The sequence below is a fragment of the Molothrus ater genome, chromosome 10 (assembly GCF_012460135.2).
Source record: "Molothrus ater isolate BHLD 08-10-18 breed brown headed cowbird chromosome 10, BPBGC_Mater_1.1, whole genome shotgun sequence".
In the NCBI taxonomy this organism is placed as follows: Eukaryota; Metazoa; Chordata; class Aves; order Passeriformes; family Icteridae; genus Molothrus; species Molothrus ater.
Genome location: NC_050487.2, coordinates 22,450,501 through 22,593,487, shown reverse-complemented (window position 1 = coordinate 22,593,487; position 142,987 = coordinate 22,450,501). Strand labels below are relative to the sequence as shown.

At 43.8% G+C, this 142,987-nt stretch overlaps 4 protein-coding genes and 1 long non-coding RNA gene across 8 annotated transcripts in view; 2 read left to right on the top strand and 3 right to left on the bottom strand.

Annotated features, from left to right (window-relative positions):
* ZBBX (zinc finger B-box domain containing) overlaps positions 1-4,120 on the bottom strand; it is a 14,493-nt gene extending 10,373 nt beyond the window's left edge. For both annotated transcript variants that reach the window (XM_036389278.2, XM_054515912.1), the window contains exons 1-5: positions 3,937-4,120; positions 3,335-3,448; positions 2,075-2,168; positions 946-991; positions 703-812 (exon numbers count right to left, since the gene is read on the bottom strand). In XM_036389278.2, the coding sequence (XP_036245171.1) occupies positions 703-812; positions 946-991; positions 2,075-2,168; positions 3,335-3,448; positions 3,937-4,004 (432 nt within the window). In that variant the 5' untranslated portion in view covers positions 4,005-4,120. The remainder of the gene's footprint in view (positions 1-702; positions 813-945; positions 992-2,074; positions 2,169-3,334; positions 3,449-3,936) is intronic.
* A 2,915-nt stretch (positions 4,121-7,035) lies between these two features.
* On the bottom strand, positions 7,036-7,884 carry LOC129046784 (uncharacterized). Its single transcript, XR_008508556.1, has 3 exons — positions 7,770-7,884; positions 7,438-7,487; positions 7,036-7,337 (listed from the first exon to the last, which is right to left on the bottom strand). It is a non-coding gene; the product is annotated as an uncharacterized LOC129046784 (long non-coding RNA).
* Positions 7,885-65,607: 57,723 nt separating this feature from the next.
* PDCD10 (programmed cell death 10) lies at positions 65,608-77,859 on the bottom strand. Of its 2 annotated transcripts, none has more exons than XM_036389191.2 (8): positions 77,745-77,859; positions 71,266-71,480; positions 70,616-70,669; positions 69,169-69,286; positions 68,379-68,505; positions 67,998-68,076; positions 67,602-67,684; positions 65,608-66,092 (listed from the first exon to the last, which is right to left on the bottom strand). In XM_036389191.2, exons 2-8 carry the CDS (start codon positions 71,359-71,361, stop codon positions 66,011-66,013), a joined length of 639 nt encoding a protein of 212 aa, XP_036245084.1. In that variant the 5' UTR covers positions 71,362-71,480; positions 77,745-77,859; the 3' UTR covers positions 65,608-66,010. The 2 variants fall into 2 exon arrangements, with proteins under 2 accessions (XP_036245084.1, XP_036245085.1); XM_036389192.2 differs by having other exon boundaries at positions 71,266-71,472; positions 77,745-77,830.
* Positions 77,860-78,022: 163 nt separating this feature from the next.
* SERPINI1 (serpin family I member 1) lies at positions 78,023-123,294 on the top strand. Its single transcript, XM_036389190.2, has 9 exons — positions 78,023-78,135; positions 102,315-102,582; positions 103,369-103,599; positions 106,052-106,246; positions 107,017-107,221; positions 114,620-114,717; positions 119,928-120,014; positions 121,180-121,269; positions 122,515-123,294. Exons 2-9 carry the CDS (start codon positions 102,333-102,335, stop codon positions 122,589-122,591), a joined length of 1,233 nt encoding a protein of 410 aa, XP_036245083.1. The 5' UTR covers positions 78,023-78,135; positions 102,315-102,332; the 3' UTR covers positions 122,592-123,294.
* Positions 123,295-137,778: 14,484 nt separating this feature from the next.
* Positions 137,779-142,987, top strand: part of LOC118690345 (uncharacterized) — a 13,794-nt gene continuing 8,585 nt past the window's right edge. Inside the window, exons 1-2 of one of the 2 annotated variants that reach the window (XR_004980766.2) lie at positions 137,779-137,915; positions 139,606-140,639. Coding sequence is in view for 1 of the 2 variants with exons in the window: in XM_036389177.2 (XP_036245070.1) it covers positions 140,614-140,639 (26 nt within the window). In the remaining variant the exon portion in view is untranslated. The remainder of the gene's footprint in view (positions 137,916-139,605; positions 140,640-142,987) is intronic. The other variant, XM_036389177.2, reaches the window with a different exon arrangement.

The following is a 142,987-nucleotide window of genomic DNA, read 5'->3' as shown; positions in this document are numbered from 1 at the left end:
AAAAATCACATCGTGTATTACAGAGAGATCTCCCTCCACACCCTAAGAGAAATTATTCTTTTTTAGAATAAAAATGTTCTTTTCTTATTCAACAGTGGAGCTTCACATAAATTACTTTAAAATCGAGTTGTATGAGGCTACACCACACTTTGGAGGCTGGCTTTCCTATTTCTTATTTGTTTCCTATTTCCTACTTGCTAATAGGCAAGAATACCCTTAATTAAATAGAAATCACCTCGTACTTGATAATAGAAATTTCCACTATAACACAGCTAACGATGGTGCCAGCTTGGAAATCAGTCAGAATTCAACACATGCTTTATGTAAGGATTTAAAATTACAAAATATTCACGGACCACTTAATTTTGGCCCCTTTGCCTGCAACCACACATCCTTCTTTAATCACAAAGAAGTGTTCTTTAGTTAAGGATGAGATCAGCCTCCTTCAGCCATGGTCACATGCTGGGAAAGTTAATAAAAACAGAGTTTAAATAAATTCTTTAACAGTTACCAGTTAAAGAAGTGGTCACAGTTCTGACAACAGAACCATTTCATCTGTTTCTTGCATTCAGGGAGAGCAGTCTGTAAAATCTCTCTTACTTTACAGGCACTAAGTAATTATCAGAGAGAGAAAGTGACACAAAAACATTCTACACACATTAAATTGTGTTGCCTGTGAGTTGTTTTTAACCATTTACTTACCAGCAGGCCACCCTTAATTTCAGGTGGTCCATAGCCCACCCCCTTCACTCCCAACTTCTCATGAGCTACCACATTTCCTCTTTTAGGCTTGACTGGTTTTTTCACTGGCTCTGAAACACAACAAACAACAAAAATCTCAACTAATCCAATGTTCCACTCTCTGATTTCTTCAGTGTTTAATTGCAGCAACCTCTACAAAGCAATAATCTATCAGAATTATTTGGTTAAGGAAGATGTCTTTACCTTGAATCTGTTTGAGTACTTGTAACTTCACTCTTTGTGGAGAAACCTAGAGGAAAGAATATTTCCATATATCTGTACAAGGTTTTAATGCTAATGAACAAACAGCAAGTTTTACAGAATGAAAATTATTTTAGGGAGATAGGGCATGCATTTAAAGAGAAAACTCCATGTACTGCTCATGACAGCCATGAAGCCCAGGACCAGTTTCCCTCCCCAAACACAAAACATTGTCCACATAGCCCTTCCATGATTTAACATCCCAGTAATTCATATTTTCAGCATTTTTGCTCCTCAGTTTTCCCCTGCAAACTGAGTTCATCCTGCAGCCACACTACCCCTCACTCACCCCTTATTTTAATTTTGCTGTTTTTAAAGTTCTGCCCATTCATCTCCTCAGCCACCCCAGCTGAAACCTCAAGTCCTTGAAGCAGCAACAGCTACGAGTTCCTTGTCTCAGAGAATGGGGAAGGGAAAGAGGTGTGTGAAGAAAACCTTTTCATTCTGATCCTCTCCTCTCACAGACAAGGAGGCAATTTTATTGAGTTCTCATTTTCTGCCAGTTTAAAAAATTTGCCACAGATTTTTCCGAAAGAAGATAAGTACCCCATTTGTACTTACTGAAGAAAAAACCAGATTTTTCAAAGATTTAGCAGGAAAGTTCTACATCCCTTCTTTTTAGGTCTGAGCAAGGATGTCATAAAACAAGAGTCAATATAACTGAGTTAAAGACTTGAACTGTGGTGTATTTTATCTGGGAAGGCAGAGAATTTGCACTCCAAGTTTCACCCAAAGCCTTTCAGTATTTCAGATCCATCCTGGGCACCAGCCAGCCAAAGCCAGGCTCCTGATGAGTTCCACCACTACCAGTGCCACTCTGACAGGATTAAATCTGTAGGAGCAGGGATAATTTGCTGTTCATTGCAACTGATCACCCAACAAAATTTGATGTTCCTCCAGCTCAAAGGGAATCAGAAGCTTGGCAGGGAAATATAAGCAGTCAGGAATTTTACTCTGATGGGGCTCAACCTTTCGGTGTTGCAGTATTTGAAATTTTCCTGTTCTGCAGCATAAATCCAGTTCTAATTCTTGTTTTACTTAGATAGCTTCACTTGAAAATACGGTTTCCTACCTTTTTCCTGTTTTCATTATTTTGTGCCACAGTTCGGGTTTGGGGGGTCCTTGGTCCTGCCTGCCCAGATTTCCAATGATAAGCACCCAACTTCCTACAAACCAAGGCAAGAAAATACTTCAGAATTCAGCCTTCTGCAAGCAAGAGAAGCACAAAAAGTTTCCTTCAGCTTGTTAAATATGAACAAAACATCACAAAAATAAAATTCTTCTCTACAGGACAATCAAGTTCCCAAAAGCATAAATACTCTCTTCCACTGAAACCTGCTTCAAGTCTCCTTTAAAAGCAGCAAATACAACAAATGTGTGAGAAAGTGCTTATCTTTAAACCATTAAATTGGTCCAAGTTCTTAAACTTAGAAAAAAAAAAACCCCAAACTTATCAATTCTCAAAGGTTGGTTTCAGAAGAATAAAAACAAAAGTACAATTTGTGTGAGCCTTCATTGTCCCAGTTTACTGCAGGACTTGATCCAGCACTGCTAACAATGCAGGAACTCTCAGATCCTTTCCAGCCCAAACCACTCCATGATTGCAGTGCTGCAAATGCCAAAGCCTCCTGTCCTTGGAGCTCAGCACTGCCACCCTATCAGGGGCTGCAGGGACAAGGCCTTGAGAACAAACCAACAACACCATGGAGACAAAAGTGCCACACATCCCCTGGAAAACACTGCCCCAGCAGCTCAGGGCAGTGTTCACAGAGCTGCCAACAGCTCAGCAGCACCAAGGCATCCAAAGCCAAGGCATTTGCATTCCAGCAGGCAGAAACTCAAGGAAAAGGAAGCAGGTGTTGCAGGAATCTGCCAACACTCAGAGTGACTCAGATTGAAACCTCACCCCAGCATTTGCCTCGTTACACTGTGCCTGGTTCCAAGCCCTGTTTGCCACCATGCAAGAGAGGCCTCCCTGGGAAGCCACGCAAATGTAAAAGGGGATCAAAAATATCAACAGCATCCTCTGCAGAAACATCAGAAATAAACAAGGAGAAACTACTCTGTCTCCTGTTTGAAAACTAAGGGGACAAATCCAGCCAGCCAGGAGGAAAAGGGAGAGGGAATAAATGAGGAAAACAGATCAAAGATCATATGGAGTTTCAAATTAACAAAGTCATAAGGAAGCAAGTTTAACATTGGGAAGAAATAGTCTCCTCTCTGCAATCTAATTGCAAATTCCAAACTTTACAAAAGATCCCACATGGGGAGTTGGAGGTGTGGAGGGAGCATCTCATTGGATTCCTTTTTTCCAGAGAGAAACTGAACCTACCTCCTCTCTTCCTTTTCTCTGCTCATGTTTGACTGCAGCTGCAATAATCTCCTCTCCATCTCTTTGTTTTCTGCTTCTAACTGAGCTTTCTCCAGCTGCAATTCCTTGACAGTTCTGGAGGAAATAGGGAAATATTCATTAGAAGTCACCTGGAAGTCAGTAAGGTATCTGAAGAACTTTAAAGAAGCTGGAAAATTTGTCATTATAGCCATGTCCCTCCTGTATCTCCCAGCAGGACTGAAAACAGCTCTGGAAAATTTAGGACAGGTCAAGTGCAAATTCCAACAAACAAACTGATACAACTGTGCCTGTACTCAAAGGTTTGGTGTATAATTATATTAAAATAAACAATCCACTGATTTCTTTAGTATGCTTGTATTATCCAGTGGATACACAGGGTTGGTTATAAAACCTACAATTTAATCAGGAAGTAGATTAAAGCCTGAGAAAAGAAAGGCTTGTGGATAAAAGCATACAGAAATGCTAGAAAAGAAACACATCATGATTCTTCTTGCTCTTCCATTCTTTCAGTTAATGTTGCATTAAACTTATTAAAAACTATGAAAGCACATCTCAATCCCAATCAGATTGAAGGCACTTACTTTGTTTTTAATCTCACTGAGGTTCCAGCTTTTGAGCCTGGGAGAATTACAAAATCATTGACATTCATGATGCCCAGTACAACTTCTCCTGAAAAAAGAGAATTTCGAGGATTTAGAGTTAGGAACCTGTTGGAATGGGAATTTGATTGAAATTAAAACAGTAAAAAACTCATTACACATCCAAAACCACTCATACATAGAGGGAAATGGAGCACAAAACTTGTTTATATGAAGTGCCAATAAAATCCTAGAGCAACTGAAAATTAAATTTAACTGAGAAAAAAAAACCCTTTTTTATTACATTTATGATACCAGGGAAAAGATTTCCTTGGCTGTTTCATTTGGGCAATTCCCTAAAGTTCATGTGCAAGCAGATTAATATTAACTAAAACACAGCTTTCTTGAACCAAAACTATAGAAAGCACCAAGGAGAGGAAAATTGTACCAATGGCTAGGAAGTGAAACCATCTCACCTGATTTGGGAAGATAAATTCCTTCTGTCACAGACAAATTGATACAGAGGAACACAATAACTCACAGAGCAGAGCTAATCCCTCCTCTCAAGACTTCAGCGATATTTTGAATACTTGATTTTTAAATTTTATTTTTTTTTTTTACCCAGGTTGTAAAAAGAAAATACTCTTCCAGAAAAAGCAAATTCATACAGCAGGGGGTTTAAATTGAGGGTGAACATCCAGAGCCTTGCTGGGCTGGAATGTTTGTGGGATAAATGCAGCTCAGTGCAAAACTGGGCATTTCCTGCTGCTGCTGGAAATAATGGAAAAAGAATGGAATAATGGCTAATGGAAAAAGAAACAAAAGTTGACAGTGCAGAGACTTAGAGCTGCCAGGGTGCTTGGAAACTCTTCTGCAGCTCGTGGATCTCAGCTTCCTGGGGAGAGCAGGACCTAGGGAAACGATAAGGATTGGAAATTTCCCAAATGGAAAACTGCCTGAAATTCAGCATTAATACAGATAAAATGTGCTCAAAAAATCTCCACCCGTGGGCCCAAACACCTCAATGGCACGTGGAAGTTAAAACACCTGGTGCCACAGAACCTAAAATGAAGCATTTCAGTGCTGACAAAGCATCAGATTTGTGCACAAAACATTTTTCTTATTGTGTCACAAAACCCAAGCACTCAATTTTAACATCATTTCAAACAATTATTCCTTTATCACTTTCCAAGATAAAAGAAGATTCTATTAATTCTGAATAGAAGAAAGTTTTTTCTCTTGGCTAATGTGAGCTGGCAGGACCAGCACAGCTGGACAGGAGGAGGTCACACACTGGATTTGAGGGGCCCAAAGGCTATTTAATAGTAAAATACAGGTCAGCTGAGCAAGCTCAAGGAGGGAAAGTAGTTAATAAAAAAAAAATACCATTTATACAAGTTAACTTTAACACATTCCACTGAAAGCAAATATTTAAAGGGATAACTTAAAAATGTTGTGATATCAGAGATAAATATCAGAGATGCTGTGTGAGAATATTAGAGAGAAAAAGCCCTCCAGATTTTCAAGAACACTGGGTAGAGAGAAAACAGCATCAAATTGTAGATAACAAGGGATAGACAGTGATCAACCTCCTGAAGTATTCTGAGAAAATACAGGAATTATTGAACAGATAAAGCATAAAAACAACTGTTAAACACTGAGACTGGAAGAATCAAAGTTAAACCCCATGGGGAAATGCACACCCTAAAATATCCCTGAGCTGGGCCCTCAGGGCTGCCAGGGAAGTGCAGCAAAGGCAATCCCAAACTCCTCAGAAATACACTTGGAATTTAAACACACAGAGGAGTTCCCTCTTTCTGTCTGGTTTTTCTTTAATGAATCCCTCTTCTCTCTACTAGGCAACACAATTTGCCAGTGAGGCAAACACTAAAGCACCTCATCAACATAAATAAATCAAGCACTAATTAGCCACATCCTTTCTGCCTGCTCCCCTGCCACACTGGTACTCAAATTTCATCATTCCAGCAGGTTCCTCTGTGCTGATAATGGATGTACAGCTAAAAGTAACAATCCAAAACCTGCTGTTTGAGCTAAACAAAGTTTGAGTCAACTTTAAAGACTACATAGCTAAATAAATCCAAACTCCACACAGTCTGTGTACCCCAGCTTAACTCAAATCTCTTCCTAATCAATTTAAAGACAGGTTTGTAACTTACAGACAGCTGAAGATGGGTGTGGTTTATTTCACACTACAAGAGTTTAACCAGGGCAAATTCCAACAGTTTCTTCACCTCAATAAACCCATCAAATCCCAAGGGATGCTGCTGTCTGTGCAATAGCTCACATCCCATTATCAACACCATGAATGTGGATTTCATGCTACACTAACTTCCATCCACTTACCAATACTCAAACCAAATTACTTCCTTTGAAGAATTATTGCAAGTGCATTAAAGAGCTTGTCTATCATCACTCCTCACCCATTTGCTGTTAATTACAACAACAGAGACTTCTGGTGCTTCCAAACATTTAATATTATGCTAGCTACTTTAAAGAAAGAGGAAAAAGAATGACATTAAAAATATAAGAAAAAAAAAATTACACATAAACTTTAATTCAGGTATGCTGAAATAATTCCCGCCTTTCAGAATAAATTCATATTCTCCATGCCCCAGCATCTGTGACACCAACCATTTCAAACTCCACTTTCTATTTTTAAACCAATCATCCATTTCTACGTGCAACACTCTACAACACACATGAAGTCAGATCAGGAAAACAACGCGCAACTTACTAAATGCCACTTTCCCTAAGTCATTTTACCATATGTTGCAATTTTACCACACTTTGGAAGGATGCATTATCTTGGTAACTCTGCAAACTCAACACCTCTTTCTATGGTTTCTGTATCTTCACTGTTGTGGTGGTTTGAAACAGTTTGGTTTTTAGTTAAGGGAAAAAAAAAAAACATAGTCAACCCACTGCAACTGTTTAACCAAGAATTGTAATTTCAGCTGTGTTGTAAATAACTTCAAACACAAAGGCCACGAGCAGGAGGGTACAAGCCTTTCCACACAGTCTACTAAAAAAGAAACAAAAAGTAACCAAAAAGAAAAACCACAACAAAAAAACCCCACAAAACCCAAAAACCCACCCCACATTACAAAGCACATTTCTCAAGAGAAAAATCTTACCCACAGTATGGAGCTACAGCAGTTCTGCCCCGAGCAGAGCAGGGGAAAAAAAGCAGGTGGGGTGATAAATAACAGATGGGGTGCTAAATAACAGACAAGGTGATAAATAACAGATAAGGTGATAAACAACAGGTGGGGTGATAAACAACAGGTGGATGATGGCAGTAGAGTCAGAACTTGCCTTTAAAGCTCCACTCCAGGCCCGCTGTGGGATGGGTTTGTGGGCTGTACTCGGTTCCGATGGTGGCTCTGGGGAAACAGCAGAGCACAAGGGCAGACAGAAAATAAAAGTGTAAAAAGCGTCGTAGTAAAGCTTGGGGCTGTTTGGGTTTTTTTTTTCTTTCATTACCGACGTCCTTTCAAGGCTGATGAAAACTCGGCGGGGCAGGGAAGAACGAGCTGAAACGTAAAACCAGAAAGGCGTGAGAGGAGCGATGAAGAGAACAGGGCCAGCTTTGCGGGTGTGTGCCCAGGGCACTGCCGGGCACATTTGGGGCATTTACACAACTCACACCTGCCCCGGTACTCTCAGGGCACACTCTGGGGGCATTTACACAACTCACACCGGCCCCGGTACTCTCAGCCTCCCTCGGGCATGGACTGCGCGCAGGGAGCTTCGGCTCCTGAGGGGAACCCGCAGGGCTCACCCCGGCAGGGGCTGGGGGGCAGCTGAGGGCTCACCCCGGCGGGGTCTGTCGCTGTCCCGGGGGGCTGTCGCTGTCCCTGTCGCTGTCTCGAGGTCTGACGCTATCCAGGGGCTGTCGCTGTCCCAGTCCCTGGGGCGGTCCCGGCCCCGCCGCCCCTCGATCCCTGAGCGTGGCGCCGTTGCCATGGCAGCGCGGGAGAGTCCATTGAGCGCTGCCGTGGGGGGGACAAGGGGAGAGATGATTCCGTGTGGGGAGCGCGGAGCTCGGCTGAGGGCAGAGCTTCATTTATCACAGAACTGCGGAATAAGCTGGGTTAAAAGGAACATTAAAGATCACCCAGTGCCACTGCTGCCGTGGCGGGGGCACTTTGCACTTGTTGCTGGCAGCCCCGCCAAGCCTTGGACGCTTCCAGGGGCGCTGTGGGCGCGCTGTGCCAGGGCCTCGCCGCCCTCAGAGGGAACAGCAATTCCCTCCTTATCTAAACCTGCCTTCCCTCAATTTAAAACTATCACCCCCTTGTCCTGTCATCTAAACCCGCCTTTCATCAATTTAAAACTGTCATCCCCCCTTGTCCTGTCACTCCAGGCCCTTCTAAAAAGTCCCTCTCCCTCTTTTCAATGAGCCCCCTCCCGTCTCATTCCAACCTTTATTCCCGAGCTTCTCAAAACATCCCCCTGTTTGTCTTTGAATGCAGGCTTTTCTGTGGTTTCGTTTTAACCTGTTATTTATTCGCCACTCTGGAGGAAGCAATCTGCTCTTCCTGCTCATTTAGTGCCGTGCTTTAAATAGGTAAAATTTAAATCAACCTCGCTGCGCGCAAGGAGGCTTCAAATGGCTTTTTTTACAAGTTATCCCATTATCCACACTAACCTTTAGTTAGTGCTCAGGACCCACAGAGCTAAACATCCTTGGGATGTTTAATTTTTCACAAAAGCCCTATTTATGCCCAGCCTGTAGATTTGTGCAGTTGTAGATCCATGCATCACATCCAGCCCCAGGTATTTATTTACGTCTCTGCCAATAAATGATAATTTGCATGCCTCCCCCTCAAAGGATACCTGGAGTGCATGGCAATATTCGAGTTTTTATCAGTTATATTGCTGCAGTTTATTTGCTTCGAGTCGTGTCCTTCCAGTTTGGGTGGCTTGACCATTATTTATAATTGATGCTCCTTCAGGGGATAAACAGCCTCCACAGAAAAGCTGGAGTTTCAGGGAAAAAAGCACTCCATGATCCAAGCCAGGATTTAATAAGGACAAAGTATTATCTGTTTGAAATTTATGCACTCTAAGCTGTATTTCATTTGGCAAATTTGCATTTGTCCCATATATATTCAGGCTAGGAGGCACACAATAACTTACCCCGTTTTTCTTCACTATATAATCTGTCTGGCAGAAATTTTCCTTCATCATCCTGGTTACAGCACAGTTTTCAAGATTTTTTTACTCTGACAGGCAATTTGAGTGGAGAGCCTGTGGAAACACATATGGATTTATGGATTTTTTGATCTTGAGAAGGAACTCAAGTAGTTTGCATAGTGTGTAATCAACCTGAAAATATTCTGTATTCTGGACCTTGCCTGGAGTGTTCTTTTGTAGCATTATAACATGTTCTTCCCTGCAGGAAAATCATGTTCTTAGTAGCCAGATGAATAGAGTTTTTAATATTTTATAATAATGCCTTACTGAAAGGCATCCCATTGTACATGGGATACTTATCTGTTCTTTTCAAAGAAAGTAGAAGCAATACACCATTTTACATAAATTATGTTACAATACTCAAGACTGCTTTTAATTGTGAAGTTTCCTCTAGGAAAAATGCAATTTTAGATGTAAGGTAATTTCCTGCAGAAAAATTGGCACTCAGCATCCAAAAATTGAATGATTCATTTAAGTTTTGTGAGCTTTGTGAGCTCTGGATCGAGGACCTCAGCTGGAAGAGCATCAAGAGCCTGTTTTGTTGAGGTTTGTCCCCTTAGATTTACATGCATGAGATTTGATGCTACATAATCTTATTTATATATAATCTACATAATCTTATTTATATATAATCTACATAATCTTATTTATAGATTATTTAACTTATTTTAGATTATTTATCTTATTTTAGATTATTTAACTTCCAGCCATTTTATGTGTCTCCTCCAATGCTCAGTTGTATTTTTTGTTTTATTTACCAAGCTCTGATTCTCATAAACAGAATTCCCTATTTTTGCAATCAGCTTTCACAAATGCAGATCACACAAAGAAGTCGGGGCTTGCCTGATTTCTCCCACAGTCACTTTTATTGGAAGTAAACATAAAGTTTATAAAGAAAATAAAAACTGAAATTCAACTCAGATCCATCTGGTGGAGTTGTACTATAAGTTATAAACCTTCTGTTGCCATTCTCTTCCTTTGTTCTCATACTGCTCCTGACAAAAATGAGCCAGATTTATTAACTCTGGGGAGGCTTTTCATCCATATTAAAAGATTTTCAACTGGTTTTGTATTTACAGCCACTGTTAGAAAGAACTCCTGAGCACAGAGGTGACTGAGGGACTGACCACGAGTGGCTTTTAGGGGTTGTACCAACCCACATTCCTACTTGGATTTGCAATCCCTCACATTTGTTTGAGGCTTTAGGTGAGGTTCCAGATCAAAATTTCTGAGCTTGCAGGGCTATGAGTTGTATCAACACTGGAAATGAAGAATGATCAGGAAATAGAATTTAATTTTTTCCAAACTGCCTTTGATCACTTTCCACAAACTTTCATGCAGTTCAAATCTCACTTTCATGACCATTTACCAAAGGCCAGTTTTAGAACCTTGTAAACCAGGACCTGCAATAAATGAACTTTCAATTTGCTCTGGAACTCAGGCAAGAAATAGAAGCAACATAATTTTACTTACCTGATGGCTTTCAATAAGTGCATTTTCAATAAAAACAGGGTATTCTTAATCCTCAGGAGGAGATTGTGTTACCTGTTAGTTGTGAATTATTTGCTCCATTTTGGCCATACAGCAAGAACCTTGTTTTCCCTCTTCCTCCCCTGTTTTTGGCTGCAGAGGCACATTGGAATGACAGCTACCAATCAGATGAAGATCTTTTACCTTTAGGCACATCAGATCCCATTTAAGATGGTCTGGAGTATTAAAGCTATTTAAATCTAGGGAAACCCTGGACAGCTCCATCCCTTTTGGTTGATAGTAGAGGGCTAAATAAGTCCATTGGGGAGCAAAACCCAAGCAGGGTTTGATTTACTGCCAAAATTTTCCATCACACTTCCCAGAGCAACACATTAAATTGCCGTGTTCAGTCATTTTTTAGCATTCTTCATAAAAAAAAAAAGATTTCCTTGCTCAGCCAGAGCTCCTGGTTTGATCACAAACCTTGGGCTCAGCCAAGCACAGGCAGAAATGAACTCAACACCTCCAAGCATCAGAATTTCCCTGATGAAAAGAGAAGTGTTCACCTTGAGGTGTGCAGTGCAGACCAGGACATTAATTTGTGCCTTGAACTAAAAACACACAGTGCCTTCATTGGCCCTGCTTGACCCAAAACTCAACAAAAAGCAGCCAAAATTGGAGCCAAGTTGGGGGTTTTCTGTGAGGCCAGGAGATTTTCAGGTTTCATGACCACGTTTCAGGCTCTGTGACCTGCAGCCTGCACATCTGAAGGCAAAGCAGGCTGATACCTCCAAGGAAAAGCACTTTGCTCTAATAAATGGGAGGATTATTTCCAGTGAATACAGCTGCTGGGAAGTGTTTTATTTGCTCACTTTATGAGCGCAAAAAAAAATGAACTCGTTTTAAGCCATTCAGGTTTAAGACAGGCTTTATCTCCCTGGTTGGAGGGAAAGATTAGCACTTATTAGAGCCTAATCTTAATGATATCCATTTATAAATAGGGCTTCAAATTGTCTAAAATATTTAAACACGATGAAATGTAAAGGCTTAAGACAGCCGAAGTCTTTAGAGAGAAAAGAAAAATTTCAAAACCTGAAGATTTATCTACAAAGATTAAAGCAGCTTGAATGGCAAAGCCCTTAAAATAAAAGAAAATACCAGGAGAAAGAAAACAGAATCTTTTGCTGTGTCTGTACAAGGCAAATTAAGTTATAGATGTGGTAAAATGGCTTAATAAATTATAAAAATTTAAGCATTTAGCTGCTGTTTCATAGCCAAAGACATCACAACTGTTTAACTTTGTCTAATCCTGTTTTTCTGAATTTTAGACAGTCTTTGCTTTTTGTACAGAAGACTGTTAATGCATTGAGGCATTTTCTGGTTTTAAAAATAGAAATGGTTTCGTTTTTTTTTCCCCAAACTGTAGGAAAGAGAGAACACAACTCTTGTTTGTGTGCAGGTATTGAAGTGAAGCAGCAGGGGAGTTCATGGCTGATCACAGGGTGAGGCAGGTTACAAGCACAGCCTTGCAGACATTTCACACTGAAATTTCCACCTCTACCCAGGATCATCCTTCCCTTTGACTCAAAAGCTTCCCCATCGTGAGGGAAATGGTGTTTTATGCCCAAACCTCGGAGGAGCCTGGCTATGAAAAGCCTTTTCCTGAAGGTTTTCAGTGGAGGATGGGTGTGAAGAGCAGTGTCTCAGTTTGAAAAGCCAGGTGTCTGCTAAGGAAGGCAGGAGCCTCCCTTAAAATGGAAAATGTAAACCCCCTCCTTCTGAATTATTATAGATTTGAAATTATGGGGTTCTCGGGCAAAGATATGGGAGTAGGAATAACAGTTCTTTACTAGGAAAACTGAAAATACAAATGCAATAGTTCAAAAAAAGAAAACAAACCACTGCCAGAGTGAGAGCAGTCCCTGTCCCCTGTGTGTCAGGGGGTGGCACAGCCCCATCCCATGGGGGCTCAGCCCTCCTGCAGTGCCAGCTGTGGCTCTGCTGGAGCAGGGATCCTGCACAAGGGGGGAGTTTTCCTCTGCAGCTCCAGGGCTGCTGGAGATGGGCCTGGGCTCCCTCTGGCAATGCAGGGCAGCAGGAAGCTGCTCCTCTGGGAATGCAGGGCAGCAGAAGCTGCTCCTCTGGCAATGCAGGGCAGCAGAAGCTGCTCCTCTGGCAATGCAGGGCAGCAGGAAGCTGCTCCTCTGGGAATGCAGGGCAGCAGAAGCTGCTCCTCTGGCAATGCAGGGCAGCAGGAAGCTGCTCCTCTGGGAATGCAGGGCAGCAGGAAGCTGCTCCTCTGGCAATGCAGTGGGCAAAGGCTGCTGTGCTGTCCCAAAGCTCAGATTGTACCCAGGTAGGAATGCTTGGCTCCTCCCCTGGGCGGAGCATCTCCCCATGGGATGATGGGATTGGATCAGCCATGCAGGGACACTCACTGGCCATGGACAGAAGATAATTAATAATTAATGGCCCATGGACAGGAGATAATTAATAATGAATGGCCCATGAACAGCAGAGATCTCCTGGAGGGAGGATTGGCTGTGGGAGAGATAAAGAAAACTGCCCAAAGAACAGCAGAGAACTGCCCCAGCTCTGACAGGTGGGCATAGAGCACACACCCAGCTAAACCTGAGACGAGCAGGAAGCCAGATAAGTGCAGGGATCTCCAGATCTGAGAGGGCTTTTCCAGCAGGGTCAGGGCCTTTTTCCAGCACTGCCTTTTTCCAGGTGTGCCCGTCAGGAGATGTCCCCATCAGGCTGAAATCCCCATGGCAGCACACAGAGGATCCCAAACAGAGGGATTTTTCCTGTGCAGGCAGGGAATGGGCAGCTGGGTTTTTCGTGGAAGGCTGGGATGAATTTGCTTTGCTTCTCCTCGCCTGATGCATGATGACACATTTGAAATGCCCAGGGTTATACAGATGTGAGCCTGAACTCACCTTGCACCCTTCCTTCTGCTGCTGGGGCTCACAGCCCTGCTGCTCTTTCCCAAATTCCAAATTCCTCAGTGCTGCTTTTCACAGCCACTGCAAGACTTTTGCTGTCTTTCCAAGATTTGCTGCTAATACAGGTCTCAAAGAAGCTCCTAGGTCATTTAGGGCAGCGTTCACCTAAAATCAGCAGAGAATTCTATTGTTTGAAGTGGTTAGTAACCTTTTCCTTCCATTTTCACAACTCCAGCACCTCCGTTTCTTTGCATTCCACAATGAGAAAAACCAGGAATCGGGAAATTGCTTACAATAAAATGCACAAACTGCTTAGAAAGACTCAAACTGAGAAATCCTCAACTGAACTTTATCTATTGACATTCACTTGGCAATGTTAGTGAGTGCACCTCACTTCTGCAATTCATCTCTGTAACAGATTTGCAGAGCTTCTTCAGAGCCTTGCCAAGTTATTTCGGGTGTCATCATCAATATTTTCTTCAAAAATTGGATATGAGAAACAGTAAATGGGCAGTTTATATGTGAATAATGATTAGTTTGAGCAGCAATACCAAATCATTTTCCATAGCCCTGGTAGAAATAGTTCAACAACTCAACATCTATAAAAGAGGGGAAGACACAAAAAGGAATGCAGATCACAGCCCAGTTTTACAGCCAGAATGCCAACAGGTCATCTTTTAAAGAACTTTCACTGGAATTGCTTACAAATATGAGGAAATGTTGCTTATTTAGCACATCTATAGCAGAGAGAGAGATGCTTCCCTAGAGAAGAGCTTTTTAATATAGTCATTAAAATAATTCTGTCTTGCAAAAGTTTGCAATTTTAGTAGACTGTGTATGAAACATGGATGTTTTGGTCTGCTTATATTACATTCCTTTTTGTAGCTAAACCACTGCAGTGGCTTATTGAAACATGAAAAATCAAAAGCTCAGATCCTGCTTTTCTGGGCTGGCAGGGATATCAGCCCCCAGAGGTCATGGATATTACATGGATATTACATTGCTGTTATTTGTGATTTGCTGAATGATTGTGATCAACAGGCAAATCCTACTGGGGGCATTGGGATACAGGAGGGACAGAAAAGGTGGGGGGAGCAAAGTTGGTTTGTGCATCCTCCAAAATCTTAATGGTGTTAAAAAAAGGACTCGCCTCATTCCTGGTTTAAAACTTTCCATTATAAAACATCTCTGCAAGCTCTGTGATAAAGAGAGGAGGGTGAGAGGAGATGCTGGGAAAAATTCTTCTCTGTGAGGGTGGGCAGGCCCTGGCACAGGTGCCCAGAGCAGCTGGGGCTGCCCCTGGATCCCTGCAGTGCCCAGGGCCAGGCTGGACAGGGCTGGGAGCACCTGGGACAGTGGGAAGTGTCCCTGCCATGGCAGGGGTGGAATGAGATGGTTTTTAATGTCCCTTCCAAAACACTCTGGGATTCCATGAAATTCTTGAGTTTCTTGCTGCAGGCCATCAGAATTCCAAATGTCTGGAGAAATGTCTTTTGTCAGTTCTGTACAAGTTTGCAAGATGTAAAGTTTGAAAAGCTTTTTCTCCTATATGAATTTAGTAGCAGAAATGTTTGTTTCATGTAGGCACAGGGCTCCTTGAGTGGAACCTGGAGCTCTGGATACACCATTTAAGGGCAGTGGAAGGGAGAGGAGAACATCTCAGGAAGCTCATCTGAAGCATTGACTGCAAATTCTTTCATTCCATAAAAGAATTCCTTTCTTGATTTAATTTTAAGAACTACAACTGTCAATATATCCACCCCTCGCACAGTCTGCTCCATACCCCTCAAAAAAAGGGGTAAGCTTTATCTCTGGATCATCTCAATGGAAGGGATCTCCAACATTTTTGACCTCCCAGCAGAGGTGGGATTCTGTGATTTCGGCTTTAAGGTATAAAGGTACATAAGGTACAAAGCCAGGATTCAGTTCTGCCTGAATCCTGCTGGCAATGCCAGAGCTCTTTCCCAGAGGGAATTCCTGCTGTGCTTTTCACAGAGCACTCCTGACAGGATGCCATAATTAAATGTAATCGTTGTAAACACTGGTACCCCACAGGTGAGCCTACTTTCCATGTAAAATCCCACAAAAAATGTACTCCCTGTCTCACAGCTACATAAGGAGTGTTTAAATTACACCCTTGCTCATGGCTCCACCAGAATTTTAGGGGAGAAATTAGCACATGGTCAAAGTTTGAACAAAAACGCGTTCGTGGTGCAAATGTTGTTGTCTGGTTATTGGGTCATTACCAGGCACAGGCAGAAATATCCATCAGGAAGTTGCTGACAATTCTGCAAATAAAGGAGGAAAGGATTCACCTTGTGACCACAAAAAAAAAAATCAACAAAAAACCAAACAAATACAAAGCATCTGCTGGATTAAGAACAAAAAATGGAAAGGAGAAAGAATGCTTCTAATTTAGAAGAGCTTCAGTGGAGTCCTTTTTTTGTCCCAAAAAGCAATAGAAATTAATCATCTCTGCTGGCATGCCAGAGTTAGAGACTAAAACATTGGTCCTGCAAGTAAATACAAGTGAAGGTCTTGCTGTTAAAAATTCATGTAAAAATCATTCCAGCAGAGGAATAAGATCAGGTATTTTCTTCCAGTTCCAGCAAGCTGACAAAGGAAAGAATTAGATACCAAGTCACAGCGTGCATGAATTAATCAATATGGATTTCTAATGCATCTCCCTGAGAGCTGCAATAAGAGGAGCAGGCAGTTATTGCATGGCCAAAACCAAGCTGCTACAGACACAGAATTCTTATTCTGACATTTAAGTTCCTCATCTTTTTTACAACTTAATGATAAAAACTGTAGTTAACTATTAATAATGAGATTTTAATTTCAGAAATTAGACCTTATAAGCTTTATATTTCTTAAAGCCAGTGATCTTTTTCAGCACTCCCAAAAAACCATGGGGCCTACATATTCAAAGGAAAGGGGAAATTATTTAATGCTAATCATTACTGTGAACTTTGGGTTTTCATCAGTTGCTAAATGGCCTTGGCATTAGAAAATATCACAGTGATAGTTAATGTCACAGAACATTAACAATTCCATTTTTCTTATCAATTAAGCTGACCTTACCTACACTTGTTATTTATTTGAACAAGAGAAATCTAAACACATCATGGATATTACAGTCCAGCTACCACAGAGTTCTCTAAATGCTTTTCCTTACCCCAGGCTTTCCATAATTCATTTCTGAAGACCCTAATAAAAACAGCAATTATATAATCAGTAAAAGCAGGAATTCTCCCTTTCCTTTCCTTTCCTTTCCTTTCCTTTCCTTTCCTTTCCTTTCCTTTCCTTTCCTTTCCTTTCCTTTCCTTTCCTTTCCTTTCCTTTCCTTTCCTTTCCTTTCCTTTCCTTTCCTTTCCTTTCCTTTCCTTTCCTTTCCTTTCCTTTCCTTTCCTTTCCTTTCCTTTCCTTTCCCTTTCCCTTTCCCTTTCCTTTCCTCATATCCTACAAATGATCTGCCATTTATCCAAGCCCTTAATTTAAGAACTAGCTCAGTTTTCACATCAGAAAATATCATTTTTTTTTCATTAAAGTCACTTTGTCAGTAATGGTAGTGTGGAAGGGTGTGGGGAATTTTCTGTCTCCTCTTAGCAACCCTTTGGCAAATGGAAAACATAAAATGGCATAAAATAATGGACATCTAAATGACAGTGGAGATGCTCAAGGAAAGGGGTTCACAACTGAAAATGTGTTGGTTAGAAATGAAAATTTGATACTGGCAAACTCCATCATAAAAATGAAGTTAAATTACCTCCAATTCCCTCCCAGCATCCTTGCTGGATGCAATAAATCATTGTTCAGCTTTAAAACAAGTTGAAAAGCAGATTAAGTCCAGAAAACTGAAACAGAAATTAACTTAAAGGCAAAATTTACATTTCCAAGGTGTAACAGAAAAATGGAGGCAGCAGTCATGGGTGTCCTGGAGTTGGAGGTTCTTCCTTAATTAAAAACAAATTGTTTGTTTTTAATTAAATTATGAGAAACAACCAGGGACATCCTTGCAATTTCTTTGTCAAACCTTGTATTTTTACACTCATAAACCACAAAAGATAATAGAATGAATTAAAATTGAAATATATATATATTACGTAAGACTTTTTTCTCTCCTTCCTCCTGAACTCCATTAAGCCAGGCTCAGCTGGACTGTAATTCCTTTGTCCCACCACTCCCACAGCTGAGCCCCTCCTCTTTTTGGGACTGCTGCAAAATTTGATCATTCCCATGAATGTGAGTAAAATGGCTCAAATAGAGGCAAAAAAGGTTTGCCCAGTAATTGATGATGACGAAGGCAGTAACTAATATTTGATAAATATGGAGAACATGCATTTAAATTCATTTAAATTAAAATACCAGTTCTTGTTCTCTGGGAAAAATGCAGCATCTCAGGAAAAAACATTTCAAGTCCATCCTTAGAGACTTTTCCAAGACAGAAACTTTTTGCTTGGTGAATTCCCAATGTCCCAATTCCCAAAGCTTTATCAAACATCATTCTGCCTGACAATATCAAGAAATGTTTCTAAGGGTTGGGAATCTAAAGAAAATCCCAGATGTTTTCTGAGCAGTTTGGAGTCCCTGTCCCTCCCAGATCAGCTGTTGGTGCTGCTGACTTCCAATTGCACTGGGCAGTGTCTTGGATCCATCACAGACCAGAAATTCATTGCAAAGCAAACATTTAGGACATGGGGGAGAGTGGAGAATGACTGGCAAAAAAAATTATTCTGAAAAAAAAAAGAAAAAAAAAAAACTGTAGAGGATTTACCATCTGTTTTGTTTTCCATCCAGGTACTTCTGGGCTCTGAACAAGCTTTTGTGCCTTGGAAATTCACCAGTTCTCTGAAAAAAATCCCTTGTTGCCATGGAAATACCATCCCTTCCCGATGAATCCTTCTTGAAGGTGGAGGACATTGGCAAGAGTAAATGTAAACTTTTTGGGGTTTTTTAAATGATGTGTCAGACAAAAGTGGCTGGAGTAGGGAGAATTCCTCATCCCCCAAAAAACACTCGTGGTATCATCACCTGCATGGGAGGAACATGAAGGAGCTGTGGTGGGGTCATTATTCATCCCCAAAACACAACCAGGGTGCCCAAAACACTCTCCATCCTCACATTATCCATCCCCAAACCACATCCAAAGTGCCCAAATATCCATCCTCACATTATCCATCCCCAAACCACATCCAGAGTGCCCAAAACACCATCCATCCCTGCATTATCCATCCCCAAAACATATCCAGAGTGCCCAAATATCCATCCCCTTATGATCCATCCCCAAACCACATCCAGAGTGCCCAAATATCCATCCCCACATTATCCACCCCAAACCACATCCAGAGTGCCCAAATATCCATCCCCACATTATCCATCCCAAACCACATCCACAGTGCCCAAAACACCATCCATCCCCACACTATCCATCCCCACATTATCCACCCCCAAAACCACATCCAGAGTGCCCAAATATCCATCCCCATATGATCCATCCCCAAAACACATCCAAAGTGCCCAACTATCCATCCCAAAAAAAATCCAGAGTGCCCAACTATCCATCCCAAAACTATCCATCCAGAGTGCCCAAACCCCTCTCCATCCCCACATTATCCACCCGAAACCACATCCAGAGTGCCCAAAACACCATCCATCCCATTATCCATCCCAAAACACATCCAGAGTGCCCAAACCCCTCTCCATCCCCACATTATCCATCCCCAAACCCCTCTCCATCCCCACATCATCCACCCCAAACCCCTCTCCATCCCCACATCATCCACCCCAAACCACATCCCGAGTGCCCTGGAGCTCCTGGCACGGCTGCTGTGCAGAACTGAGGGCTGGCTCCATGCCCAGAGCTCTGTTTTAATGAAACACAAAGTTGAGAGGGATCAATAACGCTCTCCTCTCCCTAAACAGCCCCTCAGAGCAAGCTTTGGGAAGGTGATGGGGAAGGAAATTAGATGTCTGTGAGAACTGGCAACATTCCTGGCAGGTTCACACCACGGAGGCTGCCTTGTCATCCCGCGGCAAACCTCAGCAGGGGGATAGAGAACAGAGTGAAAGACAAGAGTGTGAAAAGAACATGAGAGAAAACCTCTCTTTTTCTTGCCCTTTCCCCTCTCTCCCACTTGATTTTTCTCTCTGCCTGCATCCCAGCAACCCCCAAGTGAAATTGCCCCAGGTGTGACCCTCAAGATGAGCAGCCAGCCAGAATGACAGACCTGGTGATGTTCAAATGCTTCCCCCACTCAGAGCCCTCCCATAAACACAACCTGATGGCTGCTGAGGATGCTATCGACCCTGCAGGGGTAGAGTGGGAAATCAAACGAAGCCACCCCTTCAGAATTAAGGCCCTAATCCATCCTCCTGCAGCTCAGACTTGTGCAGTGATTTATGACCGAGTTCCTCCCTCCCCTATGATGCACTCACCATCACAAACAGGCTCAGGGACCACTCAAAAAAATTAAAAGGCAGCTCAGCATAAGCATGGCAAATCTGCCTGTTAACCTCATGAGTTTCTTCAAAGGGTAATACCCAATGAAAGTCATTTCAAAAGCAACACACAGGAAAAAAAGCAATTTAAAGATGGTGCCAGTGAGATCTTGTGGTTCTCTAATAAACTGATGTCAGGAGCTGAAATGTTCACAGAATCCCAGAATGGTTTGGGTTGGGACATTTAGGATAATACAGCTCTACCCCTGCTGTGGGCAGGGACACCTTCCACTGTCCACAGGGTGCTCCAAGCCCTGTCCAGCCTGGCCTTGGACACTTCCAGGGATCCAGGGGCAGCCACAGCTGCTCTGGGCACCCTGTGCCAGGGCCTGCCCCACCCTCACAGAGAAGAGTTTTTCCCTAATATCCAATCTAAACCTTCCCTCTGTCAGTGGAAAGCCATTCCCCCTGCTCCTCTCACTCCAGGCCCTTGTAAATTGTCCTTTTCCATCTCTTCTCTCAGCTCCTTTCAGGTACCGAAAGGCTGTGATAAACTCACCTCAAAGACTTCTCCTCTCCAGGCTGAACAATCCCAATTCTCCCAGCCTTAGAGCAGAGCTGCTCCTCCCTCTGATCATCCTGGTGCCTCTTCCCTGTGCTGGGACCCAGAGCTGGAGGCAGCTCTGCAGGTGGGGCCTCACCTGAGCAGAGGGGCAGGAGCAGGGGGACACAGGTGGGGTTTTGAATCACTTTGGCTGTTTTTATTGAGAACACTCCTGTTTTGAAATCTTCAGCTGTTTGACTGCAGTTTTTTACGTGTGGAGCCTGAGCCAGCTGCAGTTCCAGAGCACTCCCACTGATGTCACCAGCATTACAGCTAAGCTGCTTTATGCCACTCCATCCGTTCACCTCATTACAGCTTATTTTCCCCTCTCTTCAGCGCCCTGCTCATCTTACTCCATTCTCCTGAGAGTCCTTTTTACAACCCTTTCAGCATGGATCCATGCAGCGTTTTTGCCCCTTGCAGGGAGAGCTCTGCCCAGACCATCTTGTGCCACCAGGCAGCCTGAGGAGAGCCCTGTGTGCCAGGGACACCTGGCAGCACTCACAGCCCTGCTGCTTCCTGCAACCTGCCTGCTCCAATATCTCTACAACAAATCCTATCGGCTGCAAATCACCTGCCAGAGTGGCCAGACTTGCATCACAAACCTTTGCACAATCAGTACTTGAGGAAAGCCAAGTGGTCCCTTGGTAAGTTAATTTTTTTTCTGAGAGTTTAGAAAGGTCTGTGGAAGGAAACAGCTCAAAGCAGCATTCAATGTGCTGAATACTTTTTATTCCAAGTGCAAATCTGTGACTGTACCTGTTGAGATTGTATTAGAATGATAAAACCAATTAAAACAGATTTATTGCCTTTCTAAGATCCCCTGTTGGGATGGAAGTAGTCCTGCTTTTAAAACATGAATTCATCTGTTCCATACAGGTTGCAGACACTGAAAAAGTACTATCAAAAACTGTGGGATTGCCTTTTGAAGTAATTTTTTAATCTTTCACTGCCAGCCTCACTTGGCTGGAACAAGGCAGTAGAGAACACCTTTTAGGGAAGGCTGAGGAGAAAATGGAGCTACAGCAAATTTCTGACATGGGACCAGCATCTGACACCAGAAATCTCTTGTGGTAGGAACAAATCCTGCCAGGAATGTGAGCGAGGAGCTCATGGGCACAGTTTGTACACACACAGCCCTGGGCTCAGATCCTCCCCTGCCTGCTCCAGCCTGGCACAGAACAGGTCCTTGGTGGTCCCAGGTTGGTTGGGATGCTCAGGGGAGCTCCACATTCCCTGTGCAAGCTGGAACTGAACTCCAATGCTTGGCCACCCTTCCCATGAAGAAATTCCTCCTGCTGTCCATCCTGACCCTGCCCTGCTGCTCGAGGTCCTTTCCTCTCGTCCCATCACTGGTGAGAAGAGCCACCCCCCTTTTTTTAGAGTTATTTACTACACAGATCTGCAGCTGTTACCATGTAAAAACCACTTTTAAATAATAATCTGCTGCAATTTATGGCAGCAGCAGGAAATCCCTGCCAGAGAGCAGCCAGCAGCAGGACAGGAGACACTCACCATCATCTCAAAGCTGCTTTTAAGAGCTTGTCCTTTGTCCCCACTGGCCCATGTCAGGCACTGAGCAGCACCAAGGGGGTGAAGAGCCCCATGGAGAGCCAGCCCCAGCTCTGGCAGCTCAGGGACAGGGGCAGGGTCCCAGCAGGGACATCCAAGCAAAAGCAGAGCTCTGCTGTCACACACTTGCCATTATCTCACTGTTTATTGCACTTTTTCCCTGCCAGATGATTGAAACCAATTAAATTATTGGAACCAGGGAAGTGATTTATCTTCAGAGTACTGCTCTTGCCTGAGAAAATTAGATAAAACTGCTGAATTTTCTGAAGTTTCATTGCTCCCTGTCTTTACTCATGGAAGGAAGTTGCCTGCATCTTTTGGGAGAGTTATCTCTGACCTGGAGCAGGACTGGGTGTAAATCAGCCTTCTAATGAAAACTCCTGTATCTGAGTGGGTGCCAGATCTAATCCCACAAAAATCCATCTCAAGGAGAGTTAAAATTCCTATTTAGGGCTTTCTTATCAGTATTATTTGGATAAGGAACACATTCCTTTAAGTGCCCCACTCACAGACACAATAGGAGAGTTCCTTTCCTCCTGTGGAACAAGTTCAGTGATTGTCTCATTTCCCTGATCTGAGCAGCAAATGTTTTATCCACAAATGTTGTATCAGTCTTACACACAAAACCAAGCCCACATATTATTTCAGTTCTTGAGAAATACTGTTTAGAAACACTCTGTAGCAAGTAGAGGGTGGCTCTCATGGCAAATACAAACCTGAACTTTAAATTTTGTAGTGCTTGCCTTCAGAATTCTTAAGTCAAGAAGACTAAAGTCCTGGCAAAAATTTAAAGAATAAGAAATGGGGTTTTTTTTGCTGATCCTTGGGAAGCCAAGTAAAACTTTCCTTTAGAAAGGCATTCAGATATTGACTTAGAATTCCACTTCAAAAGGATCACCAACACCCACACCCCCTTTTCTTCCATTCAAAGAACTGCCACAACATATTTATTTTCTTTCATGGGGATCTTATTTATTGCTGGACAAGCAGGATACAAAGAAATAGGATCTCTGTAATGCCTTAACCCAGAGTATAAACGTCAATCACATCAGGGAGCTGAAAAGGGGATTTTAAAAGCATCTCAGCAGCTCTTGGGAGAATCCTGCCCCAAATCCATCCTGCTGTTTATCACCTGCACTGTCCTGAAGGCATCAGCTGAAAAGGAATAAAACCAGAGGGACTCTTCCCGTTTGCTTTAATGGACTTTGGATCAGTGCCCAAGCACATTAAGTTTTAGAGATAAAAATATTTTTCATTCAATCAAGTTTTCTGAAGTTTCTGTTGAGATCAATCAGGAACTCTGTGGTCTTGTGGGAATGAGCAGAAGCCCACACACAGCTCTGCCTTCTCCTAAAGCTTAAGCAAAATTAACCCAGATTTAGGCCCTGGGAATACCAAACACCACTTAAAATATTTAACTTTCCTCTGTTAATGGCTGCTTCTGGCTGCTGTTGCAACTCTGTCCCCTGTGAATCCCATCACTGCCACATTACCTGTTCCCAAAAGCCTTGGGAAGGATTGACATGCACAACTACCTGGAAAACACTGTCACACCTCTCCACTGGTCGGTGTTAAAGCAGGCTTGCCTTGAAAAATAACGCCTAAAACAAGGACACAGATAAGCCTAACATGAAAAACAATTTGATTAATGCACCAAGGGCCACCACAGGCGAGCAGTGAATGCTGGGCTGTCAGGGCTGCCTTTGGAAGAAATTAATGGAGGGAACAAGGTTTCAGTTTAATGGGATTAGGAGACCTTAAGAAATGCTCATTTCTGTCTCAATTTACCTGACGTTTTCGTTTACTTTGCAACCTCTTCTGTAACAGAGTTCAGAGCTCTGCATTTGTAACTAATACATTCCAGAGGGCTCGTGATAATCTTGTCCTGCATGGCTCCCACAGGGAATTGCTCTGTCCTGTGCCCTTTTCCTTCCTTCCTTCCTTCCCATGGAGAAAGGAGTCAGAAGCAGCCTGAGAAATCCCCCTTAGTCAGCACGGGGCTGTGGCTCAGCCCAGCCTTTACCCTGCAAACGCAAACCCATCCCTCACTCCATCACCAGCTGAACGTGAACACAACAGCTTTAGGCTAAAAGCAATCTAATCTGAACCAGAGAAATACTGTGACATTAAGAGCACTGGAAATAGATGATAGAACATCTCGAAAGCTTTTAATCTGGATGGGTTGGAGATAAGGCTGTTGTCACTTGCAGGAGGCACGAGCAGCTGGGTGTGACTCAGTGATGGATGACCCAGCCTGCCAGTGCCGGGTCTGTACACAAACATTATTTGTGGCCTCCTTACAAACATTCATTGTCACTCTGCCTGTTTTAAATCTGAGCCTGCTCAAGCTTTAAGGGAAGAGAATGCCATAAATAATGGCTTAGAAACTTCTGAAATCGAGCAAAAAGGCTTTTCTGTGCATAAAGGTGGCACTGGTTTAAAGTCCAGTATATTGCCATCTCCTCGGACTAGAAGTTGTGGGAGAGTGGGAGGGTGGGAATTTGAATTCTTCAAGAGTATAAAGGTTTCATTTTGAGCCCTGAGGACAGAAATAATGAGGCCCAAGTCCCAGGGCCAAGCAAAGCTGTGTCCCATTTTCACCTCAGCCCTGCACAGCAGGTCTGGGGCAGGTGTGCAACGCTGGCTTTCCATTCCCACCAGGCATGAAAGGCCTACAGCAGATCCATTTTTAAAAACTGGCCTCTGCCTGAAACTCCTCAGGTTTGGAATTGACTTTAACTGATATGAAGAAGAGAAGGTTCAGTGCAAGCATCAGGCAGCCAGAAGGGAAAAGGTCCCTGTGCTCCTGCAGCAGTGGCAGACACAGATTTCTGTCACCCCCAGAGCAGCCTCCCCACGCCCTGTGACCCCAGAGAGCCCGGCCAAACCCCCTGTGCTGCCACCCTGCCACCCCAGGCACACACCTGGGGGGAGGAGCTGCTTCTCTCATTTCCCTGTGCCCTCGGATTATTTTAATGATCTGGCTCAGAGTTCGAGTTTCTCAGAGCAAGGATAATTTTTCACCACTTAGAAAGCATCAAGCATCTACTCTGCGTGTAATTGAGGTCCTAAAGTCGTTAAGGCAATAACACAGGAGAGCTGTAAAAAATTATCAGAGAAAATACAGATGGGAGAGATAAGATGCAGCTCTGGGAAAAAGAACAAAAGTACTTTAAAGTTCTATTCTTCGAGTCTTTGGCTTAATTAATTAACTCTCCTCAGCTTGCTTTGCTTCACAGAAACTCCCCATGCCTGGGAGTGTCCAAGGCCAGGTTGGACAGGGCTTGGAGCAGCCTGGGACAGTGGAAGGTGTCCCTGGAATGAGATGGACTTGAGGAACCCTTCCAATCCAAACCATTCCGTGGCTCTCACATCCACAGCCCTGATGCTAAAATGGCTCTGAATTAATGAACACACATTTGACATCACCCATTATCACGTTACTCTGCAAATGTGTCCTTGCAGGAGGAGATTTTATTTGCTTTGAAGTTTCCGTGATACTGGGGAAAAAAAAACAGGCTTTGACCTTGTAAACAGCTCTGCACTTAGGATTTGTTTTTTCAAAAGCATATGTAAACCTGAATAGTCCTCCTGAATTCAGCGTGACTCAAATCTCTGCAGGATTTGGTCTGGCAAATTACACATGCAAATTATTCTACAAGAGGATATTTTGCAGATTGACTTAAACTTGAGGATGAGCCAATATAGTAACTATTGCAGTAAGATATGTAAATTGCTTTGAATAAAGCCCATTTTCTAGTAACAAAATATTTTCCAGGAGAAATGAGATGACAAGCACTCAACCAGATACTGCAGAGAGCAGCATCTCCTGAGCAAAAGCTGCCTCTGAGGTAAGAAAGCAGCTCATTGTTTTCTTCCTACAGTCTGACCTTGCTCCTTAATGAACAGCAAAGTTCCCGGCAGAGAAAGAATTAAAGCTGGAGTTTTTAGAGAAAGTACCTCTTAAAACATTGCTGTCAGTTTAGGCAAGCACTGAATCCTCAATTACTTTCCCCAAACTTACCCTGAACAGGTATGAAGCTGGAAAATGGAGGAAATGAGGTTGTCTACAGAGATTTCTTGCCCTTCATATTCAAAGAGGAAATGAGAGTAAAACAGTGCCAGAATAGAGAGATTTTTTTTTCATATTCAAAGACACACAAAATATTTTTTCCTTTTTTTTTTTTTTAGTTGAAAAGATCCACAATTGCCATGATTAATGCTTTGCCACCACCTAATCCAATCAAGCATTCAGCTCAGCTGCTAATTCCATTTTCATGTGGCTTCCCTGGTACACAGGGATGGGTTGGTACAAGGGGGAGATCAGGCTGGGGGTCAGCACTTCCTTTCTCTGAATTAATGATATCAAACCTTGGGGACAATCCAGGGAAGAAAATCCCTGCAAACACCAGGTTCTGCTCTGGGCTCACACTGGCATTTGTTTTGTAGGGTTAGAACAGGGAAATCAGGGGAAACCTTAAATTTGGAAGTGAATAACTGAGAAGTAACTTCACTCCAACTATTTGGTTTAAATCAGATGAGGATTTGATCCCTCATGGTTTCAAAACATTCCAAGAGCGTCCAAATGCCTGGAAACATCAGCTGGATTTCAATCAGGGAAATTATTCAAACCACAAGAAATAAAGCATAAAAGTGACCTCCCTGATTTTGGTTTCTTTGATGAAAAACCCAGGACGAGCTGGAAGGAGGGGATCCTAAGGGCTGGGTAAGGATGAGATCCCAAGTAATGGCTGGAAATATTGCTCCTAAGAAAAAAGGCAAAAAAAACCACTAATGGCACAGAGCAAAGACAATTTCCCTGGATCTGCATTCTGTGTACACACCTTCCTTTGGAAGAGGAGGTTTATTTTTCTGCCAGCTTTGCTTGTTGCTTATTTCTTGTTATTTTTTCCTCCGCACTCACTGACAGAGTTGTTTCGCTTGTTTTGCTCAGGATCATGAATTTCTTTTGGGAACAGGCTCTTCTCATCAAATATTGCTTTCAAGGCTACAAAACAGGAGTGAATTCCACATCAAAACCAGGGGAACATTTGGTGAGGTGAAAATCAGGCCGCAGGAAGAATTTTGAAAAATGAGAGAGGCAGAGCTCAAGCACTGCCCTGCTCCAAGGGAAACACTGGATTTTCTGCTTCCACTTTTGCTGACAGGTTTAGATTTTTGGGGATTTTTCTCCCAGTTAGGGAACTGAGACTTGTTCAGCCCTGAGGAACGCAGTGTATCCCTCTCTGCCTCGCACACTTTGAGTTCATTGGGCAGATCTGGCACATATGACGGGATGGAATTATGGAATTTTTATGGTTGGAAAACATCTTAAAGGTCAGGGTGGTCAATACAGAGCCACCCCCCTGTTCACCATTAGACAAGGAAGGGTGAAGATCTCAGGGAATTCCCACAGAGCAGGAATGCAGGGTCTGGATGGATGAGGAGCAGCCCTTGTTCCTGGGCAATCTTCACCCAGAGCCAGCTCCTTTTTGGGCACCAAAATCAAACCAGTCCATCTCGAGGGAGAAATCCCTGGCAATGTGCCTTCAGCAGTGCTTTTGTAACTGCTCATTCCATTTTATTCCTTCCCTTTTGGACTGAAAATCAGCTGCAGATCCTGAAACATCCAAAGGGAGAGGCCTCCCACCTTCATGTGCCGCCCCTTCCAAAACCTTCCCTGCATCAAGCAGAACTTTGCTTTTGACTTTTTCACAGGGGCAGATTAATCCCCTACTTAACTCAGGGAGTCTGGACTGGATTTTTTTTTTTTCCTTTCCTCCTCCAAGTCTCCATTCCTTAAATTTATTAAAACTCCCATCCTGCCATTAAGGACTGAAAAAAAACCAATCAAATTATCCTCTACTGAAACAAGAGCTCTAATACTGTTCCCTGAAGGCCTGCATGACTGAGCAGGTTTAGCCTGCAGCCATTTATTTACATGGATCCAGAGGGATGATCTCCAAGGGTTCCTCCAGTCCCGGACAAGATTCCTTCTCCTCACGTGCACCAATCCCTCCTGCTGAAGCCAGGCTAATGCATGAACAGGAATTCAATGATGTTCACTGAGCTGTTCCTATGACACCTGACAGCATCTCAGGAGCAGTGTGGGAGGCAGGGCTGTGCTGCTTTCCTGGGGAAAGGAGCCTGAGGAGTTGCCTGGCCGGGAATTTTGGATATTGTTAACGAGACGATGAGCACGGAACGGGCGCGGATCTCGGATCGCTGCAGCCACTTCAGCTGAGAGTGCACTTGCATTCAACAAGGCAGGAGAGCAGCAGGCAGAGGCTGGACTTGATGCCTGAGTGATTGTTATCACTGTAGAGAGCATTAAATCCAATCAAAGCAAAAGTACACAACGCTCCTGGAGCCCTGCTCCTTACTGGCCAGGCAGGAGTGCTGAGGGGAGAAACAGCAAAGCATCCCAGGCCACTTTCTGTCCACGCTCTGGGATCTCACCTTCCAGCTGTAATTACAGGCATTTAGCTCCTGGGAAAGCTACAGGACTTTATCTATTGATTTCTGTAAGTTTAGGACAAAACTTGCAACGATTTAAAGGACTAGGATTTTAAATGTGTAAACGGTGGTTTTGGCTTCAGTTAATTAAAAGGTACATTAAACTCCCCAAGAAAAAAAAAAAAGGCTAATTAATACATTACCAGGGCTTAATTTCAGATACAAGATAGCCATTTAAACACACCCTCAAATGAGAAAGCTTTTAACTGGGACTTGTTAAAGTTAGCAGCAGAAAAGAATGTGATCCAGATTTACTGCTAGCCTGATGCTAAAGGCAGCAGAGTGGCTTTAATGAGTGATGGTTCAGAGCCTCAAACAGCAAATCAGCTCCCAGTGCCCACATCTGCAGCACAGCCAGAGCAGGAAAAACCTCAATATTCACTCACATAAAGACTGGCCCGACGTGGCAGGGATTTGTGTGAACAATCCAGCTGCTCCCTCTCTGTAGAGGTCACTGAGAAGCCAAGGCCATTTAGAGCTGAAATTCAGATTTGCCAACAGCTGGGCTTATTTGCTTTGGTAATGGGGATATTCACACACAACCAGCACGCTCCACTCGAGTTTGGCTGTTAAAATTGCACTGCCCACATCATTTTAATGGCTTTATCCCTCATTTATCTCTCATTTTGAGCAACTCATGGTAACGTGGAAGTGCCAGACCTATTTTTCTTTTGCTTGATGAGGGCAAGGTCTGGACAATTAAAACTAAATTAGTGAGGAAGCTCTGAAATGCTGGAATTGTCTGAATAAAAATGACACAATGCTTACACCTGGCCTTCCACAGAAAAGCAGAGAGAGCATTGCTGCTATCATCCTTACACAGAAATAGCATCCCCTGGTCAGATAGAAACAGGCATCTGATTAAAAAATTCTCAGCTCATGTGACAATTAAATCAGCTTCAAAGTATTTAATTTAGAGGTTGCACACTTGGCCTTGCTGAGTCAGCTGCAGGGTGTCCAACACAATCAGGTTCTTTCACCTCATTTCTTTCTGGGGGCTGAGCTATCGACCTCTGAAATCCATCTCAGCCACAGTGAATGTGTCTCACAGCAAAAACCCAAATTTTCACCTCCACATTCCCGATCCTGGGATCTACAGCCCTGTGCTCAGCTCCAGCCTGCAGGGTTGGATGTGCCCATATCCTTCATCCTTCCCACCATGGGCAGGCTGGGAGCTGTCAGCTTTGGAGAGGAGCTTTTCTAAGGAATAGGACATGCCTAGCAAAATTCCAGAGCCATCAGAAACCCTCCTGGAGGCTGCAAGGACACTGATGAATGCACCAGTCAGATGCTTTAATGCATTCAATTAAGCAGCTGCACAGACCCTGTCAAGTGGTTTCCAAATGGACCAAGGGAAGTCTCTCATCTTATTAAACAGAAATCACCTGGTGTAATCCCCAGATGTAATTTTCCTCTCATACTCCCATGTATTTCACAAATTAAAATCCTTTTTCTTCGATCAAACCCAATCAGGAGCCAGTATTCCAGACTGGTGTTTTCAATTAACCTGTGAAGTCTGATCCAGTTCCTGATGAAGGAAGTTCTGATGTTTCCATCAAATTCAGGGGGTTCTGGAACATCCCTTTACAAAATAAGGAACTGTTGAGATAGGATTAAGAGTCTCACCACTTACTTGGAGCCTCAAATCAGCTGCTAAGCAATAAATCTTGGAGTTCTCTATTACCTTCATCTCATTTTAGCACAGATGGCAAAAGCTAGTGACCTTTACATTTTTTTTGTCTTTCTGTGCTGAGAGCTGGAGTAATGAGAACATAATGAAGGTCTCTTTATTTTCCAGCAGCCTGGGAGGACACAGATTTTCCCAGCCCTGCTCTGCTCTCTTTTCCCCAAAGTATTTCTCAGGGAGAGGAAGAAAGTCAGAGTGGTTCATGCCATCAGTCTCCTTGAGGGCTCCAACACTCAGTGACCCAAACACACCCTTCAAATCCAGGTTTGCTGGAGCACCAAATGGAATTGTGCTTCTCTGAGTTAACTTTTCTCATCTCATCTTTGCAGCGCTGCTTACCAGGCACATAATGTAGTTACAGGCAAAAAGTGTTCGGAAAGTCTAAATAGAGTAAAAACATGTTTTGTTTGGGTGTTTTCCTTTTAGGGGAAATAAAATGTTCCAGGTTTTTCCTAAAACCAGCTTCCCCTTCAGTTAAAAATGCCTGCTCTGGGGGGATTCTTCCCAGCTAAGATGAACACAGGTAAGTGCAGAAAGTGCTGGGAAACTGGGCCAGCCTCTAAAAGATAATTAATTGTGCTAATTACTGCTTTGTTTTGTGCAAACAATTCCATCCTGAGAAAAACTCAGGTGCAACACATAATTTGTTGCTGAGATATTTCGATGTCACTTGAAAGAAAGACACCGAGGCTCAGCTGGGATTCAGTACCAGAAGCAGAAATGCTGTGAAATCAGCTGGAGAATGGAAATAAATCTGTGCTTCCTGTTGGTCCCAGCCCTCGTGGAGTCTCCAAAGGCAGGAGAAGGAAGGCAGTGATGTCTCCCTGAAGGTCAGGCTGAGGAGGATCCCTGGGGATGGATCCAGGAGCAGTGACCTCCTGAGCCTGCCCTTGTTTAGGTCCAGCTTTGCTGTCACCTTCAGCGCTTTCCTGAGCTTTAAACTGTGAGATCCATCTGTATTTGCAGAGCATTTGGGGGGGAGATTTTTCATATATGCACAGTTTATATATTTATTCAAAATATTGATATAGTTATATACAGAAATATGGCTTGGAGCAGACCTTGAGGAAAGGTTGCAGGATAAAAGGTTTCTGTCTGCAGCCAAGGAGGAGTTTGGGTTGAAAAGGACTTAAAAACTCATCTTATTCCCTTCCACTGTCCCAGGTTGTCCAAGCCCTGTCCAGCCTGGCCTTGGACACTTGCAGGGATGGAGCATCCACAGTTTCCCTGGGCAAGAAGCTGCTCCCCCCTCAGAGACAGCCTCTGCTTCCACAGGGGGATGAAGGGATGGGACATACAGCTGTGCAGCTTCTTCCATCTGACCTGGTTTGAACAGCCAGGTGTCTGCTAAGGAAGGCAGGAGCCTCCCCTGAAATGGAAAATGTAAACCCCCTCCCTCTGAATTATTATAATTGTGAAGTTATGGGGATGTCAGGCAAAGATATGGGAATAGGAATGACAGGCCTTTATCAGGAAAGAAAATAAAAATAAAAATAAAATGGAATAATACAGAACAACACTGCCAGAGTCAGAGCAGTCCCTGCCCCCTGTGTGTCAGGGGGGTGGCACAGCCCCATCCCATGGGGGCTCAGCCCTCCTGCAGTGCCAGCTGTGGCTCTGCTGGAGCAGGGATCCTGCACAAGGGGGGAGTTTTCCTCTGCAGCTCCAGGGCTGCTGGAGATGGGCCTGGGCTCCCTCTGGCAATGCAGGGCAGCAGAAGCTGCTCCTCTGGCAATGCAGGGCAGCAGAAGCTGCTCCTCTGGGAATGCAGGGCAGCAGGAAGCTGCTCCTCTGGGAATGCAGGGCAGCAGAAGCTGCTCCTCTGGCAATGCAGGGCAGCAGAAGCTGCTCCTCTGGCCATGCAGTGGGCAAAGGCTGCTGTGCTGTCCCAAAGCTCAGATTGTACCCAGGTAGGAATGCTTGGCTCCTCCCCTGGGCGGAGCATCTCCCCATGGGATGATGGAATTGGCTCAGCCATGCAGGGACACTCACTGGCCATGGACAGGGGATAATTAATAATGAATGGCCCATGAACAGCAGAGATCTCCTGGAGGGAGGATTGGCTGTGGGAGAGATAAAGAAAACTGCCCAAAGAGCAGCAGAGAACTGCCCCAGCTCTGACAGATGACAAATAAAACACACACATATTTTTTAACCCAGGACACCCTCAAACACAAGCAACAAATCCACTTGTTGCAATTTAAGGTCACACCAAGAACCTTTTGAATCCAAGAGAAAGTTTCTTCACCATTTTGGAGAGTTTCAGGCCAGGTAAGGAGCAATCTGCAAATCACAGCCTACGCATACAAATACGAAATGTTTAGCAAGTCAGCCAGAAACCCAACTTACATAATAAGGCTTCTAATCATCTTTTTAAAATTAAATTTTAATTATGGAAAAATTAGTAACCGGTCTAGAGGTTTCTGCATTACCATAAATGTCTCCAAAAAAAGCACATTCTGTAAGAAATACCTCACATTGCTGCAGAGCTGGAAAGTAGGACATGTTGATGGGATCCCAAAGCAATTTTTACTAAAAGCACTATTTCTGAGGAATATGGCTCCAACAAAAGAAAGAATCCCTCGTGAAGCCACTTTCTAGTGAAATATTTACAAGAACACCCAGAAGCCAGTTTCTTCTTCATGTGCTTTTGGTAAAAATGTACCAAAAAGTGGAACAAATTCATCTGTTTCTCTTCCAGGCATTGAAAACTCAGAGAAGGAACCTTCTGCCAGGGTCCCCACTGGGCTGGGAGGTGGGAGAAGGGGATCACACCTCTGCTCCTGGCTGGCATGGTTGGGAACAGGCAAAAAATGGCAATTCCTTGGAAAATGCACCTTTTGGGCCATTTTCTGTTTTCATATAATAAATAAAATAATAAAATAAATAGAATAAATAGAATAATAAAATCTACAACTCAGGTGTGATTTCTGACAGCTTTATAGAATGAAATCAAGAGAGAATGCTCTGGAACTGGATTCTGGATTGAAAGTGTACAAAAAGTGCTTTTCACTCCATATTCCTTTTACTTCTGCTCAGTCTTCAACTAAATCCCATACAGAATTAACCCCACATATAACAAAATCTCCTCCAATTCTAATTCATTTTGATGATTCAGATGATAGAGCTGGAAAATCCCATTTCTGGGAAATCCCATTTCTCTTTGCCCATCACATGGTTCAGTTCCCAACAGAAAGCAAACTTGAGAACGCAAGAATTTGCTTAAAATCTAATTTCTGTCATGTTAACAGACAAATGGTTCAAATTGAAGGCAGTTTAAGTGTTTTTTCTTTTGACATCAAATCTTGTCTTCCATCATCCTTAAAAAGTTTTATTCTGAAACATCCTAATTTTTTTTTGACTTTTTACCTAACTTTGATATGTCAAAGCATACCCCTTGTATAAGTTGCTTACAAGTAAAATAACTGTTTATCTACAAAATTTGGAGATTCCTCTTCAAAAAAGAGTTGCTTTTCTTCTTGTCTTCATCCTCATCAGCCTTTGTTCTTGTGCTTGTTTTTTACAACATCCTTCCTGTGAAAGACAAGCAAGATTTTCAATTTGCTGATTTTTCTTCCAAAAAAAAAATACAGAGGAAATGTTTGCTTGAAGCTTGAATAATTTCTTGTAGTGTTCAAATAAAATCGGCAGGCTCTCCTACAGATAAATACATCAGCTGCCATTCTTTTCCTGGAAGAAAAAAGAGAGGGAGAAGGCTCATCTCTCCCCTGGGACATCTGCAGAGCCACAGTATTTATTTCTACCAGAGAGGTTCTTAAAAGTGTTGTTTTTAGAAGTCAGGATAACTCCCAGACCACAGCTGCCTTTTATTTATAGTTCATCTCTCTACCCAACTGCTGCTAAAGAGGGAGAAGCTGTTCCTAAGGTACTCCAGCCTTCCACACAAATTGTACAGAGAGTGGGGATGGGACCCAGCATTGGAAAAAAAAAAGTTTAAGGAAAGAAATATCCAGAAAAGTTTGGAAGCTTCCCAAGGCCCATCACTTACTGTTTGTCCTGGGTCTGGAGGATTGATAAGGCAAAGTCTCCTCCTCCTGCTCATCTTATTTATCAAATAGTTTTTGTTGAGCTGCCTGCTGGGCACTCGTTGGCTTGAAATGGATCCCTGGACATGCCTCAACAGCTCAGACCTGGAGTTTGAAGCTTTGCTCCATTTTTTCCCTTTGTTAAACCAAACCAAACAAAACAATATCAAAAATTAAAGCCACGGGTGAAACTTGATTGATTTGCCCTTGCCCTATAGGGAACAAAAATCAGTGGGCTGGTTTGCTTGCACTCTGGCTGTATTTTCCATAATTTCCCTTGCCTGATCTATCAGGAGATCCTGAGTGCCTTGATCAGGGGCCACCCTGGAGCTCCTGCCCGAGCATCCCACGCTGCCCTCAGCCCCTCCCAGGATTGCACAGATTCCATGGGAGCACAGTTTGCTCCAGATTTCTCCTCCAACACCAAAGGGGCTGAGCTGATGCCTCAGGTTTTGGCTTTTCTGTGTTTCACATTCTGTGCTGCTTCAGTGTGTGGGTCTGGGCTTCAGATGAGGGGATGCTGAGCTCTGTGCACAGAGCAGGGAGACAAAACAATTCCTGCTCCAGCTGGGCACCAAGGACAAATGATCCAAATCTCAGCCCCAGAGCACAAACCCCGTGGGCTGCAGAGAGAAAAACAAGCAGGGTGGGACTGCAGGGGCTAAAGCTGGAATGGGACAATGAACTGCAAGATGCAAATGGAGCAGAACTGATCCAAGGCAGAGACCCCGGGAGCGCTCGTGCATTTTGGGGCCATTTTGGTTCATCTTGGGTGCAGCCCTGGCTGGGCTCTGGTGCTGCCCAAGGTGGATCCATGGAGGAGATGCTTGGAATGAATCCCTGCTTTATTCTGGAGCTCTGCCCAGCCTCTGCTCCAGGTCAGATTCTCAAGGCATCAGAGAAATTCTGCACTGAAGCAGCCTCTGCTGTGCACAACCTCATTGTTCCAGTCATCCCTTAAACACTGCCTGGGACAAACCTGCAAATCAATTCCCACCACAGGAAATACATCCTGCAGGTGGCTGCTGGAGGGATTCATTTCCCTGCACAGTGCAAAATGAGAAAGAGTTACAGCAGAAAAAAAAGCTTCCTTCAGAACTGTACCTTTATTTCCTATTCATGAATACAGTGCTCCAAAGTAAATCTCACTTTGTAAACAGTTTTCTTTATAGGACTGAAAGCACCTGGTGAAACTGAATGTAGATGGGGAGGGGGAAAAACTATAAATCAACAGCCCAATGGACAGATTTCTTTGAGCATAGTGAATAAATCTGCATGTTTTCAAATTGTTTTACAATTGACAAAGACACATGGTGCAGGTTCAAAGAATGGCCAGGAGAAACAACAGAGAATTTATTTCACTTTCTCCAGGCAGGAATCAGCTGAAGATCCCACACAAACCCGGATTGTGCTGTCACAAATATCCTGTGCAACCTCAGTGACTTTAGGACTGTTCCATGGGCTGGAGGCTGCACACATTAGGATTCTATGTTTGTTGCCAGGCTGGGTTTAGACTATTTAAATTCCCTGTCAGGATCAGTTATGGTCAAATCATTTCCCATAAAAAGAGAAATGGATCCGTAACGAGACTTAATGCTTTGTTGTTTGAAAAACCATTTCAACACACTATTAAAAACTCCAAGGACTCTAATTGAACTGTTTTTTTAAGGAGGAGACAATTAAAGTTTGCTGCATAATTAATACATCACAGCCATTAATAACCCCTAAATGATCCCTAAATTTCATTTTATTCATTATGGACAAATTGAGCCGACTCATTGTACAGGAAATACTTTAAAACACCTGTCAGTGAAACATTCCCTTCTACCATCTAGAGAGAAAAGCTTCCTAACAGCTCCCTGAAATTGCTGTCACTCATTAAAATCATCTTCAGACATTGTGTGCCTTCCACGAGTCCTCTGAGCACGATCATGGGGCTGCTTTAGTCACCCTCATCTCCGAGAGATATTCCCAGCTTTTATCAAGGAGCTTGTGTTTGTAAATAGGCAGCACAAAAAGCCACAGCTCATTTCCCCACTTTTGTACTGAGCTGCCTCATGAATCCCAGTCTCTTTTGAGGAGAATTTGCACATTCACAGGGTTTTATTTTAACGAGCTAAATCCTGCCATCCCTCGGGCTGCTGAAGGGATTCGGATCCCGGAGATTAATCACGGAGTTTCAGAGGAGCCATTCACTGAGGGATGATCAAACTGCACAAACAAGGCAGCAGATGGTGGCCAGGGAGGCTTCCAGGCCCTTCTCTAAGGAGCACAACACGGGCTCTGCCTCCTCTGCACATCCCAGCCACCACACCCAGGAGCTGCGTCCACACCAGCTGGGAGCGGTGCCTGATCCTTGCAGGACCTCAGCTCCTGGCCTGGCTCCTTTTGGAGCCCCACAGATGGAGAATTCAAGGAGAGTTTGGAAAACACTCCCAGGCACGTGAAGGGATGCTTGGGAACCCTATGATCCCTGAAGGCCCATTCCAGCTCAGGATATTCATGGAGACATGGAAGGGTTTGGAAGGGAATTTAAAGATCGTCCAGTTCCACCTGGGTGAACACCTTCCACTGTCCCAGGCTGCTCCAAGCCCTGTCCAGCCCGGCCTTGGACACTGCCAGGGATCCAGGGGCAGCCACAGCTGCTCTGTGCCAGGGCCTCACCACCCTCACAGGGAACAATTCCTTCCCAGTATCCAACCAAAACCTATTTTGTCAGTGTGAAGCCATTCTCCTTTGTCCTGTCACTCCAGACCCTTGTAAAAAATCCTTTTCCATCTTTGTTGTTGGCTCCTTCAGGCGCTGGAAGGCCACAATTAGATCACCCTGGATCCTTCTCCTCTCCAGGTGAGCAATCCCAGCTCTCCCAGCCTTTCCTCCCTTCCATCCCTCTGCTCATCCTGGAGCCTCCTCTGGGCTCTCTCCAGCAGCTCCAGGTCCCTCCTGTGCTGGGGCAGCTCTGCTGGTGGGGTCTCACCTGGGCACAGGGGCAGAATCCCCTCCCTCACCTGCTGCCCACGCTGGTTTGAATGTTGATATTTTAGAATTTGACAAATTTCTGTCACCTCAATGCTGCATTCGTGACTTCTGGGGATGTTCTGCGGGCCTGCAGAACCCACGGCACTGGCAGCCCAACTGCTCCCAGCAGCAGGGAGAAGAATAAACCCCTAAAAGCTCCACAAGCTTATTGTTCCTCTGACATATCAGTGACATTCACAGCACCATAAACCTTCCTCATGTGAAATATTCAGCTCCTTAGCAGCAGTCAAACAGACATGCATCCTGCCTGGCACATCCGCACCGTCGAGCACTAATTTATTTCTTACAGCCCTCCTGGGTGCTGTATGTGCTGAGACAACTGCATTCCCAGAAATGGGCATAAATATCTGTATTTATTTTCTCATCATACTGGCTGGGGAGTTGGGGAAGAGAGAGAGAGAGAGCCAGAATAAGAATCATACAGAGAAAATGGCCTGAGTGCACTTCCTCCAGCGGAGCGCTCGACATTATTCCTCATCTGCTGTGCCACAGCTCAGAGTGGGCCCTAATTATGGATTTCCAACTGGCATTATGGTTATTATAGATTAGATGTTCGTCTGTAAAGACTGTCAAACCAATGAAATTTTCAGGTTTTGAGTAGCCTCCAGGGCAGGGCTCTGCAAGGCTTGCTTTCCTGAGCCGTTAGTTTTATTTATAGTCCAGGACTAAACAAGGCAGGAATTAAGGGAATGCTCCTCGCTGAAGGTAATGGCATGGAAATGCTGATGTAGGTCTGTGACAGCAGACAGCAGCAATAGCCTTGAGGAAATATTGAAAGTGTGGAGCTGAGCAGAGCAAGCAGCACCTCAAGGCTGCTTTTTGTCACTGTGACAGGACAGAGTTGTAAATAACCTCCTCCCCACTCTGCACTCAATTATCAGTAATTTAGTGGCTCCCAGGATATGATATGCACAGGAGAACACAGCTCTCACCTCGGGTTCTCACCAAAATCTCTGGGATGAGTTGCTTTCTCACCTGGTTTAGACTGCAGAGGCTTGGGAGCATTGAAGCACAGCTTCAGGTTGGCATTTTCCAGGCTGCTGGGTTTTTCCAGAGGGTGGGCAGCCCTGGCACAGGGTGCCCAGAGAAGCAGTGGCTGCTCCATCCCTGGAAGGGTTCAAGGCCAGTTTGGGTGGAAATTGGAGAAACCTGGGATGGTGGAAGTGCCCCTGCCCACAGCAGGGCAGGGAATGGGATGGGCTTTAAGGATTTGGGATTTGGTCACACCTGGCCACTCCTACCTGGGCTCCAGCCAGGACCTTGGGATGGATGTGTGAAAACGGGGACAGATTCCCACTGATCCCTGGGACAATGGATCCATCCTGCTCTCTGTGACTGGAGCAAAAATGCAGCACAAATTTTAGTGTAGGACCCTGATCCCGACCCCCTTCCCCTCCTCCAGCCTGGACAGACAATTGCTTCCCATTGCTCGGGTGGAAGGCTGTAATTACCCTCATAAAAGATGCACAAATAAACCAGTCTCACAGAAATTAATCCACTCACACCTTACTACTTCACAGGAGAGTTTTATCTGCACTGGCTTAAGCACAGTTATCATTTCTTATAGGCCGAGCTGGGTTTTGAGCAGAGCTGCCATAAAAGTGCTGCCTGCTGACAAATCAAAGGTGAAGCAGGAACTGCTGCAAAGGCAGCACTGAACAGGCTCCCAGCATGTTCTTATCAGATCATGGCTACAGGGACTCCAACAGGTACAGGAATCATATAAATATCTCACAATAGCTGTTTCCAGCCAAGCACAGTGACACCCTGATCTCAAGGAGATTCAGATCTTCATCTCTGGGACAGAAATCTCCCACCATGAGGAGGTGTGGATGCTTTCCCAGTGATCCATGCCCAGCAGGATGTCAGCACTCACACAGCATTCTGTGAAAGCCAAGGAATGTCCAGTGAAGCCTTTCAGGGGTGGAATTCTTTCCACTGCTGTTTATCTATTGATTGGAGAGAGACAAACTGAACCAGGCTGCAAAATTTGTGTCTCCCCACAGAGTCCCAGTGGCAGGACTGTGTGAGATACAGGTGGGCATGGCCCAGCTCCAATCAGGGAAAACAGATGGCTGCCTTTTCACCAATGGGAATTTAAATGAGACTTTGCCTGATGGAAATAGGAAGCAGAAATAATCACTAACAGAACTCTTATCTTTAATTTCCCCATTTGCTTTTAGGGAGAAGAAAGGGTGAGTCAGTGAAGTGATCCCAGCTGAAAAGTGGCAGTGTTCAATGGCTTGGTAGGAAGGAAAATACATTGATCTTCACCAAAATAGAGACCTCTAGTCCTGCTTCATGTGCAGAATACAAACAGAATTTAGTCTGTCTGCAACAATATTTTACAGAGTGCAAGAGTGTTTTGGTGCCTGTAGATTATTGCTGATTTTCTACTCACCATGCCAAATAAAGCTTTGCTATAAGTGTCCAAAAATAAAGAAAAAACATAACAGAACAAGCATTTGGAGGATGCATTTTGAATAAGGTGAAGTTTAGACCCAGCTCTCTGCTGAAAACAAAGTAATGACGAGCATTATTCTTGGTTCACTGCAAACATCCCTGATCCAGGGGTTCAGAGGGAGTTCTGGCTGCTTAGGAGCCGTAATTCCTGTGCAGGCACATGTGGACAGCAGCAGTTTGTTCCCATCCCTGGGAGCAGCTGGGAGTTATTCCACAAACCCAGTAAACACTCTAAATACACACTACAAAGCACAGAGAGAGGCAGCACACACCTCTGGCACTAAAGGCATTTCACTCCCAATACCTGGTGTTTTCCTTGCTGAATTTCAGTCCTAAAAGACAAAGATATTTGTTTGGAGAGTTTGAAAATAGACAAGGGCACAAAAGCAATTTATTCCTTTTTGTTCCTCCTCTCACACTGAACAACTGCAGTGCAAGTCTTCTCCTTAGCCAGAGCAGCATCTGCATTCTTGGAAATTCTGAGTTTACAAAATACAATGTTTGGAAATTATGCCTCAATGCTTTTCATAATAATGGCATAAAAACCTAGCAGAGAAGTGCCCTTTACCATTTCAGTGCTCTGATGAGCCTGAGCCATTTTAAAATGCCCTTTCTTGTCTACTGCAAAGCAGAGAGAACAAAGCCTCAGGAAGTCAATATTGGTCAATTCAGTGCAGTAAACACCTGAACATGGACAGACCCATGGATTGAAATGGGATTTATTGAGGACAGCTGCTGCCTTAATTTGCAAGAGCTCTGGGAAGGCATTTCCTCAGTGTGCTGCAGCTTTTAGAGCAATTTAGTTGTGTGCAGGCAGACCCCAATCTTCCTCCTGCACCAGGTTCCCAACCAGCCAAGGGAGTTACTCAGCTTGGAGGAAATCAGGCTCTGATAGATTTTTATACCTAAAAAAAAAAAAAACCTGGAGCAAACAATACATTTCAGCAATTTATCTTTGCCTGCTTTTTCTTATAACGTGTACCTGTACCAGCACATCACACTTTTCATCCTCTTTACTGCCAGTGGATCTGCACTTTCCAACACCAACTTTATGAAATCAAACTGCTAATTAAGAAAGAAAAAAAAAAAAGGAAGAAAGTAGCACAGGCAGAGCAGAAAAATTCTCTGTTGTATTCAGTGTCAATATAGCAAAAAATAAAGCAAATATATATATATATAAGCAAAGAAAAATCAGGTGACAAATCAGTAGCTACTGTGGCCACATCACACCCCTCTCACTATGGATTTTTTATCTGTATAAGAGTTTTCCCAGCACTGGTCCAACATCAAGCTGAAACCCAATGAAAAATAAAGCCTGTACCTTGCTCTGTACCAATATTTGCTTTTCCTAGGCTGTTTTTTGGTTAATTTACAGTCTGGCTCCTGCAGATTAAAACAGCTTTTGAAAAGATGCAGTTTGGGGGGGAAACACTGATAGCACATCTCATTTAGATGCAGTCTAATTCATGCAGTGATAATTTAAATCGACAGGACTTGGAGATAGGAGGTGTTTGCCATTATAAGCTGGAATGCATTTCACCTGCTGGAATTCCAGCATATGCATATTTCATGGCATGAATCGATTTCAAAGGTGTTGCATGTGCTTGTTTTATGTCTGTGAGGTTCAGGGGGGCTCCATCTTCAAGTTTTATTTACAGGACAGGAAAACTGAGATAAGGAATTCCCTTGCTGCTCCTTCCCTGCTGGACTCACTCAACCTCAGCTTTCTGGACAGAAATGTAAAATTCTGACTGTTCTTAAGATTTGAACTTCCAGATTGTTCTTTGAAGAGCCTCACCATTGCACCTGCTTTTTCATTATTATTTAAAGCAGGGCTATGGTTTTGTAATGAGCTTTTTCAAAGTGGAAATGGAAAGCAGGTACAATACTCAGAAGACCTGATGAGACCTAATGTTCTAAGGCAGAACTTTTGTATTTAGACAAGCCCTAATGGAGCACTAAGAGAAGCCTCTTTTCCAGGAAATGCATATTATTATTACCATTTATTAGGGCTTCTCTGAAATAACCTTCCTGTGAGAGCACTTCTAATTAGACAAAGCCAAGAGCTTAATTCACATTAACCTCAGCTGCAGCCTCCTGGATAATGGGGAAAGGCAGAGAGGCTCAGGCTGGATCTTTGTACAGCAAAGCAACAAGAACAGAACATTTTAAAAGAATTTTCATTAGGGAGAGAAGATCCTGCCTGTGAGGCACATCCAGAAGCAGAAATGCATTACAAACCTGTTAATTGTTATTTATTTTTTAACACAGCAGCACCTGGCTGCACACAGGAAGCACCACCACAGATCCCACTGCAAAACCTCCCTCTGGCAGGGACAAATGTCTGATGCCAGGTCTCCAACTGAGGATTCTCCCCCTAAATCTCCTGCTGGGGTTTCCAAGAGTCTCAAACAATGCAGGGTTCTGTGGGCACTGCCAAAAAGGGCAGAAAAGCTTTTGTCAGGTTTCTGACACAGCCTCTCTCGTTTAACTGGAAATAATTGAGTTAAAACCAGCAGGATTTCTACCATGTGTTGCCCAGTTCCTTGAATCAAGGATTACAGGTGGTGGTTTTTGTCAGTGACTTGGGGTTTAGGTGAGTGACAAAACCAAACTCCGTTTCCCCACCAGCATTACAGTTCAGCATTTTCCTGAGCAAGGCAGGGCAGAACAATTCCCTGTGGTCTGGCCATTTTGTACCAGTGTGGATGAAACTGTGAGACAGGAAAACACCTTGCAGGGCTAAAGGAGAAGGATGGGCTTCCCCACACCTCTGCAGCTCCACGGGGGGAAGAGCCTGGTCCTGCTGGCTTTGGGGTGCTGGCCCCCAGCATCCCCATGACAACAGCTTGGGTTTGCAGCAGAGGCTGCAGCTCTGAGTCTCAGCTAATTACCTGGGGACAGCAGGAACTGCTCAAACAGAGGCTCTGCCTTGAAACATCTTCATTAAAATCATCTCATGCATTTGTGCTCTGAACCTGGGAAAGGCTAAAAGCTGAAATGCACATCACGGAGCACTCAGCGTTTTCGTTAGGGAATTTTCATTTCATTTTCGTTTTGTTTTTCCCCCCACCTTTTCAATGCATTGGGAAGATTTCTGATCCCACAGTGGTGGAGCTTCCAAGGGGGCAGCTGGGTCACTCCTTTGTACCACAAGTGCAGCCCCTGGAAAGTGGAATTTAAGGAGGCTGAGGAGACAGCAGCTGAATTGAGAATTCATTGATAAGATCACAGTTAAAAATCAGGAGAGGTTTCATTGAAGATCCATCATCACTGGGGTTTTTTTCCCATGTTTTGGCCCCAGGACATCACATGTTGTTTGCTGCAAGCTCCCCTCAGAGAGCTGGGTTTGCTGCAGGCCTTCAGTCCAAAGCCAGGGAGTCACCAGCAGGAGGTGGCATGTCTGACTGCACCATCCCAGCCATGGTCCTGGGTCTATAAATTAGAACTGACAGGCCCCTGATGCTCAAGAGCATCCCTGCAAGTGCCCAGATCCAGGCTGGACGGGGCTTGGAGCAGCCTGGGACAGTGGAAATGTCCCTGTTCATGGAGGGGTGGCACTGGATGAGCTTCAAGGTCCCTCCCAACCCAAACCTCCCATGGTTCTGTCATTACCTTCCAAATTCTCTTCCTAAAAGCTTCTCACTGTTTCTTGAGGCTTTAAAAACCAAATTTAAATGTTGTGTTTCCTCCCAGTGCCAGTGAAACCTGAGAATTTATCCTGAGGTTTGCAGCCAGCACATAAAACAAAACTGCTGAAGCCTCACAGCACAAACCAACATTGCTCTTATCATTTAAAGCTGTAAATATGACCCTGATCTATTCTAGCAAAATCTGGTCAAAGCCATCAGAAATCTCTTCTTGTATCCCTGGAAAAATTCATTGAAGTGAGGCAGCATGATGCTGCCCTTTAGAAATTCTTATTTAATTACTGAAGCCCATTTGAGAAGCAATACACTTCATACTTCCCCAATTACAAAGTCTGCTTCTGCCCTTAAAAAAAAAATCTCAAGCAGAGCCAAAACTAAGCTCTGATTATAATTAAATTTCCTTTTTACATGAATGTTGGTATTTTCTTATGCATTTTGAGCTCTCTGCTGATTATTGAAGGATACTGAGAGGGTACAGGGTGCTCAAAAGCAAAAGGAAGAGGAAAAAGAAGAGAAAATATTATTTGATCGACTAAGGAATCATGCAGGTCTGCAAAAATATGCTGGGAAAGTTATGGGGCAAAAAAAAGTTATTTAAAAAAACTCATGGGAGCTATCATGATATTATCACTAATTTCAGAAGGTTTAGCACATATATCTGTATAGATGTAAATTTTTATGAGCAAGTAGCAGAATCAAGAGCATTGAAAAGTACAATTGCACAAACATGAATAATGAATAATATATACTATAAATAATATAAATAATAATATATAATATAAATAATATATATTTATATTATATATTATTTTTATATAATCTATATAAAATATATTATATATAATATATATTATATATAATATATAAAAATACATAATATATAATATATAAATAATATCATTATATAATATAAAAGAAATGAATTCATAATAAAAATATAATATTTATATTTATGTATACTATATAATATGCAGTATATTTGTATTATATATACATATATATATATAATATACAAATATTTTATATATATATATATAAATAATAAAAAATATTCAAAGGCAAAGTAAAGCAAGAGCAAAGACAAGAGGGAAACCAGGGGGAAATGTTGGTTCTTTGGAGAAAGATTTCACGAATGCCAAGGCCAGAATGTTCAATCCATTATTTAATTAGTCTTATTAAAGATGTCAAGCAGGGAGTTAACAGCAGGGACAGGAGGGTGAGGGCTGTCCCTGGACCATAATGGGAGCAGACAGATGTTTGCAGAGGCTGAGCACTGAACCTCAAACCCCAACAGCTCTTTGAGGCACCATGGAAAACAGCCCAGGAGCAGCAAATTGAAAGAGGCAATTGTTCTCCTTGCCTGCCAGCAAAGGGAGGACAGAACAACATGACAGCATCATTTCCATCCAGGAAAAAAACAAAAGTAATCAGGGATAACATAATGATGTTAGTGGGCTGCCAGCATGGGAGGTGAGCAGTGGCCAGGACACCCTGAGCAAGGACAGAGCTCCTGCCACAGCCAGAGCAGCACAGGGCACTCAGAACTCTGGGCTCTGGACAGCTTCTCCTCATTATTGTGATGCCTCAGGTTTGAGCTTTTCTGTGTTTCGCATTCTGTGCTGCTTTAGTGTGTGGGTCTGAGCTTCACATGAGGGGATGCTGAGCTCTGTGCACAGAGCAGGGAGACAAAACAATTCCTGCTCCAGCTGGGCACCAAGGACAAATGATCCAAATCTCAGCCCCAGAGCACAAACCCCGTGGGCTGGAGAGAGAAAAACAAGCAGGGTGGGACTGCAGGGGCTAAAGCTGGGATGGGACAATGAACTGCAAGGTGCAAATGGAGCAGAACTGATCCAAGGCAGAGACCCCGGGAGCGCTCGTGCATTTTGGGGCCATTTTGGTTCATCTGGGTGCAGCCCTGGCTGGGCTCTGGTGCTGCCCAAGGTGGATCCATGGAGGAGATGCTTGGAATGAATCCCTGCTTTATTCTGGAGCTCTGCCCAGCCTCTGCTCCAGGGCAGCCTGCACAGGGCATTAATTGTGAAGATTGAACCCAGTCAGGAGAGCAGCAGAGCAGGGGTGGTCAGGGCTCACCCCTAAGGGAGGGTGAGCTCAGCACCTGCTGGTTTTTGGTGTTTTCAGAAATAAAAACAACAAACAAACCTGGAGCCAGGCAGCTCCAGGTGCCACCTGGGTGATGGCAAGGCTCTGGTGACACGGATTTGGGAGGCACCACCTGCCAGCAAAGTTAGAGATCAGGATTCTTTTAAATGCTGTTCTTTCACAAAACACAGGAGTTAAGGATATATGTAAATATTGAAATATTTATACACACATATTTATGCATATTTACAGTGCTGGAAAGAGGTCCAGCAAATCTGTGGATCAAGGAGACAACAAGGCAGAGCTGTGTGGTTATTTTAGCCCAGAGGGGACTGAGGGAAGCTCTGACCACAATCCCCAGGTACCTCCTGCACTGCAAAGAGGAAATTCCCCATTATCTGTGTTCAGGAAAACTTTGGGGACCTCAAACTGCAGCAAGGAAAATTCTAATTGGACACCAGAAGAAGCTTTTTACAGCTTTTTTTATTTTTTAGAATATAAGTGTAGAAGAAATTATTTGAGGAATTCATGAAGGCTCCATTACCTGAAGTTTCTGATATTTTAGAACAACTTTTGATGGCCCAGGGCTGCCTCCTGAGAGCCACTTGTCCTCTGTGGCCAGCACCCAGAGGTTGAAGAGCAGCTCACCCACGGTTAATCTGAACAAACAGTGTGAGAGGGGAGTTCAGATCTAGCCATGAAGAAATGGGGAAAAATAAGTAAAACTGTAAATTATAAGAGCTGACACTGGGAAATGGAAGTTGCTGTTGCAGGTAAAAGGTACAATAAAAGAGAAAATGTGGTTGTACCCCAATATAAAATCAGAGAGGTGGGGAAATTTATTAAGGAATGAACAATTATGGTCATTGCCCCAGATAACTTCTAGAAACTGAAGTTTCATTGTTGCTGTGGTGAGATTTAATTACCAAAGCAGTAAAATTCAACATTTACTTGCCCTAACAAGCATTTCACAGCCAAGTGTCCAGGCTGGTCACTCCTGTGAAGGTTCTCCCATCCAAGTCCCACCCAGGATGCTGAAGGCAGGAAGTGTTTTAGTAACTCATTTATTGGCAGTTCCCACCCATTTTCAGTGTCCAGCTGTGAAATCTGCCCCTTTTAAACCTTGCAGGGAGGATCCCAAGTGGAAAACTCAGATTTTGCAGGACCTGCCCGTGGAAAGGGAGCAGCAGAGCATCCCCCAGCTCTGCTGAGCTCTGAGTGTGGTGGCACCCCCAGAAATGAGCTCGGATAAAATCCAGCTCTGAGTCTACCAAAGGGTGGTGTTGAACATGCCCAACTCCACAGATGGACAACAGCCACTGCTCAGGAAAACCAGCATCTAAAATTGGAATGTTAAATAGCAGAGGGGAAAATAAAACACAGGACAGGGAATATCAAAACCCAATAGAGCAGTGAGGGTGAAAAATGCCCATCTGCAGCACAGGAAACACAAGTTTCACAGGTACCTGCCCTAGATGTATTTATCATCTTCACAACCATGGTTCCAGATACTAAAAAGCAAAAATAGCTTTAGTAATAAAAAACACAGGCCACAGGGCAAGAAAATAGGTTTAAATCTAGATACTAAGAACTATAAACCTCTGAGGGAAATAAATCTGTAATCTAAATCACATCCATTTATAGATGGGAGACAGATTTGCTCTATAGAAGGAGCTGATTCATCTAAATAAACTACCAGGCTTGTATTTACAGCTCTGCTGAGATGACTCTGTTCTCCTTCACGTGGGCATTACTTTATTACCAGCTTTCTTGGAGCAATATTTCATTTCAGAAAAATGAACTGAAAGTCCAACTTTTCATGTCAAAGCCAGGATGCTCGTTCCAGCCAGGATTAGCTGTGGTATTTAATGGTGGCATTCCCAAACCACCACGAAGCAACACCTTGCCTTGTTCCCTGTGAATTGTGGGGTCATGGAATGGTTTGGGTAGGAAGGGACCTTTAAGATGATCTCATTCCACCCCTGCCATGGCAGGGACACCTTCCCTGTCCCAGGCTGCTCCAATTCCCAGTGTCCCACCTGGCCTTGGGCACTGCCAGGGATCCAGGGGCAGCCACAGCTGCTCTGGGCACCTGTGCCAGGGCCTCCCACCCTCACAGGGAACAATTCCTTCCCAAAATCCAATCTAAATCCACCACCCTGCAGCTTAAAGCCATTCCCTGTGTCCTGTCCCTCCATCCCTTGTCCCCAGTCCCTCTCCAACTCTCTGGGATCCTCTTCATGCTCTGGAAATGACTCTGAGCTCTCCTTGGATCCTTCTCCTCTCCAGGTGAGCACCCCCAGCTCTCCCAGCCTGGCTCCAGAGGGGCTCCAGCCCTGGGATCCCCACTGATGAAACAGCAGCAGAACTCCTCATCATCAGAGTTTAAAGGAATCTTTTCCTATTGTTCTGAGAGACCTGTTCAAGAACCATTTATTCCTCTCGCCTGAGAGCACTCTGTGCAGAGGGAGCAGATTCCCAGTGATGCTCCCAGATGAAATCACAGCCACTCTCTAACTGATGCAGATATTCAACTTCTCAGCCAGGCTGGACAGGGCTTGGAGCAGCCTGGGGCAGTGGGAGGTGTCCCTGCCATGGCAGGGGTGGCGCTGGGTGAGCTTTAAAGTCCCTTTGAACCCAATCCATTCTATGATTTATGAGATCATTTCCCGTTAAAGTTAGGGCTTGCTTCTTTTCACCCCTCTGACATCTCTGAAATCCTTTCCACACACTTCACACGCTTTCAAACTCTATTTTTTTTGTTTTGTTTTCCAGGGAAATGCAGAAGAAGATCAGTTTGCCTTTTTGCCTTAGCTGCTTCAGCACCCAGTTGCCCAGGATCCAAGCAGAGCTTTGCCTCTGCCCCTGCTGCAAGTCCCCTGCTCCATTTGCAGGAACATCAGCTCATCATTAGGGGAGATGAAGGGGCACCTCTGAGCTTCATTAGGACAGAGAGAAGAATGGGATTTCAGATCTCTGGGAAGAAGCCAGCAATCTCCTGGGTGCACAGCTGATGCTGAGTGCCCCCGATGCTCAACACCTGTGAACATAACAAAGAAATCACCAATTAACTCCAGGTCTTGCCTCAGAATGGGATTCAGGAGTAAATAGCTCACACAGCAGAAGGTCTGCCTCGGTTATTATTTTCCTCATTTGCAACTAAACACATTTTGGTTGGCTCCATAAAGAGTTGTTATTTGTTTTGTGTCAACAGTCAGGGTCCTGCTGTACTATTATTCATTGCATAAACACACGTTTATTCCAGCAGCATCCTGCTCCTACTCCAGCACATTTTATTCTCTGGCTTTCAGATTCCTTTACAAAAGAAGAAAGGAGCTGCAGAGATGTTTGTGGCTTGCAACACTTGTGCATCTCAGCTCATCAATCACACTCATTTCCTTCCCCACAGTCTGTGCCTTTTTCACGTGATGTGTCTGCATTAAAACCATTTTTTTTTTTATAATCAGGTGAATCAGAGGCAGCAGAGCCTCTATTGTGTCTGTGGCTCATAGGCACAGAAGGAAATCAGAATTATCAGAGGGGAGCTGGAACATCAGCCCTGGCAGAGCTGCATTCTGCAAGGGTCTCCAAAGAGCTGGGAGTGTCAGGCGGGAGCTGTGCGGCCACTGAGGAGGAGACCCAGGAAAAATCCCCTGTGGGATCCCCCAGGGGCTGGTGCAGGAGGCCCCGGTGGGAATATCATGGTCTGTGTGCACAGAAAGGGGCAGGCAGGCTCAAACTGGCATTTACTGGGTGTGCTGTGAGGAGCTCTCAAGGAGCTGATGGAGCAGAGGAAATCCTGCAGGGGCTGGGCTGGGATCTCTGCAGCACTCCTGGAGCATTCCTGCAGCATTGCCTTGGCTGGCAGGGATCAATAACTGGGTGCAGACAAGGAATAAACCTGCAAGCACAGAAATCAAACAGGGTTTGGCACACACCTTGCCTGGATCACATTCTGCTGTCCAGAAGAGACAGAGATTTTACCTCTTGGGATATCCCATTTCTCAGGAAATGAGTGGATGACATCTTTCATCTATTATGTAAATGCAATCATTTTTTACAGTGGTAATAATATAATTTTCTTTCTTTTAATTCCACCTTCATTTCTGTGTAATTTCACCCAGCTTGTTTTCCAGACTCCATCTTCTCTTTTCTTTCAAGCTGATTTATCAGATGAAATCACAGCCACCCTCTAACTGAGGCAATAATTCACTCTGATGGCTGACACACACACAGGTGAAAAAATATTGGCACAACACACAAAGTCATCTTAATAAATCACAGTAAATTAGTAGGGGGAACTCATTTTCAGGCTTTTAGCATAACAATTAAGATGAGACAGAGGAGAGTGAAAAGGAAGCGCTCAGGGCCAGGTTGGATGGAGCTCTGAACAGCCTGGCCTGGTGGAAGGTGCCCCTCTCCATGGCAGGGTGAAAGGAGGTGACATTGAAGTCCAACCCAAACCATTCTGTGATCCTGTGACTCCCTGGGCAATCCTGAAAACCAATTCTTGTGAAGAAGGTTCTCTCTCCACACCAGCAGGAGTACATTAATATCCCTGGCTGCACTTGAGATGGAGGCACTTAAGGAAGACCTACATGCAGCATAAAGCAGTTCAAGAAATTGATCCCTACAGAAGCAGACACGTAACTTGAACAGATATTAAACTTCACTGCAAGGCCATGGAGGAATCTGCCCATGGTGAAGTGCATTTAGTGGGAATTAGACCTGGAGATGTTGGATCCTGGGAGCTCCCCAGGAGCTGAAATGTGTTCCTGGAGACCTGCCAGGGATTTTTGCAGGATTTGGTGCAATACATTGAATTTGACAATGCCCTGGGTAGTGGGTGCTCAGAACTGGGGGGAGCCCAGTGGCACCAGCACTCCAAGGTGTGGGAGCCCCTCCGTGTCAGGGTGGACCAAGAAGGGATCCAGGGAGGGGGACACTGCCCTGCCCTGTGGGACACAGCTTCTGCAGCTGGGATAAAGAGTGAGAGTCTGGGAAGCACCACCTCAAACCATTCCTGATCAATGCCATTCCCATTTCATGGCAAACACAGCTCTGGAGGGATTTCTCCTCAACGACCTGAACGTTGTCCATGCTGCTGCACACTTCCCTCAGCACAGCAAACCTGGTACCAGTGTTCACAAACTGCTGGGAAGGATGAAAGTTTGACAAGAAAGTCTCACAGATATGTGTGCTTAGATGAAAGATTTTTGAATATAGAGTCTGATGAAGGAATAGAGATGGAGGCAAGTTTTGATACAGAAGAAAAGAATTGCTGAGCCAGTCTCACTGGCTAACCAAGGAGGCAAAGGGTGTGTGAGTTAGAAGGGGTTTTTATGGCTTAGAGCAAAGGATAAACCCACCCCAAACAAGAAGATGTTTTCACCAAGCAGAAAGAGAGCACAGGCAAACAAGGCAGCAAATGTGGCAAGTAGAAAAAAGGTCTCAGAATTTTCCACTGCAAGAAAACTGAAAAACAACTTCCAGCTTAAACTGTAATGTACTGACTGTTAGTGATTGGAGAACAGTAACATGAACATGGCAATTACAGCAGTTATGACAGGCTATAGATAATAGTTCAGGTATAGATTGGTTCTACTGTATGGAGATGCTCAGCAAAGAAAAGTCCTATAATGCATTGTGACCAAACCAAAGGGTCTCCAGGGCTGCCTGCAGCTGGAGCTGACAGCTGTGGGCACAGCTCTGTCACCCACCACCCTGGGCTGCTGTGACACCTTGGATGGAATAAACTGCATTCTGTATACAATAAACTGCATTTTGGATACAATAAACTGCATTTTGGAGAGCCCCAGGAGTCCCCCATCCCTCATTTCAGCTCTTACAACAAACATTTCTTATTCTCCCACAAAGGCACAGCTCTTCTATGGATGATCACATCAGGTTCAAAATGCACAACTTTCCACTCAAAATCCAGGTGCCTTTGTAATTTTTGCTCTGCAGTCTGTACAGAAAGACAAATAAGGAAGGGTTGGAGCCTGATTGTTGCTCCAGGACTCAAATCTGCAAGGTTGTAAGAGGCATTTATGAGAAGTGGTGTTTCATGAGCTTGGTAATTTGCAGTTTGTTACAAAGACAAATTCATTTCTGACTAAATTGTGTTGTAAGTCAGGCTCCTCAGGGAACATCTGACTAAAAGGTGATGTTAAAGTAATTTCCATAACATCAAACTATGAGACAAATTATAAACTTCATAGAGGAGAGAAGTGGGGGAAAGGAGCAGGAGCTGAGATGGAACAAATTCCTTCATGGTAGTGCTGAGAATGTTCAGATAATGCTGTGAAAACTGCAGTGCTAAAGCTGCTTGGAAACAAGCACAGCTTTGGGTTTTCAGCTGTTAGACAGTGACTGACTTCATCCCTGAAACCATTTCTCACACCAGCCAGACACCCTGCAAAGCCTCTCCAGAGCCCTGGCAGGGACAGCAGCTCAGCCCCAGGGGGATCTGCCCCCCAAAGATTTCTCATCTTAAACAAGGCAAAAAAAGCAAATCTCACAGGTCAGGAAAGGATTGAACCTGCCAGGGCTCCAGCAACCAGAGCTGCCCCTGGGCAGTGGGGTATTCTGAGGGGAAGGAGCATTTCATCCATTGCTCTCCAAAAAGGGAACCCCAGCAGTGAGCACAGCTCAGACCTGGCATAGCAAAGCTGATTTGGGATCCCAGGATGGTTTGGGTTGCAAGGACCTTTAAGATTACCCAGTGCCACCCTTGCCATGGAGAGACACCTCCCACTGTCCCAGGTGCTCCAAACCCTGTCCAGCCTGGCCTTGGGCACTGCCAGGGATCCAGGGGCAGCCCCAGCTGCTCTGGCAATTCCAGCCCAGCCAGGAATTCCCAATCTCCCACCCAGCCCTGCCCTCTGGCACTGGGAGCCATTCCCTGGCTCCTGTCCCTCCATCCTTGTCCCCAGTCCCTCTGCAGCTCTCCTGGAGCCCCTTCAGGCCCTGCCAGGGGCTCTGGGCTCTCCCTGGAGCTGCTCCTGTCCAGGTGAGCCCCCCCAGCTCTGCCAGCCTGGCTCCAGGAGCAGCTCTGGGCTCCTCTCTGGGGCCCCAGGGCTGGAGGCAGCAGCACAGGTGGGGTCTCACCTGAGCAGAGCAGAGGGGCAGAATCCCCTCCCTCACCTGCCCAGGCTGATTTGGACTTGAAGAGGAAAACCAGGACTTGTCAGCCTTGGAATTTCCAATCAGGGCATTTATCAAATTGCAGTTACCAAGTGCAGCACAGATATCCCATCCTACAGCAGTCCTCAGGCTGCAGGTTGAAATCTGCATTTCAATGTTTGAATGTCCCTGCTGTGGTTGTTTTCCCTAAGGAGGCAGAGGGCACTGCAGGAGCTCAGTGTGCCCAGCTTGGGTGGGACAAAGAAGGGGGTGACAAAGCCTGGGAGTCACTGGAGGCAGCCAGCACAAACAGAAAAACCCTGTTTGGTGTGGGGCAATGGTTCTAAATGTGAGGAATGGCACGCAGCAAGGATGAGAGCAATTCACCCTAAATATTGAAACAGCTCAAAGAGTGAGACTGCATTCATGTGCATGTGCCAAGGGAAAGGACTAAAGGACAGCAGAGAGTTCCTTTTCCTCCTGTGATTCCCATCACCTCATGATTCAGTGATAAATTCCCTTCCCACCTCTGCATTTCATTCAGGTCATGCACAGACACAGCACCAGAACAAACCTCCACAGCCTCTGATGCTGTGAGCAGCAAAATACAGAGTCTTCCCCAAAAGTTAATCATCTCTCCCTTTGCTCCAACATCAACTGGATATTTTCTTGCTGTTTGGTAATTTCTATTTTCTTCTTACAGTTCCCACTGGACAGCTGTAGCACGGACAAGCTGCTCTAATAAGAATTGCCCACCTAAATTATTCAGGGCCAATTTATATTTATATATATAACTGTACTAGTGCTGGACTTTTACCTGACTACATTTTCCGCACAGCCCTTATTACCCAAAAATATAAATGAATGCCATCACAACCTCCCCCAGCCCAGGAAAGACTTACCAAAAAAACCACTATACTTAAAAATAATACAAGAAAAAAGGGCAAGAAAATAATTTCTATTTATATTTTATATATTTATATCATAAAAATTATATTATATTATATCATACTATATCATACTATATCATATCATACTATATCATATCATCTTATATCATATTATATTATATTATATATATAATGTATAAAAAAATCTTCAAGCTGAATCAGGAGTTTTCCACTGCTAGAGAAGTTTTAATTCAGATTTAAAGAAATAAAAATCAATGCCTAAAAGTTAATTGTTTTTAAAAAAGGATAAAACCTTCTTCTGCAAATGTTGAGCTAAGTAATCTTGATTTTTTTAATAATTTTCTCCCCATACACACACTTCTGTTTCTCTAGTTAACTACAAGCTTTGATCCATTTTTAGAGCTACATGCAATCTGTCCAAAGTGACATTTTTTATTCCAAAAGATTTTTGTGCTGAAGAAGCTCGCTAAGAGTGAAGCTTCAATTGATCCCTGCATTATATCAGCACTCCCCCAGGTCCCAGCCCCCTTCCAAGCAATTCACAATTTCCAGGACCTCTGTAGGGGGAGGGAGGGAATTGCTGCTGTAATGCACACACACAAAATGAGTTTATTTTACCCAGGTGCTTCAGCATTTGCTGCACTTTGCCCCCCAGCCCGGACTCCTGCAGCCAAACCTGTCACTCAGAAAAAGTGAGAAAAGCCCAGCCATCCCCCCTGCTACACACAGAGCCCTAAAATAAATAAAAAATAAATTACAGCAGTCGAGGAGGGCAGAAGCAGATGAGTGCAGAGTGCCCAGCTGAGGCCTGTGATGGGCACAGAGAAAATATTTCCAGTGGCTCAGCAGCCTTTAAACCTCCTGCCTTGGGTGGAGATTAGCCCCAGGTATTTATAGACCTGATCTCATCTCCTGTCCTGAGTTACACAAGGGCTCCCAAGGACTCCCATGCCAGCTTTGAGCCATTTGGGCTCCTTTTCCCAGCAGAACACAGAATTCTTCCAGGAAAAGGAGACTCTCCCTGTGCCAGGAGCTGTGGGCATGGCCCAGCCACCTCAGCTCGACCCCGCAATCCCATCAGCTCCTGGCCCCAGCAGCTCCCCCTTTATCCACCCCAAATATTGGGGGAGAGATTCAGAATCTCTCTTATGAGCTTGAATAGATTTTGAACGAGCCAAGGGCTTAATCTCTCATCACAAAAAGATTAATCAAGGTCCTTGATCTCGTTAGCAGCACTTCCCTGGCTCCCACTGCAGTCACGACAATCCCAGGGAGCGGGGGGAGAACCACAGATCCCCTGTTCCACAGATCCACTGATCCACAGATCCACTGATCCACAGATCCACTGATCCAAGCATCCACTGATCCAAGCATCCACTGATCCACAGATCCCCTGTTCCACACATCCCCCTTTCCACACATCCACTGTCCCACACATCCCCTGTTGTATTTGCAGGGTGCCCCATGGCAGGAAGGAATGATGAATCTGACCCTCAGAAGGTTAATTTATTATTTTATTATACTATATTATAGAAAAGAATACAAAACTAAGCTATAATAAAGAATAGAGAAAGGATACAGACAGAAGGCGAAAAGATAATAATGAAAAACTCGTGACTCTCTCCAGAGCCCCGACACAGCTTGGCCCTGATTGGTCATTAAGTCAAAACATTTCACGTGAAACCAATCAAACAATCACCTGTTGGATAAACAATCTCCAAACACATTCCAAAGCAGCGAAACACAGGAGAAACAAATCAGATAATTCTTGTTTTCCTTTTTCTCTGAGGCTTCTCAGCTTCCCAGGAGAAGAAATCCTGGTGAAGGGATTTTTCCAGAAAATGTGACAGTGACAATCCACTTTTCCAGACATCCGCTGTCCCAGCTCATCCTGCCACTGTCCCTTTTTGCCATAAAACACTTCTCTGACTCTCCTGAGGGTGCTTCATCTGCCCTGATTCAGAAGAAAACCATGGGAGGCTCTCTCACAGCAGTGACCACAGTGCACCTTTGTCACCATCACATTTTCTGGAAAAATCCCTTCGCCAGGATTCCTTCTCCTGGGAAGCTGAGAAGCCTCAGAGAAAAAGGAAAACAAGAATGATCTGATTTGCTTCTCCTGTGTTTTGCTGCTTTGGAATGTGTTTGGAGATTGTTTATCCAACAGGTGATTGTTTGATTGGTTTCATGTGAATTGTTTTTACTTAATGACCAATCACAGTCCAGCTGTGTCAGGACTCTGGAGAGAGTCACAGGTTTCATTGTTATCTTGTTAAGCCTTCTGTAAGTATCCTTTCTGTATTCTTTAGAACAGTTTTAGTATAATATAACATAACATAATAAAATAATAAATTAGCCTGCTGAGAAGATGGAGTCAGATTCATCATTTCCTTCCTGCCACAGGGGACCCCGAAAATATCACAGTTCTTTGATCAATACATCCCTGAGATGCTCTGTGTGTACCAGGTATGGAAAAAAATCAGCCATTTTTCCAGCATGGGACCCTCAAAGTCTCATCTTGAGGTGCACTGTGATCAGGCTGCTTTAAAATGTTACTGTAGTAAAGAGAAAAATACAATAATGGTAAATTATTACATATTTAGGGCAATGATTTGCCAAGATAGGCACCACAGCTTCATTTTTTTATGTTCAATAGCTCAGAAGTTCTATCTATAATGTAAATAAAACTTATTTAACCATATAGAGAGGGTGGGTAAAACCCTTTTTGGGTTTCCATTCCTCTCTCTGGCAAAAGGGAGCTGAACCAGCCCAGAGTTTCACCTGGAACAAAGCAGCACCTGAGCCAGCATTGCCTGGGAGGAGTTTTTGTGTCAGGGATGATGCCACTGCTCTGGCCCAGGAGAGGAGGGAGCAGTTTAAGGTACCTGAGCATCTTCCCGCTCCAGGAAGAAAGCATTCAGCAGATGAGTGAAACAGTTCATATTTTCACCTTCCACACAATCATTTTCTACAAATTATGACTATTTTCCCCCAGTATTTGCTTCTCCCATTTTCTCCTGGCAATATAATCCATGCAGAAAATTATCCCAGCTCTTTAGCTAAAAAGATACTGACTTATTTATTTCATCTCAATTCTGAAATATTTAGTGGATACCATCTAATTTTGGAGTGTTCCCACACTGTAAGTGATTTGCCTTTGCTCACATTAAATGGTTCTCATTCCAAGCACTGCAGCACTCTAAAATGTGACATTCCCTGCCTGCAAAGCTTTCCTTTGTGCTTGGGAAATGCTATTATTATTATTGTTATTGTTATTGTTATTATTATTATTATATTTTATTGATAATATTATTATCGTTATTGTTAATATTAACATTATTATTTTTTCAGCAATGTAGCTGAACTCAGGGCCCTGTTGAGTGCAGTCCTTACCTGAAGCATAGGGAGGTTGAGGCACAGAAAATCCAGCAGGGGGTGGAGGTCAGGTGAGGTTTGGGCTGGCTGGAGCCACGTTCCTGTTTGGGACAAGGCCACCTTTGTCCCCTGCCAGTGACACGAAAGGGGCTGGGTGTTTATTTCTCAAGTGCCACACTGATGAACACAGGAGCACAGAGGATGGATTTTTCACAATAAGGTGATCCAGGAGAAAAGGAAAATGAATCCTCTATGAAACAGCAAATTACAGATTATTTTTTTCTAATTTTTATTTATTTATTTTTATGTGTAGAGTTGCCTTTTGAGGGATGGGGTGGAGGCAGTGCTTGCAAAGCAAAGACACAGCTTAGGAAGGAATTGCTGTGGGCAAGCAAGAGCAGCAGTCCCAGCCCCAGCAACCAGAGCAGATTTCCCAACACTCTCCTCCAGGAGCAGCCTCTAACCCTGAAAACCCCTAAATCTTTCCACCCCAACAGCAGCAGCTCTCAGGAATGATGTTCCACTGCCACCCTTGGTCTAAGGAAAATGTCAAACCTCATTTTAGTACTTAATTACACAATTTCCAGCACTGTCCTTCTAGTTCTCATGCTCCACTGCCCATAGTGTGAGTTCTTGTGTCCAGTTTGAAGTTATTTCCCTGAGATAAATCAGCCTAAAAGCAGCTTTTTACCATGGAGACTGAAAGAGAATTGTAGGTGTGTTATGTGTGAGATGTAGCTTGAGGGTTGGCTTTTCCAGCTCTAATAGCTCAGGGATAGAATTCATACAGAATGATCTCTCTGCTTTCTGCTGCTAATTCAGCTACAAAAATCTGAGGGATGCAACAGCTTTCACAACTCCTTTGCTCCATGGAAGGGGAGATTTCAGCAAAGCAGGGACAGTCTGGCAGAGAGAAGGGCAGCAACATCATCCCAACAACAGGAACCATATTTAATATAGATAAAACCAAAATTCTTATCCAACCCCCACTGTGGTGAGTGACCCCACGTTTATGAATTAATATGGAAACATCTTGAGACATTATTTGAATGTTTAACTAATTTGTAATCATCATCCCCTGCCCCCCCAGCAAAAAAAAACCAAAACAAACCCACAAGAGTAATGCTCACTACTTGGGATAGTTTTCAGAGGTCAAGGAAACAAATGTTAAGTCCATGTTTTTAATTAATTTCTAACACATAATTCTCCTCCAAATGGATTTTGGAAAGAGAGAAGTAACAAGTCTTGCCTGCAAGGCAGACAAGCAGCAGGAGGTGCAGGTTTTGAATTGGCTTTTAAGGAGTCAGAGAACCCACAAAGCTGCCAGCTGGTAAAATTTAGTTCTGGGTCCTCAATTTGGAGAGACAGACAATCCAGAGACGAGCAGAAGCAACAGCAGTTTGCAGCTGAAGCGTTCCTAGCAAAATCCATTTACTTGAGGCATTTTTGATGATGAACTTTTCCACTTGCTGCTGAAGTGGGGCTGGAAGGACAGTGACTGATGGCTTGGGGAAGGGCTGGAATGGGAGCAGAGCACAGAACACAGGCCAGTGGCTGCTGCAGTGGAAATAAATGTGTGTGGAGGTGTTCCTGTGCAAAGCAGCCCCATCCATCCTCAGCAGCCTCAAAGGCTTTGGAAATAAACACAAAGTCTGGGCTAAGGCTGAGGGCAGGGCAGGGACACAGGGCACTCTCCAGCCCCAAACCCAGCGACCCCATCAGCTTTACTTTGCAGCCTGTAGAAATAAAGGATGGTTTTGTACCAAATTCTTTAAATAAACTGTCAGTAGGGGGTTTTGCACCTGGTCCTTCTCTACCACTAAAAATCGCAGGAGGAGAATGTGGATGCTGCTTGTTTTGGCCCAAAAATGGGGTAAACAAAGCAGCACCAGCTCCCCCTGAGGGCTTTTGCTTTCCTCCCTCACTGGGACACCAGCAATGTCCCCCTGGGCTCCTCATGCTTGTGGAGCACAGCCTGGGGCAAGGTCACACATCACACCTGACACCTCAGGAGACGAGAATTGGCCGAGGAGCAGCTTTGATCCTTAATGGCTGCAGGTGCCAGCCTTGCTGTTTAACTCCCGCCTGCCAGACAGAGTGCAACAGGAGCTTTCACACCTCGGCTCTCCTCTCCTCGTGCATTACTCTGCTCATGCAACTTGCTGCCTTCTGTTGGCAGGGAATTACAGAACCATTATTGCATGTTCATGAGAAAAAGCTCCAGATAGCAAGAGGTCAACAGGTTGAGCTTCACTCACTTTGGCACTGTCAGCAGTTGGCACTGCTCGTGTTTCATGACAAAAAAGTCTCTCCTTATGCTGGAAGGAACAAAAAAACTCCGTACTTTGCTTTTATGTCTCGGTAATGCAGACATTTGGTTTTGAAAAGAGCAGCTCAGTTCTCATTCAAATAAAAAATACTGACTTGCACAAGGCCTTACTGTTAAACGTTTGCTTTGGGTTTATATTTAAAGTCATGTAAAAAAGGCAGGCAAAACTCAGCTGAATTACATTTTCTTTGCCCCTTATGCTTTGTAATTCTTACTGAATAGAAATGAGGTGGGATTTTTTTTTTCTCCCATTACCTGCAGCAACCACAGCTCTTTGTGGGGCTTCAGAGTGCATTAAATTTGTGTCTGACAAGACTCTACCCAGGCTCCTTAAATACTGGGGCTGGGCTAAAGGATCACAGGGGGATTTTATTTAGATGTGGCCATGGCAGAGATGGTGCAGATCCAGAGGATTGAGGGGGTTCCCCATCCCTGGAGGTGGCACCCAGTGCCCTGGGCTGGTGAGGATCAGTCAAAGATTGAGCCCAACTTTGGAGCTCTTTTCCAACCTCGTCACCTGTGATTCTGAGAGCTTTTCTTCTTAACCTTCTCAGGCAATATTTATTGTCCTTGCTGCATTACAGCCTTGAAAGGATTTCTGCTCTCCCATTCCAAACCACTCAGGAAAATTCTGTTTGTCACTCATTAAGCAGCTGTAGAGAACCACACAAAATTATTAATACCACAGGGCTGTGCAAACAGCAGGGAAAAATTGGTTACAACATCTTCCTTAACAAGCAAGGTAAAATCCTTCCAATTAACATTTTAGTTAAGAAATTCACTCACCATGCCTTTTCTTAAAGGTTGTAGCTCAGTCTTTTAATTTTTTTCACAGCATTTTTCACTGTGGCTCTATTGCAGATTAGATACCCAGCAGCAAGAAGGAAAACTAAGTGAATTATACTTTTAGCTCATACTTTATTCTCTTTACTTTAAAACTTCAGGAACTCAGGCATCCATTTCACCCATCATTTATCCTTGGAGACTAAGGCAGCTTCAGGGAAAAAAGCAATTACCTACTATGGAAAGTCTAGGAGTTACAATTATGAAATAATAAAATGTCAAAGACATGTCTAATTTAGATATAGGGTTTTATACTCAGCTTAGTGAAACAGTACAAAATATTCTCTGAAATTTCTCCATCCATCAGCTGGAATCACTCCTTTGACTGTGATACCAAATGCAAATTCACAAGTGTTTATACAGCAGATCAGAGCGTGCATTAGAAATCAGCAATTGAAAATCTATTTTGCTTACCTTGTCACCAATAATGGGATTACAGCACTAAAAAAAAACAATTTTCCTTCTGGATACACCAAGTAGAACACTTCTGTCTCCAGAGAGAGTGGAACACAATTTCCTTTCCTCTTGGTTCTTGGAGGAATTTAATGTCTCTTCCTATCAGTGTCATTGACAGTCCCCCAAAACCAAGCCCACCTCCCCCCATGGCCACCTCTGGGCACTGCTCAGCAAAGGAATCCTCATGATTGATAAACCTTTAACAGCAAGACACAAATTCCAAAGGAGCAGCAGTAGCAGAGTGTAACCAAACTTTTCACTGAAGCTGTCTGAGCACAGTGATCTTTACCCAGCACCACAAGGTTCCCTGGGATGCTCAGCTCCTGAACTGCAAATTGTGGCTGTGTGCTGCCAGGGAAAGCTTTGTGATCTTCACATGGGGATAAGCAGCACTGCCAGGTGGCAGAGAGAGAGATAAAACCCTTTCTCATATAACCACAGACTCAGAGAGTGCCCAGGTGGGGCAGTGCTGCCCAAGTTCACAGCCTTGCACCTCAGGTGCTGCTGAGCTCCACTCCTGACCCTTCAATGAACATTAAAGCCACAGACTTGCCCCAGTCAGGCAAAAATAATTATGAGGATGCCAAGCTCGACTGGGGAAGAGATGCCAGTGACCAGCAAGGAGCCAGTCCTGTGCTGTCCCCTCACTGCAGGAGGGCTTGGTGTGACAAGGTGCTCCCTGAGCTGTCACAGCAGCCAGGCTGGATGGGACAACGGGGACAAGGTGCAAAGTCAGAAATCAGGGAGAAAATGCTCAGGAAATCCAGCGAGCAAACCTAGGGGGAAGCATCCTGCAGTGTTTGTGTCACAGCCTTGTGGGGCAGGAGAAGCACAGGGAAGCCCAGGGACATCTCCAGGTGAGCCAAACCTCCTCCTCTGCTTTGGAGACAGCAGCACCACCGAGTTTTGCAACAAAATTCAAGCTTGTGCTACAGCATGAGGAAAAAATTGTTTTGTCTCAGCCTCAAAGGAGCAAATTTAGCATTGCCCAACACCTTGTTTTGTTTAGAGGTCCAAACCCTTGGGACTGTGCATCTGTAAGAAGTGAAGCCCATGGTGGTACGAAATTCACTCCAGGACTAAGTGAAGAAAAGGGGAAAAGAACAGTTGGTTGTGGCCAAGGTTAGTGAATTCTTCATCATAAATTAAATTTATGCAGCATATTAAACTTCAATCTTTGAAGAGTTTTTTTATCCTTTCAGACTGTTCTAAAATGACATCTAACAAAAGGTGTGAGGACAAAGAAACTGGCTTTAAAAGAGAACTGGGCAGATTTAGGACCAACATTCTCCAGTACCTTTTAACTTCTGTAAGAGAAGCCAAATGACCCAGGAGCATCTTTTCAGTCCTGTTTTTAGCACCAAGGCTGCTGCTAGGGAACCCATTCCCTACTATTCCCTTTCAAAAGCAACATCAGCCCAGATGTGCATGAGGAAAAGCAGAAGAGTGAACAGTGCCAAGGCCCAGGCTGATCTGGCCCAGCTCCCAGCACACTCTGCCTGCAGTGCTTCCCCAAAGGGCAGGCCTGGGGGAATATGAGCCAGGCTGAGCAGGGCAAAGCAAGAATCTCGGGCACAACTGCCAGGGCCTCCTCCAAGGGCAAGGGATAATCACTGCTCTGCCCAATCCAGCTATTACCATTGCACACTCACTCCAGTCTGAAGGGGAAATCGAATAAATGTAGCAATCTAAAGCTTAGATCTGTGGCAAGTTTGTCTTGACAATCTTCCTTTCCTTCCCCACCCAAGTGAGAGAGGCAGAGCCTCTGGAAAGTGAGGAGGTAACACCTGCAGAACAAACAAGGCTGCCCTGGACACACAGTGTGAGATCTGAACAGCACATTATTAAAAGGAGCACTGTGGTGGAGATCCAGATAAAATAATGTTTAATGCAGACTGACACTATCTGCTGGTGCTTGTGATGGTGTTCACAGGGGTCCGAGGATGAGGGAAGAGATGAGGATCTGACTCCATGTTTCAGAAGGCTGATTTATTATTTTATGATATATGTTAATATTATACTACAAGAATGGAAGAAAGGATTTCATCAGAAGGCTAAGAATAGAAAAAGAATGGAATGATAACAAAAGCTCGTGTCTCAGACAGAGTCTGAGCTAGCTGACTGTGATTGGCCATTAATTAGAAACAACTACATGAGAGTAATTTCAGATGCACCTCTTGCATTCTACAGCAGCAGATAATAATTGTTTATATTTTGGTTTTGAGGCTTCTCAGCTTCTTAGGAGAAAAAATCTTAAGGAAAGGATTTTTCAGAACATGTGTCTGTGACAGGTGCTGGCTGGAGCCAAGGAAGGTCTGACACCAGGACACTGTGAGGTTTCATACTCACCACTTGCCCTCAGCTCAAGATAAACCTTGCTCTGAGCTGGGCACCTGGCACCTCTCACAGACTTGGACACAAATCTGGGGATCAGGATTAAAGCTTCCAGCCAAAACCAAGCCAGCCTAAGCTTTTCTTCTCTTCTTTATAGGCTGAGGAAAATCAAAACAAGTGATTAAGACGGTTCTTTGCTTCATTAACAAATATACAAAGTTTTATTTTGTTTATTAGATTGGTTTTCTGTATGTTAACATTATCATAGCAGTTATAACCCACATTCACAGCAGAAATTTTCTAAGAGCATTTTGCAACACTAACTGCTGTATCAGAAATCCTTAAGAGAAACTTATCTTTTAGCTACTCAGGTAACTTGGATAATAAAGTGCAAAACCACAATAAAATTTGACAGACATATGTCCCAGCTCATATTCAGTGGAAAAGAAAGGTTTATAAGACCACTAGATATGGATTCACTGCACACAACAGAAGAGTGTGACCTGAAGACACCAGTTTTCAAGTTTTCCCATTACCAGACATTGATTACAATGAATAATTTTCCATTACTTTTAAGGGTAACATAGAGAAATCACAATGAGGTTATAAATAAAACAGAACACATTGGCCAGACAACCTGAAGCTTAGCCCTGTATTTGGTACCTTTTGCCCAATAAAGGTTTTGGGAAGAACTGATGAACAGGAACAGTTCATTTCTTGATGAAATAGCCTCTGATTTGACAAGGAACCAACTGGCAGGACATAACACAGCAGCTCGTGTGGGACACAAATCTTAAGTGGATTTTTTATATGTATTTTTTACCACACATAGACATGGTCTCATTCAACTTATGATTGCCAGCTCCAATTGGCAATTGTCCTGCTCAATCCAAGAAAATAGAGAAAACTCAGAATATTATGGGAATCAGGTCCAATTCATAAACCACAACCCAATCTTCTGTGTTTCTCTCTCTCCACAGCCACTGCTGCAGCCTCTCCAGTACCAAACACTCTTTCCAAGACAGATGAAGTATCACAAACTCCAGGGGCCTTTCCCTTCCTTCTCCCTGACTCATGGATCTTCATGAAGCCCTTTGGAGCTATGACTTGATTGAGAATCACCCACAAGGAGACTACTCAACCCTTTTAGTTACAGAATGCAAAGATGCAAATTCAATATCACTCTAATTTCGTCAGCTCGAACATTGCTGTTCTTCTACCACTCGCCAAAAATGACAGCTCAGCAGGCCAAGCTTTAAGAAACACCAGAAAGTTTGAACTATAAATTGATTCTGCATCCCTTTCCTAAGCTCACTTTGCTAAGGACACAAGACACCACTGTCAGAACAGAGAACAGGCTGACCAGCAAGCTTTAAGGACCACGTCCTGCTTATAGCTCTATGTGTAACCAAAAATTGCACAACATACATTCCCAAAGAACTCATTTGTACACAATACTCTCCTTCACATTGTTCTATTTGACTACAGTCAGTGCTCTCATCGAGGAAACAATTCCATGCACAAATAGACAGCAGAACATCCAGTGCTATTTGGGAGGCTGCAGTTTGCATTTTCCTCCCTTTTTGATCCTTTCAGATCAGCAAATGCAAGGACCCAGCTGTTGTACCTGGGATAAGGCACTTGCCCCAGATGAGCAGTACAGCACCAGGCCAGTGTGCCAGACCATCTGCAGGGACCTTTTCTTCACCATTTACAGCCAAACAAGGAATAGTTCTGGAGCAATTGTGCTCTTTCAGCCTGGAGTGCTCCTCCTGCAACAGCTTTCAGAAGCTGCTTCACATTCTCCCCTAAACTTCCTAGTAATGGCCACAGATTTTGCAAACTTCCAGAGGTTTATTCTATTTCCAAATCAGCTCGAGGTGCACTTCCAAGGGATTCGTCAGAACTTGTGAAACATCACCAGGACATCACAAAGAGAAAATTTCCACCTGGCCAGCAGCAGCTCTTAACCATCTACACAGCCAAGGTTTGTCAGTCGAGGTCTCACATGATTTCAATTCCCTGAAAAAACAAAGTTGCCTTATGGCATGCATAGTATAGATATCACTAGTGCTACCTGGAAGAGTTCTAGCTCCAATCCTCCTCCCTCCCAAGGGGGACAAATTCAAACCCACTCATCTGAATAGTTTTAAATTCAATCTTTGCTGCATATATTTCAAATAAACCTGTGCTCCAAACCTTGGAATAGCCTAGGAAAAAAAAAAAAAAACCCTGTTAACTTGCCATTAACAAAAGACTAAGAAAGAAGTGAGATCTAGTTTCTATCAAAAACAAAAGCACATCTCACTTCTGGGTTTATTTATTACTTTCTCAAAGACATTTTAATATAATTGTTCTGATATTCTGGTCTAGATAACAGCCAAAATCTCAGTTTTAAGGAAAACCCCTCATTTTACACTGATTTGAACTCCCGGTAGCTTTAAGCACCCAAATAATTTTAATTTCTTTTTCTATTGAATGAATGTTCTGCAGTTCTAGAAAGATGAGTTATGCACTTTTGTTCACATACAAAAAGACAGTCTAACAGATGTAAACTATTTATTGAATATTTGCCACCAATATTGTTAAATACATAATCTTGCAGTTTTTCGCTTTCAAGTTAAAATGTCAGAAACAGAACACCAAATATTTACAATTCTTGTAAGGAATGTTACATAATGACACATTAAGGCGTAAATTCTTTTGGCTTATAATTCTGAAAAGAATGATAATAGCAAAAAGTGATGCAAAATCTTTCTTGTGAGATTATGATTAAGCTACAATGTTTTACAAAAATATGGTGTAAGATGGCAATAATCCCATTCAAAATCCTGCATTAGGCCCCTCGAGAGGGGCTGATAATTTATACAGTCAAAACTTTAAAATTTACATATAAAGGTACCCTATCCACCATTGAAAAGTACAACTCTCAACATATACAGTTTTCAGGCCACAGTTTTGAAGGTCTGGAGTATCAAGTTGGTTTGATGAATTAGTCGGTTGGCACTTATGAACACATTTATTGCCCTGTGGAAAGAGAAGAATATTGCTTCAGACACTTCCAGAAACATGGCAGTGGAGAAAGCCAGCATCACTGGCATCCAGCATTGGAGGACTGGAAGCACAGGGGTGTTCCACCCTGTGCTGACCTACCTGAAGCTCCCTGCTGGCAGCCAGCCAGCCTCGTTTGCATAGCTAAGCCCAGGAAGGCTGCGTTGATTTGGCAGGAATTTAAAAAGAATTTGGCTCTCTATCATCACTGACATCTCAATCCTTTCCTTCTGGGATTCAGATAACCAAGGGAAAACCACGGAGCAGATGACTGGGGCTTGGAACCAGATGATCTTTAAGGTCACAGCCATTTTCTGACTCTGACTGTTAAACACCTTTCCCAAAGCTGAGCTCTTCACCCCTTAGGAATTCCAGAATTGGCAACTCTTCCCTCAGGGAATACTAAACGTGCACACATGTGACAGCAACACACTATTTTAGTTACCTTTCTGCACAGAAAGGTGTGGGGTCACACAAGTTTTCTGCTCAGGAATGACGCCTGAGCATGGCTTGTGTTTCGTGCTGGGGGCAGCAGGGATCTCACCCCATGTGCAGCTCAGACAGAAATTCCTCCTGACTTCCCCAGGATAGCAAATACAGGATGGCATTTCTTACACTACTGCAAATAATTAACACACTTTAAGCTGAAGCTCACACAGTACTTCTGTCCAGGAAGCAAAGCTACTAAAGCCTAAACTTCTCATTTTGGTATCAAATTTAGCCCCAATTTCAGGGGAAGGAGAGAAAAACAAGAATGCTTTGATGGGAACAGGATTGTACTCCCAGCTGGTCTCAAGACTTTTCTCTGCTTTATAATGCACCATCTCCTGGGTGTTTTCAGCCTTTGCCAAGCTCAACAAGAGCTGACATCAAAGTTGGTTCCATCTTTAAACCAGAACATTTTGGCTCTGTCAGAATCTGAGGGGGATCCATTCATCCTCCAAAAGAATCACTACAGTGAATGATACAGGCATAATGACTGCAAAATCCAAGGTGAAGACCTGGAAAAAGCCTCAGTTTGAGGGCTAAAATGCTCAGCTAGAAAAACATTCAGCTGAATCATTCCAGATACTGTGAGGGTCTATAAAGAAAGGCCAATAAAAATGTAAATCAAAGAGAACCCTGCATAGATGTTTTGTATTTGCAAATGATACTTCAAATAGGTAAATTACTTTTCTCAACCAAAAAATCCATAATTTCTTTGTCCTTTTATATGCACCGAAAAAACCCACACAGGGCCAGGAAATTTAATTTCTCATTCAAATTCAAAACTAGCAGCACACATGGATGTTACATGGTGGTGAATTTAACAATTTTCCCTTTCCTCAAAGGCAAAGAAACAGCATTTTAAAGCAGCCATGGTAATGAGAGGACATAGGAAAGGAAATAATTAGGCAACTCCTAAAAAAGGCAGCTTATGCCTGTCCTATTTTCCTGTTAGTCATTATGTAAATCGTTGAAACAACAGGACAAAAGCATACTTACTTTCCATCTTTAAAATAGGTTTTCAGAGTATCACTGAAACTTTTGGAGTATTTTACAAACTCTTTCTTTTGGTGCTCAAGTGCCTAAAAAAGCAAAAACACCAGGAGCAGAGTCTTAGTTCACATATTTCTGGGTGCAGTGAGAACCTTGAGGTTTAACTGATCAGAAGATTAATTAATGTTACATCGGGAATAAAAATTTTGGGTTTTTTTTTTCCTTTAGAAGAAACAAAGAAGAATAATTTTTTCTCTACATTTCCTGAGACCCATCATACAACCATTCTGTTGTTAAAGCATGGTCTCATTGACCAGCTAAGCTCTGCTGTTCATCCTTGGATCACAACAATATTTCTTGTGTTGCTATTAGAAATATTGGATGGAGAGCTGGTGCACGTACCCGCCGGTTCTGATACTGGTATTTCTTGAAGACATTATTTACTGTGTCAAGGAGCTCCTTTATTGCACTTGCAATGTCCCTGTTGGGCAAGAAAAAGAGAATTTCAATATCCTCAGGAGATCCCATGAAATGCTGGAATTGAATCCTTTTCCAGCAGTCAAGTATTTCTCAGGGCAGTCCCTACAGAGGAAATGTCAGACGTGATGGAGGAGACCAAATTCAGCAAGTTTGGTCAAGTAACATCCTCATCATTTCTAAGTGGGATCAGGCTCTCTGGCAATGGGAACAATGCTGCTACATCTACAGAATTTCAACATTTAGACCTAAATACAAGAAGTTTGACCTCTCCACCTGCAGCAAAATCCATCATATTGTACTTACTTGATTGTCTGAAGAAACCTCACTCTGTCATTGATCTCATCTGGAATCTTACTAAGAATCTGTTTAAGTGCTCGTGCCTTTTCATTAAGATCTTGGAATTCAGGTTCAGGTCTTTCGATCATATACTCTGTCAAAAAGAACATATTCAAAACCACCATTAGTTTGTCCTGAAGTCTGTAGTGACAGCTAAAAACAGGACACAGAATGCAGCAGGATTGCCAGGGTGAATTTGAAGGTGAACAGCAAAGAACTGCAGTGAATAACCCCTGCGTGAATCAGAACAATGCATCTATCACCTTCATTACTGCATGGTGGAGAGAGAGCCCATCTTACTTTATTTGAGGCATTAAAATCATCAAATTCAGTATTAAAATAACTTAAAGCCTGCAGTATATTCTCCTTCTGTGACAGTGTAACTGCTGCTTTTAATTTGAAGTAGGGAAAAAAAAAGAGTGGATGTTATACTCCATATTTGCCTTTTCCTGGTTGTTAGCATTGCAAAAGGTGAACTATGCACCCATAAAAACACAGTTCTGAACATTCATAAAAACATAGTTCTGAACATTCATTTTCTTTCTTTCCTTCTCTTATTAGTCAAGTGTGGTTTTAAGGGAAATTAATTTCTTCTATAGCAGTATTCAAAAATACAAAATTTCTTCTACCACACTGAGAAAATTCTACTAAGAAACAAATAATCTCTTCTGGAAAAAAAAAAGAAAAAATAGAGAATTGCATGTTCCTAGTTAAGAGTGTAATTAAAAATACAGTTATCCAACACAGGTTTTATTACCTTCTACATCATCAGCTGCCATACGCAGGAGAGACTCTGTGAAATTCACATCCACACTTTTCTTCTCCAGAATTTTCATGATGATGTCCTGTGTAAGACCTGGATTTTCTTTTTCAGCCTGTAAAGCAGAGAAATTTTCTATTTTTAAATATGCAAGACCTGGACATTGCAAGCACCAAGATTTTCATGGAAATTGTTTCAGATACTGCAGGAGTTTGCTAGGAACTTTGAATGTCTAATGGCTTTAGACCAGTAGATTACTTTAAAAACATTTCTCCACTACAAAATTCGTTTTTCTTGGACTACATCATTGATTTTGCATGAGCAACTTTTCCAATAAGCCTTTGCACTCATTTTAATTTGAGTAAGAAAGGTTTTAATAAATGCCTCTATCCTGTTATATTTTCATAAACAATAAGCTTTGAGACAAAGATATGGTATCCCCTGGAATTGAATTCACTCCAACACAGGTGCTACTCCCCCACCTTCCCCATGACATTTATAAATGTGCCTCTCATGAATCACATCATATGCTCAGACATCATCTGGGAATTGCTCTTTCAGAAAAAACCCAGTTTTTGATTGATGACATATCTAAGTACAGAGCTGCATTAACACTGGAGCTGTTCACATCACCTGTGCTGCTACCAAAAAACTGCTCTGTGTGGAAGAAAAATGAGCCTCTGTGGGTTTTTTAGCTGGCACTACCATTTTTACCAACATCTCAGTTTAACATTATTTGCATCCAGCTTAGCTCCTTCCCACCCATTGTGAAAGCACACAAAACCAACCTACACTTGTAGGAGCTCACTTTGAGACTTCAGCCCATCAAGGTGCATTAGATTTAAGTGCAGGAACAGGGAAGTATCCCAGATTTGCACAGCTCAGATATGTCATGTCTGCCATAATTTTGTTTCAATATTTGAAAAGATCACCACTTCAATAAAGCAATGTAAAGGAATATCTGTATTCTCACTCCTTAGGAATACAATGGAAAAGTCAGAAGAATCTTTTTTTTCCATTTACTGCTGGATTTCTACACAAACACTGAACTTCATCCACAAAAAAATCCCATTACCACTCACTTTGTAAACCAATTTCAAAGTCTGCTACGTGCCTATTGCTCATGAGAGCCTATTCTACAAATCTTGTGGGTTTTAGACTAAGTTGATTATTTATTCACTGACTGCTCCCTCATTTAAGCTTTTGTTCTATATGGACAAGAGAAGAGTCAGTTTAAAATTGCTCATTCAGATTTCTACTCGTGACATCTGCAGACATCTCAAACTTCCAGTTCATGCAATTGTCTCCACTTTATTTTTAGACTACTGGATCAAGGATGAAGTCTCAGATAAAAAGACAAGGAAACAAGAGAGCTGACCTTTTAGCTTCATCTTACACAGCTTACTTTTGAAACAACCATTTTTCCATGCAAGTTACTTCTCACCTTAATAAAAGCTGCTCTCAGTGTCTGAGCTGCAGACAGATTTACTCTTTCTAGCTGCAATAAAAGTTTAGAATGAATTATTAGCATTCTGTTGTTATCAGAACAAAACAAGTCAAGTAATCACACCTTGCCCCATAAAGCAGAATGGGAAGGGGGATTGACAGAAGCTTTCAAATTGCTGGTCTCACTTCAGAGATACTATAAAGTTAATCCCAAAGGAAAGAGTTCCCCCCACAAATGAAAACAAAAATCACTGGATGTATTTTGCAGCAAAAGTCCAACAGAAGATTGTGAGAACATCTTGGCAATCTCTGATATTCAGAGAAAAACAAGTATTAAATTACAACCATTAGCAGTAAAATTAAAATGCATCAAGCTGTTCACAGGTTTGACTGTGTGCTATTTCCTGCCAGAGAACACCAGAGCTGGCATTTTTGTCAAAATCCTGTGTTAAAGGTAAGAGAAAAGCTCAGGACCAAGACAACCAGCAACCTTTGATGAGCATGAAACTATTGCTGGCGAGAAGGGTGAAACAATGCAGAGAGAGAAGATGTGTTAGACAAAGCTTTCCCAAGATGAACAACACGTTCCTGTGGCCTCATTTCCCACACAAAGGGGATTACTGCATTCCAAGGTAAACTGGAGCTCACCTCATTAAAGACAGGGTACATAACAGCATAGAGAGGCATGGAAACCATAGAAGTGGTCTCTGCTTCATTCTTCATCTCTTCCATTGTCATCCTCATTCAAAGAGCCACTTCTCAAGGAAAACACTATAGAAGCAAAAAACTCCTCATTCACTGAAATGTCTCTTCTTTTTCCTCGTTGTGCAAGAATTCTTGAAGAACTTGGGAAATCTATTGCCCTTAGGGTGTGTGAGAAAAGAGAAAACAAACATACACAATTACAAATGCTCAAGAAGGGACAAGTTCTAAAAATGACAAGGCACAGATCAATGTGAGTCCTACTGTGTAGAAACCAGGGATTTCCTATTACATGAGTCAAGTAAACATGGAAGGACCACTTGGTGTAACTTCAAAACCCTAACAGAAATTTATCAAATTAATATTTTAAAGAAAAGGTGCTACCCCAAGTGTTTTCCCCTTCAAGTTCTTATGGAATCAATTCTCCTGAAAGCAGGGATTTTATGTGCTATTTACAAAAATCTTGCCACCACTCATAGGCAGCAGCATAAGGTTGCTGACAATTCCCATCCAGGAAAAACTTGGAAAGTGCTATATGCAGCCCAAGCCTCATCCAGATGCATTGTGACTATTAAAACTACCTATAAATAGGTATATTTATAAATACTCCATATTGCACATGCATCAAGCTGTGATTCTGCTGGAGATCAGTGCCTACTTTCCACCCATCTGAATGTGAACACTGCATCTTTGGTTTTATATAAGCTGAAGTCATGTTTCCACTCAGGGTGTGCCACCAGCTATGTTAACTCAATGGAAAATTATTGTTCCAGTAACTGAACCTCTGTTTTGGAAGTTCTCCACCCAGCCCAGCTCATCATATCCATCACTGCTCAGACTCAGAAATTATGTGGAAAAGAAAAAAGGTCACCTTACAGTTGATAAAAAGCCCTTGTTCCAGCCTGCTGTATTTTCTCTTAATCAGATTCTTTAAAAAACATTTTATATGGCATAATTGAGTTTAAAGACCTGAAGTCCAAGTCAGAAATAAAGATAAAAAGAAAGATATTAAGCTTTTTAATTTTTAGATTTGCTTGGAGGATTTAATGCACTAGAGGAAGGATTTTTCCTCCTAGCAAGCTCCAGACACCTGGCATTTGCATGTCTGTGTAATTTACTGACATTTTAGTAGAAAGTGAAAAGAGTGAAATGGTAAGAAACAGCAGAAACTCCTCCAGCAATCAATATCCCTTCCTGAGAGTATGAACAGGTTAAGAACATGCCAAGACATTTCTTTCAGCCATATCCCTCATTATGCTCTGCACTGGCTAAAGATCTTCAGGCTGTTTAAACAGAAGAACAGGTATTTTTTGTCCAGAGCAGATCTATAATTGTTTAGCCATAATTATACAAGTGAAATTTGTTAGTGATTACAGTCAGCACAGAGAAGAAACTGGATGACTACAAATCTTGGTCATTTCTCTTTTGGGACAAGTAAAAGCTGAAGGAAAATTCAATATGACTACAATAAAAACTTTATACAAGTCTTCTAACATGGACTGCAAAACCTCCCTTTGTTCCTCTTGCTGTTCCAGCCTCAAAGTGCCACAGATGAGCTGATTCCTCCAGCCCCAGAAAAGGCTTTAGAAAAGGGTCTGGATGATGAAATCCATCCGCAGGGATGGAACTGCAATAATCAGGGGTCTCACAACTTTATCACCCACCCCTGGTATTTTCCAGCTGTCAAGAACATGGAGGAATACAAGTGAATATTCATCATTCCTCCAAAAGTGGAGTGTTTTCCCAAGAACTTGTTTCAGTTACATAAATTCATGCCAGGTCTGCTCACATGGGGGGAGGGAACTTGTCTGAACAAGTTTTCACTCCCTACTGCAGGTACAAGCTGTCCCATTTATTATCCATGTGTATTCCCTGCTGGATGGAGATTTTGGGTTTTTTTGCTGTTGAATTCCTCCTTTCTGGAAGTTCAGTGAATGTCCACTCACACATCTGCATTCACAGATGAATTTATAGCACGTTTTTATATCTGTAGTCTCAGAGTAACTTTTTTAAATAGTTAAATCAGGTCACTGAACATTGTTCTACCCAAAAGATTTTTATCACAGGAAGAAGGGCAAAAAAGGACAAAATTGCCATTAGATATAATTACTTTGTTTTTATGGGTTAGCAGTATCCACACACACACAAAAGGAAATACTAAGTGAAATGATGGATTTTTATGATGATGAAAACCTATTACACTGTGAGCTACCATGAAGAACTCATTTTCTCCTGAAGAACCATAAGCTATTGTTACTAATCCATGGTACACTTAAAACCCTCATATAAAAACAATTATACATTATCTATTACCCCTTTTCCAGACACTGACAGTCCTAAAAAAAAAAAATACAACACTTGGATTTATATTAACACAAAGGATACCAATTTTGCAACTGAAGAGGTGGGTTTATATATATGTGTGCACAAGAAATATTTAAGAACACCAAATGCTTTTGTTGCCAAGGTATGAAAAGAAATATATTCAATTTATCACACTGCTTGTTAATGATTTCAGGAATCTTCCTGTTTTCCAGAAGATACACTAGGAAGCATTACAGTGTCATGAAGGACCTGTGACTGCTAAAATTCTCAAACTGTTTATATTTACAGTCAGGAATCAACTTTACATCTTTTGGATGCAACTTACTTCAGTCTTTGCTAGTGTTAAATAGAAAGAATAATTATCTTTACAAAAACTCTGTGTTCATTGTGTCACTGAAAGTCAGTTTGTCATAGCTGCACTAAACCACACCCAAACACCCTTGAAGGTGGTCTCAATCCTGATTAGGGACCAAATCCTCATGAAAACTGAAGTTTCTGTTCTATTTACATCAATTATCAGCAAGTCTACTAACCTGCAAAATGGCCTGACTCAAGGCAGTTTAATGCACATTATCAGCAGCAAGGAGGAGCTTTCAGCATTTCTTTTAGGATGTGATCAAAAGCAGCTCAGCACAGCTGCCAGACTTCCTGACAGTGTCTTGTAACAGCTTAACTTCAGTTCCTCCAATCCCAAAAGAGCCTTTTCTTTGAGAGGAGTTTACCCTAGTTTCATCTGTCATCTGCTGTATTTGACATTCTCAAAAAAGGTGGGAATAAGATTCCACGAGAAAGTGATTTATTAGGACAGCAGAGTTGAGAAAATCCTGGAAAACTGTAAGATGCAGAACAGGTGTTACTCTGCTGGCAAACTTGTTAATTGGTCAGAGGGGGCAGATGAGGAGGAGGCAGCAGGACAGTGGCAAACACTGAGCTGGGTGTCAGCCTGATCCCCCTCTGTGCTCCAGGGACCCCACAGACCCAAATCTCTGGGGGTGCAATGAGAGAATGGACAGAATGACCCAGGGAATTGAAACACAACCTGGATTTGCCAACTGTGCTAAACTAATACAGTTAATGCAGGCCTTACTGCTCAGTCCTGAGCCATCAAACACACCAGGCTGGATTCCAAGAGATGCACTAACATGGAACATGTGCTTTCACTGTCAGGATAAATCTCACATTCTAACCTTTAAGTCTCAGCACTAAAATATGATCCCAGCCATCAGCAAACATGGAGAGAGCTGGTATATTTTAGATGAGGAATAGATTTGGAAAGGTTCTCTGACAGGCCTATTCCCCTATAGCCACCCAATGACATTTTAAATCATTCAACTGAACTTTAGCAGAAAAAAAAAAAAACCCAAAAACCCAACTCCTGCCAAGAAGGGTGAAGAGCACAGACCACCACACTTCCCAGATGGACAAGCACCATTGTCAGTGTCTAAGGTGACAATCTGCTTTGTCTAATATGTGTCACTCACTGACAGACTTTTGGTCATGCACAATCAAGCAGAGCTGCTCAATAAGAACCCAACCATCCCCAGGTAACTACAGCAGGCAGGATCCTCCCCAAATCCACACCTGCTCCCAGGCCAGGCTGAAGAGGTTTCCAGCAAAGAAAGGTGTTTGTGTAACACAGTCTTCTGAAGCAGTGCTTAAAGCAAAGAGAGCAGGCTCTCATGATTTCAACTTTTCAAGTTTTAAACCAACAGAAATATTTGGTATCAATTGGCAGGGTTTCAGCTCTGTCATCAGCAGATCTACCTCTGCACTGATGTTGTCTCTATTCCCTTCTCCAGGCTCCATCTACCCTAGATCTGGTAAGTGCTTAGACATTAATATTCTTTTTTAGAAAAATACTACAGAGGAACAAGGCCCAAGGCAGTGATTACAAATATTATTATTATTTCAGTGGTTGGCTTCTAGCAAAAATCACAGCTCCATTCCTGCTAGAAAAGACCTTACTGCCAAGAGGTTCTGCTCCACTTTTTGCAGGGAGGATTCAAGAAGAGGTTTCACCTTTAACCTGATCTGAGATCCCTGAGTTACCAGAAAAATTCATTCAAGTCCTGGAAGAAAGAGTGGGGGAAGGGAAATAACAGCATAAATTCCATCTGAATTCGGAGGCAGAGCTTGAATCAAAATGTAAGAGCAATGTGCATGGGAGGAGGGAGTGTACATAATTTACTACTGCTGTTGTAAAGTTTATGGAAGTAAAAAAAAAAAAATTGTAGAATTTGCTCTTTTAACTATATACACACCCACACAACCTGTCTTGGCAACTCTGTTTCTATCATTAATGGTCACTTGAATTAAAAAAAAAACCTAACCCACACATCTTTCTTTTTCAGTCAGATGTTACCTTACCTGCCACTGTATTTTAATTATCAATTGCAATTATTTCCCATTGTATAACTTAGATTATTTGATACAAAGCTTCAAAGCTTTGTGTTTCAGATACAGAATTACTTTCCTTCTTTTTAAAACTGAGTATGGGTGGATTCACTGGGATTAGCATACAGATCAAGTATTAGGATAACAATCTGTATTTTAAAATCAGCAATGATAAAAAGAGACTTAAAAGGCATCCTACTGAACTGATTCCACATCCTGCTGATTTTCACACCAAACAGTTTCACTGCAAAGTCAATAAAAGGAATCAGCAAATAATATTGAAGTTTGAAAGTGTCTTCAAATGCCTCTCACCAGAACAGAAATGCAGTTTTCAAACATCTCCACACACGTGTAACAGTCACCTGCAGTGAAATCCACTCTGGCAAAGCAGAACTGCTAATGCATTTGATTACTGTAAGAGCAGTTCTATGACTAATTCAGAAATGACACAGACCTGTGATAAATCCAAGATGTCTATTTTTAGAACCCTATCAACTCAAAAAACAAAACCCAAGCCTAGCCTGAAGTCAGGCTTATAATTAGTCCGTGTTCTTTTGCTGGACTTCAAAATGGAAGTGATTTAATCTGTCCTAATACACCCAGCGTGTGTCTCACATGAGACCCCACAGCCTGTGCTCCAGTTCCAGCAGTCAGCAACACCAGAACTGTTATACAGCACAACTGAAACAGGTCACAGATGTTGGAATACATAACCACAACAACATATCCCCGTTTCTCTTTCTTTTTCGCCTCTTTGGGAATGTGAAAGTGAAGCCATTACTTTACCTAAAACAAATAGGTATGACACAGGTCCAAAGGCACAAAAATACATTCCAACGTGTGAACACATACCAGAGGAGAATTAGTTCCTCTGATAACAGGAACGGCACAAGGTTTCAGCCACGCAGTATGTGAGAGCTACAGGAAAAGCACCAACCCAACTCACCAGTTCAGTGAGCAACTTAATGGGACACCCCAGCCCTGAACACCTGCCCCGAGTGCTCAGCCCCCAAGGGGGGCACAGCCGGGGGGAGCCTGCGGAGGAGGAAGCCCAGGATCAGTCAGGCTGGAAAAGGCACCCAAGATCACCGAGTCCGACCTTTGAACAAACACCACCTTGTCAACCAGACCATGGCACCCACTGCCACGTCCAGCCTCTGCTCAAACACCTCCAGGAACGGTGACTCCAGCACCTCCCAGGGCAGCCCATTCCAATGCCTAATCACCCTTTCTGTGAATAATTTCTCCCTAACGTTCAACCTACACCTCCCCTGGCGCAGGAAGGGGGAAGGAGCCGAGGCGCCCTTTCTCCCTGCCCGCCGCAGCCACCTGACAGCGCTCCGCTCCGAGAGGACGAGCTAAAAATAAATACACACAAAAATAAAACACATCCGGGCCTGCGCCCGCTGGGCCCGGCCCGAGCGAACCAGCACCAGGCCGGGAACCCCGGAGCGGGGCCAGGCCCCGGCCCCGCGGCCGCGGGAAGGGCGGGCAGAAGGACAAGCCCTGGGCGCTGCCTCAGGGCCGGAGGAAGGAGGTCACGGCCCGGTCGGGAGGGGAAGGGACACCCCGCGCACCTTCCCCGCACGCCGAGGCCGCCCTCAGCCGCTTCCTCAGCCCGGCCACCCCTCTCGCAGCCCCAGAGGGCGCGGCGGGCCCCGCGCCCAGCCCGCGAGAGCCGGGCAGGGCAGGGCTCGGCACCTCACCTGCCCCGGCCCGCCGAGCCCCCGCTGCTCCCGAGGGGCTTCGCCGCCGCCGCCGCCGCCGCGCCGGAAGCGCCCGCGAGGAGCAGGAGGAGCAGCAGGAGGAGGAGGAGGAGGAGGAGGAAGATCCGCGGTGTTACCACACACCAGGCGTTGTCCGGAACCGCGCACGGGGCCCTGGGGCTCGTAGTCCGCCCTCCGCGACCACAAGCCCCACAATGCCGAGCGGAGCGGGGGCGGGAGCGCTCGGCGGGGCGGGCCGGGGCGGGGATAGTGCCCGGGCGGAGCGGGGCTCAGAGGAGCCGAGCACAGCCTTCCCTGCACGGCAGAGCCGCGGCGGAGCGCGGAGCGGCGGCAGCACCGCCGGGCAGCGGGCGCGGCGGCGGGAGTGCCGGTGAGTGCGCCCGTCCCTTCGCGGGGCTGTGGGACCGAATGAACCGGGCGGCTCCGGCTCGTTTCTTACACCGTGCCGGAGTAGCGGCGGTGCGGAGGAGCCGCTGCCCGTGCGGGGGTCGCCGGCGTTCCCTCGGCGCCGGAGGGAGGGAGGCAGGGACGGGCTGCGCCCGCTGCGGCGGGAGAGGAGGCGTTCGGGATCAGAGCTGCTCCTCCGGCGTGGGATAAGCGGCGGGGAGCGGCGGGCAAGCCCAGGAGCCCCTCGGTGCTCGCTCGGCTGCTGCGGGCGGCCGGGGAGGGACGCGCTCTCCGTCCGGCCCCGCGGAGCTCAGCCCGCGCCCCGGCGGAGTTGTGCTCGGGTGAGGGAAGGGTCGCGGTGCCGTGTCCCAGAGCCCGCCCGCGGTGCCCTGCGGGTCCCTGCGGCCGCCCAGACCCTTCCCAGCCCTTCCTAGCCCGCAGCTGGGCTTCGGAGCCCGCCCGTGAGGGGTTCGCCCGCCGCTGGCAGCCCCGTCCTGGCGGCTCGATCGGAGCGCCGCAGAGCGTGTGTGCGCCCCGGGTGCTGGCCATTAAAACAACTAAACTTGGGCATTATTTGTCGGGGTGGTTCTGCTCCTAGTAAGCTTTGAGGTTTGGAGTCTCGAATTCCATCGTAGGAAGAGCTCAGCGATTAAAATTTGATAGTGATATTAAGGCATCAACTCGGTTCTAGGTCCGAATTTGCGTTTCTGATGTGTCGCTGTTAACGCTCACTTTTTAAAAATGCTGATCGCTTCTACCTAATGTTAAGGCACACGGATTCCCCATTGTGAACGTGAGAATGAATCATTGAACTTGTCAGGCTTTGGCTGTAACTTCTTGCAGTGCTGCTGGCAGGGTGGGAAGAGTTGGGTGCCTTTGGGGACAGAGGGACGGTGTGCAGGTGTCCGTGTGTGTCACCCATCCTCATCTCCTCCTTCGGGGTGGGCAAGGGCTCTGGCTGGGGGAAAAATAGGAAAAAAGGCACCTGGGTTGTTACACGTGTGAATTTTCTCCTTCCCACACCGTCTCGTTTTGTTTGAATCAGATCTCTTGCATATCGATGGGTGATTTCTCACATATCAAATACTCTATGTATCCTGGTATTAAAGGGGTGCTTAAAAACTGCAGCAAATAATATGTATGAGTTTTGTAGTCTTAATCACCCTTGAGCTCAACTTCTTCAATTTTCCCCTCATTTTGATCTGGTGATTTGGTCTGACGGAAAATTACGCCCTTCTGTGTAGGGGAGAGGTGTTTAGTAAAATGTTGTAGCATAGATTGAGCCAAATGTCTGCTTAATAGTTATTTATCCTTTCAGTGAAATTAGTATGTTTTAAATAAAACTACAAAGCTGTAGCCATAGAGCTGCTAAAACTTAAGATAGTTTCCTCTTCCGTCGATTTTGTGATACTTTTCCAGATTCTGTCAGGGCTTGGTTGGAGTTCTTGGGGTTGAACCAGATTCACACTTTGTTATTTTACATCCATTGTATTTTTTAGAATTACTCTGGCTTGGTTGAGTGTGATGAAGAATAATTGCCAAGGGAGAGGAGGGAGCAGAAAAGGGTGATTTTTTTTTTTTTTTAAGGTGTGGGTTGTCTACAGAATTACACAGGGCAGCCTAAGATGTAATGCAATGTGAAGGCTTGTGGCAGTGTAAAGTTTCCTGTTAAAGGCAGTCATGAGCTCCAAAATTTGACCTCACGAGACTGTCTGTCCTGTATTTTCACATCCTCTAGTCCAATTGGAGTTGGATTTTTAAATTTGCTGTGAGTTGGTCTCGTCATCTGCCATTGTCAGGGATTTGCTCACACGTAGATGAAAGTTATTCATGAACGTGTCAGTCATCTCCTTTCATATTCAGGGGTGAACAGTTCTAGGAGCACTATTGTTGTAACAACTCTCCTGAAATTTATTCTGTTGATGTCAATGTTGTATTTATGTGTAGCTTAGTTCAGTTTATAACCTTGTGTATCACAGCACGTAGCCATGAAAATGGGTTAGTGCTGGTAGAATTCTTCACAGCAAGATCTGACTGCTCCCTGCTCTCTAAAGGCTTTTGCAATTAATGTTTTACTTCTCAAAACTTCAGATTTATTTTTTGGGCTGCTCATCATCACTGAAGACACATTGTTGGCATGCCTGAATACCTTTTAAAATAATTTCTAGCAATTTGTGTTCTGTGTGGGCAATACATTATTCTGTCTGTGTAAAGCACAGGCTGAATTAATATAGGGTACATCTGTCCTGTACTGAGTCTTCAGGCTGTCCTTATCTGAATTGAGCTGTGTGTTCAAAATAACGTTAAAAATTGGTGTGTAAGCATGGTTTCCAAAGTTAATGTTTGGTTTTCCCTATTTTATATCTCTTGCATGTCTCTGATACAATAAAATGGGCAGATGGTAGGGAAAGATGTCTGTATAGTCAGCTGTAATTAGTGATAAATGTGTCTTTATGAATATATACATACTTTGTATATATGAAAAAACAGAGTAGTTTAATTTGGGAATCCCTTAAAAAATTTTGGGTTTAATTTGTGCCTTCCCAGTGTGGTCTTGGGAACTGGATGATTAAACATTAGCAGAATATAGAGGTGGGGAAAATAACATACCATGTATTCCTGCAGGAGGCTGGGAAATACTGTCTGAGTCTTGAATTATTGAATTGACAGGAGGACACATTTTCTGTCAACTTCTTTGTGAAATAGTCCAGGACATAAAGCTGTAGCCGCTTCAAAAGAAAAAAATTAATCCCATAGTTCATTAATAAGGGTGAAGTTTTTGGTGCTTATTTTCCCTCTGTACTTGGCATTTGAAGCAGTGCAAAACGACAGGGCTGTACAGATGTATGGATCCCATTAAGAATGTGTTTATTTCAGGTGTAAATACCTCAGTGCAGTCACTAGGAAGGTTGTGTTGGAGAAGGTCTGTAGCTATAAAGTAATGTGAGAATAGTTCCTTGCCTGTTTGTGGCTTGGGTAGTTCTCAATAGCATCTCGTTTGGTGGCCTTAATGAAGTATCTGTGATAAAGAATTGTTCTTATGTGGTGTGATTAAAATATCAGCTCTAAGGTCGTGTTCTGGTTTGTTTAATACACTTCAAAGCTAATGATTATGAGAACTGCAGACCGTGGCTAATGGGATAAAAGCTGTGTGAGTTATCCATGTCCTTTTTGGGCTTTTGGAGTCATTGCAGAGCAGCTGTAGCTGTGAGATGGGAAAAGAGGAAATTTCTTATTCATACAAGCTAATGAGTTAAATGTGTGTATGGCTTTTGGGTTAATGAGATTTGACCTCATGTGTTGTAAAGGATTTTTAGTTTAGTTCAGTGTTTAAATATTATGACAATTCTTGAGAAATATTTTTGCAGACCTTGAGACTCCTCTTTCAGGAAGAATCAATAATGACAAGTAATTTACTGCATAGAAGAAGAAAGTTAAAACAATGTAGTTGTATTTAGTTTTAACCAACTAGCTTCCAATTTATAGGCTGGCTGTCTTTGCACTAATTTATGAACTTTGTGTGCTTCAGCCCTGAAGTCTTTCATCATTCCAACTAAAGAAATAATTGCTTAATAATGCTCTCTGTTCCTGCTCTGCCGTGTGAGTCTGACAGTTCTGACCCCGTGATGCCTTGATGGCCTAATGGACAATCTGCTGCTTCTAGAAAGATCTATTCTGTCCCAACCAGAGCTGAAGCTGTGCCATATGTGCAGGGGGGTGTCAGATGTACAAGCCAAGCACTTGTTAGCCAGCAGTGATCTCCCCAGGCTGTGGAAGAGCTGCAGTCCCTGCGCTTTTCCTTTCCTCTAATTTTGTCATGCGTGTTTCTGTGTGTGCAGTGGGTTTGGGGGGGGGGGGATTTCCTCATCTCAGAAAAGAGAACCCTCATTTCCTTTTTAACCTTTCTGCACAACACACTGAAGGCTTTGTTTTGCTTTTGCAGTTCTGAGAATTCTGCTCAGATAATTCCCTTTGCAGTAAGACGAAACGCCCAAACGCTGCTCACCAGTTGCATTCTGCACCTGGTACTGTTTGAGCAGCAGCTCCATTCCAGCCTTGGTTCTCCCGTGGAACTTTGGAGTGAGCTGGAGGACTTGGACATCTACTTTTCACTGTGATTTTTTTGAAGTGCCCTTGGCATGTCAAGGTAGTGTTAAGAGCGTGGGTGCTTTGCCAAAGACAGCCTGTCGGAACTGCTCAGCATCACTCAGCCACTGGAGATTGCCTCCTTCCCTGGCACAGCAGCAAAGTGCCAGGCTTTGGGGACTGTCTCCATGGCTGAGGTGATGTTTGCTGCCCTAGTTTTCCCCATACATCTCAGTTATGTAAGTTGGAAAGAAAGGTCTAAAGATTTAAGGCATCATTTTTTAATTGGTGCACCAAAACTGCCCTTTTCCAATGGTTTTTTTTTTTTTTTTTCCACGTTTAAATTAAAGCAGCTCCTGGAGCATTTAATGACTGTGTACTTCATACAGCAATTGGAGTTCACTGAAGCAACTCATGTTTTCTCTCTCAGATATCTTTTTCTCAAAAGAAGCATTGCTCCAGTTTCTAAACTATTTAAAGTAATTAATCAAAACGTAAGATGACAGGAACAGCTTCTGTAACATCAGGTCCTCAACTTGAGATGAGGTTGATGCAAAGGGAAAGTGCCCAAGTCCCCACCAGTGTGTGTAAAGCCTGTAGGTGAATGATGACCTTTTCATCTGCTAAGAGATATGAGAAGTGGGAGGAAGAAGACAGGGGAGCCGAGTTATTTTTACTGTAAATATGTCAGTTTATTGACTTGTTAATTTCAGATTTATTCAAAAAAGCAGGAGGAGGAAACACTAATGTCTGCCAAAAACAAAGTAATTAGTGGGAGTTGAAAGATGTCTAATGACTCTTACAAGTACTAAAGAGGAATAAACTAGTCTCTTATTAAACTGGATATGGACGTTTAAAAAACTGTAGTAATTCTATTTTATCTTTAAAACATGTGCAATTGCATATGGTAAATAAAAACCTAAAGTAACATTGTTTATTCACAGTAACATTACAGGCAGAGAGTGGGATTTTAATTTAAAAAACCAAAACTGACTCCACACTTCTAAAATAAGGGTTCAGATAACACCTGACAAAGCTTGAGTTTGAGTTGAAGATGACAGAAGAGTTTTAGATTAATGCTTAATGTGCCTGCTACACCTCCTTGGTCTAGAGTGACAAACAAGATCTTGTTTCATGACTGCGTGTGCTATGGAGCAGCTTCTTCCTTCTGTGCCAGGGGACTCTGGTTGTGATTAGTCCAGTCCCAGGATCCATCAGCACATCTGCTCTGCTGGTTGTGTCTGTCCAAGGGAGCTGTTGGTGGATCTGCAGGAAGAGGAGGACAGCAGGGTCAGAGAATCTGGAGAGAAGAGAACCAAGGGTTAGGAAGGGCAGCCATGCAGCAGCTGGAAATGAAACCTGGGAGCCTCAGAGCTGAACCCTTTAATTCAGCACTGCTCTGGTCTGTGGTTGCTGCGATCTCATTTCTATCCTGCAGTAATGCTGATGGAAGTGTGACAGATTGGGATTATGTGTGGTCCCCAACTGGTGATAGTGAAAGTCTGGGAGGGCTCCTCTGCCTTTGCCCTGGGTCATTCTGTGCATCTGAGCTGCTGGCCTGCTTTATCCTCCTCTCTCCATGGCCATGGATGCTCCCTCCATCCCCAGGGATCTGCCCCAGGGTCATTCTGTACATCTAAGCTGCTGGCCTGCTTTATCCTGCTCCCTCCATGGCCATGGATGCTCCCAGGGATCTGCCCCAGGTCATTCTGTGCATCTGAGCTGCTGGCCTGCTTTATCCTCCTCTCTCCATGGCCATGGATGCTCCCAGGGATCTGCCCCTGGGTCATTCTGTGCATCTGAGCTGCTGGCCTGCTTTATCCTCCTCTCTCCATGGCCATGGATGCTCCTCCATCCCCAGGGCTCTGCCCTTCCATGCTCTGCTGTGCCCACAGTGCTCTGTGCTCCTGCAGGCTGTGCTCACAAATCCCTGCTGCTTTTATCCCCCAGGGCTCTGCCTTCTGCCACCACCACAAGGACTCAGAGCTGTGTTTGTGGTGCTTTGTGGCTGTAATTGTTCATGATTGTTGTTCCTGCAGTCCTGTGCCGTGCACACGTGGCTGCAGCTCCCCAGTTCACTGTCACCTGTGTGGTCACTGCAGGCACCGGCTCTGCTTACTCTGAGCTGGCTACAGGCTACAGGACAGTGCCTTGGATTTGTCCTCCCCACATCTTTGAGGCACAGGGAATGTCCTGGTGTCACCAAACTCCACGGGGATTTTGGAGCTGTTGGAGTCTCCACTTGCTCAGAAGCTTGGCATCATCTCTAGCTGACAGTTCCCATCTGTTTTTCCTACCATGCCTCTGTTAAAATACTAAAGAAAGCAGGAAATTAGATATAGGGGAAGATACTAAGGAAAACAAATATCAGAAAAAAAGCAATCAGAAATATTTAATTACAGGGGATATGGAGCAGCAGGGCAGATAAGATACCATGACAGTGAGTAAGAATCAAATTGACTGTAAGTAGATCTATTTTGAGGGGATGATATGCATGAAGTAAAAAATGCCATTAGTAGTTTATCATATAGAAGAAATGTGAGGGAGGAAAATGTGCATGCAATATTAAAACACAGTGCACTTGTGGATTTGACATAACAGATAGCAGGTCCCCATATGTGAAGTGACAGCAAAATACCCTTTAGCTGCAAGGGGACAAGCTTTCACTCAGTCACAATGCAGACAACTTCTTGAAGTGATGGAAGCATATTTCCCAAGAAGAACATGAGGACATCTCGTATTTGGAAGGGGAGAAAAGCAGCAGAAATTCAAATCTGCATCTAGGAATTGTTCCAAGGAGCTGGGTCTCATGAAGATCTTTGTTACCTTTAGTGAAAGCCCTATGGGATAGAGGTATGGAAATGTGTTCCCACTGTTTGTCACCTCAGCATTGGCAGACACCAATTAAATTGATGTGCACCATCCTTTCCTAATCCTTATCCATGTAACTGTCCTATCCTGGAGTTATTACTTAATTCCTTAGGAAGTCCAGGGCTTTGGAAGAATCCCTGGGAATATTGCTGAAGCACTAAGAGAGGAAGGACAAAATTAATTTTTTCCTTTCAAAGGCTCTATGATTATCCCAGGAGCTCAGAGAAGGTAACACTAATGGATAGGGTAGTTTTAAGGGAAGAAGGGAAAAAATTTCCTTGTTTTCACATCTTTTGGTAGTGGACAAGTCACTTAATCTTTGCTTAACCTACGTTTCTCCAGTATAAAATGAAAACAGCCTCTTCCTCCTCATAATGGCTGTGAAGCATGTGGGGTTAATTTGTTAAAGATAAAGGTGTGTTTGACTGTGATTTAACAACCTCAGTCTATAGAAGCCATGTAAGCAACTAACTTGGCATCTCATTCATCAGGCTTGGTGATCTTTGCTGGCTCAGAGCAGCCTGGTATAGATTTTTAGAGACACTGGATCGTTCCTATTACTTACTTGAAGGATAAATTGCAACATTTATCATGGCATTCCCATTTTTATTTTGTAAATCTTTCAATACCGTGATTGAAGAACACTTTGAAAGCCAATAAGTGCAAATTCCAGATATTGTTGGGATTGTACCCGATCAAAGTAACAAATAGCATCAATGGACTTGAACAACACATAAATGTTATGTATTTTCAAGGAGGCCATTAGAACACAGCATTCATTTGGAAAATATTTGGAATAATAACCTATCATTCACTCATAGAAAATTTCAGTGTTGGGTGGCGTTTCAGTCAAGAAAATCGTGATATCCTTTAGAAACAAGAAATTGTGCCATCACTGAAGCCTTGCAAGGTTGTGCTGAGACAGGAAGCAGCATATTAATGTGAAATTTCCATCTTTTTCACGCTTAAATGGAGCAGATCTAAAGTCAGTTCATTCAACAAAATGGCAATTTGAATCTATTTTGCAGAGCTCACTTGAGGCAATGTGCTCTTGCTAGTTCACTTTAAACGTGGATTCTGAGACTGTGGAAGACTTTTACATATTTTGATTACCATCAGTTCTGTTTGCTCACATTTTACCTGCTTGACTAGAGAAATAAAGTTTTCCTGGGTATCTTTTGGCATATACAAAATCTAGTTAATTAAGACATGCTATACTTTCTCCCCAGAGTCAAAGTATAATGTTCAGCTGGCCGACTTGCATGAATAATCCATCACTGTGAATCATTAATTTAGAAGACAAGCCATGGTAATTGATGTCTTTATGCAAGCTATGGAAATGCTTAGGGAAATTGCTTATTTTTTCTTGTTAGTTCCCTTTTTTTTTTTTCATTTTTTCACTGGAATATTTCTAGGCCTGACTAGTGTGGATTCTGAAATGGACTCACCTAAGATTAAGGTCCTTATGGGAATGGGATCTCCTTCTTGGGTTTGACAAAAATCGGAATGTTTTTGATCTGAAAAACTTTTAAAATCATAACACTTATCCTTGAGCTAATCTTGTGTGCATACACTGGATGAATCACTCTAAGTTTTGGAAGTTTCTAGGAAAAGGAGCTGCCATGGTGGTCTTAGCAGTGGCTTTAATGTGGTAAAAATGCTTTAACAATTCCTGTGATAATTTGGTAATGCAAACAGGGATTGCAAGGTAAGTTGATATTTTGACCTTCCTGTATTACTCAGCATGTTTTTGTATCAAAATAAGCATGTAAAAGGCAGGTGATGTGTGTATATATATATTTAATTTTTTTTTTTGCTGGAATATGTACATTTGAAGATAATTTATCACATAATTCATAAAGCTCACCTATATGCTGCATTACACTGTAACCATTTTGTCTCTGTGGCATGAAAAGTTAACTCATTTTGTTTTCTTTCTGGGAATCTCTTCACTTTCACTCAGTTGAAATATGAGGGTTTGCTACCAATTTACAATTATTTTGTGTGCCTTCAGAACAAGGAGGAGGCAGTTGGTTGGTATTGAATGGGAGCCAACAGCTTGGTGACATTTCAAAAGTGGATATCAATAACCCATATATGACTTAAAGCATATATATTATGTAATAATGTCATATATGCAAAATATTATAAAGTCTTTCAATTGATGTTAATGGGATTTGGACTATAGCTACATAGTACTAAGATGATTTTTATTCCATTGAGGAAATTTCCTGAATATTTCTTGTGTGTTCTGTAGCTGAAATGCCAAGTGGACCACTTCTACAGATAGATTTAAAATGTAACAATTCTGAAAATGATCAGGCAGGCTTGTTTTGTGTTCTCTTTTTTTTTTTTTTTACCCTTGAATATTTATTTCCCATTTAGGCATCAAACTAGAGGCTTATTTGATCTCATGTGCTTGGCTGCTCTTGTTTGTTCCCAGCTGAGCCCTGATGTGCTGCACTTTGAGAATCCAGCCCTGAATTTTGACATTTTACACAGGAGCAAAAAGAGAACATGTTCCCAATAAATTCACATTTGAGCTGAATTCAAATAGGTTTTGCTGTTTGGGTTCAGTTTCAAAAGGTAGGAGAGGTGAAATGCTGCTGATAGCTGCAGTTATTGAAAAATGGTAATCACAACTTTCATAAAGTGAGATAAGCCATGTTTATTAATGTTTTCTGTGGCCACAGAGTGACTTGGCCCTGGGACATTAAATGCCTAAATGGGTTGTGTAATTAGCTTTTTTCCACTTACAGATCAAGCAGCTAAACACACAACATTTTCTGAGCAGCTCAAATTATTTTTGTCGTGTTAGTTTAAGCCAAGGGAAAATAATTCTAATTTTTCAGGTTTTTTGAATAAAATCAGAGCTGCACAGTGAACAGAACTGGGGTCCTGAGGAGATTTCTATGCCAGCCATAAAATTCCTAAACCTGGGATGGTTTCTGTGTTCCCACCCCTGATGCAGAACAGAGGTTTGAACCATGCTGCCTTGCTTTGGCCAAGAATTCCAAAATCATTGACCCAGAACCATGGCATGTGGTGGCCATGGGTAGAGACCCCCCCCAGGCAACCTCTTCCAGAGCTTTCTTGTGTTTGCCAGCAAAATTCTGTTGTTTGAGGCTGATGTATTGTTTCTACAGTTTGAAATTCAGTCTGTCCCATCCACTGTGCATACACAATCAGAACAATATTTTAATGCCTTTTTTCTTCTCTCTCCATGATTGATATCAAAGAGAGAGACTGAAACAAAACATCCCCAAACTGGCCAAGTTTGAGCTTTTAAATCCATATTAATTTCATACTTGGCTACCTCAGCTGGCATCATTGTTAGTCCAATTAAAAAATAAACATCCGCCCTAAAGAAATTGCAGCCAGGCTGTGTCACACTCAATCCTAAGGGAAAATTCCTTAGGCACTGGGAATACTCCTGGTTTTTAAAAGGCTCTGCTTGAGTGCCTTCCAAATGTAAGCTTTTTTCCCCACAGTAACCACTTTGACCTCTTTGACAGTATCATAAACCAGATAAATAAATACACTGCAAAATCCCCAGTTTGATCAGGACATTACAGAGGAAAATTTCTAGTCTGGATTTCTGGATAAAGTAATCTCAGCAGTTCCTGGAGGAAGTGACTGGGGAGTTGCCAGTGTCAAATAGGAGGTAAATATTTCTCTCCCTGAAACAATTCAGCAAAAAGACCTCTGAAAATCTGAACAACCTGAGGACTTTGAGGTAGTTAAGCTCTAATTTTGTAATGTCATGGTTTGACTCTTTCTGTATAAGACAGGTTAAACGAGTAGGACCTTTAAAATGAGAACAAGGAAATGTTTGTTTAATAAGGCCCCAGTAAAGATTTTTTCCCTAATGCAAACTCGCTGAATGGGAGTGCAGAAGTGTTCGAGGTTAGGGATCAGCTGTGGCCATTCAGCCTTGTAATTACAGCTGTGATAAGTGTGTTTTCAAGTCTTGCAGTACTAAGAGTTTTCTTAATCCATTATTTTACTTGGCCTTTCACTGCTTCTCCTAGCACATTGTAACAATTCCTGAAAACTTCTGAATCATGGGAAAACAAGTGTTAGGCTATTAATTTCTGGCTCTATAGAGACATAAACTTGAATCTTGCCTGGGCGAGTGCGTGGCCGTGTCTGACATCACTAATGTTGTGTTTGGGAGCCACAGTAAGCACACAAATATTGCAGCTCTGTGCGGGGAAGACTGGGCTGTTTAAAGTCAAGCTTTTTAATGTAGCATTAGGGGGAAAACGTAGTGAACTTCTGGTCCGTTATTAGCAGCCTTTGTTACTGTGGGCTTTGGGAGCTGGAAAAGAGATGGCTCCTGGTGAAGGCTCTGTTCCTCCAGTGCTCTGTGATTGCTCTTGTTCATGGGAATTGCTGCTGATGTTTTCTTCTGTTGGCTTCCCTGTATTTTCAGGGAAACAAGCACTGATGTCTCAGCTGTTTGCTCTCTAAGTGCAGGAATTGATGGCACTGAAGGTCCCACGGCTTTGGACGCTTGATCCAGTGGAGCTGCTGTCACCTCTGCACGGGCACTTCACTGCCTCAAACAACAAAACTCAGTGTTGTTCTTCCCTTCAGGGTAGTACAATTCTGTGTATTCTGCCATGGATGAATTTGAACAAAGAAGAAATCAACCTAAAAGTAACTTTAGGTGGATGATTTCATGCTCTGAAGGGGGGGCAGCTGTAATTTTAGTGTCTTGTGTGTCCCAGTGATAAACTTTGATGAGACAGAGGTGGCTGTGCCGCGGTCCGCAAGGTGCCCAGCTGATCTCTGTGTGCTGCCTCAAGGCTCAGCAGAGTTGGGGCAGTGAGGGATGAGCTGCTGCCCATTTTCACCTGGGGGTGTGGAATAACTGTCCTGTGGTGACTAACCAAAGAAATGTGTGTCACTTGGGCACTGCTGCTCATCCAGCTGCACCAGTTCTGTGAGGTCTGTGTGAGGCAAGGCATTCTGCCTGCTTGTTGCCTAATGAGTTTGGTGCTGAGGCAGATTGACTGAAAATTAAAGGTTTTTTTTTTTTTTTTTCTGTGACTGTATTGATGGAACTGCTTGGCACAAACGGGGTCTGAATTCCTTGCTTTGAGGTGCAGCTGTCCACCTTGCCTATTTGACAACTTAATTTAGACATAAAAATCGGATAACCCATGTAAAACTTGAAATTTGGGCTCTTTTATACAGGCACAAGGATTCAGGTTAACCTACTTAGTTTGGAAAGCCACGCTAATTAAAAAGATTAACCTCATTTTAAATAAGTGTGTTTGTTACCCACCAATGGAAAATACTGGACACCCATGAATCACAGCTCATCACACAAGAGCTGGGAGTAGTGTCAGAGTCTTTCTAGCACAAGGTAGAATTAATATTAACTTGCCATAAGAAAACATCTGAGACTTGCTGGAAAACAGGCAGTTTGGTTTGGGGAGGGGAGAAAATAAGGTTTCAACTTTCAGTTTTCATTCTGGGTGTTGGAAATTATTCAGTTCCTTTCTTGAAAGTATCGGAGCTTTCAAATTATAAAAATCTGAATGGAAAACAAAACCAAAACAAAACCAGCCAACCAAAATAAAACCTCCAGACATCCTCAGATTCCATTCCTTTCTTTAAGGTATTGAAGCTTTCAAATTAAAAAAATCTGAATGAAAAACAAAACCAAAACAAAACCATCCAACCAAAATAAAACCTCCAGACATCCACCGATTCTATTCCTTCCTTTAAGGTATCGGAGCTTTCAAATGATAAAAATCTGAATGGAAAACAAAACCAAAACAAAACCAGCCAACCAAAACCACCCCAGACATGCTCAGAACAGCACAGCACGCGCGTGTTCCTGGAGCCTCAGGGAGCGTGTGTAGATGTGAGCCAGCAGAGCACAGCACAAGTGCTCTGTTCCTCCAGTGCTTTGCGATTGCTCTTGTTCATGGAAATCCTGCAGCGTTTACAGTCAGGTCTAACGTGATGCAAACTCCTCTGTGTGGGAGAATAAGCAGGATTAAGAGGAATTCAGCTCCCTGCATGTGGTGTTTAAATGGCTCATCGTGGAGCGGGTACTTGGAACAGCGTCAGTTCCCATAAACACAAACCAATGAGGCTTGAGCAGTGAGCACGGAAGAGCTCCAAGGCCAGATTCCACCTTCCAGGCACAGCGTGAGTGCTGGACTCTGAACTGAGCTGTTTTGTCCATGCTGGGCCAAGAGTGATGTTTCAATAGCCACAAGCCTCCAAGGCCAGGATAAATGAAACTATCGGAACAAAAATGGGATTTTATTCCCCCTCAGTAAAATGAGGCTTGTTTTTTTACTCTGATTGAAAAAACTATTTGGTGGCTGTGTATCTTCTGTTGTGGATAAGATGCCTGAACAGCAGGAAGTAGTTTTTCCTCCCTGCCTTTCTGTTTCTAACTTTCCAGTTTATCCCTTAAAGCTGCTGCTGTTCCAGATACTCTCTCTGAACAATTCAGAAACACATGTAGGGCACCAAGCTCACTTCTTGTTTTCATGCCCTGCCAGCTCTCCCAGTTGGAACAGCATGAGGCTGCTCCTGTCCCATTTGTTGGCTTTTGGTTTTTTTTTCCTTGAGTTGGTAAGTTCATGGATGCTTGTGAGGAAAAAAGAAGGAGGAAGAACGTGAATGATGATGTGGAGATAAAAGCTTGAGGATTTTAGTGGCATTTCTGGCCACTGTGCCATACTGGGTGCTTCACTCCTCCTGCCTAGATCTGACTTGTCTGCATTGGTGTCTGGAGTCCTGTCTGTCATGGGCAGATGTCCTGGTTGCCTGCTTTTTTTAGATATTGGCAGAGCTGCTCTCAAGTGCAAGCAATATAAAACCCGAGTTGTGGAGTTGTAGAAACCATGGAGATAAGGGAGACAATTGAGAATATTTGAGAATATTATAGCAAAAATAGCAGCAAAGTAAATAGCAGTGATGCTGAGGCCTGAGAGGCAAGATTTGGAGCTGGCCTTAGGGTGGGAGGAAAGAAGAGTTTAATTTTCTTCTCCATGTGGAATTCCCATGCTTCTTACTCCTTTGGGAAGATCAGTGATCAACATCCTTCAGATCAAAAAGAAATTCTTATGGAATGCTTTGTTGAGGTTTTCCACTGTGAAAAATACAGAGTGAAAAAATCCTGCTACTGGCTGAATTTGGCATCGAGATTATTCTGTAGTTTTTAGGAAAAAAATCTGTAACTTTGTAACAGATGTTATTCTGCTATGTTAGAGCAATATTTGGAGAGGCTTAATGCTGAATTTCCCCTCAGTTACTGATTTTGCTGAAGTGTCCTTGCTCAGTGAGTCCATTTTTCTGGTTCAGAACTGAACCCCCTCTGAGTGACTCTTCTTTCTTTCTCACCCTTTTGTCTCTGGAGCCTTTGTCCTAGACCAGCTTTAGAGCCTTTTTCCATTCTCATTTTGTGCCTCAGCCGTGGCTCTGGCTGGGCACAATTGCCAGGACAGCTCTTTCAGCTTGGTTAGGCCCTGTCTGAGCCCCAGCCATGCCAGGACAGCTCTTTCAGCTGGTTTTAAACCTGGGCTTTGCAAGGCTCTGCCTGGCTCCTGGCTGTGCCAGGACAGCTCTGTCAGCTGGTGCCAGGGCTGCTGCTGGGGCTGAGCTCTGGGCTGGCTTTGCTCTCAGCCCTGGGGCTGTCAGGACTGGCTCCCTGAGGTGTGAGCTGCTCCCAGGAGGGGCTGGAAGCTCAGCAGAGCCTGCTGCAACCCTGAACTTGCCATGGAGAAGGGGAGCATGCAGAAGAGCAGCACTGGAGGAATGGTGCCCGTGCATTATAAACAGGCAGTCCTGGTGATGATGAACTGCTGCTGGTAATTAATCAGGGTGCAGCATCTACTCTGAGGGCTGGGGTTAATCGTTTGGGGTTGTTTTTTTTTTTTTTTTTCAAAAGCAATCTCTGCCTTATTACTGTACTGTAAGAAAGTAATTCTGATCTCAGAATGTTAACAGAAGTGAATAATAACTCTCCTGGCAAGAGGGATGTTACCCAAATGTAAATGGAGCCCAGTGTTGATTGCAAGGCTGCAGCCAATATTATTTTGTAGGAAAACGAGCTGGTTTGTATGTCACACTTGCTTTCAGTTCATGCACTGACAGACTTCTCTGCTGAAATCCTGATGCATTTTAATTAACTTTCTTCATCATCTTGACATAGCTATACCACAGCCAGATCTCTTTTCTTCTGAAGTCCTTGTGAAGGGAGCTGGACATGGTAAGGAAGAATTAACTCCTGCTTTGATCTTTTGAAATGGTGTTTCACACTATGTGCTTTTTCTATTTAGTTACTCTGGGATGATTTAAAGATTGTCATTGTTCATTGTGTTTTGTTAAGGATATTTGAAAACTTTCCTGAGCTGGTTGATGGGCTTTTAAAAGGCATTCAGCAAAATCTCCTCCAGAGATGCACAATTTCTAGGTACTTCTCTTGCAGTGTTCCCTATTCCAGCAATCCTAAGTAGTGAAGGGTTCCTGTTCTGTTTTTGTTTCTCCTTAATTAGTTGTGTCTTTTAGTCCTCCTACTTTGGAAGGTTTAAAATTGGCTGTGAGAGCTTGTATAATGCCAGGCAGAGTACACAGACTAATGTAATATATCTCAAGTGACTTTATGTATAAATAGGGAGCTGCAAGGAAAATGCTTGAAACACTGCATTCCAAGCTCACTTGCTGGAAATGCTTCCACAGGATGTATTATTAATATATTTTGGTGCTGCTGAAGCTGTAATATCACCATGCATTACAGCAATATCTGTGACATAAGTGACAGCTTTCATCACTTATACAACTACGCTCCAGTACATGCAAGGATCTCGCCTTTAGACTCCAACTGCAGTGATTGCATCTGGCAGTTGCATATGGTGAAACTTAGCTACTGCCCTTTTAATTAAATTATAGTGGGAGCTTGATGATCAGCTGAGTTTCACAGGAAAATAACAGAAATGGGACTTAGTGTAAGTAAGGAAATTTGTGGTACGTGCAAGAGCAGGCAAGAAGTTGTTCTTGTGTCTAAAATAACTGATTGCAGTGTTCTATCTCTGCTGCTTCTGATGGAAAGAGGCTATTACAGAATTAGATCTCACCCTTCCTTTCCCAGATAGCCCTAAGGAAATCTGAGGGAGGAAGAGCAATGCTGCTGTCTCATTTGGGGGATCTTCCTGGAGGGTTGCACCCTGAGTGGAGTACTGCATTGGCCTTTTCACTGAAAAGTCATTGCAGAGGTAGAATGTGTCAGAATTGGTCCTGGAGAGCCTCTGAGAGCCACCTTCCCCTTCTGTGTCTGGGCATTGTCCCCCCTTCCAGCAGTCAGGTCAGCATCTTCACCACCAGACCAATGCACCTGAGAGAGACTTCGTGCAGAGAGCTGTGCAGGACTGACAGCCCTCACTGGGACACAAATGGGGGCTGAAACCACCAAAGCCAAACAGGCTGTGCCTAACTGAGGTCATTCTGTGGAACTTGCCAGGTAAGAGCTGTGCAGGACTGACAGCCCTCACTGGGACACAAATGGGTGCTGAAACCACCAAAGCCAAACAGGCTGTGCCTAACTGAGGTCATTCTGTGGAACTTGCCAGGTGAACCCCCTTTTGTTCTGCTGGAAGCAGATCCTGTGTAGTGTTTCAGGCTCAAGCTTGAAGCTCTCCCTATCAGACTGTGTTGGCTTTGTCAGAGGAGCCACAGGCACACTCCCAGTTCTGAACCTTTTAGGATCCCCAAAGTTCCATAATGCTTCAAATCTTCACCTTCACAGAGCTTGTGGGTTTTGTGTTTTCTTATTTATAGCTCTTACTTCGTGGGGCACACTGGAGCTGCCAAAAATAAGGCATTATGCCAAAGTATTTCTAAAAATTTGTTTCTCCTAGACAGAAGAAACAAACAGAGAAATTGCATATGAGGCCTCTCAATTGCAGGCCTTAGAGCAGTAGATTTGGAAACAAGACCACCTTTTTTAATTGTCTAGACATGTATTTAGATGTTGGCTTTAGGCTATTCAAATTTAAGTATTTTGGACATGGCTTCTCAGCATCTCTTTTTATTTTTTAATTAGAGCTGAGGGAATATGCTTGAGGAAGTGCAATTAAGACAACTTTGGCTTGCATAATTGCCTCAGCAGGTTAGTGAGTCAGTGCCAAGCTCCATGAAAGTTTAAAAACATTTGGGATTCAATGGAAAAAAAATGGTCAATATGAAATTTTTCAGTGTAACATTTGCCCTTCAGGTTTTGTCAATGCTCCTGGTGCCATGGGGTCACTTAAAAAAACAGGAATAAAGAATCCTGAACAGCATGACTTGGCTGTGTGTTGGAGAGCAAGGTTTTAGTGTGGTCCAAACACTTCGTATGGAATGACTGTTCCTTGTCTTAGTCACTCTATACTGGAGTTTTAAACACTCCTCTATTTCCTATATCATTATTGTGCTGCTCTCTAATGAAATTAACCTCAGGGTTTCCTGCTCCAGAAGGCAATGACACCATAATTGACAGATGGTGACAAAATCCCTTAACTTTTATTAATAAATGTTTGTGCAGCTTGAGATAGAGATGTCATTGCACTGAGACAAACTGATTCCAACAAGGTTCCACACGTGTCTGTAGAATCTCTGCTTGACAAGGTCAGATGCTCACACAGGCTAAGGGCAAACGTTTTTTAGGGATAAACATTTTTTGCAGCACAGAAAATGTAAGTACATCCCCTAACATGAGGGAGCTGCCTTGCTGGCTGAATGGAACACGTGTCACAGCGAGCAGTGATGTGCCTGCCTGCTGTCCAAGGAATGCAGAATTTCCCAGGCTTGTCACCACTCCCAGGGACTGCACTGCTGATACCCAAAGTACTTTGTAGATCCCTTCCTGTGCTGCTTGCACTGGCCCTGATGGCCAGCTGGTTATCTATTCAGTTGTAGCTTGAAGCATTTAATGCTATTTAGTTAGTTTCCCATTTCCCTGGCTGTATTGTGCAGGTTCTAAGCAGTAACACCTCCTGAACTGTGTGTGTGGTGCTGTGAGGATTGGGATTTGTTTTGCTGCTCTCACCTGCAGGCAGGCTCTGTGTGCAGCCCCAGGTGTGAGCACATCCCAGTGAGCTGGGGGATCCCAGCAGGGTGTTTGATCCCTTGCACTGCTGTCCCCTGCACACCTGCCTGCTGTCCTGGCTCTGGAAAAGAAATTATTTCTCAGGCAGAGCCAGCTCAGATTTGAGCTTTATTTCACAGTTCTTATGCTGGAGGGAGAGAGGGGCTGAGTGCTGGGGAGGAAAAGGGAGATGAACACAGGGAGCAGCTGATGGGAGCATCACATCTCTTCTCTGGGTGTTTGCTGTGGTAAAACCACAATGTTCTGGAGGTGAGAATTCTTTTCCTCCAGTATTGCTGGCTGGAGGTGCAATTTTTGCCCAATCTTCAAATAAAAAACCTGAGAGCTTGTATTGCTGGACAAAGCAGAGGAAAGGCCATTCTTGTGTTGTTCTGCAGTGGATCAGGTGGGTTTGTGAGCAGCTTGAGGTCTGTGGCAGCAGCCACGTTCCCCTGTTGTTGTAGGGCCTGAGGCAAGCCTGAGCTAGCTGGGAGCAAACCGTGGACATGTCTGGGAGCCTCCTCTGCACATCCTTCAGGGTAGCCATGACAACCATCCCTGGTCTGGAGAACAGCTGAGGATCTCACCAGCTGCTCCTGCCTCCCCTGGGCTGGGCTGGGGCTCAGGGGGTTCTTTGTGGAGGGGAAGTTGGCTTCATTGTCTAAGCTCTGTTCATTTTCTGAGCTGTTATTGTTAGTTAGGTGGTGCCTCTCTCTGGTATTTATTGGGAGATGTGATTGCCAACAAGAAATCATTCAGAGTAAAGGTGCCTGCAGCAATTCTCATATTTACCAACTGGCAAAGCAGCAGTGGCTGAATTTCACCAACCTCACATCCTTCCATGACTCACCTGCCACAAGCATGGCACTGTTCTGGTTGGGTTTGGGGAGAAGGAGAATCCCCCAGTTCCTGCCTGCATCCACAGTGGGTTTTTCCCCTGACCCAGCAGGTCTTGTTCCCTGAGCAAATCCATCTGTTACTTTATCAAATTGTTCTGCCAGACTTCTATCTGCTCCTGCAGCTGCTCTTTACAGGAGACAATGTAATCAGTGCTGTTACCACACTTGTTTTCCTCCCAGGGTTTTTTTTTTTAACTCACTGATCAGGAATCAGCAGTTTTTCTCATTTGTACTTCCCACACCTTTGGTGTTTAGCTTGCAGGTAGCCAAGAGTAATCTCGAAGGCAACTAATCTTAGTTGAGTCTCTGTGTGCTGAGGAACCAAGGCAATGTATCACAGCTTTATTTTGTAGGTTTTTAAAGCCATAAATTAGTTTCTTTATAAAACCCTCTGTAAAGGTGTAAAAGAAAAGGAAATTATAACCCATTTTTTTCAACCTGTCTGACAAGTCCAAGGTACTAGAATTCAACCCTTAATTGAATTTTTGGCACCTTCCTACGCCGAGTCCAGGTCTCGCTGTTTCAAAATCCGTGGTACCTCATGTCTGTGAACTCAGTTGGAGTTTGTTGATAGGATATCTCAAAATATCTCAGCTTCCAGAGAGCTCCTGCCCCTTCTGCATTTTACTGGAACCGAATAGTTCAGAGTTTGTGGGTGTGAGGGGGCGAATTTGTTCTGCTTCCTCTTAGTCATCCCAGCCTTATGCTGGGGAAAGGCAAGAGCTGCAGAAGCAGTCCTGTATTTATCAGATGAATGTTTTTCTTCAGCCATCACAAGGATGGGTGTCCCTTGTGCCCGTGCACAGGAGCACATCTGGGCTGGCCCCAGGGCAGGCGAGCAGCAGCCCTGAGCTGGCTGTGGCCACCTGGGGAAATGTGCTGGGCTGAGTTGTGGGGCTGCTGATACCTTTCCAGCTGTTTTCTGAAATGCTGAATTAAAAAGTTTCCTGGGAATTGAACCAGGTGGACTTCAGTGCCAACACCTGCTGAAGGATGGATATCTGGAATTTTGTTTTAGTGTTCCATCACTGTTTTTTTTTTCCCCTGAGAACAGTTGCAAGCCAGAACAAAACTGATATGCTCTGACAAACCTCTGTAGCAAGTGAGGATTTGTGATACACAACTGTTGTTCGAGAAGAGGCTGTGGGAAGGAGAATTTGTTTGCACTGATTCCTTGATTGCCTGGTAGGAGAGAGGTGTTCATGCATCAATTGCTGAAATCAAACAAAATTCAGAATCTGTCTGACATGCCCTCAAATGAGCAATTCATACCTTTGGCCTTAATAACTGTATGGCTGAGGAGTGAAAGCATTTTTAACAGCTTTTTTTAATTCTTATATTTAGTCAGTGAAGGCAAAATGTACACAGCAACATGTGAAACTGATGATTGTTGATTTATAAACATTGTTCAGTGGGGACATTGACTCCTTTCCCACTGCTGCAGGATTATTTAACCAGATTGCATTGATGCAGATCAGCAGTGACAGACTGTACTGGGGATGTCTGAGGAAGACAGAAAAGACTGAGTAAAATTTTGATGATACTCCCAGGGACTGTTTAAGTTTCTGGATGTGCATTACATAATGTTCAGCTTCATTTCCTTCAACTTGAAGTGTGTTTGTGAGTAGGGCCCAGGCAGTCCAGAGATGCTCTCAGTGCTGCTGCAGTGACAATCCAGGGTGCCTTGGGCTCTGACTGGACAGGGATGCTGAGAAGATGCTGCTCCAGAATCAGTGCCAGCTCCTGGTGGGACCCAGCCCTCCTGTGCCTGAGGAAGCCCAGACCCCCAAAGTAACGCAGCCTGCAGTGAGGCAGGATCAGAGGAGCAGGAACTGCTCTGGCTGGAATGGTAATTAAGAGCTGGATTCCCAGCTGTCAGTGGAGCAGTGTGAGCATGAGCCAGAAGTGTGAGAGGAATTGAACCGAGGAATTCACCACAGACATCTCCCATTAGATGGATGAGAGGAGACCATTTTCACTCTGGGAAAAGGATTGATTGATCTGTGGTGTTTTACAGCCTCCTCCCCACTGACCAGCACCCACAGATCTTTGGTTTGCTTTAAAGCACCTTCCCTTGCATTGGACTCATTCATTTATGCTTGTATTTTCACTTTGGAGAGCATTGCCAGCAAAGGAGCTGATAAATTCTCTGCCTGTATCCATGTGTTCATTCCTGCCCCACTATCTTCCTTTCCCCTTGGTGTCTGTATGGGGAACTTCACTGTGAGCTTCATTAGAAAGCATCTCTAGACTAAAATGATGTGGAAGGGCAGGAGGGGAAATCAAAATTGTTTGGGTTTAATTCATTCCTACTGGGAACTTCTGTTCTGCACAGTTCAGCCTCTTGTGTTGCCACCAGTGGGATTTGGCTTGTAGTTGAAAACAAACTTTGGAACTTTGTCTTGTTAAGAGCATTTCAGTATAAATTTTATTTCTCTTCATCTATGTACTTACTCTATTTTCTGTCCAACTAAATAATGAAAAATAATACAACATAATTATTTCACATGAGGAGCTTTTGGTGAGTGATCAGAAAGAAATATGATTTTGATTTGTATATAATGTTGGGGTTCCAGCATTGTCTAATAGCAAATATTTTATTAGCTTTCAGACAGTCTGACCTGCATGTTAAACACTTAATTAAGATGTATAAATTTCTTCGCTCCTTCCCCTGTGCAATTATTTAAGCCTGTCTGGAAGTGGTACATAGGACAGAGATCAGTGATGGAGTGCTGAGCAGCTGCCTCTGCAACTGCAAGGCTGGGGAACTTCCCTTTCTGAAAATTGCAGATTATTTCACATCTGTTTGAACCACGTCAGGTCTCCAAGAGAGCTCAAGCTGCTCTTGATGCAGGAGTGGAAAGCTTCAGCTCTCTGTGTAATTGCATCCACACTGAGCTGCACAACTTGTTTGTATAGATTAGCGTGGGAGAGCTCCCAAATTTGGGCTCATCCTCAACAAAAGCAAGATGAGCTCCTGCTTATCTATTTCCTGAGCACCATTTTTGGTGCCACTACAGACCTGTGTGATGGAGCTTTGTTAAGCTTTTCTTGCCTTGTGCAGCTTTTAGGATAAGAGAATAATACCTGGGCTCAGTCTATCACGGGGATGTGCTGGCTCAAGCCTTATGTAACACTGGCAGAGGCATGCTCCAGGGCTTTATTTAAATAAAGAAATCTACAATGCCCACCATCACAGAGAAATCCAGTTATTTTCTATACAGAAACCTTGATATCCTTAAGTCAATAATTTATAAATGGATAGGTTAAGAAAAATCTACTGGTATTAAGCAGTTTTGTTGGGGAAGTTTGTGGTGTGTTGATAATGTTTGGGGTTATAAATAGTGTCTCAGTGTTGCTGAAATAAATAATGATGGTCAGACTGGTGTTTTGCACTGGGCAGCAGTGCTGGGTAGTTCTGTCAGTGCACTGGGACATGCAGGCAGAAGGATTAAAGCTGGTGCTTTAGAATTCTATGACTTTTCTGTGCTGTTCCTAAATAGAATATGAGCCTTCAGTGGACATTTTTGCTATTTTACTAAGAATCAGAGGAAGCTTCATCAAGTAATCCACAGAAGTGAAGTGATGCCACCATAGATAATTTATTGGGAATTTAAGAAGGATAACATTTCTTACATACGTGGAAGGATGAGAGGCAGGGGAGAGGCAAGGCTCTCCTTTTCCCCTGAACCATGTGGGATTGCTGCACTGGTTCATCTCTTCAATTTTCTCAGTTCAGCACTGAACAAAGGGCTGATAGAGGCTGGGGGACAGGAGGAATCTTAACTAGTGCTGGCACCAGTGGCTGCCAAGGCACGTGTGTGTGCCCTGTTGTTCTTTGTATTTTCTCAGCTATAAAATGCCAGTAATAACACTTAAATTATGGATCATTCAGCGCCGTGTGAGTGAATTAGATAATGCTACATAGGCCTTTGAAGATGAAATGCAGAATATAAATGTTGTATAAAGCTCCCTTTGTGCCATGTCTATAAAACCTGGTAATGCAGCCCCAGCATTGCTAGGAAGCATAAGGAGAGGCACTTGGGCTGCCTGCATGCAAATCGATTGTGTGGAGCAGCAGCGTTCACACAAATCTGGGCTGTGCTGCCGAGCCCTGCAGCCTGGCACAACAACTTGTAAACACTTGTGGGTAAAGCTCTGAGCCTTGTCCTGTCCAAGCCCTGCTTCAGGAGGACTTGCTCTGCTGTGCCTTGGAGGCAGAGGGAAGGAGTTGAAGCAGGAACTCTGCTGGTTGCTGTTTCTCAGCCATGCCAAGGTAGCACAGAGTTTAAAGGAAAATAAAAAAGGAAGGATGAAGTTACACATTCCCTGCTCCAGGAGCTGGGATTCTACTATCAGTGGCTGTGTGAGCTAAACTGGGCTAGAGTGAGAACTGTTGCTTACCCCAGAGCATTTCAGCAGAGCTTGGGGGATGGATTAGTCAGAAGCATCACCCTTTTTTAAATTTAGTTTCCTTCCTTGTTCCCTCTGGTGGATCTTTCTCACTGTACAGTACCTTTATCCTCTGAGTGGGGGTTGATTCCCAGCCAGCAGAGCTACCCAACTTCTCGCTGTTATTTACTAACAAAAGGGGGTTTATTTGGTAACTAAGGCATGATTGATTTTCCTTTTTTTCTTTCAAAGAATTTTTGGCTGCTTGCCACATGTTTTGCAAGGGAGCAGCATCACGGAACAGTAACTTGTCTTGTCACGGGTGTCTGGGAGCTCTCTCAGAGTGCTTGAAACTCTTTTACCTGTTGGGGGCTTCAAGTGACTTAGATAAATAAGGTCCATCTTACTAGAAGGTCAAATGAAAGAAATAGCTGATTTCTGGGGTTTTTTTGTGGAAAAGTGCAGAAACACAGCCAGTTCCAGGTCAGTGCTGCTAAACAGCCACAGTTCCACAGGGAAGGAGGGAAGGGGTTGCTGTCTTCGGGGTCTTTTCTGTAGAAGCTGTGAGTGTTTTGTTGGTCTGGGGCTGGAAGATTTCACAAACATACCATTACACAAGGGAGGAGGTTATTTTTGTGTGAAAATACATCATCACTTCTCTTCTAATAGTGTCTCCTCCAACTAACTGCACTGTGCATTGAACTCTAGGGATTTTCTTCCCCCACAGATTTAACATTAAAAGTTGATTACTCTTCTTTCTCTCAAGTTGAATTTTATATTATCCAACAACCTTATCTTTGTCTCAAATTCATCTTTCAGACCTTAAAATCTCAAGTCATGTATTTCCTTGGACTGCTGTCCCTGCTTGCTTTGCAAAGCGAAGCCTTCAAGACCAATTTTCCTGATGAAACCATCGCTGAGCTGTCTGTGAACATTTACAACCAGCTGAGAGCCAGCAGGGAGGATGAGAACATCCTGTTCTCCCCTCTGAGCATTGCCATAGCCATGGGCATGGTGGAGCTGGGAGCCCACGGCACCACCCTGAAGGAAATCCGACATTCCATGGGCTTTGACAGCTTGAAAAACGGTGAGGCCTTTGCATCATTTATTACTTTTTGTCTTAGAGAAGCAGGAGCCAGGGTGGGAGCAGCCTGCTGATGTCTGTGGGTTATAAATCACTGGGTTTCTTGGTGGGCAGGCTCAAACTTTGGCGTTCTGCATGAGCTGAGGGATGCTGACATGTCAGAACCCAGGACATCCCTCTGGCTGCCCTGGAGGACTTGAGACCCTGGCAGGGGCCTCAGAGACCTTGGCACGGAGTCACAAACACCTGTGCCTTTGATTTTAACCCATGGAAACAATTCCCAGCTTTGTGTGAGGAGTTACAAGCCACAAGGGTTTGAATAGAATGATGGTTAACTTGTCACAGGGTGAAAACGTAGAATTTTGGAGATTTAGAATGGGGGTTCAGGAGGAAAGATGGAGGACAAGGAGAAGAAGAAGAAAGACAGGACATGCCCAGATTCCTCTGTCTTACCAGAATTTCTGGTAAGATTTAGAAATGGAACCTGTAAGAAGAATTTTTTAAATTGCTTTTTTGGTGTAGAAAGAATTTCCATTGATAGCTTTGCTTCTGGTGGGACTCAAATGTCTCATTAATTAGAGTAATTATAGCTAGTAGAAAAAACAGGCTCTAAGTAATATGATCTTGGAGATTATTCCTTCAGATCTGAAGGTGTGTGTAGGTTTAGAAACAAGTTTGTTTAAAAAAATGGCTTTCCTTCTCATAAAACATTTTGGTGAATTTTCAGCAGAAAAGCCATGGAATAATTTTCCTTTCTGAACCACTGAAGGTGTTTTTTTCCTTCCCCAGGTGAAGAGTTTGCCTTCCTGAAGGAACTTTCTGACATGGCAACTGCTGATGAAAGTCACTACGTGCTGGACATTGCCAACTCCCTCTACGTGCAGAATGGGTTCCATGTCAGTGACAAATTCCTGCAGCTGGTGAAAAAATACTTCAAAGCTGAAGTAGAGAATGTAGATTTCAGCCAAAGTGCAGCTGTTGCTACTCAGATCAATAAATGGGTGGAGAATCACACAAATAGTAAGTGCATGTGATCCTTTTGTGCACTTCCTGCCAGAAGTGTTTCTGCTTCCAAACTTGTGCAGTGGTGTTGGGTTGGTTCTTTTTGGCTTTCATCTGTTCTGTCTGAGACTGAAGTTTCTCCTCCCAGGAGAAAAATTCTAGTATTTCTATTTTTTCCTGTGTAGGAATGATCTGTCATAAGTAATATTAGTCATTGTTCATCATGTGGCATCTATTTGAATATTTGTTCTCTGGTCTTACCATCTGTAACATTTATTGAATGAGACTGTTTTAATGGCAGGCATTTTAATAGTATTTTAATTTTTTTTTTTACAAAAGTATTATTGCTAATGGCAGAAAAGTTGTCTGCAGAGGGGTTGTTGGCTTGTGCTTTGCATGTGTGGAGAATCACTCCTCCTCTGAGGAGCTCATACTCACAAGGTACTGAGAAACAGAATAGTGGGGAATAAAAAGCTAATTTTGAACCACAAAATCAGAGTGTGTAGTGTAATATTTTGCAGTGTGAGGAAACGAGATAGCATGTTGAGAGGGTAGTTGATTTTAGGAACGCTGTCAACAGTTTCACAACACAAATTTGCAGCAGGGGAGTTAAGCACAAAATTACTGTTGTAAATATGCACATGGAGAGCTGCAGGAGGCTGCTTGGCTTGGCAGCTCCCAGAGAGGTGGCATTTCCTGGAGCCATGCACAGTCCCCATATCTGGGAGTCTCCTGGTGGAGGGATCAAAGCTTGTTCTCATTCTGGTTCCCCTGGCCCACTCTGAAGGTTGAGATTTTGGGAGTAATCCAGGGAGGTCTGGCTCTGCCACAGTTGTACCGCTGGGAATTTGAAGGGATTGGAATCACCTGGAGGAATTAACACATCCCCATGAAGTCTGAGCACTTAAGAATCCATAATTCCTTTTGGAAAAGCACAGCTCCAGAGTGGAAAAGCACCTTCTGCGATGCTTTTATTCCCTTTTGAGAATGGTCTGGTTTGTTCCAAGCAGCCATTCTGTTCCTAACAAACTGCCCTTTCTCTCAGGCTGCAGAAATAGCTGGGTGGAAGTGATGCAGCAGATTGCAGAGGGTTTCCATGGTTGTGGTGTCTGGCTGAGGGAAAAAGGGAAAGCAGGGCCCACCAGGGCAGCTTGGGGGGCTCTTGGTGTCAGGTTGGGGTGGTTCCAGTCCCTCATCTGTCCCCTTCTCTCTGCTTTCCCCCTTGGGAAAGGAGCACAGCACAGGCAGGTTTCAGTTCCAGCCTGTTCAGCATCCTGGGAGGCTTGGAGCAGAAAACAGAGCCATCAAAGGTTCCTCTGGGCAGGAAAATTCTTATCATTTCATTAATGTATGAACAGGATGTGGCTGAAAAAAACATAAAGAAATATGAGTACCAGATAGAAGTCTGGAAATGTTTCCCTTTTGTCTTTTTCCAACTCCAAGTGAGTGTTGGTCACACCTCCCTCCTTCGAACATTCGAGATAAAATGAATTACAAACAGCAACCCGGAAGAAATCCAGCCCTGTGATACACAAATTTCACACCAGTTAGTCAGGATCATATGCTCCAGAAAGCAGAATTAATTTGTTTTTTAAACCATGGATTAAGGAGTAATAATCAGATGGAGGAATGTGTTTATTTTAACACTTTGCATTGCGATGTCAGCTAAAAATAGAAGTGAGCAAGAAGGCAATCTGAAGGAGGCTGTAATTCCTGAAGAACAGTGACAAATCTGGTCAGTGCACCCAGTTTACCAAACTGGGAACGATTTGGGTGAAATGCAAGGCATTTGAGATGAGCTACAGCAGGTACCAGACTGCATTCTGATGTAAATGACTTATTCAGGAGTAGGAGCAAAGCAGCTGCCATGCTCAGCTGCTGTACCTCCCATGAATAGAGCAGATGCTAGATGGTTTTCCTCTTTTGCTTTTCAAGAGCTAATGCCACTGGAACAAATGCTGGGAATTTATGTGGATTTTTGCTGCTTAGTCCTGGCTTTGAATTCAACAGAAGATGGCTGAAGCTCCTACAGAGCTGGCCCAGGTGAAGCTGCAATGGGTGCAGCTTTAAATCAAGCCCCTTTAAATCAAGCACCCATTTAAGTGCTTCTTTGGATTGGAACCAAAGTTTGTACAGGTTCTGCCCTTAAGGTGGAAGTGCTGCACAGTTTCATAGCAGCAGGGTAAACATTCCAAATGTGACCCTCTCTCCACGTGGCTTCCTTGTGGGGTGTATTTAGTAGTGATCAAGAAACAGTTGCCTAACACGTCCTTGATGGAAGGGTTTCCACACCTACACTGTGATTTAGGTTTACAAAACACTGGCACTTTAATTGGAGATTTAATGAAACATCTGAATTGGAAATTACATGTTAACACTGCTTTTTATTTTCCTGCATTTTTCAAGCTGCCTTAAGTTTGGATTTAATGCTCATTTTGACATGCAGACTGACAGCTGGGTTTCTTTTTAGGTATGATCAAAGATTTTGTGTCTTCAAGAGACTTTGGTGCTCTAACTCATTTGGCTCTCATCAATGCAATCTACTTTAAAGGCAACTGGAAGTCACAGTTCAGGCCTGAAAATACCAGAACTTTTTCTTTCACTAAAGATGATGAAAGTGAAGTGCAAATTCCAATGATGTACCAACAGGGAGAGTTCTACTATGGTGAGTAAGACCTTTAGCAATTTAGAGCTACTAAATCTTCACTTAATGGGTTTGTTGCAGTAATATCCACTTGTATTGTTGTCTCTTCTTCCACCTAGAATTTTTAATGTGCTGTTTGCCCAAAGAAGGGACTCAGAGGTTGTTTTTTTCCCTAATGTGTGTATTATAGCTGGTAGCAACATTTATAATTACTTGCTTGGTGCCACAGGATGGATTTCAGAATATTTATCCATTGGATTGAAGTTCTTTGCAATTCTTGAGCTAATCCTGCTTATCACAAAAATATTTTTCTTGTGCTGTGCTAAACATTCAAATGAGTAATGTTTGTTCTTTACTGTTGGACTGGTATAATAGAGGTTCTTTGAACAGCAGAACTAATGATCATTTTTAGTTGGAGCTTGAGCTCCAAGAGGGTTCTAAAATGTCTGGCAGCATTTTGCTGAATCTCATCACTGAAAAATCCTCTCTCCTGAATAACATCTCTGCCCATTTCCCTGAAAGTCTCAGCAGCGTTAAATTTTAGGCTCTTCTCTGCCTAACCACTGAAAGTTATGTCCCAGAGCTGTGATTATCTACAAACTGTGTGATAGCTTGAGCTTGTATTCTTTAAGAAATCAAATGTAAGCCTCAAATTCTGTGATGAAGAAACCAATTTTATATAAAATTTTATATAGCCTAAAGAGGGTCATTTTTAGTTCCAGTATCTAGTAAATACACTACAGACAAAAGCAAATAGCTCTAACAGGGTTTCTGTTGTTTTCCTCCTCTAGGAGAGTTCAGCGACGGCTCCAACGAAGCAGGAGGGATCTACCAGGTCCTGGAAATCCCCTATGAGGGGGATGAGATCAGCATGATGATTGTCCTCTCCAGGCAGGAGGTTCCCCTGGCCACCCTGGAGCCACTGGTCAAGGCCTCCTTGATTAATGAGTGGGCTAACTCTGTGAAGAAGCAGAAAGTGGAAGTGTACTTGCCCAGGTGAGAGCGTGCTCCCGTGTCCTGGAAGGGGGAATTGCATCCCCACTGATGGAGGAGCAGAGTAGGGAACACCTGAGCTGTCCTGCTCGAGCTGGAGTGATGCAGCAGCCACAGGAGGGTGGCTTTGGCAGCAGGGCCTGGGGATGCAGTGCAGGGGGAGGTTATTTCAGCTTTCCTCTCTCTCTGGAGAGCTCTCCAGAAGCAAAGTTCCCTCATCCACCCAGAATGATGCTCAGAGTAGTGCAGAGCTCATTATGGATAAGCTCCATTTAGACAGGAGCCACAGAAATATTGGAAGTCTGAACTACCAAATGTTTCATTTAGGTGCTAATTAGGTTTCCATGTGCTGCTATTTTCAGAAGTTCTAGTGGTGTGTGTCTGTGTTGACACCAATGGTTGAGTGTTGAGGGGTAATTCCAGTCAGTTTTGGGTTGGTTTTTTCCCAGCTGTAAGAAGTGCTAGTTTTTTTCCTTAGAGCAGCAAAGAATAACAAGACATCAATACCAGAAGAGCTGAAATTTGTGTCAGTCCATTTGCAGCCACAGGCTGTGTGCTCAGGGCAGATTTGCCCACATACAGCATTTGGAGCTTTCCTGGAATCCTGCTTCTTCCACCTTCAGATATTTCTCATTCCTGTGCTCTGCCTGGCTTGGTAGCAGAGTTGTTTACTACCAAATGTCACTAATAATGTACAGCTGGCTCACACTGTCCTTTAAGTGATTCATGATGATTTCATGGAAGTGTTTATGTAACAATAGAGCCCATCTCTGAAAGGAATCACTTCCACTTCTTCTGTTTTTGTGGCACTGAGCAGTGGGTACGTGGCTGCAGAAAAAATAAACTCAAGTGAATCCTTAAATCATTCAAACAGTTCTTTGAGTTCAGGTGACTTGGAGATGTGAGCTTGTTCCATTTCACAGGTTCAGGCTCCCTGCAGCCCATCAGCTCCCTTTCCAAAGCAGAGACCACTGTCCAGGAGCTGAGCTCAATAAACAAGGCCAGCCAGGATAATTTAGGGTGAGGTGGACTGGTGCTGTCAGCATGCCCTGATCCCAAATTGAGATGGAATCCACTCCCCTGTAAAGCTTAAAGGCAGAGTGCTGAGGGTCCAGCAGCATTCTGGGGCTGGTTTTCAGTCCTCTTAGTGAGAGTTTCTCTCTGATTTTAAGCCCCAGTTCCTTTGAAGAAGCAGCAGGAGCAGCCAAGAGCTGCATTGCAGGTTTTATACACACTGAACCTGCTGCTCTCTGTTCCTGGGATTTGTTTCTTGTTTGTTTTCTCTGGGAGCTTCAGGTCCCAGAGGCCTCAGAAAGTCCACTAAGACACATGGGAGGGGATTTTTCTCTTAGGCTGCTTTTGCTGCAGGCCTGGGCAAACTGGGTGTGAAGGAGAAGAGAAATCTGAGGATTCCTCCATCCTTAAGCTTTCCTTCTCTGCCTGGGACAGCAGCCTGTGCAGCAAGTGCTGAAGTTGGGCATCTTCTCTCCTAGAATTTCCACAGCAGATTATGGAGATCCTCCATTGATTATGGAGAAAATCTGTAAAAACCAGTTTCCATATTGAAGTATTTTTGGTATCTAAACACATGAATGACATTGAAAACAGAATTAATTGTGGTTATGACTTGGATTCAGTTTATATTGGTGATTTGGGGTTCTGTTTGCAGAGACTCCAGGGTTCTCTGTGGCCAGGTTCTCACGTGGGGATTTGAGGCCTGGGGTTTGTGTGATCATAAAATGTCCTTATTTATTCTGCCTTCAGGCTGCTTGGTTCTTATCCAAGAACCCCAAAGAATGGGATAAACACCTGCAAATTCAGGCTGTACAGAGGCAAACACATGCTAATCACCTTCAGTGCTTTCAGCTTACAAAAGATAACTATCCTGAGCCTGGAATTGTGTAGGAATTCTGCAGTCTCCTGACAAAAAATCCAGAAATTAATTGCATGCTCCCAAGGTGTTGGATTCCATTAGGGATTCAGAGGTGATCTACAGGATTTTGTCAATGCTCTAAATAAACACTTCATAAATATTTGATGCTGTGACTCAGAAAGGCATGTTATGAAATGTGGCCTCAAGGCTCTGTCCACTGAGAAATTGAAAGCAGCACTGGAATAAAATTAAATTTTTATATCTTGAGAGATGCTATCCAATTATAAAGTGAACATTTCTTAAACTTATACATTTGTAATGGGTCTGAATGACTTGCCAAAGCAGAGTCAATCACAACTTTGCAATTTCTGTCTGCATTATCTGTGTGCAAATGAAATTGTGTATTATTCCTCTTAATGGCAAAGGAGAGATTTGTACAGAATGGTTAAATTATACTTCCTCATTTTCATTTCCAAATCATTGTTTCCAGCTTAACCCAGACTAAAATGATCAACATTTTAATCCACTTTTTGCATAGGAGTGAAACAGACCATGAATCTAATTTACAAAGCTGTTTCTCCAACATAAATTACTTGAAGAGCATGGGAGGAACTGGTACCTAATAGTGGTGCTACAGTTTGCAGATCCCTTCTTCAGCATTGTTCCAGTGTGCCCAGATCTCTGTAACAACCTTCTTGCTTTTTTTGTGCATTTAAAATAGCTTTAAAATCTTTAGATGGTGCCAAAATGATAAGTGGTGTTAGCTGAAGGTTGTTTTCTTTAAAAGAAAAAGCAGCAAGCACTAAAATCACTCCTCAAAACTCAATATAAATCCAAACCAAAATGAAGAAAAAAAAAAATCCTTGAGCTTTCTGGTTTTACTTTTTAACCTGCTGTCTCAAGTCCCCTTTTGATGAGGAATGGGCCAGTGCTGGTTGTCCTTGAGACACAACCACAGAAGAGGCACAAAACTCCCCTGGAACACAATCCCACCCAATTCCTGCCCGTTGAGCCCTGGAAGGAAGGATCCTCCCAGAGGAAAACCCACAACCTGCTTGGCTTCCCCTGCCCAGAGCAGCTGCATGGTTGTTGGTTTTGGGGTTGCTTTTTTTGCCTGGTTTTGCTTTTAGTGGGGGTTTTTTGCTCTCTCACTTGTTTGTTTTCAGAGTATTAAATCCTGGAGGCTGCTCCTAGCACCTGGGGACAAGCTGGCTGAAATTCCAGCCAGGATGCTGGAACTGATAGCAGCTGGCACTGGAGCCTGGGTGCCAGCAGTGCCTCAGTCCCCAGGGCCTGTTCTCCAAATGATGCCTCAGGTTTGAGCTTTTCTATGTTTCAGGTTCTGTGCTGCTTTAGTGTGTGGGTCTGAGCTTCATATTATGGGATGGTGAGCTCTGTGCACAGAGCAGGGAGACAAAACAATTCCTGCTCCAGCTGGGCACCAAGGACAAATGATCCAAATCTCAGCCCAAGAGCACAAACCCCGTGGGCTGGAGAGAGAAAAACAAGCAGGGTGGGAGTGCAGGGGCTAAAGCTGGAATGGGACAATGAACTGCAAGATGCAAATGGAGCAGAACTGATCCAAGGCAGAGACCCCGGGAACGCTCGTGCATTTTGGGGCCATTTTGGTTCATCTTGGGTGCAGCCCTGGCTGGGCTCTGGTGCTGCCCAAGGTGGATCCATGGAGGAGATGCTTGGAATGAATCCCTGCTCTATTCTGGAGCTCTGCCCAGCCTCTGCTCCAGGGCAGCCTGCACAGGGCATCACCAGCAGGAATGTCAGGCCCTGCAGCCATTCCTCTGTTTGGCTGTCCTTCTGCAGGATTTCATCCCTTAGAGCCAATCTGAAAACCTGGAATTGTCTTGCTTTGGCTCACTCAGAACCCTCAGGAATTTTTGAAGTGGTGGCATTTGGGATGAATCACTGCAGGCTGCAGTTCCCTTCTCCTGATGAGTAGACCCTGTACCTTCATCCTTCTTGGCTCTTGAGCACCTAAAAATCACAGAAAATTCAGTGTTTTAAGGGTTGCATGACACCATAGAAGATGAACACATCTTTATTTCTTTCTTTAAAGGCTGTAAAATAGAAGAAAAGATGGCCTGATGTGGAATGTTAATTCTTAACTACAGAATGTCAGTGACATAAATGCATCATTTTATTCTAATGCTTGTGCAAGTTTTAAATTGCATTAAAATGTCCTGATTCTCAGCTAAACTCTCCAGAGGCTTGCTGGTTTCTCTACTTAATCTTCTCTTCAGTGTCTGTTTCTCAGATTTCCCTTTGTGGTTTTTAAAGCTCTCAGTTGCTAGCGTTCCATGATTTTTGATACTGAAGTATTAAAATTAAAAGTATTAAAAAGTTTTCAGAGTATTTTTAGCATCAGGAGCACCTAAAAGATGGTGGGAGAAATCAAAAATGACCATCTGGTACATGATATGCAGCAAAGTGCAAATAACCAAGTGCCAGGGGTAGTATTGTGGAGCTCAGCATTCCCAGAGTGTGGGAAATGAGCTGGAGTGTCAGTTCTGTGCTCTAGGTTGTCAGCTTTGATTTTGGATATCATCCTCACTGTCTGGGAGGAGTGCACAGAAATCCTGATCTGACTGAGGGGTAACTCCTGCTGAATGTTTATGTCAAACTGCAGAGCCTGAAATTAAATTTCAGGCTGTGGAAGCTGCCCTGTTACTTTTGAGAAAAGGCTGGTCCTGATGTCAGCTGAAATATTGGAAATCTCATTAATAATTGATCTGTAACTCTGCCTGCTTTTCAGAGCACGTGAGGAAAGAGGGGAGATCTCTTTGGAGTGGGGTTTTACCACAAAACTCCAAGAAGGGCAGTAATGAGGTTTGTTTCTGTGAAGGGATCATTTGATATCTGTACAGCTGATGTGGTATTTTGGGTGTGTTTTTGTTGCTCACAAAAAGCAGGAACTCACCTCTGCAGATGCTGGGCAGCCCCTCACTCATCCAGCTGCTCAGGATTTGCCTTTCCAGAGCTTCCAGGCAGGGATGGAGCCTCCATCTCCCGTGGCTGTGCTGTCCTTCCCCCAGGCTCTCCTTGCCTTTACAGCCCATCTGTTGGCTTTGCCTTTCCTCACATCCATGCTCAGTGAGCCTTCCAGGTTTATCTTTTCCCTGAGCCTCTCCCAGGGCTCCCCCTTGCTCAGTGTGCAGGAGCATCCTGTGCCACAGCTGCTTTCTGGGTCGCTTGCATCTCTGAGCAGATGGGTGTTTGCTGTCTGATGGTCCAGAGACTTAAACCCACCTGATTTCCATTTCTGTCTTACTCTGATACTCTGCACTTGGGAAAAAAAAAAAGCTTTTTTTGCAGTTATTTTTCTTATTTTTTACTTCTCGTGCAGACTTTACTTGCTGCTTTCTTATCCTAATATTTCTTACAAATTTGACACTGCTGGCTCCTACCTAAATCATGTTGAAAGCTTGATGCATTTAATATTGGGGTGAAATAAAAACCACAAAGGGAAACAGCTCTGAAAATTCTATAAAATGCATTTTAACAATCATTTGCATTCTCTGTAAAGTAGGTGCAGCTGGAAGTGGTTTTCAAAACGTTTCAATGTAAATATAATATAGAAGGAAATATTTCTGGGTTTATTTTCTGTGGAACTCTTTAGTGTGTACAGACAGGACCTCTGGACTGGACTGTACTAACCCTAGCATTGGGAATCAAGTCTCAATTCAGCTTTTTTAGGCTTTTTACTAGAGTCTCTGAAGTAGTTGTGGGCATGTTTTACAAGTGTGTTGTGAGAGTAAAAGTGATTTTAGTTTTGAATCCTAAAGGTCAGGGAAATTTGATTGAATGAGCAGCTTGTAGACTTGTTACCACAGTAACTGATGCAGGATCTGCCAGAACAACATGAGAAGCTTCTTCAGTGCTTGAAGTTTTGTTGGTCTCTTCTGATTCTTTTGAGATCTTTCAAGGCAATAAAACCTCAAGAATCAGTTCCTGTGTTTTTATTCCATGCATGCCCTGGAATTGGTCTGGACAGAGTGCATGAACACTGCTGATGCCACCAGTGATTTATCAGTGCTGAGCTATCTCCAGATCCTATTTTAAGTCCTAAAATTATTCTCTGGATAATGATAATTCTGGATGATATCCATTCCACCCCAGATTTTTGGCTTCTAGTGGCATTTCTAAGTTCATTATGAAAGTAGATTATGTACTTGATTTTTTTCAGGTTTGTGCAAGTGAGGAAGATCCACTTGACTCTTATCCAGTTCTCTTTAATGTCCAGATGATTCTTTTTCAAGCTGCCAAGGCTGGTGCATGCCAAGGTTGGACATCTCAGCTCTCCATCAGCTGTGCCCTGCCCACAGCTCTGGGCCAGACTTCCACTAGAAGAGAACATGTTGTTCTCCATGGAGCTGGGGAGTTCAATCCCAAAGAAGGAGATTGCACATGTATTTGTTTCTAGCATTTCTGTGCCCATCCCCAAGGACTGAGCTGTGCCTGGGGCTGACTCAGTGGCTGCAGGAACCAGAACAAAGCAGGGCAGCCTCCTACAGACCAGGCTGTGTGCTGGACAGCTCCAGCCAGCACATTGTAAATCACAAATAATTCCCTGCTCATTCTCCAGAGCCCCCAGAGCTCAGCCCTCACAAGGATTGCACTCACTCTCCTGTGTCACCCTCTACACATCTGCTATTTTCTGCTGGGGGCTGCCATTACTAATATTTTTCTGCCATGTTTCTGTGTTTCTTCAGCTGTCCAGTCTCAGTCTGGCCATGCATAAAGGTGGTTTTTTTTTTGTTCTACTGACACCAGGCATAGCTTTTACAATGTTTGAAAATCACCTTGTAAATGGAACAAGCTTCTGCTTGTTTTCAGCTCTCCCAGGTTGCCCAGAATGTTGCCCTCAGGACAGATGTCAGTTTGTCCTTCCAGCTCACTAACCCAGCCTAGAGCAGGGCTTTTGCCAGGTGACACTCAGTGCATTTACACTAACAACTATTTGTTTTCCCTGCTCTTTACTCACAATCAAAACTCAATTACAATTGTGCCACCACACTAATTAGAAGCTGAATCAGCAATGCTTCATAATTATATTCATATTCATAGCTGGTCTTCCTTATATTATCAAAGTGAAAATGGAGTATGTATCTTATTCCTCCTTTGCCAGCAGCTCTCTGGGAAGTTCTGCTGTCCTTTGCCTCATTTGATATTCTGTTCTGGTATCTGCACAATTAAATTCAGGTTTTAGAGAAAACCTCTTGTGTAAAAAGTAAGCATTTCCATTAGCTGCTGCATAATTTTGCTCTGCAGTTTTATGGGCAGGGGGCTGCACATACCATTAGCATATTTTTGATTGCTTCTGTATTAGGAAAAATCCAGCTGTGAGTAAACTCATTTGTTTATAAGCATTTTTTTTTGGAAGGTGTCACTAGCACTGGATCACCTACTTTGCATTATTTATCTTGGTGTGTTCACTTAGAAAATTTAATCTTCTAATAACAGTAAGTAGTGCTTACATCTGGCTTTTTGTCATGTTCTCTTCCATTCTCCAGGTTCACAGTAGAGCAGGAAATTGATCTGAAGGATGTCTGGAGAGGTCTGGGAATTACAGAGCTGTTCAGCAGCAGTGCTGACCTCACTGCCATGTCTGGTAAGAACTTCTTGCCTTGTCTCTCAAGGCAGACGAGGGAATACATTTTTTCACCTGGGAGAGTTCACTCTGAGTGTTTCAGAGCTGGGTCTCATTAGAGATGGAGACCAAGTGTGATGCCCTGCAAGAGGCAGGCGCAGACTGGAGCAGGGCATGGCTGCAGTGCCTGGGTGGGATTCACGCCCCAGGGGGGGCACTCTGTGTCTCCAGTGCTCTTTGTTCCCAGCACGAGGAGCACTGAGCTGTTGCACAATTAATTCCTCTCCCCACTGTGATGGTGTTCACAGGGGTCCCAGGATGAGGGAAGAGACGAGAATGTTGACTCCGTGTTTCAGAAGGCTGATTTATTGTTTTGTGGTATATATTATATTAAAACTATACTAAAAGAGTAGAAGAAAGGATTTCATCAGAAGGCTGGCTAAGAATAGAAAAGGAATGATAACAAAGGTTTGTGACTGAGACAGTTCAGACAGCTGGGCTGTGATTGGCCATTAATTAGAAACAACCACATGAGCCCAATCCCAGATGCACGTGTTGCATTCCACAGCAGCAGATAACCATTGTTTGCATTTTGTTCCTGAGGCCTCTCAGCTTCTCAGGAGAAAAATCCTAAGGAAAGGATTTTTCTGTGACACCCCAGATACCTGGAAGCAGCACAGGAAGGAAGAGTTTGGAGATAAAAACAATTTAGTCACAAATGCCACCTGCATTCAGCAGAAGTTGAATATCCAATACCTTCAAAAATCCATGTGGAAGTGAGATATTTATGCTTTTAATACCTCCTAAAGCTGTCCGTGGTGTCACAGCATGGTTTGGGTTGGAAGAAACCTTAAAGACCATCTCATTGCACCCCTTGCCATGGGCAGGGACACCTTCCACTGTCCCAGGTGCTCCAAGCCCTGTCCAAGCTGGCCTTGGGCACTGCCAGGATGCAGGGGCAGCCCCAGCTGCTCTGTACTGAGGTGGCACCTGTCTGATTTTTGGGGTTTTTAGCTCCATGTGTTGCTCCCCAGCCATCCAGCAGCTCCTTGGCTGGTGGGAAATCCTGTTCCCACTGTCTGACCCTGGGACAGTCACTCCTGTGTGCCTTGGTCCAAGCACTGCTCATAAAGCAAACCTTCCTCACTCACAGAGCAGTGTTTGTGATGTTCACAGCCTTCCATTTTTGCTAAATTTGAAATATTCTTTACAGTCTATCATGTAGCTTATTCCACTGGTTTGCCCCCTTCACTTTTCCAGTGAAATTGAGGAAAAACTGGCTTTAGCTAATATGAAAAGAGTTGAAATAAATGAAAAACCCCTTTTTCAAAGAAATAGCAGTTTTCTGAAGAAAAACATGTTCATTTTCTCTGCCAGCTCAAAGAAAAGTCAGCTTCCCTTTAAATTCTGGTCTATTTATAGGAAATTATTTACTTGAGGAAAAGCTCCAAGGATAATGGAAAATGCACAGGGAACCACAAAGGCAGCACCTGGCTTTTATTTAGTTCCATGTAAAATTCATTTATATATCAGGGACATCTACTTATCAAGAGTTTGGCAGAAAGAACCACATGCTTGTGTCTTAATCCATGTGACTAATGATTTATTTAAAGTTTTGTATTTCTGACAATTGTATTGTACAAAATAAACACCATGTTCTGCCTGGCTGAATTAACTCCTTGCCATTTAAAGATTTACTTGTTATTTAAGTGTAGAGCAGTGTGTAGAGAAAATTCATGAGTTTTACTGTAGCTTTCCTGCTTTTCACTGAAAATAGGTTGTTCTACCTGGGCATGAAAAGGTTATTTGTAAATTAAGAATGAAAAAATGGTTTTGAAGTAATGTCTTTAGTGAAAACCCCACAGTTGATACTGTCTAAATGAAATTTTAAGTAGTCAAAATACAGAATACTTTCCTTCTTTCTAATTTTCATCATTTAAAATATGGATGGAGGAAGGGAAAATAAGTCATGAAGACAAATGGTTTAAAGTTGACTTTTATAGACACCTGAATGGGACATCAGGAAATGGAAGTTGGAAGTTGATGTGGATCTCAGGGTCACCCCTCTGGAAAATCTTGCACTTCATGAGGTCTTAAATGCAGATATTTCAACAAAATCTTTAACTGGACACTTAATTTAGGAAGATATAAATCACATTAAATCTAAAGAGATTTTTGAGCAATTTGGTTGCATTTACAAATCCTCTCCCCTTGCTGTGCTGTTGCTCTGGCATTGCTGCCAGGAAAAGTCTCCTGCAATTGCAGCAGCAACCCAAATCCTGTCATCAGCTGCAGGCAGATTGGTGACCTCAGCAAAATTCTCTGTGGCTTTAGTGGCTGTAAACCACATTGCAGGATTATTTTTCAGTAGTCAGAATTTTTTGCTGTTTCCCCCTCAATCTGCAAAATGGACCCAGAAGGACCAGCTGTGCCCTCTGGAATGTCTGGGCTCTGAGCAGGGCAAGTGTTACTGAGGTGCACTTTGCGAATGTTGCACCCTGGCAGGAATCAGGCTCTTTGACAATTGCCACAGGTGAGTAGGAGGACATTCCCCTTGGGCTGCCAGCTCTCCTCTATTCTGACTCTCACTTTCAGCTACTTGCATCTGATTCCATCAGCTGTCCAAAATAATCTTGAAACAACCTCTGCTGTTTGAGATGTTACCATTGTGACTTTACCACATCACATAAATTTGCTGCTTGAGTGTTTTAACACCACTGAAGACTTAGCACTTGAACTAATTTCAGTGCTAAAACTCCCCTTCCCCTTCAAATGGTTATAATATTTCTGGCTGTTTTATAGAGCCCTAAAAGCAGCTGCTTTTAATGCAAGGTGACCTGGGCGAGCAGTGAAGGGATCTCAGTGACTTCCTTCTCAATAAGAAGTAGTTAGAAGAGCATCAGTCCAGTAAATAACTCTTGGAAGTCTTGACTGACATCCATATAATTTTTCTGGGACAGCCTAAGCAAGAAGAGCCAATAAACCCACATGGTATTTTTTTTAAAAAATGAGATTTTCAGAGCAGCCAGTTGGCAGCTGAGTGGGAGTCTGCAGACATATGGAGATAGTGACAAATGAAGTGTGGTGCCAGCAGAGTCGTGCTCATTAGGGGGCAGCTGCAGCTCCCTCCCACTCCCCAGGGGTCAGCCTTCCTGCACAGAGCTGAAACTTGGCCACCAGATCCACAGGGGACTCCCCTGAGGTGTTCACAACCGAGCCAGGAAAATCCGCATTTTTCTTATGGAAATCCACATTCAGAGAAGCTCCTGGAGAGGAAGGAAGTGATGGGAGATGCTCATGGCAGCCCCACCTTGTTCCCTGTGAAAGCCATAAGGGAATGTGGGTAATCCTGAGGAGATGGAGCATTGCAGCCAGGGATGGGACAGTCCCAACCTGCAGCAGAGGAAAGGCTGGGACTCTCAGGGACAACATTATGCTTTCACAGGAAAATAGATTCATTCACTGCAGGGAGAGATGAATGAGAAGGATGTGATAGCAGCAATATAAAGAGAAGAATCTAGAGAAGGTAATTTGGGATGTGGAATTGCTCTTTTCATCATCCAAGGACAAAGATACCCAATGCAGCAAATGGAAAACAAATAGAAAGTGCTTCTCTCATGGAAAACTTAACCACAGGGATCTTTGCTGGGTGTTCCTTGAGATTGGCAGGACTGAAAAAATGAAATTGCTCCAGAGCAATCAGAACTCTCTATACTGCACTGAATAAAGGCACTCTGTGGATAGAAACTTGGGTTAGGCTACAAGGCTCATGCTGGTGAGAGGATATTTTTCTCTTGGAAGTTGTGCTGCAGTTTTCATTTACAGGGCTTTTTGTACCTTCTTGTGAAGCAGCAATTCCATAGCTGGAATTGTACGGGGTGTACTGGTCTCATCTGCAGTGGCACTTTTTGTGTTCCTGTCAACTTAAAATGTTGCTTTTAATACTCAGATCCTGAAAGCTCTCACCTTTTGTACCTGATGGCAAATGCTAGCAGTGTTTGTGCTCTCAGAAATAGGGGCTCTGAGCCCACCAGGTGGAGACCAATCTTCTGAGGTGTATTTCTCATCAGGAATACACCTTGGAGTTCCATCAGCACCACCAAAGCACCACCAAACTATGCAAAATAAAGCACTGGAAGCAAAAGTGTGAAATATTTGTGTGAGTATTACAGGGCACAGGATCAGGCTTCAGGGCTGCAGTAATAAAGAAGTGATTAAAATACATGGTTAGGCTAAATGGGTGTTCCTCCACTTACTATGTTTTGTTGAACATAAAAAATGTGTTTGGATTTAAGATTTTTGCTTGGTGTTAAAGACAAGTGGGTGCTGCATGTGCCATGTTTTAAAGGAACAGGGTGGAAACTGAATCCCAGCTCTCAGGACAGCCTTGCTGAAGGCTTGGGACTGAAGTCTAGACCTGGTACCAGTTGTAGCAGCCTCTGTTTTACTGCACACAGTCCCTGAGGGGATGATTTGGGGCTTTTGTTGGTGAGATTGAAGTGCAGCAGCTGAACTGGGAGCTTTAATTCAGCGCTGAGTGTACAGAGCAGCAAATGAGCTCTGCTGGGGAAAGACTTTTCCAGCTGCTGCTCCTCCTGCCTTTGGCTTGCTTTGGCATTACAGCTGCTGAGGATTCCAATAGAGCTGATCCTTCAGCATCCCACAAAAACCTGTGAGACATTCAGCAGGAGCAGGCTGGGACTGGAATTAAAATACTGACAGAGAAGGATGGAACAGAAACAAGATTGAAAATAAAACTAGCTCTGTGGTGGTTCTTGCAATAAATATTCCCCGTCAGCTTCTTGTAAATATATAACAGAAGAAAGAAAAGACCTCATTTTCCTGGAGGAAGCCTGTGTTGTACCTAGTGCAGAAATGAATTTTTTTATGCCTGTAATGTCGTAATCTTTTTTCCCCGCTAACTGTATTTAAAATCTTGTGTCCAAGGGCTGTTTTTACCCTCTCTTTATACACTGTGCTCAGCTCAGGGCAGTCCTGAGCTATTTTAATATCCATGGTGTAGGAGAGCACTGCAAATCTGAGTGAGGTAGATGGTGCTGTTAAAAGGCATTGGCAGAAGGTGTTGTAATGCAAGAAATCCCTTCTGCTGCCCTGCCTGGTGTAGAAGGTGGATAATGGTGTTGGGGTTTTGGCAGTGTTTGGGGTGGGTTCTTTAAATGCTTCAATCTTCTTGTTGAGCCACTTGCAATCTGTTCCCCTTTCCTCTGCAGATAACAAGGAACTTTACCTTGCAAAGGCACTTCACAAGGCATTTCTAGAAGTTAATGAGGAAGGATCAGAAGCTGCTGCTGCCTCAGGTACCTGACTGAAAAGCAGAATTAAATCAAATGTCTGGGAATTCTCTGCTAATTAATTTTTTACAACTGATTTGCTGTACAGGCAGGAAAGCTAAATAGCAGCATGGAGACACAGCATAGCAAGTGTGCTGCTTGCAGAAGAGAATTCTGCAAATCAGAAGTGTTGGCATTTCTGTAACATGTTTTACCAAGAGTTTTGAGCATCCTGTGAAAAACCTCTTCTCTATTTTCTGATTGTCAGGAGAGTAGAGTCTGCAATTTACGTTTCCTTCGTGGAACTTGAGCAATTCATCATTTTTCACCTGCTAATTGAGATGGTCAGAGGCATTTGATCCAGGAGAGTTAGAGGGAGATCAGGGTGGTTGTGGCAGCTGCATTTTAATAAGCTCAAGTCCAGGAAAACAGGATGGGAGGTGCTGAATGCACAACCAGAGCTGGTCCCTGTCAATTCTGGGGGCTGGTGCTTGCTTTACAGATTGGCACATGAAAATAAGTTACATTTGTTGCCCATATGTATCACTAGGTGATTTCTAGCTGCCTCTTCTTTGCCAGCCTTTGAGGAAAGGAAGAATTGCTTGCCAGGTCTGGGTTGAATTGTGCCCAGCTCTCTCTATGGACATGCTCCAGTCTTTATGAACAGTGGAGTGAAAAACTTAGAAGTAAATGAAACACTAGGAATTAGTAATAACATCCTGGAGAAGTCCACGCACCTCCAAATAAAAGTAACAAAGGGCCAAACTCTGCCTGATTCACAGTTAATTTTACCTTCAGCTCTGCAGCATTTAAAAACACCAGCCAAGAGCTGCAGGATCAGCCCATTTAATTTTTGCATGTTCCCTGGTCATTAAGGGTTCCCTTTCCCTCTCCACTGTGTAAAACACAGAGCTGGTTAATGCAGTGCACCTCCCTCTGTGAGTGAGCAGCACTCACAGCTCCTCTGAAGGTTCTGCATCTTAAAATTTGTATGCTGCTCCCTCAGCCTGGGAAATGGCAGCACTCTGCATTGTTAATCATTCCAAAGCCAGAATAGGCAATTACTCTGCAGGCCTCTTTCCTTTTCTGGGAATATTTTCCTGCTGGTTTTGGTGTTGAGGGTGGCACCTCAGGGGCTGCAGGAGAAGGGGCAGAGCTGCTTGACAAGGTGCCTCTGTTGTGTTTCCTCTAGGAATGATTGCCATCAGCAGAATGGCAGTGCTCTACCCCCAGGTCATAGTGGACCATCCCTTCTTCTTTTTGGTCAGAAACAGAAGAACAGGTGAGAATATTGCAGACTTCTCTGAGTTTTTCACAGCACATCTTCAAGCAGTCAAAGGAAAATTGCATGTTTTGACCAATGGGCTGGGCCTGTATTATGCATTTCCTTAGTTTGTTTTAAAATACCCAATATTGAAAGACTCACCTTTTCCATGGCCCCTGAATCTTTCTCCAGATAAAACACCAAAACATCTGACATAACCCTGAAAAACACTCCCAGAAAAGAAAAATTCACCATTTCTGTTGTGAGAGCAGTGTTACTGCCCTGAGCATCCATAATCCTTGCACTCCCTGAGAGCCTGGCTGCAGTCAGCCCAGTGAAATGTGCTCCCAGTACCAAAGGATTTGCATAATGGAGGCACATTACAGCTGGGAACGATTCTGCTGTGCTCTCCAAGTGCTCTGTGGCAGGTGAGGGATGAGAGCAGCACTCACCAGCAAAAGGGGCAACAGGGATTAAGTAATTCCTGAGTCTGGTTTTTGTAATTTGCTGTAACGATGTGGATGTGACTGGGTGATAAAACATTGCTGTGCACCCACAGGGGTTTTATGGATCTGCTTGGCGAGAGTCACTTGTGGGACTTCATTCCCACAAACTTCATTCCCAGCAAGGCAGGATACCAACTCTTAGGGGTTTTTTATAATAAAATTAAATAAAAATTAATTATAATAAATTAAATATTATTATAATAAATTAAATATTAATTATAATAAAATAAAAATAATTATTAATAAAAATTAAAAATAATAAAATTAAATATTATTACTGTTGTAAACACATTAGACAGAAAATATATCTGGAGAAGGGTATCTGGCCTTTATTGCTACTCAACATCCAAAAATCTCCCCAAAAAGAAAAGTTCAAATCAGGACAGAATAAAACTTGCTCACTTTGGGACAGTTCTTGAAATTGCAGGACCCTTGTTGCATGTAGAAAGAGGAGCTGCCAACAGCTGTAGCTAAAGCCTCAAAGCTTGTTACTAGTCCAGAAATCTGGGGTTGGAAACCTTTTGAAAAAATCCTGTTGGTTGCCCTTCCCCTCCAGACAAGCCCAGGTGCTCAGGTTTGGTTGCTCTCTTCAAACAGGGCTCCTGAGCCGTTTCCTGTGCCAGGTTCTGAGACATTTGTTCCTGTAGCAATCACACAGCGCAGCTCTCGAGGTTATTGTTGGTATTCACCGCCTTAAACCCTCAGCTCCTCCTGCTCCTGACACCTTTCCCTCCCTCCTTCCCCACTTTGTCCACAGGTACCGTGCTATTCATGGGAAGGGTGATGCACCCCGAGGCAATGAATTCCAGCGGCCACGACTTTGAGAAGCTTTAACTGCCACCAGCCACCAAAAGGAGGAGATAAGCACATTCAGTTTGAAGTTAATATATTTAAGGTTTGCTGTGTTTTCCCCCAAGACACTGTTTCAAAACGCTTTTGGATCTAACTGTGTGCAAGTCAGTTCCCAGAGGAAAGCTTACAGTATTAAAGTAATGGTTCTGTTTCTGTCATTGTGATTGCTGTGTCCTTAAAATAAAGTTGTGTACATGTCAACAATTGTTTCTTGTTCTAGAGAGTTGTAAAGCAGAAAACTGCAAATCCATTATTTGTAATTTTTTTACAGTCCAAAGACTGACTTGATCAGTGAGCCAGGAGCAGAATGTGTGCAGCTCTGAATAATGCAAATGGCAAAGCTTGGTGGGCATTTCTAGAGCTGAAGAAGCACATGTGGACACTGTGACCTCCTCCTGTCCCTGGCAGAGCAGGAGCATCACAGCCTGTGGTGCTCTGCTCAGCACAGAAAATAAATGGAATAACTGAGCCCAGTGGATTTGATCCTTGCCTGTGGTAGACTTTGTGTGAACTGTCCCACGTGATTCTCAAGTGCTGCTTTTTGGATGCTCCTGCATGTGGCTGCCACTGCCCCCTAAGTGTTGATGAATAAAATGATGCCAATAAAACCCGATCGCATGAATATCCGAGACCTGTCAGTGTAGAAAGCTCTGTGTGTGACTGAAGTAAAGGAGTTCACTAGTAATGCCATTGGTGTGGACATATTTTTTCTCCCCCACAGCAGTTCTACTCTTGAATATCTCATTTCAGGGCTCTAGAATGTTCTTTCTCAAAAAACAAACCCACCCTGACTTCATTTTAAGCATCTAAAAATGTTCGGTTCGTAAATAAAAATGGAAAGGAACAACATCCTCCTTTTCATTTCCTTGCTTTTCCCTGAGAACAGACTGGCAGGGAGGAGAATGACACCTAGCACAGGGAAATGTTAGCAGGGGAATTAGTTGCTGTTTCCATTTGGAAGAGGAGGAGCAGTACCCACTGTCAGCAGAGAGACGTGTAATTATTTCCTCTCTCATTGTGCAAAATACAAAAAGAACAGAGGTTATTAAAAAGGTGAGAGAGAACAGGAGGGAAAGGAGGGAGGAGCTCCTTTGAAACAGATGATAAATACAAACCTTTGGATAATAAATGGGTTTTTCTCAGTCAATAGGAGTTTTCTCTTTGGAATTCTATGGGAACAAATGCATTTTGGCTGAAGTGCAGTTATAGGCTTCCCTGGCACTCACTCTCTTCAGAACAGCAGAGATTCTGCTCCCAAAGTTATTCGTGCAAGGAGAACTTCCAAAATGTGACACATTGTTCACTCTTTCTGCTGCTGGTGCGGGTCAGAGCAGGACGTGAGGGATGTTCTCTGTGCAGGCTGGGAGCGCTCCCTTGGACAAAAGGGCTTTGGAACCCATTTCCAGCCCTGCCCCTTGAATTGTTTCACAAATGGGGTTCCTGAGTGTGTTGCTGGTGCTTATTACCTTGCTGTATTATAGTCTGGACTTGGTGAGGCAGCTTTTGTATTCAAATGTAGATGGAAATGGTAATTTTAGCTGTGTGTAGCTAAAAGTGTTCTGCTGGGGAGGGAAAGGGGAGTGCTGCTCAGAAGGAACAGGGGCTAATTTTACCAAAATCTGCCTTACTGCAGGTAAAATGAGCTTTGGTGTGGGTTACACAAGGGCTGGTTCTTCACATTTAAATAACTCTGTGGACATCCCCTCATGCCTGTAAAAGTCACCATATGCTGAGGATCTCCTGTGGGTTATCTCAGAGGAACCTGGTTTTTAAGCTTTTGAACATTTTTAACATTTTTTTTTCAGGCTATTTTTGTGGTGTTCACTCTGACTGAGAAAAGGCATGAGAAACCTTCAGTCGTGTTTATTTTCAGTCCATCAAAAGTTCTTCTTGACCAATTTTGCCTTTTCTTTCTATCAGTTCCTTGCAACACAAATATTCCTTACTAAGGGAAGGGCTGAAAACAGATTGGAGCTGAAGCTTTGAATTTTGGCAGGACAGCTGCCAGGCCAGAAGGGTTTATAGAGGGTATCAGGCAAATGCACTGAATGCCCCTGCAGCTGGATTGAGCAAAACTACAATGGAATGATGCAGAACCACAAATTCCAAATCCAATTCCCAGGATTGCCTGAGTGGGCACAGAAATGCAAACACTTGTGATTTCACTTGCTGTACTCCCAAGCCTTACAGATGCAAAATAACCTTGAAAATTGAGAATTACCTGGTTTGCAACAACATGAATTGATTTATTTCCATAGTTTTCAGTAGTAGTAAGATTTTAAGTATTGTTGCCAGTTCACAGGTATATGGATGCTGTTCCATGATGGTTTTTACTCCAGATTTTGTATAATGTTCCTTTCAAAGGTGCCACTGCTTTTTCACTACAAAACTAGCAAAATCATTTTGTCTTTTTCTAGCATCTTTTTTTTTTTTTTTTTTTTTTTTGGCAGGGGGAATTTGTCAATTGTAGCTCGTCTATGAGTTTAGGTGTGGAGCCTTCAATTGAAAACTGTTTTGTGTTGGAGGCTCTGTCAGAAAGCAAAGCACTGGCACTTGTGCAATGGTGCTGATGGAGTGAGCCAGGTGTGACCGTGCTGAGCTCCTGTGGGTGCAGCTGGATTGAGGTCCCTGATGGGATCCTCCTCTCCTCCTTGCACAGCCCTGGAGCCCAGCTGGGAATGATTTCCAGAGCTGCCCTCAGAAAGGCTTTCCCCAAGAATCCCTTCAGCAGAGGTGCTACAACTGAAAATGATTTATTTGTTTGCTAGGATCTCACTTGTGCGTGGCCTTGAGCACCTGAGGGGTTTTGTAGAGTCTGTATTCCACCAAAATCTGGCATGTTGTGTGAATTAGAATGGATTTGTTGCTGTTCCAAGCACAAATTTTCGTTCTCCTTCCACAAGTGGCAGAGTGAGCTTTTGTATCAGTGTGGGAATCAAGGACATGAGATTCCTCAGAGAAATGAGATCTTGGTGTTGCACCAGAGACAAACCCAAACTTACTCAAGGCTCTTCTGGCTAATTTTAATTTGTCAGTGGTGGACAAAAGAAGAAACCACAAGATGTCACTCTATCCTAAGGAGCTGAGAAGGACTTTCCTTCTGACAGGAATCCTGTGGGAGTGTTGCAAAGCTGGATGTCGTGAACAGAGCTCAGGCACAGGTGGATCTCAGTTCATGGGAGATGCTGAGTTTGGAGCATCATTAGCCCCAGTTCCTGAGATTAATAATCACAGATGGGAGGAACAAACCCCCACACACCTGCTTTGTGTTGCAGTCCTCACTGATCTTGGTGAGGGATTGCTAGAGGGAGTCCATTGCTCCCAGGGGAATTTTTGTCCCGGATGATGCCTCGTGTGCTTGGTGTGAAATGGCAGGAATGGGTTGTTCTCTAACCCATGGACAGCCCCAGAGCTGTGCTGGGGTTACTGCTGAGAGCCACTGCTGCAGCAGCACCCAGAATTTCTTTTCTACCAGAGATAAATAACTGGGATTGACTCATTGATGTGCAGTTCTCTTTTGGTTGTCTCCTAAATTCCCCCCTTCCCTCTCTGCCTTACAGAGTCCCTGGAATTCCAGTCTGAGCAGATTCCCTGGCACAGCGAGATCCCATCGCTGTCAGGGCTTCTCCCTGCCTGGGGAGGAGGCAAGATTGCCCCTAAAATAACAAATGGTGTTTACAAGCTCATTCTTGAGTTCTTCCTGTCCCTTTTATTGGGCAATGCTTGCTGTTGTCCCTGCAGGGAAAACAGGAATGCACGGATTAGAGATGCAGGAGGCAGCCCCAGCCAGGGGCAGGCAGGAGGGAAGCAGTGCCTTGCAGCAAGGAGCTGCTCTGCCTGCCCTGGGTTGATTTAGCTGGGAAAACTCTCTGGATTTCCCAAGGTTTACATCAGGCTGCTTCAGGCTCAGGGCTCCTGTTGTCATTCTATTTCTCTAGAGTCCCATACTGCTGTTTTTATCAGATTTCTAAAGTCCATACCTCCTTAGCATGTTCTTATGGCTGCAGATCTTCACAGCACAGCCTCTTTCTTCTGCATGCTGTTCTTTCTCAGTTCAGGACCCCTCCAAGGCTCTCCCTGACTGGCCAACCTGCCCCCTTTTATCCCAGTGATCTCCATTGGTCACAGCTGCAGCCCAATTAAGGACATGGCAGCTGCAGCCCATCAAGGACAGCCGGGACCTCTGGGGCAAAGCCTCTGTACAGATATTCAAACACAATACATGCATTTTGCTAGGACTCAAAGGCCACCTCTACCATATTTCCCCCTTTTCTTTTACTTGTTAACAGTTATACAGATATTCAAGTACAAGATATTCAAGTACAATATTTCAAGTACAATTCATGCATTTCCCCATGACTCAAAGGCCATGTACAACACACATAGCTCCTTGCTCAAAGGCCACCTCTACCATATTTCCCCCTTTTCTTTTACTTGTTAACAGTTGTACAGATATTCAAGTACAATATTTCAAGTACAACACATGCATTTTCCCATGACTCAAAGGCCACCTCTACTACAGGCTCCAGACAGGGAAGGCTCTGTCTGCTCACTGGGACCTCTGCTCCAGCAGCTCCTGGGGCTTCCAGCTGGGCAGGCTGAGGGCTGTGGAGCAAAGTTCCACATGAGGAGCCATCCTCAATGCACATGGGGACACTTTGGAGCTCATTGACACTCTGTGTCTGTGGCCCCCTCCACAAGGGCTTCTCCAAAGACATTCCTTTCACACAGCCCTGCCTTCCAGCAGCATCCACAGGAAGATTTTCATTTTACAGCACTAATTAGAAGCCCCAGTCGTGGGCCAGTTGCTGTGGGCATGGGGCAAGCTGCATGAAGAGCTGGGCAGAAGGGAGGGGTGGCAGTGCAGCTGGAAATGCAGTTCACAGGCAGTAGCACAGTGGGGCTGTGAGGGATGCTCAGCTGGTCACTGCGAGTCATGGAGAAAGGTGGGGAAGATAAATAAGTGAGCCCAGATACAGATATTGATTGTAAAATTCTGTGTCTGCCCAGGGCTGGCTGAGGGAAGAATTGGAATTGTCCCTGCAGCTCAGGAATTGAGCCCATTGCCTGGGTTTTTATCTTTTCAGGCACACAATCACAATGGGGATGATGGCTCAGGTATGAGCCAGGCTTTGCTGGTAACAAGGTGTTTTACTGGCTCTCATAAACACACAGCCTCCCTGGGGAAGAGTGATCCTTCTGGACAAACTGAGGGAAAATTCCTACAGAAAAAAACTATTCTGTGTTTCTGTAGAAATGCTTGTAAGTAAGGAAGGGAAAAGATACAGAGGAAATCTGGGTTGTGTCTAAATCACGTTTTTAATGTTCTCATTAAAGAGTTGGAATTGCTTGTGGAAAAAGATGAGCTGCAACCTTTCCTTCAAGTATTCCAATGCTACCAAAAGAGTTTGGAGCCAGTTTTCCACAGTTTTTCACTCTATCTACTCTTTGTTAAAAGTCATGTTTTGAACCAAAACTGAAATCCTTGAAGCTGGTAACTGGGTGATAATTCTGCCTGAACATAGTGAATCAGAATATCTTAAAACTTGATAAAAATTAAAGCTATCAGGAAGATTGCCCTGAGACCTGTAAGCATCATGCTCTGGGCAATGCCAAACCTCACTGCTCACCAGCAGGGTGGCACAAAATTCTGTTTATTTGGGGCTTTTTGTCACTGTATTTTGTAAATGCACGTTTCTAAAGCAACAGCCAAAAAGTCAGCAGAGCTTAACACAGGAACAATAACATTCCTGGAGTTTATCACAGGACAAATGCTGGTCTCCAAATTCTTTGTGTCTGCTCTCCTTGTGTCAGGCTGTGCTCAGCAGTGGGCAGTGCCAGCCTGGCATTCCCAGGAGCAGGGCTGTGTAAAGCTCTCCCAGCTCCAAACCAGGGATGTTTCCTCATCAGCTGAGCTGCTTTTGCCAGGACACCTGGAACGAGCTCAGCCTCAAGGTCTGCTCCAACCCAAACCATTCTGAGATTCTGTCATTGTGTTAAAGCCCTCAGCAAAATGCAGAGAGGTAAAAGAGGCCAGTTCTGCTGCTGCTGCTGCTGCTGCTGCCTGGTTTTCATCTGTCTGCATTGATTTTTCCTTCACAGAGTTTTCTCCTTGGTCTGTACAAAAAGAAAATCACAGACAGCGTGTTCCAGTTTATAAGCTCACTCCAGATTTTTTGATCAGAAATCGTTTGTGAATCATCCCAATATTTCAGAGCCAGTCTCACTGCTGCACTTCCATGGGCAGCAAGGTGACCAGGCTGACTGGAGTGATTAAATTCATTTATTTCCCAGGGGCATTCCACGTTTAATGTGCATATCCTTAGAGATAAATTTGTTCTGAGGAGGTGAGCTCTCAGTTACTGAGCTTTTGAATCTGAGCACATGTGGGACAGAGTTTGGGACCGTGAGCAGAACAGCCTTGTGTCAGCCCTACAGAAAGGCAGGGATGTCTCCAGCCCTGGTGAGCACATCCAGCACATCCTGAGGGAGAGATGCAGTGAGCTCTGAGCAGGAATTAGGGAATGTCTGCCTCCATGACATGGAATGCTTCAGCTGGGCAGACAATCTTGCAGTGCCAGAGCAAAGAGCATCAGCAGAAAAAGCCACATTGTCATCTGCAGCCTGTTCCAAGCCCCTTTGTGCTCCATCATGAAAAGATTGCCATCGCTTCAGGCAGCTCTGTGCAGGTTCCTCTCAGGCCATGCCCTGAAGCCTGAGTTCAAACAACTGCCTGGGAACTGACACACTTGGCACTTTTTTTTGTGACTAGAAGAATTTTTCTCAATTTGCCCAAATTTGCCCAATTTGCTCAATTTTGCCCAATTTGCAAAAATTACTTTAGGACACTTACCTGAAAACATGAAATGGGCTTCTAATCACAGTGTTTCTACAGAAAAAAAGGTGAAGACTGTATGCATGCAAGATGTAGAATTCAGAAAATTGCATTTTGTCTGTGTACACATGCACTCATTAAATGTGGATGCATTATGGGAACCACAAATCCTGTTATTACTTTGCTATTAAAAGTAAGCAAAACCTAAGCTATTACTGCATGAAAGCATGAGATAATTCAAAATAATGAAGCCACTCCGTGCCTCTTTCTTTAGAGGTTAGAGGGCTTTTCCTTGGTGCCTGGAAGGGAATAAAAAGGTTTTATTAAAAAGGAAACATCCCTGGTTTGGAGCTGGCAGAGCTTTACACAGCCCTGCTCCTGGGAATGCCAGGCTGGCACTGCCCACTGCTGAGCCCAGCCTGACACAAGGAGAGCATTCCCCAGCAGACACAAAGAATTTGGAGACCAGCATTTGTCCTGTGATAAACTCCAGAATGTTATTGTTCCTGTGTTAAGCTCTGCTGACTTTTTGGCTGTTGCCTTTAGAAATGTGCATTTACAAAATACAGTGACAAAAAGCCCCAAATAAACAGAATTTTGTGCCACCCTGCTGGTGAGCAGTGAGATTTGGCATTGCCCAGAGCATGATCCTTACAGGTCTCAGGGCAATCTTCCTGATAGCTTTAATTTTTATCAAGTTTTAAGATATTTCATTCACTATGCTCAGGCAAAATTATCACTCAGTGACCAGCTGCAAGGATTTCCATGTTTTGGTTCAAAACATGACTTTGAAAAAGGAGTTATTTTGTCCAAATAAAGAGACTTTTTGTGCCACCCTGCTGGTGAGCAGTGAGATTTGGCATTGCCCAGAGCATGATGCTTACAGGTCTCAGGGCAATCTTCCTGATATCTTTAATTTTTATCAAGTTTTAAGATAGCTGATTCACTCTGCTCAGGCAGAATTATTCTTTCCCCCTTCCCTTCTTAGTCACTACCTTGGCTGGGTTCCTCTCCTTCAGTGCCCCAAGTTTAATGAGGAATTCTGGCCTCTTGAAAGGGATGGCAGCAAATTCCCCTGCCTGCCACCCCTGCCCAGGGAACCCAGCAAGGCAATGGGAGCAGCAGAGGGGGAATAAAGGGACATCAGGGTTTGACACTGGGGCACTGGCAAAGCTCCCCAGCCACTGAAGAGGAGCCACAACCCCTGGCAGAGCTCTCCTGATGGAATTGTTTTGGTATTGCCTTGTATTTTCTAGACAGAACAACTTTCTGGTAGATTTATTGGCAGGGCACTGAGTGTCTTGAGCACAAGTTAATTCAGGCTCTCTTAGCCTTGATAACACTTGCTTAAAATATGCTTCCTCCTCTGGGTGACAAGAGCACAGAGATGATATTTTGATAGTTCCATGAGAAGTGGCTTCCAAAAAGCAAGCTGGAAGGCTATTTTTCAGAAGGGCCATTACCCAGCTGGCAGCCTGCTTTCCACCCTTCATGGCAAGCATGATAATCTGAGCAGCATCCAGGAGCAGGGCTGAGCAGAGCCTTTGCTGTTTTCCCAGGAAATGCATCCTGATGGCTCCATGGAGAAAGGTTTTCAAGTGGAAAGGTTCTTTTACATTTCTATCTCCCTCAGTGCTGCCTTATTTTTTAGGGTTTCTGTACAAAGCCCTTTCTTTCCACTGGAGCTTGGAGAGTATTAATTTTGCAAGTGTGCTCACATTGAGCGCAGACATCTGAAGACAGCATCTGATAAAGCAGGGGGTATCTGTGACAGCCTGGTGCCTTTGTGTGCCATGGCAATGGTGATTCAGTGCTGTAACACTATCTGAACCTGCCCAGGCTCAGCAGCTCGGGCTCATCCCTCCCCAGCACAGCTGGCAGAGCAGATAAAATCAGAATTTACTGCTGGTCTCAATCTCAGAGCTTAACCAGCCCCTCGCTGTTAAAATTTGGCTTCAGTGGGGAATGGAAATGCTCTTTTCACAGCTGGGCACAGCTGGAGCCCAAGGGAGGGGCTGGCTCAGCCTCTGCTCTCAGGAAGGCTCCCCTTGTGCCCTCCCCTGCAATCCCTGGCTGGAATTTGGCTCAATCCAGGTTTGCCTCCCTGCCTTTGCTTCCCCTGGCAGGGACTGCAGGGGGAAGGGGGCTGGGGTTGGGGTTTGGGGTTTGGCTCCAGGGGCAGCTGGGGCAGGGCCAGGGCTCAGGACTGGGCTGTGCTCTGCCCCTTGGGCTGCAGGGACACATTGCCCTGAAAAGTGCATGGAATGGGGAGGGTGGCTGATGCCCTGGGGCAGGAATGGGAGAACCCAGGAATGGGAGAACCCAGGAGTGGGAGAATGCAGGAGTGGGAGAATGCAGGAGTGGGAGGACCAAGGAATGGGAAAATTCAGGAATGGGAGAATTCAGGAGTGGGAGGACCAAGGAATGGGAGAACCCAGGAATGGGAGAATCCAAGAATGGGAAAATTCAGGAGTGGGAGAACTCAGGAGTGGGAGAACCTAGGAATGGGAGAACCCAGGAATGGGAAAACCCAGGAATGGGAAAATTCAGGAGTGGGAGAACTCAGGAGTGGGAGAACCCAGGAATGGTAAAACCCAGGAGTGGGAGAATCCAGAAATGGGAGAATCCAAGAATGGGAAAATTCAGGAGTGGGAGAACCCGGGAATGGAGAATGCAGGAGTGGGAGAATCCAGGAATGAGAGAATCCAGGAATGGGAAAATTCAGGAGTGGGAGAACCCAGGAATGACAGAATCCAGGAATGGGAGAATCCCCTCAGCTCTGGCTCTGGGCTAAGGTCCCTGCTCCCATACACTCCCATGATGTCTCTCTAATGCTGGAAATGGGAACAATATGAGGCTGTAAATTGCTGAGTGTAAAACAAGATTAAGGCCGATGTGCAGAACATCAGCCTGCTGGCCAAATCTCCCACTGGCCAAATCCCCCACTGGCCTGCTCGGGCCAAAATGCCAATGGATTTATGCAGCAGGAAAAGCCAGTGAACAACCAGAGCATTTCCAAACAAGCTGACAAATCTGCAGCACTTGGGAGCAGCAGCTGATGCTCCCTTAGAGATGTAACACGATTCCTGTAATCACAGAAATAGATTTAATTTTGTTTATTTAAACCAGCCCCGTGTTTTGCTGTGAGCAATCATCTGGTGTCATGGAGCAGAGTAGGAAATGTCACCCTTTGAGTCACATCCCCAGTGACTCTGTTAGCACTGCTCTGGCTCTACTCCACAGCTGGAGAAAAAAGGGCTTCATGTCTTGCTGGCTGTGGAGCAAGCACACTCCTGCAGCTTCATTTTGTATTCAGCAGCTCTCCAAAACAGCCAAGGCAGCATGAAAAATGAGGAGGAACACGACTGAAGCTCAGCTGCTGATCCTTCACAACTCAACTGCAAAAAAAAAAAAAAAAAAAAAAAAAGAGGGCTGGAAGGAGACTTTGAAGAACAGGCATCAGCAGAAATATTAACCTGCCCTAATCAAGAAAAGAACAACTGGTCACTCAGTCATTTAATAAAGGAAGACAGGGCTCTCTTCTTCCCCCAGTGTGAGGCAAAAAGAAAATTCTAATTTCCCAGCTGGGAATTCAGCATGGAGCAGGCAGCAAAGTGAAAGATGTTGTGGTTAATGGCTGGGACTGGTTCAGTGAGCTGGCAGGCTGTGGCTGGGGAATATTGCAGTATATAAACACAAAGCAGTTCAACAGCACCTCCACAGCCCCTCTGGGCCAGCACTGGGCTCGGGGCCCCTTAAAGTCCAAAGATCAAGATGGATGTGAAGTGTCTGGGGTTTAATCTCTTTTACTTTCCCTTACAGAAAAGCTGCTCCTCCTATCACCTCATCTCTGTTAAAGCACAAACGCGAGGTGGGGAACGACCTCTGGAAAACAGAGATTTGTCTGCAGAGGGGATTTGGGGCTGAAAAGAGCTGAAGCAGGGTGAGGCACTGGCTGAAGTCATTCCACAGAAGTGTTTTTCACTGAAAGAATAATAAAGTACTGGAATGCCCTTCCAAGGGAGTGATGGAATCACCATCTCTGGATGTGTTATTAAAAGACTGGACATGGTGCTACAGTCTAGTTGAGGTGTTGTGGCACAGGTTGGACTTGATGGTCTTAGAGGTCCCTTCCAACCTCATTAATCTGTGATTCTGTGATGTAAGAGCCTAAATGAGGGATGTGGGACTCCAGGGGCTCTCCAAAATGCAGTTTGTTGTATCCAAAATGCAGTTTATTGCATACAAAATGCAGTTTATTCCATCCAAGGTGTCACAGCAGCCCAGGGTGGTGGGTGACAGAGCTATGCCCACAGCTGTCAGCTCCAGCTGCAGGCAGCCCTGGAGACCCTTTGGTTTGGTCACAATGCATTATGGACTTTTCTTTGCTGAGCATCTCCATACAGTAGAACCAATCTACACCTTAACTATTATCTATAGCCTATCATAACTGCTATAATTGCCATGTTCATGTTACTGTTCTCCAATCACTAACAGTCAGTACATTACAGTTTAAGCTGGAAGTTGTTTTTCAGTTTTCTTGCAGTGGAAAATTCTGAGACCTTTTTTCTGCTTGCCACATTTGCTGCCTTGTTTGCCTGTGCTCACTTCTGCTTGGTAAAAACATCTTCTTGTTTGGGGTGGGTTTATCCTTTGCTCTAAGCCATAAAAACCCCTTCTAACTCACACAGCCTTTGGCCTCCTTGGTTAGCCAGTGAGACTGGCTCAGCAATTCTTTTCTTCTGTATCAAAACTTGCTTCCATCTCTATTCCTTCATCAGACTCTACATTCAAAAGTCTTTCTGCCGAGCACACACATCTGTGAGACTTTCTTGTCAAACTTTCATCCTTCCCAACACTGTGATTCATTTCCAGCCTCCATGGGGCTCTGAGTGAATCCCAGGAAAAGCTGGTGCCCATGGAGGGAGCCCTGCCCTGCCCAGGGGTTCCAGGCTGGGCTCTGGGAAGTGCAGGAGCATCGGGGGTGGCACGGTCGGGACGGATGGAGACGGGAGATCTCTGCAGCCAGGGCTGGAACTTGGGGTTCATTGCAGAGGGCCTGGGTGCAGGGCCCTGCTGGGAGCTGCCAGGCACAGCTCAGAGCAGGACTGAGAGGAGAGAGGGGCAGAGAGGATGAGAGGGTGAGAGAGTAAAAGGGTGAGAGAGTAAAAGGGTGAGAGAGCGAGGTTCCCATTACAATACAATAAATCTTCTTCTGTGTTGAATATTCTGATTCTCACTAACCAATCTAGTCCAAGATACAAATCCTACAGCATTTCCATACAGCCTATAAGAATCATTACATTACCTCACTGTGTTACATTTTAAACCCTAAAAACTCCTCTTTGGGCCCCTTCTGCCAAGCTGTAGGGTCTGCTCTGACCCTTGGGCCTGTCTGCAAGCAGAGGGTGTTGTTCCATCAACAGGGGATCACCTTCAGCTGGCCATGCCATTGTTTTCCAGTTGTTCAGTAACTAAAATATCTCAAAGCTTGCTTTCATTTCAATCTCGCTTATAATTTCTATATTCTCAAAATCTTTTGCCAGACAATCCTATTTATCAGGCTTTCCTGTTTCATCTGCCCCAGCAGGGAAGCCCCAGCAGCAGCTCTGCAGGGCCAGCCCTGCTGTGCCAAACCAGGTGAACCACGCAGGGCAAGGTGCTCCAAGGTCTCCTTGGCTTTTGAGTGTCTCCAAGCCCAGAATCCCCTCTCGACTGAAGCCAGCAGAGCTGATTTAACACAGAGATTTCCAGCTGTGCCTTGTGGGTGGGAAATGCCTGCAGCTGAGGAATCCCCTGCTTCAGCAGGTACAGCTGCAGCACAAAGTGGTGCAAAAGCACCCGGGAATGGCTCAGCTCCCCCAGCCCTGCTGGGAGGGGAAGGTGGTGGAGCCCTCAGGGCACAAGGATGTGATACAGCAAAGGCAGCTCCTGGCTTGGAGCAGGAACACGTTTCCATTCCATTTAATTTCTTCTGGCAGGCCCTGCCAGCTGCTGGCTGTAAATGCAGGCATTGTGGACAGCCACAGCAGGTCTGTCTGCTGCCCAGAAAGGAAGCACTGCAGAGGAGCAAGGCTCGTTCTTTTTTCATGTAACACAAGGCTGCCTTCTGCTCCACATGAAAGCAAGTGGGAGTAAATTATTTGGATTTCCTGACAAAAGTTGTGCGAACACAACACCTTTAATAAAAACACTTGATGCTTCTCATCACGCTCCTCTCCTCTTTTCCCCACCATCACAGGAGGCCCTGCTTGCTGCTTTCAGCCAGAGAACATCTTTGTTATCCTTGCAGTCAGTGAATAACCAGGCATTCATTTGAACTTAATTTTTTTTTGGCAATAAGACCCAGGGAAATAATAGGGATAAAAAAAATGGGAGATGTCAGGAACAAGTTCTGCCTGTAAATACACGTTCAGAGTTCTCAGCTCCTTCTTTGATTGGAATGGGGACAGGGAGCTCTGAATTTTAAACAACTGAGCTATGTTTGTCATTCAACTGCATTGTTTTTCCATGTTTTCCTGTTTTTTCCCTCCTTTCTAAGCTCCTGCAGAGCTGGGTACTTTTTACCACCTTGGCCCAGCAATACAATTATTTTCCCATCCCATCCTTAAAGAGATTTTGTCTCTTTGTCTCAAATATCTCCTATATGACAACCTGGCAAAGCCACTTTAATAAAGAAGTGCTCTGGTGACTCCCAGGTATTCCCACATTTGCAAGATGTGATTTTCAGGAAGGCAGGGTTTGATGGATGAAATAAACTGATTTTTTTCAATATATTTCAGGTAATCAATGAAAAGAAAAGAGAAAAAGGAAACATCACTTTTTAGCAGCTGGCAGCAGTTTCAAATAAATACAAGAAAATGATGGAAGTGCAATGGCATCTGCAATGGGGGAAGTTACAGGAGAATAACCAGAGATGCTGCTTCCAACCACACAGGGGGAAAGGAGGCTGCAACAGGAAATTGTCTATCAAAATGAATTTAAAATGATTTTCATATGATTAAAATTACCTGATGAGATTTATGTGTGATAAATTAGGAAGTACCTAATGAATCTCGTACCCCATGGGGAATTATTACCAATTAACTCGTGAGGAGATGAGACATGAGCTCCATGATGAAGATGTGGGTGGAGGAAATGGGACTGACCCCAGGCTGGAGGTTCCATCCCTGGGTGGTTCCATCAAGTGCCTGATTTGCTTGTTCTGGCAGCTTGGGGTGTTTGGAATTTTGAGGATTGGACAGGAATGGCAGCTGGGGGAGTGGAGAGTGACAGGAGCTCATTAAATGGGTGGCAGTGAGCCCCAGACCATGGTCTGCGTGAGGTTCATTCCCTCTGGGGCAGTCTGGCAGGTCCCTGGAAAGTCCCTTTGGGGTTTTTCTACATCCACGCACAGGTTTGCTTCTGCTCCAGCTGAATCCCAAGGCTTTGCTCCTGAGGGCTACAGGGTTAATCAGGATCTTATGTGCATCTGTGGGTTAGGGGTGCAATGAGTTCATTCAATGCCAAAGCCATGTTTTAAGGTGAAAGGGAAAATAGATCTTATTTCAGCGAGGTAAATAATGGGAGGAATCATCAGGCAGGAGTGTTGTGTGCCACCAGCTCCACCTGGGATACAATCACGTTTTCTCTTTCATACAAATTGGTGAAATTTGAAGGAAAATGAAGAGACAGTGAGTTTTATGGCCATTATTTCTTTTGAAAAGTTTTGAGAAAGAAAACCTTGAGATGTTACTTATTTGCACTTTCCTCAGTGTCAGATTCATCCAGAAATTGTTGACCTTCATCTTGTTTAGGAAAAGGCAGATTTGATACTGGAATAGACCTCTCCTAAACCAAACAAAAATGCTTTCCTCATTCCATAATCGTCTTCTCTTATAGCTTCATCCAAAGACTGTTAAACCAAGGAAGGGCTCACTCTTCAGTGCCAGGCATTGTCATTATGACTTTCAAGCCCATTGTTTTTCCAGGAGAGAGAACCAAATTTCAGTCCCTGTTGCTTGGTTACAGCCCCTCCAAGCCTCTTGGAACCCATGGGTTTGTAACACCTCAGAAAAGCAGGCATATACAGCTTTCCCTTCAATTATTTATGCAGCTAGTTGCCGATTCCTTTTTGTCTGGTGACCCTGATGAAGTGTTTCACTAACTCCACTCTCCTCCTGCCCAAGGCTTTATTCTGTTGTCCTTGGCTTTTCCCTGGGAATGCTCTCCAAGTGGGGATCAAATATTTTCCTGGAATCCTGAATGGGCAGAAAGGAAGGTGTTGCCTGGGTAACTCAGCAAAACAACCCAAACCTGTTGGTTTGAGTGAGCGTGTGCTGCTTGCCTGCCGAGGCACAGAGCAGCACTTGAGCTCCTCTTCCTCTTCAGAGCCATGCACATCACACCTCTGAAACACCCCAAGAAATTCTCTCTTTCTAACTGACTCCTCCAACACGAATGCCCTGGATTCCTGGATATGTTCAAAGCAGGTAAGATAATAAAAGTTGGCTTTCTGCTGGTGCTGAAGTGTTGTTATGAGTTTAGGTCTGATTTTACTGGTGGCATGGACCTGATGGTTTGATAACAACAATTTGTATCAAATCAACACCAACAACAAAAAAAGGGATTTTACATAAAGAACATAAAATTATGTCAATAATTTGATTTATCCCTGAATTAGATTTACCTAAACTGATTTATCCCTGAATCAGAAAAAATGTTATAATAGAGAAATTTCTTTCAAGTATCCTTTAGCAAGGATTAGAAAATGTCAGCTCAGAAACTCAGCCAGTAATTGCAGACTTTAAAGCCAGACTGCTCATCCAGTCTGGTCTTAACAAAGTCAGTGGCTGGGAATCCTGTGTGAATGCTGACCCTGGGCACAGGAACAGAATTTCTGCTCCCACAGTGCCAGGATTTCATGGTCTGAGCATCTCAGTTATTTCTGTATAAAAGGAGGAGGGATAATATTATTTCCTTTCTTCCTACTCTTTGTCTGTCTGCTCTGTTCAATTAGAGCACAAACCCTCTGGAGCAAACTCTGTTTTCCTGCCTTTCTGTGCTGCCCAGAACAACGGGGCCTCTGGTGGCCTACAGCAGTGAGAATAATTGGGATTGTTTCTGTCATTAATCAGACCTCAGGATGAGCTGGATTCTGCCCAGATCCTACAGATTTCATGGACATGCAGGGAAAAATCCAGTGGGACAAAAAGAAAAGATGTGAGAGACACAGGGTTGAGACCGATGCCCACCCTGTGTTTACCCAATTCAAAGACAAAATTCCTGGTCAAAATTAGATAAAGTTGGAAAAAAGATTTCTTTCTTGCAGAGCTGGGGACACACTGCTGAATTTCTTGTCAGAAGCACATTTTTATGGGCAGGTTGTAAAGATCTGAAAAATAGTGTTTATAATGGAAAGGCCGACACCATGTAAAATATGTCGTTCTTCTGGAATAGCACAGAGATAATTTTTCATGGGCTTTATGAGGAATGCATTTGCCATAAAAGATCTGAAGCCCATTAGGCTGTGATGGGGACCAATACCTTTCATTTTATAGACAGAGGAAAAAATGGTAAGTAGAAAGGCCCCAAATTACAATCCTGTTTGATTTAGATATTAATTTCTTTATTCTTAGCAGACAGAGAAATGATTTGCTCAAGTGACCTGATGAATCTCTTAAAACCCTGTCCTCGCCCACCCTGTAATAAACTCAGTTCTTAGCACATAAAGTTTTAATGAAACCTGGGTGGAATGACTACTTTGTTAAATTTCACATAATGATCTGTCAGTTCAACATTTGGAACCACAGAATGCCTGTGCATGGAGCTGAAATTCTCTAATTACCACTATTCCCCTCTGCTTTGCTGGCACGGTGAAATTTGCCAGCAGAATTTCTAAGAGAAGGTTTTGGAGCCTTCAGCAACCATTGGGGAAAGCATAGACCCTTCCATGCAGAAAGACCTTATAATGATCAGCCTTTGTAGTGACCTAAAAGAGAAAAGAGAAATGTGAAGGAAAAGGAGGATAAGGAGTAATTTTTCCGTGAAGAAGCTGCAAGGTAGAAGTCTAAACCACAGAGGTTTTGACTATATGACATTTCCAACTGAATATCCCAGGGCAGAGAGGATTGTGGACTTTTCCCACACTGATTTTAATCTATTTACCTCCTCTTTTTTCAGGACAGAGCCCAGGAGCTGAAGTGAGGAAGGGGCTGTGCCTGTGGTGTGGGAGTTGCAGATCAACAGGGCACAATTTACAGCTCCATTGTAACCTTCCCCCAAAACCTGGGTCCCACCACCACTGTTGGAGTTTAAAAGCCATCTGGCAACTTCAGCAGGGAATAACCAGTGGCCACCACCACACTGGGCTGCTGCAATCCCACCCTGGAGCCCTGCCAGCACCTGCACTTCGTCTGGGTGAGCAAACAAAAATCAAACGCATTTTGAAGGGAATGATTCACTGGGCCGATTCTCAGAGCCTACAGCTTTAATGTTTTAAGAAAAATATAATATAAAAACAGACACAAACCTAGCCTGTTGGTTCCCACCAAGAGAAGAATCTCTTGTTCTCATTCTCAGCTGCAAACCTGAAGAAGGAAACCTGGAAAATGTTCCTAAAATGGCTGAGCACGTTCAAATGAGGCAAGAACGCCCAACAGAGTGAAGAGGTGCCCATAAAGAACCTTCCTGAACATCACATAAAACCTGAGCCTCTTTTTATCCAACAGATACATTAATAAGGAATTTAACAAGCCACTAATGGAGCAGGAGATCTTTTAAGCAACAAAAATACGAACTTCAAGTGGGCAAAACTGTGAAAGGAATTGAAAGTGAAGCGGCCGGCGCGAGCAGACCAGAGATTCAGCTGGATGATCGCGTATCCTGCTACAGGTATCACCAACCTATCTTTAGGCACCTTCTGGAAAGCCAGCTCACTGATACCAGCTGGATCAGCCCAGGAATTTGTCTGATGTGCTTAAGAGGTTGGTAACAATAGCTCCTAAGGTGACAGCGGCAGCAGCGTTGCGCGGTGACGGCGTTTCCTTGGAGACAGCGAATCCATCCCTCGGGATCCCGACAGGTTCCCCCTCTCCAGAGAACCTGGAACTCCCTCCCTGAGCAGGGCCAGAGATGGGAAGATAAGCCCTGCCTGTGTACAAATAGCCCTGTGCAAGATGTGAGGATTTTATGCAGCAGCCAGACATGTCTGAAAGGTAGGAGGGTGCAAGCAGACACGAACCTGTAGTCATTGCTTGACATGCTTTGACAACAAAGATAGAGTTACAGGATTGAGTGTCTTTTTAAAATGTACCAGCCTGTATTGCTGAAGGAGATTGCTGTGCAGGGAAAACAGGAGCTCAAACAGAGCTGTTTTTCTTGGTGTCAGTGCCTGATTGCTGGAAGGAAAAAGCTGTCCCAACAAAAATGTTGAGTTTGTTGTGAAAATGTGTGGATTGAGATGTGGGCTTTGCATTGGTGCAAGCTGGATCCATGAGGAAAATGTTAGTTAATATGCTAAGAGTGTATCATTATGGTGATGGGACCTAATTAAGTTAATTATGTCTTGGGGGGGGGGCAATTTTATGAAGCATAAAGCAAGATAATTGATGCTGCAGCTATCAGCAAGGATGCTTTGTAGCCATAACTTACAGGTGTGTTTGTCACTAAATTACGCTCAGAAGAACTGCTTCAAAATGTTGCATAATGTCTCCTAAAACTCCTATAAAAATAATTGAAAGGTAATAGAGCATGCAAACACTGTGTCCATATCTTCTACTCTCCTAAGTTCAGAGAGTTCTCATAATAAATGTTTGCATACAAGCAGAGCTGCTCTGGAGCAGTAAATTGTGTGCATTTGAAATGAAGCACAGCCTGAATTCTGAGTTTGCTATCTCTTAAATACTTTCACAAGCTGTGCTGGTAACTTATCCCTTCGGCTCATTTATGGCTTTGGCATTTGCCATTGACTGGGACAACATAAATAATTGGGTGTTTGGAACCTGGGAGTGTTCACTTATGTGTGCAGGTGGTTTGGGCAGGTCCAGAACCTCTCTTAGAGCCTGCAAAATCAGCAGCTCTCACCCAGTGATACAAACCCTTTGCTTTGGGAGGATTTATTGCACTTAGTTTCTCTAGTTTGGAAATTTTTTTTCTATTCCTTCAAGAAGATCTTGAAACACATTTGATTTGGTGCCTTCCTTTAGAATGGTGCACATTTTTCTCTTGTACAGCATCAGGACTGAATGATCTGAGAGCACTTTGCTGCTAAATGAGAACCTGACCAGAACTCACTGAGCTCAACCACAGGAGCAGGGCCCTTTCCATCAGATGTGGGCTGTGATTTGGTGGGATGCAGCAAGCACCACAGGAATCCTGACTCTTGATATGTGAAGAGTTATAAATAACCCTACTACTTGTTCTCAAACCTTTTATCCAGGGCATTTCAGATTTAAGGGGAAAGCAGCTGGGGCTCAGTGAAAGCTAAGCCTGCTGGAGGATGCTGATTCCTGAAGAGCAGCCGGGGATAAGGCTGTGAGAAGCTAGACCAGACCCCAAAACTGCTCAAAAGGCTGGGACAAAAAGCCTTTCAAACCCCAAGTGCAAGAGTTTGCCCATAACCCCTTTATCCTCACTCCTCTTTAGCTGAGCTCCCCATTTTCTGCGCAGCAGAGCCGAACCTGAGCTGCAGAGTCTCAGATGTTTGTTTGTGGAGGCTGCTGTTCCATCAGGAGAAAGGATTTGACTGACACTCCTTTTTTAACAGCCAAATAGCTAAAATATTCACAGGAGGGACTTTTCACTCTGTTTCTCACTCAGTATCTTTCACTGGTGCAGTTTCAGAAGCAGCTCTGCTTTAGCTCTTCAAAGTCTTTTCGTGGCTTTTAATGTGTCCTGCACTGAAAGGCAGCTGGACTCAGGGGGGCTTGCACTGCACTCAGGAAACCTGGAGCATCCTGGGCTCTCTGCAAATCTGGCCAAGGTGTCTGAGAGCACAACATTCCCAGCCCCTCAGCTGACACTGACATCCTGATGAGCTGGGGCTTTGATCAGGGAGCTCAGCAGCGCAGGGTTTTCCAGGGTACAGCCCAATATCTCCTCAGTTGTGATCTGGAAAAGGCAGGAGCTGTTCTGTTCTCATTCCTGACAGTTTGCAAAACACTTCAGGCACTGAATTCCTCCCTGGGACTTCCACTGAGGAGAATAATGTAAAATGCAAGGGGGGTGGCCACCAGTGCTTCCAGTTACCCCCCAGCCTGTGCTCCTTCTTGTCAGCTCACAGGGAGCACTCCAGACTCCAAGGTGCCTGCAAAGAATTGTTTAGTACAGTTTTGTGGGGTTTTGTTTATTACTGAGATGAAAAATAATTTTGTAATGATTTGGTGTCAGCAGCAAAGCTGTAGCCATGATAGGAACTGGACTGAGGGCCAGCCTCAGAAATTAGGAGCTGGTCACACACAAGATTTTTTTCCCCCCATTACCTTTTGAACTTTCCTTTCCAAACCTCTATTACAGAATTCTTAAAATATAGTCAAGTACCTCTGCTTAAAAGACATCATAAATA

What these genes read in the sequence shown, in the direction of transcription:
- PDCD10 (XM_036389191.2), bottom strand. Translation starts at nt 71,361, where the DNA reads ATGAGGATGACAATGGAAGAGATGAAGAATGAAGCAGAGACCACTTCT. An exon ending in TGAGAGCAGCTTTTATTAAG is followed by an intron (nt 69,287 to 70,615) that starts GTGAGAAGTAAC and finishes TCTGCTTTACAG; the next exon opens with GCTGAAAAAGAAAATCCAGG. An exon ending in GGCAGCTGATGATGTAGAAG is followed by an intron (nt 68,506 to 69,168) that starts GTAATAAAACCT and finishes TCTTTTTGACAG; the next exon opens with AGTATATGATCGAAAGACCT.
- SERPINI1 (XM_036389190.2), top strand. Translation starts at nt 102,333, where the DNA reads ATGTATTTCCTTGGACTGCTGTCCCTGCTTGCTTTGCAAAGCGAAGCC. An exon ending in CTTTGACAGCTTGAAAAACG is followed by an intron (nt 102,583 to 103,368) that starts GTGAGGCCTTTG and finishes TTCCTTCCCCAG; the next exon opens with GTGAAGAGTTTGCCTTCCTG. An exon ending in GTGGAAGTGTACTTGCCCAG is followed by an intron (nt 107,222 to 114,619) that starts GTGAGAGCGTGC and finishes TCCATTCTCCAG; the next exon opens with GTTCACAGTAGAGCAGGAAA.